The 137,925-nt window shown below is 49.4% G+C and overlaps 4 protein-coding genes across 11 annotated transcripts; all 4 read left to right on the top strand.

The window, feature by feature from the left end:
• Positions 1-24,591: 24,591 nt before the first annotated feature.
• On the top strand, positions 24,592-43,592 carry LMNA (lamin A/C). 2 transcript variants are annotated; one of them, XM_061120575.1, is made up of 12 exons: positions 24,592-25,184; positions 36,579-36,735; positions 37,808-37,933; positions 38,216-38,386; positions 38,615-38,740; positions 39,506-39,726; positions 39,828-40,050; positions 40,464-40,571; positions 40,686-40,805; positions 41,212-41,301; positions 42,091-42,363; positions 42,654-43,592. In XM_061120575.1, the coding sequence occupies exons 1-12, from the start codon at positions 24,829-24,831 to the stop codon at positions 42,678-42,680; spliced, it is 1,998 nt and encodes a 665-aa protein (XP_060976558.1). In that variant the 5' UTR covers positions 24,592-24,828; the 3' UTR covers positions 42,681-43,592. The 2 variants fall into 2 exon arrangements, with proteins under 2 accessions (XP_060976558.1, XP_060976559.1); XM_061120576.1 differs by lacking the exons at positions 41,212-41,301; positions 42,091-42,363; positions 42,654-43,592 and adding an exon at positions 41,176-41,196 and having other exon boundaries at positions 24,595-25,184.
• Positions 43,593-51,631: 8,039 nt separating this feature from the next.
• Positions 51,632-77,073, top strand: SEMA4A (semaphorin 4A). 2 transcript variants are annotated; one of them, XM_061120572.1, is made up of 15 exons: positions 51,632-51,653; positions 58,724-58,892; positions 60,689-60,849; positions 62,116-62,178; positions 62,458-62,556; positions 62,780-62,885; positions 63,720-63,836; positions 64,571-64,695; positions 64,860-65,032; positions 66,081-66,231; positions 71,654-71,834; positions 73,276-73,394; positions 73,504-73,661; positions 75,275-75,375; positions 75,773-77,073. In XM_061120572.1, exons 2-15 carry the CDS (start codon positions 58,751-58,753, stop codon positions 76,363-76,365), a joined length of 2,289 nt encoding a protein of 762 aa, XP_060976555.1. In that variant the 5' UTR covers positions 51,632-51,653; positions 58,724-58,750; the 3' UTR covers positions 76,366-77,073. The 2 variants fall into 2 exon arrangements, with proteins under 2 accessions (XP_060976555.1, XP_060976556.1); XM_061120573.1 differs by lacking the exon at positions 51,632-51,653 and adding an exon at positions 57,717-57,953.
• Positions 77,074-92,612: 15,539 nt separating this feature from the next.
• Positions 92,613-109,734, top strand: SLC25A44 (solute carrier family 25 member 44). 6 transcript variants are annotated; one of them, XM_061120564.1, is made up of 5 exons: positions 92,613-92,753; positions 95,595-95,710; positions 97,636-98,280; positions 103,441-103,568; positions 107,018-109,734. In XM_061120564.1, the coding sequence occupies exons 3-5, from the start codon at positions 97,656-97,658 to the stop codon at positions 107,207-107,209; spliced, it is 945 nt and encodes a 314-aa protein (XP_060976547.1). In that variant the 5' UTR covers positions 92,613-92,753; positions 95,595-95,710; positions 97,636-97,655; the 3' UTR covers positions 107,210-109,734. The 6 variants fall into 6 exon arrangements, with proteins under 6 accessions (XP_060976547.1, XP_060976546.1, XP_060976550.1 ...); XM_061120563.1 differs by having other exon boundaries at positions 95,592-95,710; XM_061120567.1 differs by having other exon boundaries at positions 95,592-95,710; positions 103,446-103,568; positions 107,018-107,156.
• A 184-nt stretch (positions 109,735-109,918) lies between these two features.
• Positions 109,919-136,701, top strand: PMF1 (polyamine modulated factor 1). The gene is made up of 5 exons (XM_061120569.1): positions 109,919-110,108; positions 131,466-131,571; positions 132,627-132,727; positions 134,291-134,486; positions 136,196-136,701. The coding sequence occupies exons 1-5, from the start codon at positions 109,948-109,950 to the stop codon at positions 136,247-136,249; spliced, it is 618 nt and encodes a 205-aa protein (XP_060976552.1). The 5' UTR covers positions 109,919-109,947; the 3' UTR covers positions 136,250-136,701.
• Positions 136,702-137,925: the final 1,224 nt, after the last annotated feature.

The raw sequence follows: 137,925 nt of genomic DNA, 5'->3' as shown, positions 1-137,925 counted from the left end.
AGTTTTGGGGCCCTGGTTGTTCTCTGCTGGCAATTGACTTTAGCTAGACTGTGGTCTTCGTTAATTAATTTTAATGCATTCATTCAGCTAACTACTTCCTATTGAGTTCTTAGGACGTGCCAGGCACTGGAGGAGATCCTGATCCACTGTGAGTCACCTGAAGTCAGTTCTGGATCTAGACTTGCAGAAATAAGATCATCCCAAACAAACAAACGGAGAGATCCAAACATAATTCCTGTTGAGTCCTGGAATGCAGGCGAACTCTATGTGTCTGTAACACACACACGGCCTCAGGCCTGAGGAACAGAGGCCCCTGTGGAGTTGTTGAGTTGGCGATATGAGCATGTGTTTCTATGTGCAAGTTGTATATGTGTGGGTGGGGATGTGTACCCACAGGTCTGGCTGCAAGGCAGGAAAGGTGACCTAGTTGAGAGTGGGGTGGGCCAGAACTCCAGTGGAGGCTGGAGGACAGGAGTGGGATGGATGATCCGGACTGTGCTTATCTCTGTGCGTCTATGTCCCTTCTCTTCTAGCAAAACTGGGCACCTGTTATTGCTGTCCAGGCACCAGATATCAAGGGCTGGGGCACAAAGCTAATCCCGCCCCTCCCTTGTCCTATTCTCAGAGCCCCTAGGGAGGGAGGCAGACACAGGAGGCTACCACCAAGGCTGCCCTTCTAAGCTGGTTGGTCCTTATGGAGGTTATCTCACCTGTGTCCCTTCTGCTCTTGAAAAGCCATCTCCATCTGTCCTACTGAACCTCCTCTACTAAACTTTTAGACTCTGGGGTCAGACAAATCTGGTTTTGAACACTGGAGTGTCCATTTACCAGTTGTGTGACCTAAGCAAGTTACCTAATCTCTCTGAGCCTTAGGTCCCTGATGCTAAGCAGAGATGGCAATTCTAGTCTCTGGGGGTTTTGTTTTCTTTTCTTAATGCTCCTCCCTTATGGGAAGTCTGCCTTGTGATCTAACATCATCCTTCCTGCTGAGAGTGCAGCCAATATTCCCTCTGTTGGGCGTATTGCTCAAATACACCCAACTCATTAATTTCCATCAGTGAGAATGTATTGGGTAAAATTCTGTTGTAGGACACATAAAAGAAATGACAGACTTGCTCTCTGCCCACAGAAAGACACAGAAACTAGCCTATCTGACCCACAGAACATGGCCAAACAGGAATAAATGTGAGGGCAAAACAGTCTTTGGGACTTGGAGGGCTGCAGAGTTTGGAGGAGAGAGGAGGCCACTCTGGATCCTCCGCTGTGGACCCAGTCTCCAAGGGCTTTGCCGCCCAGCCTGAGGTTTGGACATGGACAGACAAACTCCTCTCTGTTCCTCCTCCAGCACCACTCCGGAACTCCCCCCAGCAGGTCACCTGCCCTCTCTGATTTCCCCAGGGAGAGCAGCTCAGAGGGGCTGGGGCAGGGCTAGGGTCCCCCAGGACAGCTGGCTGATGGAGCCCCACTGGGATTCCGGGCTGGACCCAGGCGTCCCAGAGGCGGGTGATACCGGAGCTGTGACAGTTGGTCCCTAGATTCCTCACCCAGTGGCGCCAGCTCTGGTTTCTCGGGTTGGGGGGGAGAGGGCACCTGGTGCCAGGCAGGGCTGGGTGTTCTCCTGGGGCAGGGAAGGGGAGGCCGGAAACATGTTCTTGGTAGGGAAGGATTTTCTCCAGTATCCTCAGCCAGGCACTGTGCTGGATACTGACAGGTTGATACTGAAGCATAAGACACCATCTGGCACAGGTGAGTGAATGGATATAAAAGACACACTCACTGTTTAGAATGTCTAGAAACTGAATGAATGAGTGAGTGAGGAAATGAGTGAATAGATTTAGCAGTTGTCTCACGGCCTTATTTTACAGAGAGCAAGAAGACCAAGGCCCAGAGAACCCAGGTCCTATGACTCTTGTGCCTTCTATTTCATCATGCTTCCTTTTTCAGGAAAGGGAAGAGGAAGTTAGAGAGGGGTGGGAAGGGACTTTCTATTTCCCGAGTTTCCTTATTGCTAGGCTCTCTTCTTTCCATTTACACACTTGATCTCATTTCTTGATCTCATTTAATCCTCTTCACAACCCTGTGAGACTGGAATTGCCATCTCTGCTTAGCATCAGGGACCTAAGGCTCGGAGAGATTAGGTAACTTGCTCAGGTCACACAGCTGGTAAATGGACACTCCAGTGTTCAATGCGAGACTTGTCTGACCCCAGGTCTAAGAACCCAGAGGTCAACAGTGATACCCAGTGAGTAGTCTGGAGGCCGAGGAGAGTGATCACTGACCAGAAGAGGCTTCCTGCATGAAGTGGATCTGGAGTCCCTGAGGATGAGAGAGGTTCATTCAAAGCGAAAGGACTGGAGGGATGACTGAAGGCTGATGCCAGAGGTACTCAGGAGTCTTGCAAGTTGGAGTAGTGGCCAGCTTGCCTGGATTCTGAGCAGCTGGGGACAGGGGGAGGAAAAGCGCCTTTGAACTTTGGCCACGAGGTGGCGCTGCAGACCAGCTACCGGGAGCGGCTCCAGGGTGGGCTTGGACACCAAGGCCCAGAGGTTTCTTCCCTGCCCAAGCTAGGTAGGGCTCCAGCCCAATCCAGCCTCCTCAGGTGTCATCTCCAGGTTCCACTTTGCCCTTTTCTGGCAGGGCATCTTACACACGGGAGACAAGGTTACCAGTCTGATGAAAAAGCCAGGTGGCCACGACCTGGGCATCTACATGGTCTGACCAGCTCCCCAGGTCATCCTGAGCCCTCCAGCTGCTTAAGACTGGTTCATGTCCAGTTGACCTTCTGAGTCCCTGGAAGACACTGTTCGGGGCCCGGCTAACCAGACATTTGAGTACCACTGACTTGGATCCGAAGGGGAATAATAATAAAACTGATCTAATAAGGAGTTATAAATTTTCATTCGATAAATACATATTTAACATTTGTTGTGTCAGGCACTGTTCCAGGTGCCTGGAGATATCACTGAACCAGACAGACAAGGTCCTTACTCTCATGGAGCTGATATTCTATGGGAGAGGAGAGATAGAGAATAAACAAGTAAATCATGTAATTTCTGGTAGTGGTAATCACTGTGAAGAAAAACAAAGCAGGATATGGGGGTAGAAAGTGAGGTGGTTAATTTAGGAAGGATGGTCATGTTGTGAGAATTTAACTGGACATGTATACCAGCACAGTGCCTGGTACTGACTTAGCAGTGGTTACTATTATCTTGTTCCCTTTGCTTCCACTCCTCTCCATGCCCATGTTCCTCTTCCTCTGTCCCACATTCTCCCCGCCTTCTCCCAGCAGTCCCCCCAGGGAAAACAGGTGCTGGCTTGGAATCAGGAGTCCTGAGTTTTTAGTCCTGGCTCTGTGACAACAGTCCAAACCTGCTTCCCCATCTCCTGGTTCTGGTAAATGACATTACCCTCCACCTGGTGGCTCAAGTCATCTATGATTCCTGTCTTTTCCCTAATTCCTCCCATCTAATCCATCAACAAGTTTTGTCAACTGCGCCTCAAAACATTTCCCAAATCCATCAACTGCTGCTGCTACCCACCTGATCCAAGCCATCATCCTTTCCTGTCTGCAGTAATCTCTTACTGGTCTCTCCTCTCCACTCTTGTCTCCCCTGTCCCTTCAATCCATTCTCCACAAGGTGGCCAGAGAGATCATTAAAAAAAAAAATCTGATCATGAAACTCTTCTTCTTAAAACCCTTTATTAGCTCCCTATTGTCATTAGATCCGAGGCCAAACTCCTTAGTATGGTTTGTGCTGCGCTGTGCTCGGTCGGGTCCAACTCTTTGCATCCCATCAATGGAACCCACTAGGCCCTCTGTCCATGGGATTCTCCAGGCAGGAATACTGAAGGGGGTTGCCATTTCTTTCTGCAGGGTATCTTCCCAACCCAGGGATCGAACCAGTATCTCTTCTTCCACAGCATGTAGAATCTTACCGAATTGGGGATTGGACTCGTGTCTCCTGGATTGGCAGGCAGACTTACTTAGAACTGAGCCACCTGGGAAGCCCTCAGCTGGTTTACTTAAAACCCTTTTTTTTTTTTTTTTTTGGCTATACAGCACGTGGGATCTTAGTTTTCTGACCAGGGATTGAACCTGTACCCCCTGCATTGGAAACACAGAGATTTAACCACTGGACCACTAGTTTAACCACTAATTTCGTCCCTAGTGTGTTTCAGAATGTCCTTCACATTCCTCCCTCTGCCCATCAGTTCAGCTGCTCCTGCCCTTCCTCCCTCCACCCTAGCCACATGGGCCCTCTTTCAGGGCTTTCAGCACACCTTGTTCTGCCTGTCGTCCAGCTTTGGCCTGGGCTGTCCCATCTACTGTTCCCTCACACTTCACCTGGCTCATGCTGATTCATCTTGCAGGACTCAAATTACATGTTATTTTCCCCGGGAAATCTCCCCTGGTCATTTTTGGGGACCCCTTACCATTCATCACACTATATTGTAACTGTCCATCTAGAGTTCTGTCTCCCCAGTACCTGGGAGCCACTTGAAGACTATGACGGGCTCTAGTCCACTCTTGTATTCCTAGCACCTGTGCCTGGCACACAGTAAGTGCTTAATGTTTGTTGCTTAGAAGCTGTGCGTGCTCATCCATACTTTCCTCTTGAACAGCCTCTGGCCCCCACACCCCACCAAATATTCATCTTCTCCCTCTGCTTTTCCATCATACCTCTCACCCTCTACACCCAACTGCCTCTCTCCCCTGCTCTCCCCACCCCCAACCCGGGCCCTCACAGACATTTCTTACCTGATCTCCTAGGGGGTGCTGTTTGTATGATGCTTCATATATACCCTCACTGGATTCCTCCTCTCCCCAGTGCCTAGTCTGGAACTCATACCCAGCAGGAGCTCAATAATGGTGCTAATTCACTGGTGTGACTTCTGACTGATGGCTCAGAAGGGGTCTAAGCAGTATACCCCGCCTCTCGGTTGCTCCTGGTAAAAGGAGTCTTGGACCTAGGGTCCTTGAGAGTAGGAAGAAGCACCCACAGGTCATGTGCTCCTGCCAGGCCCTCCCCCCTGGGCCCTCTCCCCTGCTACACCTTTGCAGATGCTGTTCTCTCTGCCTCCAACCTTCTCGTCCCCATCGTCTTGTCTATCTCCCACTCATCCTTCAGAGCTTAGCTCAGGAGTCCTGTCCTCCAAGAGGCCTTCCTGACCATGCTGATGGACGCTGGTGCCCCTCCTGTCTGCCGTGGCTCTGGTACCTATCCCTTTTGTGGTGATCAGCCCTCAGCACCATGCCATCACAGCCAGTGAGCATGTTCTGTACGCTAGCCCAGATCTCAGGTGCCCCCCGGACAAGGGACATGTCTCCACAAAGTCTAGCCAGGGGGGGCACTCAGTAAACATTTGTTAAGCAAATGATAAACGAACAAGCAGAAGAAAATTATGATACTGAAAAAGTCCCTCCCCATCCTTGGGCCTCAGTTTCCTCTTCTGTAAAGTAGGGGCAGGAGAAGGCAGACCAGAGATGTACTTGCCCAAGTTTAATCACAGGGGTGTGGTGAGGGGAAGCCCTGGTTTGCGGCAGTTGTCGATTTCCAGGGTGTAAATTCTCTCACCATGGCTGATTTCAGTGTGAGCAATGTCTGTTACCAACAGGTACAAGCTGCCTTGTACTACAAGTGGGACTACAGGTGGGGTGGCTTGGGCTAAAGGGCCTCCCAGGCGCTTTCTTGTTTTAACATCCTTGCATAAGGCCCCCCTCCAGAGCCTGAGGGAGGCCAGGCTGCTCCCCAGTTCTATCCAGTTTGGGACTTGGCTAGTTGTACCCAGGTTGCCAGTTATACCTTTGGCTAAGTCACTTCAGTCGGGTCTCTTTTGCAACCCCATGGACTGTAGCCCACCAGGCTCCTCTGTCCATGGAATTCTCCAGGCAAGAATACAGGAGTGGGTTGCCATTTCCTCCTCCAGGGGATCTTCCCGACCTGGGGATTGAAGCCGTGTCTCATATCTCCTGCACTGGCAGGCAAGTTCTTTATTAGTAGCGCCATGTGGGAAGCCAATTCTACCCTTATTACCACCCTTTTACCAGTTTTCTTGAGGTACTTCCTTGACCTTCCCGGTGGTAACTCTCCCTGTCTCTCCCAGACTGCCTTCCCAGACTACTCCAGGCCTGTTGGTTGGCCCAAGCCCTGACGTCAGACCTGTGCAGAGGGATTACCTGCCTGCTCTCCAGGTGTTTCCGGCCCCACCTTCCCACACTCGCCAGCTCCCTCAGAGCAGGGGCTGAGTCCAGTCTCCGCTCGACCACTGACCTCTGACCCTGCTGGTCCCTTCTTCCTTCTCCAAATGCTTTATTTCATCCCTGACTTTTCTCCTACTTGCCTGGTGCTCTTTTTCAGTCTCCTTTGCTCATCTCCCCTCCTCTGTCCACAGGGCCAGTGGTTCCCAGGCCTGTCGTTTCCTCCCCCGACACGCACTTTGTCCTGCCTCTCTGCCCAGCTGTTCAAGCAGGAGCCGGTCGTGTGGATGTCCTCCACACCTGGGCTACAGGTAGGCAGGTGGTGCTGCTGCCTGCTGCCCATGAGCCCTATGCAAATTGCTTAATGTCTCTGAACTTGTTTTCCGCATCAATAAAGGGAAGATAATGGTAGCAGTGACCCCATGGGTTTGTCGTGTGATTATTGGGAAGAAAGAGGCAGGTAAAGTACTGACGTAGTGTCTAGTAGACAGAAAGTGCTTCATGAATGTTGGTGATTGTCACTCAGGACTTAGCTTGGTCACCCCTGGTTAGGGACCTGGTTCTCTGCCCCTGCCTTCCAGAGCTGCATCTTTTGGGGCACTCGTGCCATTTTTATTGCTTGTTCCACGAGGAAGAGAGCTCTCTGGGGCACACAGATGGTAAATATCTGTGAATGAAGGAACGAACGAACGATGTGGATGACTGCCCTGACGAGGCTCAGAGCCAGGGCCGTCTGCCACTCAGGACCGGCCTGGGCACGCCCACCCGCAGGGAGAAGGTGGGGCTGGTCCCCCCGGGCCAGCAGGTGGCGCCAGTGCCCGTCAGTCTCTGCCCGTGGCCACCTCCCTTGCCCTTGCTGGTTTCACAATCCCGCGCTAGAGGAGTTTGAACTGGGCCCCCGACGTGGGAGGTGCCGGGGAGTCTGAGCCGGGGCTGACGCTCACTCATCTCTCCCGGGCAGACATTTTTCTAGGGGGTGCCCGGCCTAACCTGGCAGAGAAGGGAGTGGAGGCCACTGGGGAAAGGGCCCCTGCTTGAGGGGCTGTGGGCACAAACCAGGAAGCGGGGACGAGGTTGATAGTATCTTGGGGACGAGAATGAGAAGCGATTCAATCAGTGAGTCAAAAGCCGAGATCTAGGAACCAGAGACAGTGTGGGGGACAATGTGGTGAAATCAATCAGTCAGAGAGGAAGGGGAGGCCCGGTTTCTATGACAATGGTAGTGTTTGCGGCAAGCTGGGGACTCCTGAGTCCCCAGGGTTGGTGAGGAATGATTCACCACAGGAAAGGGAAAGCTGCAGAGGGACGGGGTGCTAGGCACCGGATGCCTTGTGGCTCCTTCTTGGTATTCAGCACACGCTCCCCCAACCGCAGCCCCTGGACCTGTGCTCTTTAAGATGCTTCAAGGGGAAGTGAGCCCTGACAAGGGGCAGGGCCCCTGCTCCTCACTGGACATGCACATCTTGCTTGTTGCTCACAACGGCCCCTGGAATTAGTGCTAGCCCATTTTACAGAAGAGGAAACTAGAGGAAACTGTCAGGCTGGCCAAGGGTGACTCTAGTAACTCGAGGGTGACTCAAGTAGGACATGAGTGACTGAGTGAAGATTAGAATCCAGCCTCAGTTCAGTTCAGTCGCTCAGTCGTGTCTGACTCTTTGCAACCCAATGAATCGCAGCACGCCAGACCTCCCTGTGCATCACCAGCTCCCGGAGTTTACTCAAACTCGTGTCCATCGAGTTGGTGAGGCCATCCAGCCATCTCATCCTCTGTCGTCCCCTTCTCCTCCTGCCCCCAATCCCTCCCAGCATCAGGGTCTTTTCCAGTGAGTCAGCTCTTCGCATCAGGTGGCCAAAGTATTGGAGTTTCAGCTTCAGCATCAGTCCTTCCAGTGAACACCCAGGACTGATCTCCTTTAGGATGGACTGGTTGGATCTCCTTGCAGTCCAAGAGACTCTCAAGAGTCTACTCCAACACCACAGTTCAAAAGCATCAATTCTTCGGTGCTCAGCTTTCTTTATGGTCCAACTCTCACATCCATAAATGACCACTGGAAAAACCATAGCCTTACTAGACCTTCACAAGGATGGTTAGAGTCAGACTTCCTTGTGAAGATCCAGAGAGCAGATCAGGGGCATGGAAGTTACAGTGTGGCTAAGACCCAGGAGGAGACAGGAGGGGACCCCCTCCATCTCCCCCAGCTTCCCTGCTTGCCCTGCCCTCTGTGAATCCAACCCTGATTGAGAGGGAGTTTAGCAAAATGTACAGCCTGATGTGAGCCAAAAACTGCATCTAGCCCACCTCTCACCATCCTCTGAGTCCAAAGAAGCAGGCCCTAGTTCTGGCCATCCAATATACAACTTTCCGTGTATCCTGGTCCTTGGGGTAGTTGTGTGTGTGTGTGTGTGTGTGAGAGAGAGAGAGAGAGAGAGACAGTGATAGTGAGAAAGGTCATCAAGTTTGCCCCCTTACTTCCCGCTCCCAGCCCCTGCTAGAGCCGGGCAATTCCCAGCATTCTCTGGTGGCTATCAGGACAGTTTCATTGTTTTTTAATGTTTCCAATGTATCCTTTATTATATTTATTTTTTGTTTTTCAATCTCTTGGCCATGCTGCATGGCATGTGGGATCTTAGTTCCTCAACCAGGGATGGAACCCATGCCCCCTGTATTGGCAGCATGGCATCTTAGCCACTGGGCCACCAGGGAAGTCCCAGCACTGTTTCATTCTTGTCTGGCCGTGGGGCCCCCAGAATTTCAGTATGAAAGGGAATAGTCCTGTCCCATCCCGGGGCCCTGATGACGTGCAAGAAGGAGCTCTAGCTCTTCATCCTCTCGTCCCTTGAAGCAGAAGGGATGGAGTTGGAAATGCCTTGGAAATCTTCCGGCCCAGTCCACCTGTTTTGCAGATGAGAAAACCGAGGCCCGTAGAAGGGAAGCAATTTCTCCAAGGTCACAGAATGAATTAGTAGAAGAGAGAACTATATCCCCTGTCTTCTGACTCTTAAGTTCTATGATCTCAGAAAGAACTTCTTTTTTTTTTTTTTTCATTTATTTTTATTAGTTGGAGGCTAATTACTTCACAACATTGCAGTGGGTTTTGTCATACATTGACATGAATCAGCCATGGAGTTACATGTGTTCCCCATCCCGATCCCCCCTCCCACCTCCCTCTCCACCCGATTCCTCTGGGTCTTCCCAGTGCACCAGGCCCGAGCACTTGTCTCATGCATCCCACCTGGGCTGGTGATCTGTTTCCCTATAGATAATATACATGCTGTTCTCTCGAAACATCCCACCCTCGCCTTCTCCCACAGAGTCCAAAAGTCTGTTCTGTACATCTGTGTCTCTTTTTCTGTTTTGCGTATAGGGTTATCATTACCATCTTTCTAAATTCCATATATATGTGTTAGTATGCTGTAATGATCTTTATCTTTCTGGCTTACTTCACTCTGTATAATGGGCTCCAGTTTCATCCATCTCATTAGAACTGATTCAAATGAATTCTTTGTAATGGCTGAGTAATATTCCATGGTGTATATGTACCACAGCTTCCTTATCCATTCACCTGCTGATGGGCATCTAGGTTGCTTCCATGTCCTGGCTATTATAAACAGTGCTGCGATGAACATTGGGGTGCACGCGTCTCTTTCAGATCTGGTTTCCTCAGTGTGTATGCCCAGAAGTGGGATTGCTGGGTCATATGGCAGTTCTATTTCCAGTTTTTTAAGAAATCTCCACACTGTTCAGAAAGAACCTCTTTGACACTGGTTCTTGGAATTGGAGTCAGGCCGAGGAACAGAGGGAGGACAGCAGAGTAAATGGAGAAACCTAACATAGTATAGGTTTGTTGTTGTTTAGTCTCTAAGTTGTGTCCAACTCTTTTGAGACCCCACGGACTGTAGCCCGCCAGGCTCCTCTGTCTATGGGATTTCCAGGCAAGAATACTGGAGTGGGTTGCCATTCTCTTCTTCAGGGGATCTTCCTGACCCAGGGATCAAACCTGTGTTTCCTGCATTGGTAGGTGGATTCTTAACCACTGAGCCACCAGGGCCACCCATAGTGTAGCAGGTGAAAAGAAGGTACACAACTCACGCCCCACCTGTCTGCCATGTGACAGCCGGAATGATAGAGGAGAGGTCATCAGAAAGATTTATCACATATGTTAGGGGGTATAGGATCTTTGGTCAAAGTGGACTGTGTGATCTTAGGCAAATCACTTACCCTCTCTGGGCCCCAGTGATGATATGGAGTGCCCTACCTCCAGGGTTTTCAGGATGATGAATGGGATGGTCCTTATGAATTATGGGGTGACATGAATGTTGTCAGATGTCAAGGAAGGCAAGTCATGCGTGGTGGGACTGGAGACAGAGCTGCCCCCCAGTGCAGAGATAGGGGATAAGCCGAGGTGCTTGACCCTTGATCCTTAGGAGAGCAAGGAAGCCAAGTGAACTTTTGCCACGCTCACTATAAGCAGCAATTCTCTTCCCTGGGGGTGGGGAGAGGTGGGCAACAGGTTCCTGCAGACCCCAGGGGTGCCCAGAGGCTGAAGGAAGCTGAGCACTAATTAGCTCTCGCTCCCTAATTGGACTTAATTGCCTGCTTGTGATCAGCAATTAGGAGGCTCCATCAATTAGCACAGGGTAGGTGCCGGCTCAGCTGGGGCTGGTCAGGGCTCCTCTCCAGGAGGCAAGGGAGGCAGACAGGTGGAAGGGGGGTCCCATGGGGAAGTTGCCTCACTGCCCAGCCCCTCATCACCCATCCCCTTCCCCCTCTGTGAGCGAGGGGCTGGGAGCTTCCAGGCCTCCCACCTGGACTGAGGCTTCTCTGCTCTCAGTTTACCCACTCTCACCAGCTTTCTGACTTTTCTGTCTAGAGGAGGTGGCACCTCTCTGGGCCTGGCTCTGCAACTCTGGGGTTGAGAATGTGCGCTTCCAAGCCAGTTCTCTGGGATCCGAATCCCAGCTCCACCACTGATTGGTGTGTGCCGGGCCAGCCGGAAGATTTCAGCGAGCAACACTACGCGTTCCTTTAGGCTAAGAAATAAAGGAGACAGAACAGATGGGGTCGAGAGGATCGCTGCAGTCAACGATGATTCTTTATTTCTCAGGGTTACATATATACTAAACCAAGAAGAGAGGCATCACAAAGAAAATTCTTCCCCATGTACATCATCTTTAAGATAACAATAACCAGAGCTCTCTCATGGCGCCAAAGGCATCCTACTTATCTTAAGGGCAGTCGTGCAAAGCCATCTATCTGCACCTTGTGTACATTCAAGGCTCACTAATGGTCTGTTAGGAGTTAACTTGGATAGTAAATTTCAGAGGGGTGGCGGGACAGAGAGCTATGTCTGCGAACAGACCCTTGATGATCAATCAAGGCAGCTCCCAGAGTCAGCTTTTTCAAGCCGCTCTCTGCAGGGTGGCGGGACAGAGAGCTATGTCTGCGAACAGACCCTTGATGATCAATCAAGGCAGCTCCCAGAGTCAGCTTTTTCAAGCCGCTCCCCGCAGGTGTGTGACCCTGGACCCACTGGACTTTGTTTTCTCACTCGTAAAGTGGAGCTGATAATAAGAGTCCTTCCCGTGCAGGGTTACGGTGAGGATCAGGTGAATAATCCACCCGCTCTATTTAGAACAGAGCCGGGCATCATCGGCACTCAGTGTTAGCTGTCATTGTAATTCCTACTCCAAACCTCAGTTTCTCCATCTGTTAAATGAAGACTAAAGTAGTGTTTACTGAAAAATGCCAGGGTTCCACCCTAGACGGGAGAAGGCAATGGCACCCCACTCCAGTACTCTTGCCTGGAAAATTCCATGGACGGAGGAGCCTGGTAGGCTGCAGTCCATGGGGTTGCGAAGGGTCAGACACGACTGAGCAACTTCACTTTCACTTTTCACTTGCATGCATTGGAAAAAGAAATGGCAACCCACTCCAGCGTTCTTGCCTGGAGAATCCCAGGGACGGCGGAGCCTGGTGGGCTGCCGTCTATGGGGTCGCGCAGAGTCGGACACGACTGAAGTGACTTAGCAGCAGCAGCAGCAGCAGGCACCCTAGACGAATTATTGAATCAAAATATCTAAGACTTTGGGCGCTGGCAGTTTTGAAAGCTCCCTCTCCCAAGCGATTTATTATTATTTTTTTGGCTATGCTGGGTCTTTGTTGTGGCACGTGGGCTTTCTCTAGTTGTGGCGAGAGGGGGCTTCTCTTGTTTCGGAGCACAGGCTCTAGAACACTTGGGCTTAGTGGTTGCGGGACTCAGGCTTAGTTGTGGGATCTTAGTTCCCTGACCAGGGATTGAACCCATGTACCCTGAGTTGGAAGGCGGGTTCTTAACCACTGAACCATAGAGGAAGTGTCCCCACCTCTCAGCCCCCCACCATTGCCAAGTGATTTTGTTGCCCAGTGAGGGTTGAGACCACTGGGTTTCCTCCAGCCATGACTCCTGACAACTCGCAAGTAACTCCTTCCCCACCCTCACCCCCGTTCTGGACAGCAGCCCCCTGACTGAGCCACATGGGACCCTCTGCAAGGCCCGGAGGTGCTGCCACTGAATGCGTGCCCACGACCACCTGTGTGGCCAGAAGCAGGTCTCTCCTTACTCACTTGGACCAAGTCCTCTTCTATAAAGCGAGAATAATGCCCTGGCTGGCTCACCTTTCAGGGCTGCTCAGAGATCATGTTTCACTAGAGATGGGACCTGCTCCACAGGTAGGCAATTACATTGTTCCTTCCCTCAATAAACATTTATTGGCCCAGCATATATTCCATCTCCTTTACACACAGTGACGACAGAGTTATGCACTCCTGGAGAGACTGGTACTGAACCATCGGACAAGTCAGGTTCTTGGACCAATCTCTTTTTTTAGCTTCTGCCTGGTATTGAATGAGCCAATGAATGGAAAGAACCTAGATCAGGCCCTGCCACACAGCAAGCACCCAGTAAACAATAGCTGTGGTTACTACTGGTATTGAGACTCAGCTGGGTGTGGAGAGAGGTCTGGCTGCAGGGCATATGAAGAGCTCCGATGCAGGGAGGCAGCAAGAGGCACGTGGGAGGCAGGCGGGGCTAGAATTAGGTGGTGAAGAGTGGGGTGAGTGGAAAAAGTCGAGGGAGAAATCGAGCTTTGGGAGTACCCGTTCAGGAGGGAGATATGTTGAGATGTTCGGCTCACATGTGAAGAGAAACTTCTCTGTCCCTAGGTACCATGCTGGGTATCTCGGAATAAAGGGAAGAGTCAGACCCACCAGCTCAGTTGGTAAAGAATCTGTCTGCAATGCAGGAGACCTGGGTTCAATTCCTGGGTTGGGAAGATGCCCTGGAGAAGGGAATGGCAACCCACTCCAGTATTCTTGTCTGGAGAATCCCATGGAGAGAGGAGCCTGGCAGGCTACTGTCTGTGGGGTCTGTAGAGTTGGAAACGACTTAGCGACTAAAACACCAGCACCAGACCCACCCAGCCTCTACCCTCAAGCAGTTGCCCCAATGTGGGAAGACAGAGGTGAACACTGTGTCAATTTCATGTGACAAGAGATGTTGGGGGCTTAGCAGGACACCTAACCCAGACTTAGTGACTCTCTTGGCTGAGCCTGGAGGATGAGGAGGAGCTGGTCAGAAGGCAAAGTGTGTGCCACATCCCGGAAGGTTAGCTCAGAATAAACGAGAGAGATCGGGACTGCTGGAAGCTAGAGGCAAGCGGCGAGGCTAAAGATAAGGAGCAGAGCCTGGGTCAAAGAGGGCTTTACACTCCAGCTCAGGGAATTTGGACTTTATCCCGAATACAGTCAGGGAGTCTGAAGTCTTGTGGAAACATGTCGAGGTTTACATTTTGGAAAGATGGCTGTGGTTTAGGGAGGAGAAAGGATTGGAACAGAAGCAAAGGTGGAAGCAGGAAGGCTGGCCGGGGGCTCCTGCAGTTCCTCAGGCGACGGCTGAAGGTGTGATATCAGAACCTCGGCGCGGGGGAACTCCTTGTGGTCCAGTGGTGAGGACTCCAGCTCTCAATGCTGAGGGCCCGGGTTGGGGGAACGAAAATCCCACAAGCCGCGTGTCATGGCCGAAAAAACAAAACAAAAAGAACCACAGGAGCTGGAGGCAGTGGGCAGAACGGAGAGAGATTCTGGATCTAGAGGACTTTGGGGGGTTACTCGCCAAGGGAGACAGAAAGGGTGAGGCTGTGGAAGGAGGCATGGAGCGGGGCTGGAGTGGTGGTGGGGAGACCTGAGGAACTCCATGTGGGGCATCCGCGGAGGGATGGTGAATGTGGGAGCTCAGCAATCACCCTGCCCTGGGAACCTTGGGCGGCCTCTCCAAAGAGCCGTCTGGAGGGGAAGGGCCCCTCACCTTTGGCCCAGGGCCAGGCCTCCCTTTCCTTGGCCTCCCGTGGATAGGCTGGGACTTCCTGGCCCAGGGACACCCTGTGGGGGCAAGCCTGCCGGCATCCTCCCCAGCCCAAAGGGAGAGAGGCCAGCTCTGGGGACACACGTTTTGGGCAGGGAGCCGTGGAGGCGATGAGTTCAGGGAGCTCCGCCACCACTCCCGCCTCCTTGGGCCTCTGGCCTCAGTTGTGGCCTTGGGAATGGATTCTGAGGAGGAGGCCAGAAGGCCGCTCTCTGGGCCTGGGCTCCACAGGGCAGCAGTCACTCTGCAGCAGTTTTGGCTGCGGGCGTGTGAATGAATTCTACTTCCTTCTCTTGAGTATCTCAGTGTTTGGAAGCTGAATTCTCCGGGCCTGAGGTGTTCCCCTGCGGCTAGATTGCCGCACACTTGTCTGCCCCAGCCTGGGACACCTCTCCATCTCTATAGACAGCTCCTGCGGTGCCTCTCTGCCTCCTTCAGCCCGCCCTTTACCCTCCCTCATTAAGTATGGTTTCTATGAGAATGTGACTTGAATTAACTCTTGGGAGAAAAAAAAAAATCACAGAAATCAGGAAAGGGGGGCCATGGGGAGGGGGCAGTGAGTCATGTTTCCATGTGTATTTTTCAAACTTTCCGACGGGAGTTTGGAAAGCAACACTCTTTCTATTGCCAGCTTGGACCTGGCCCTCCAAGGGTCCCTCTGTCTGTTTCTACAGGGCTGTGCCCTGGCCCACCCAGCAAGTCTGCCTTGCTTCCTGGGATCCCAACCCCTTCTCCCTCTCGGCCGGCTCATGCTGCGTGAGCTCTGGGCTCCGGGAAGTACCCCCTGGGGAGGCGCCTCGGTCTCTTCTCTGGTGTCATTCCATAGTGAAGGCCCTCCATCTACCTCCATTTCAGGGTGGACCCATGGGGCCTGCAGTCACTCTGGCCGACCCTTCGACCCTCAAGAACCTCCATCGGCACCAGGGAGCTTGGGTTCGGAACCGCCTCTCTGCCACAGCAGCTTCCTCTTTGTCCCCTTCCCTCCCCTTCCTGCATCCCAATTTCCAGAGGGTCTGTGGCCGAGGATGACAACCCACTGACCCCCAAAGAGAAGCCCTGCAGAGCAGAGACCTCACCCTGAGAAGGTGGGTAAAAAGAAGAGAGCCCCTCTCACGTGTTGGGCCTTGAGCTGGGCCCTCGGCACGTCTTCTGTCCTGGGAAGTGGTGTCAGGATGTCTATTCTGCATAAGGAAATCGGGGCTCAGCCAGGGCAATGGATGGGAACCTTGAGAGGGGTTGGGAGGTCATCTCAACCCCTTCTTGCAGGCTGTGAGCCCTCCTACCCTTTCCCAGAGCTCCCATCTGCTCCCCCGAGGGTCCTGGGCTAGCGGTCCTTCTCCCCTGTCCCCTCCCAGCTTCTGACTAATTCTTTCTGGCGGCAGTTGTATGCCCTGCCCCCCACTGTGCCCATGCCAGCGACAGCCCACATCACATGGGCCACATCTGGCTCCATTTGAGCACACCCTTCCCTCCTCTGCCTTCCTCCTCCTCTGCCCAGGGGCCAGGGCAGGAGGGACTCCTGAGAATCCCTCTTCTCTGGGTCCAGCAGCCCCCAGTTGCCTGTCCTTGCACGGCCTCTAATGGAGTCACTCCTTCCCCGCCTTTCCGCCTCCGCATCCTCTCTTGCAGCCTGCACCCTCTGGACGTCTTGACTTCATCCTTCAGCATCCTCTCCCTCACTGTATCCTGACTGCTTGGACCACCCTCCTCTCCAGCCCCCACTGAACAGCAGATTGGGAAGGGGAATTTCACAAAGTTTGAGCCCACAGAGCTGTCCTAGGGTAGGCGGAAGGCCTGGCAGCCCCGGGATTAAGTTGCCCCTAGCCCAGCCCTCTGTCCTCTTACCAGCTTGGGGTTTGGTGGGGGAGGGGGGCATTGGTAGGGGTGATTCCAGGATATGTGTGCATGAAGGGATGTAGCCACGCCTATGTGGTGGGGGTGGAGGGCTGAGGAGAACAGTATGGCTCACCCTCTCTTTTGTGAGGGCTGGGAGGAGCCTAGAAAGCCCTCTAGCTACTGGCTTTGCTCCTCCTTCCTCCTTACTTAGCAACTGTTGCCTGGTAAATATTTGCCCCACCAGGATCTGGGGCTGGAGTGCTGGCGTCAGCTTGGGCAGCTGCCCCCCTCCTCAATTCCTGGGCTCCCCCTGTGCCCAGCTCTCCACTCCTCCTGGTCCCCCCTGGCCTGGACTCCAGATCTGATCCCTCTGCCCCTTACCTCAAAGCTCAGTTCTTCGTCTCTCAAGGTAGATTTCTTCCCTAACCTCCTTCATTTACTCACTCGTATCTCTCCCTCATCCCCACTTACCCTCTGTGCTCCCCTCTCTCTGGTCCATCCTCCACCCCTGGTCCACTAAGGTGAGGCCCCACCCGAGCCAGACAAGTCCCCTTCTCTTACCCCACTACACCCACTGAGAGTCCAGCCTGGCTAAAGCTTCAGGTACATCATTGGTGCTCACTGAACCCCAGGACCTCACCTCTCTGCTGCAACAGGAAGTGTGCCCGCACCCCTAAACCCTAACTGAGCTCCCTGAAGCTCCAGGCAGAGGGAAGAGGGGGATACAGGATGTTTTGATGGACACTTCAACCATCCTCCATTCCCAGGCCAGGAAGCTCTGCTTTGGGAAGCCAGCACCATTTTCACCTCCTCTGGGGATGAGATTGAGGGAATCCTGGCCAAGAGGAAACAGATGCCCCCTTGGCCCCTCCCTGGGCAGCCTGGGAGCCCAGCCTTAGCCTGTGCATCCTGTCTCTCCCGACCAGGGCCCTGCTGCCCTACCCTTGCTCCAGTGGTTTCCCCATTACCTGTTACTCTGATGAAGAGCCCCTCAAGGGTCGAGGGCCAAAGTGAGGTGGGCTCTCAGGGTGCCCTGTAAGCTTTGGATTTACTGGACAAAGAGGGCAAATGGGGTGCTACTCTGGGGCAGGCCTGTGGGCGGCATAGGGATGGTGGGACAGGGCAATCTGGGGAGTTCAACCAACGTGGGTCTAGAAATGAGGGGGTTGGTCTGTGTGGTGCCCTAACTCCTCCCAGCTCCGAGGTTCTGGCTTCTAGACAATGAATGCTGAAGCATTGGCCCAATACAGTTCGGCCCCCACCCATGGCGCCTCTCTCCAGGAGCTCTTGATCTTGGCGGAGACGCTGCTGAGCCACCTGCCCCACCTGGCAGCCCAACCACTTCTCCAGAAAGAGCCCTTTGCTGGGTCCACCCACCAGGAAATCAGATTAACGCCATCCTCCTTTCAAGAGTTCACCTTCCCAGTGGATCCCCCTAGTGTGAGTGCCTGGTGGGGGAGGGGGGTAGCCTTCAAAGTGACTGAAGGGCTGTGGGGGCTGGGGCCTCAGGTGGGTTTCTAGTGCAGGTGGTGAAGGGGAAGCTCAGGGACCCTCAGCTGCACAGGCCTTTCCAAGACCCTCAGAGGAGTCTGCCCACGTTTCCACATGGTTATATATCTGTGTAAAATCTGTAAAAGATATTCTTATATCTTAAAAAGAGGCTCCCCACAAAACTTGGATGAACATGTAGGGAGACCAGTTGTCCGGTTTGCCAGGACCTGTCCTGGTTTGAGCAGCGCTAGATCCTTGTCTTAAGAAACTCCCCAGTGCTCTGCAAACAGCGCAGGTCGCTACTCCAGTTTCAAGGCCCCACTGTTTGGTCACGTTTGGTCAGTACCCTGAGAGCCGAGGGGGACAGGGAATCCTTTTCTGCCTCACCTTCTGGAAATGTATGGGTGTGTAGGGCTTGAGGTCCCTGCTCTTCCAGCCCCAGCCCTGGAGTTGTGGAGCTTCTGTTTGTTTCCTTGACAACAGGGAGAGGAAACCCCCATTTAGGAGACCTGGGAGGCCCCAGCAACCACACACACATAGAGACACACAGACTCACAGGCAGCCGCCCACACGCAGGCGCCTGCGTCAGCACGAGCCGTCAGCACTGCCCGCCTCCGGGCGGGAAGGAGGGAGGAACCACCCAGCCAGAGCCCGAGCCAACCTACCAGCCCCAGCCGATCAGCCCCGGGCCAGCCGGTCCACATGGCTCCACCCACGTCTTCGGTGCCCCGCCCCTTCCACGCCCCCACCCCCACCCCCACCTGGTGGGCGGGGCCAAATCTGGGGCATGGCGATCAGAGAGGGAGCTGTCACTGCGGAGTTCCTCTCTGGCCCTAGTCTGGTGTGTATTCTGGTGTGTCCTGTGACAGTTCTGAAAACTAGAGGCTCTCAGGTGGGCGGCTCTCTTGGCCCAGTTGGGTGGGGAAGGGGGTTTGAAATGTTGGGCTGGAGCTCCCAGGCAGATCCTCGGATCTTGCTGTTGGATTTGTCTCCTCAGGGTTTGAGCTGAAGAAGTGGGATGTTAGTTAACCTGGAGGCGGACACCTGGGGTTTGAGGCCTCCTTCTGTCACTTGTCTGCTGCGTGGCCTTGAGCAAATCAGTTAACCCGCCCAAGCCTCAATTTCCTCATCTGTATGATGAGGGTAATGATATTTGTGCATCTCTAAGAGATTTGAGACTGTTATGGTAGTAATCTTGATTATGAAAGGGCCACACCTGGGAGACCTGCCCAGCCAGGTGTGAGATGTAAAAGACTGGTTCTCTGCCTATTATCCAGCGGCCCTTTCTGACCAGGCTGGTTTCCTGAAGGAATAGACGTGGACTCTGGCTCAGCAGCCAGCAACCCCACATCAAGGTGATATTAATTCCCTCCCTTGAGGTGCCCTCCCTCAAATGTGTGCAGGGTGTTATGTCTCCTGTGGTAGCATACGATAGGGTCAGAGCACTATTTCAGGAGTTCTGGGCAGGCCTACCTGTGTGACCTTGGGCAAATCTTTTCTCCTCTAGCCTTAGAAGCCTACTTGTAAACAAAGGGGGCTTGCTTATTCCCCAGAGCCCTGAGGGCCCTCTGGGCAAGGGATCACCAAGAAGGGGTCCCAAAATTTCCCTGCTAGAGAGGCTCTGCCTCTGTCATGTAGTATATTAGGGGGTGAGATTTCATTCAAATGAGGAGTTCTTTGTCTTTCCAAAGGAATGTGTCAAACACATTCCTTCTAAGGGCCTTCCTGGCTAAACTAAGCTAAAAGAATTGCCTACAGCCTGCATCATTCCATCTAGCTGAGGCTGAGTAGGAAGAAGGCAGTCTAATCAGCTGGGCGGCCTGAGGTCAATTAGCCAACCTTTCAGAGTCTGGGGGTTTTGATCCATAAAATGCCAATACCTGCCAATGCCTAATAATACCTCCTTCCTAGGGCTTAGGTGGAGATTAAGTGGGATCAGCCCCACACAGCCCCTCGCCGGGTGCCTTGTACATGACAACCACTTACAGAACAGGCGAGTCCTTCCACTCTCAGGGTTATAATATTCACCTGTGCACGAGTGACTCAGCAGTTCAACAGGTGTTCTGTGCCAGACCCTGTGATCAAAGAATGAATAAGAAAGGGACCTTCCCTCTGGAACCTACTATAAAGCGATCCTCAAACCATGGCTCTCAGCCAGCTCCCACTTTCCAAATCAGCCTCCACTCCCTAGACCCTCCTCCAGGAGTTCCCCTCTTCCCATCCCTACAGGGGAGTTGTCTCCCCAGTGGCCTAGGATCCATTTGAATGCTTCTCTCTCTCCCACTCCTACCTGTCTAGAATTACAGCCTGATAGTAAGTGCTTGGTGTTCAAAGTCAAGTCCACCTGTATTAAAATCTCAGCCCTGCTACTCACCATATGACCTTAGGTAAGTGGTTCACAACTGGAGGTGATTTTGCCCCACAGGGGACACTGGCACTGTCTGAAGATATTTTTGATTGTCATAAACTGAGGGCAGAGGTGGATAGAGGGCCAGGGAGGCAGCAAAATATCCCACAGTGCCCAGACCCTTCCCCACCCAACAAAGAATTATCTGGCCCAAAATGTCAATAGGGCAAACTTTGACAATCCCTGCCTTAAAGGAATAATTTAATCTCCCTGGGCTTCAGTTTCCTCATCTGTAAAATAGGGCTAATAACAGTACTTACCATGTAGAGCTATTGTATAGGTTCAACACAGTAATGCGGCTACCTAGTGCCTAATACCAGTAGGTACTCCACAAATGCTCCCCACATGAATCGTTATTAGTATGCCCCTCAAAGCCCTCCTCATTTCACCCTTCTGCTGAGCCCACTCTGTTTAACTTGCTGCCTCTGACTCCTTCCTTGCAGGTCTCAAGGCCTCCCTTCTCTCCTTCTTGAGCCCAGCCTTATCAAGCAGCCAGATTCCCTCCCACAGGTCTCCATCCCAGAGCCAGGTGGCTGCCTCCATCTCCCTCTTCTCCAGTCCTGCCTTTCCTCCCACACTTTCCCACCTCACCTCTAGTGTCTCCCTGCTCAGCTGAACTGTGTACCCTCCTCAGCTCTTGCCCACTTCAGCACCCCTGTACAGAATTCCTCCCAGCACCAGTCTACCCCAACTCGTCCCACACGTCCCATCAAAGTAGCATAAGAAGTGAAGGAATCCTGGTCCAGGCCACCTCTTCCATGTTCTGGGCTCGGCCGATTAATGTCTAGTTTTGGGAAAGTCAGCCTCAGCAGTAAAACAGGGAGATGATCTCCAGCCTATAAGGTGGTTTTGTGGACCACATTGAGAATGTTTGTGAAAACGTACTAAAAGTGTCAGTTACCCAGTTTGTTGAACAGAATCCTACGTGCGTGCATGCTAGGTCACTTCAGTTGTGTCCGACTCTTTGTGACCCTCCAGACTGTAGCCCGAAAGGCTCCTCTGTCCACAGGATTCTCCAGGCAAGAATACTGGAGTGGGTTGCCATGCGCTCCTCTAGGGGATCTTCACCAGGGATCGAACCTGTATCTCTTGTGACTCCCGCATTGGCAGGCAGATTCTTTAACACTGAGCCACTGGGGAAGCCGCAACAAACTATAATTTTGTCTTTTATTTATGGACCCTCTCCCTCCACTCGGATGTCAGCTCCATGAGGGTTGGGATTTTGATCTGTTTTATTCACTGCTGTCTCCTTAGTGTCTAGAGCAGTGCCTGGCACACAGTGGGTATTCAATAAATCTTTGTTGGATGAGTGAATTCACTCTGTGCATAAGGCACTTCTGTAAAGCCTGAAACCTACCTCCTCCAAGAAGCCTCCCTTTATTTTTTATTTTTTGAAGCCTCCCTTTAAATGCATGTGACTTAATCATGGCAGCATCCCCATGCTATAGACAAGGAAACAGGCTGAAAGAAAAGACAGAACTTGCCCAAAGTCAGTCAACTGAGAAGTGGCAGGGCCAGATGCATTTGTTCATTTAAGAAACACTGAGCACCTCCTAAATGCAAGCACTGGGCCAAGTGTTAGGGACACAGATGTCCAAGATGCTTTGGGAAAGAAGAGGGTCCCCTCCCCAAGGTCATTGGTCTTTAAGACAAGTGTCTGTTCCACTGCCCAACAATTGTATTCTGATAGTTGGACCCTTGCACTCAACAACTATATTCTAATATCACTTACTAATGTTCCAGCTTCCAGGCTTCTGGAACCCATTTGGAATTCATTATCCAGTTCAGGGTTCTCTGCTGCTCTTTAACCACTTGTGCTTGGTATTGCCTCTTCCTGTTTTGCCTACTGGTGGACAACTCCCTATAAAGCAAACATAGTAGCTCAACCCTCATTTCTTTGACAGCCACTCTGTCCCTGTTGAGGAAGCTGAGGCCCAGAGAATTCAGTAGTAGACCTGTCATCACCTGGCCAAGTGAGAGACAGGATTGGAAACTGGTCTCCACCCAGACACCACTCTTGCCAACCCTCACCCCCAGCAGGCTCCACTCCTCTGGACCTGGCCTTCCCTGCCTTCTGCTTTTGCTGGGACAGGCCATCTACACCCTGGCAGGGGCAGAGCAGATGATGACATTTGGGATTCAGAGTTAGGCTTGAATGGTTAGGGTAAAGGCCCACTTTGAAGTTCAGGTTTAGGACTGAGGCCATTGTGGTAGTGGTGGTGGTGAATGAACCCTTTGGAAAGAGAGAAACTTAGGCTGAGAAGCCCCTCTCCTTTATCCTGCCTCTTTTCTTAAAGATGGGGAGGTCTGAGAGGGAAAGGGTTAAGTGTGATTTTGCCTCCCCAGCCAGGAGGGGAAGTCAGGCCAGGCCAGGCGGGGGTGGGGGGGTGGGGAGCCCTGTGGAGGGGGGCTGAAGCAGTGGGAACAGCCACTGTCCCTCACGTTTCACTGGCTCATTCACCCCACCTCTGGTTCTGACTTGGGGAACACGAGAGGGAGAAACAGGGAAAGACTTTCTGTTTTGTCTGGGAAGCTGACGGTGGGTGCCCCACCCTGAGGGAGGGGGCTGCAGGGAGGGGAACCATATCCCGGGTCCCCCAACTCCGAGTACCCTGCATGCTCACCACCCTGCCCAGTCAACCCCTGTAGGTGGGAACCCGCCATCCCTCAGAGAGGGCTTGTCTCCCTGAACACTCAGAGTCCCTGCCTTAATCCCGCCCCAGCCCCTTGTCACTCTAAGCCAGCTCCAGAACAGAAGAGCTGTCCAGCCCCATTTCTCTTGTGTATCCTGGTATCCTGGAGCTGTAGGAGTTAGCAACGTAATTTAATTTCCCCAGTTCCTCATCAGAGAATAAGCCATGGGAGGCCCAGGGGCAGGGCAGGAAAGCACATGGGTTCTGGAGCCTCAGCCTCTGCCACCTCTTAGGATGAGATGGTTGGTGGGGCCAGGGCCCAGATGGGAGAGGAGAGTAGGAGGCTGATTAAAGGGGTCTGCTGAGGATGGAAGCTCCAGAGCCTGGGGTGGGGAAGCTCAGGGACTTGGATGATCCTGTTTTGTGAGAAGGCCTGGCCCCTCCCCAGAGCCAGTGGCAAAGCAGACCTGGCCAGAGAGGAATGTGGAGATAAGTGCAGTGCTGGCCCAGCAGTCAGCAAGGTTGTGGGCGTCTTTGCTGTCTCCACCCCCATCAACCCCCTTTTCTGGCTGAAACCAGGATGGAGACCCAACATTGGCTGTCCAGCCCCCAGCCCTGCTCCCCTTTCCAGGCCCCTTTGGGAACCACAAAAATTTGGGACCTGGTGTCCTGGCAATGTGATGAATGCATGCACAGCTCTGGTATCTGTTTTAAATTATCCATTAAAATAAGTACAGTCCTGGAAAAAAAAATAAGTACAGTCCTGGGGTTGGTGGGGTGGGCTGGGCTGGGCTGAGAACTAGAAAGGGACCAAAGCTGGGAGGAACCTCAGGCAGGCTCTTTTTCTGACTGCTTGAGTCCAAAGGAAGGGGACAGGGTGGGCAGTACTTGGGTCCTATTCTTGACCTTCTCTGGGGCTTGGGGGTTGTTCTTTGAGTCTAAGATCCAATGGTTGATTTCAAAGGGAGATTAAACTGGGGCAGAAGATAGGAAAAGAAGGACCCCAAACTCTGGTCCCCACCCTCAATTCGGAGGGTGTAAAAGGAGCTCAGGATCCAGAACTTTGTGGCAGCCCTCCCTCCAACCACCCCAGGGAACCCAGGCATACTTCCCCACCCCACCCTGGCATACTGAGATGCCGCTTTGAATGGACTGCCCACTCATGGAGGGGGGGTGGGGGGGTGGGGGGGTGGGGGGGAGTAGGGGTGAGTCACTATTACTATGGGGAGGAAAAGGGGGAGCCAGTGGTGGAAGAAGAGTGAGTCACCCTCGTGGGCACCAGCCTCAACCCTCCCCCCCACTTTCCTGGATCTGCCTGCCTGGCGCCTTCCCTTGATTTGTGCTTACTGCTCCTCTTCCCCCTGCCCTTTGCCCACCCAGCCTCACCCCTTGGCTCTGCCCTTTACCCCCTCTAAGGCCTGAGGCAGTGGGGGCAAGCTTTCAGCTTGGATCGCTGAGCAGGTAGAGACCTAGAGGCGAGCTTCAGGGAGGCCCCAGGCACGTGGGGGTGCCTGAGGGAGGGTGGGGCCCTACCCCGGGCAGCCGTCTCCCCTGCTCACCCCTCCCTCTCCCACCCCTGTGGGTTAGCGACGGCCCCTTTAAGAGAGTGGCCCCTCCTCCCATTCCCTAGACCTATTAGAGCCTTTGCCCGGGAGCCGGTGACTCAGAGTGTTCGCGGGAGCTCCGCATCCACACCCGCCAACCCAGATCCCGAGGTCCGACTGCGCCCGGCCCAGATCCTCAAGCCTGCCAGGAGCCAGCCGGCCGGCGCGCTCCTGCCCCAGCAGTCTCTGTCCTTCGGCCTGAGCCCCGCGTCCTTCCCGGGACCTCTGCCCCTCGGGCAGTGCTGCCACCCTGCCGGCCATGGAGACCCCGTCCCAGCGGCGCGCCACCCGCAGCGGGGCGCAGGCCAGCTCCACCCCGCTGACACCCACCCGCATCACCCGGCTGCAGGAGAAGGAGGACCTCCAGGAGCTCAATGACCGCTTGGCTGTCTACATCGACCGCGTGCGCTCGCTGGAAACGGAGAATGCGGGTCTGCGCCTTCGCATCACTGAGTCTGAGGAGGTGGTCAGCCGCGAGGTGTCTGGCATAAAGGCCGCCTACGAGGCCGAGCTGGGGGATGCCCGCAAGACCCTCGACTCGGTGGCCAAGGAGCGCGCCCGCCTGCAGCTGGAGCTGAGCAAAGTGCGAGAGGAATTCAAGGAGCTGAAGGCGCGGTGAGTGGCGGCGTGGGGCCGGGAGAGGAGCGGAGGGGCAGATGGACTGCCGGCCCTGCCCGGGCTCCAGGCGGCTGATAACTTTGCCATATAGTCTCCTCCCTCCCGGAACTGCCCCCAGCGAGTGACTGGCAGTGCCAAGGGAAATTGTCAAGACAGGACTGAGGAGGGAGAGGTCTCTGGGAGAGGGTGGGGTGTATAAGGAATGGCGGGGTTCATCAGGGCCAAGTAGGAGCTGGTGGCAGGCCCACATTCTGTCAGGGTGGGATTTGCCAATCATTTGGGGCCTGGGAGAGGGCCTTGGGCAAAGCCGAACTGGCCTTGCCAGGTCTAAGACATCTAGGCACCCAAGACACTTAGGAGTAGGTGAAAGGGTCCTGTTGGAACTTTCTTGGCAGTCTTGGCACCGTGCCAACTTTGCCAGCCTGACTCTGAACACATGACACCCACTAGAACAGAGCTCCTAGGCTGGGAGATGTCCAGTGGTGCCAGAGAGAGTTCATCAAAGCCGGGTGACCCCCTTTCTCCCCTGCAGGGGCACGGCGATGACCCTCACTGCACAGCCCTTTCCCGGGTTCCTGTTAAGAGTTTTGAAGTGCTCCTTTATGCCCTGCATGTCTGGGGCTTCCCCTGGCCTCTGACAGGCCCACCGATCAGCTCCAGGAGAGCCGCTCCCCCGCAGCTCCCACAGTCCTTGGCCTGCTTGGCCCAGGAATGCAAGGGAGGGAGGGAGATGGAGGGCAGAGGCTCCCGGCTCTGGAAGTTGTGTTATGTGTGCCCAGGTCTGTACCTCCCCTTCCCCACCTCCCCACCCTCACCCTCTGCCTGGAGTTTTCGGAGGAGGATCTGGACTCTGTCCCCTCCCTGCCTCCCTTCTTGGGGTGAGCCACTTTCATTTTCCAAGCCAAGCCTAGCAGCCTTTGCTCTGGCCGGTCCTCTCAGCCACTGGGACTTTTTTTTTTGTTGTTATTGTTCTTTGCCTTATTACACTACTGGAATACTGTGACATTTTTGAAATCCAGCCGTTGGAAGATTCAGGCCCCTCCTACCTTACCCATCCCTGCCCCACCCTACCGCACCCTACTTGTCTCCTCCCTCTTTTCTAAAAAGGCCTTTGGAGCTGGGAAGTTTAGGCCCTCTTCAGCTCCCCAAGGATTTGTTTTCTGTGAAGACCTCAGCCAGAGAGCACTAAAGGTGCTTGGAGATCCCTGGTTGGGGCTGTAATGGTTTGTCTTCTCTTCTTCCCCTTTGCATCATCTTCTCCAGGCTCATGCTCCTCTCAGAAGCGCTGTGTATTTGCTACTCTTTATACCCCTTTGCTAGCCCCCAGCCCCTGGCATCATCCCCTAGTGAAGAGTAGATAGAAATGGTGTGGGCAGGCAGGTGACTCTCCCCCCAACTCCCAAGCCCAGTGGCTTTCTGGGTGTCAGTTCCCCGATCAGACCAGGGATCCAAAGCCAGGAACCCTAACCATTAGGCCACCAGGGAACTCAGAGTGACTATCTGTTGAAAGGGATCATTTCTGTCATTGTCCACTAGTGATATGTATAACTTAGTTAACAGGGCAGACAAGAGGCAAGCTAGGGGAGTCCCAGAGAATTAGTGTTCTAAACTAGTTTACCCAGCTACCAAACTACTACCATGCAGGTCCCTGCCAAGAGCATTCTTAGCAGGTCTTTTTCTGCTAAGGAAGGTGTTGACCAGGGAACAGAACGAGTGGAGTCTATGGTCTCTCGCTAACCCAGCCACGCCAGTCTGTCTCTGCCTCCTGGCGCAGCTGTCCCGGTCTGGGACACCAGGCGGGTGTGCACGCACGTGGGACAGGGCCGGGGGTGGTGTGTGTACTTGTTATATTTAGCTGCCTGCCTCTCCTCTCCCCCACTGATCCTGGCTGGGGGTGCTGGGCTTCCGGAAGAGGGGGGGTGGTTTTGCACACCTGGATCCTAGGCTGATAGGAGGCTGGGTGGAGACAAAGAGGGCTCAGATTGGGGTTTCTGTCCCCTTCTATGTCCCCAGTGGGAGGAGCAAGGATTTGTTCCCTTTTGTGTCTGCTTTGCTCAGGGTGAGGTGAAGAATGGCATGAAGAATTTGGGAGAGGAAGAAAGGCATTGTCCTAACTCCTCCCACTAAAGCCTAGAGAGAAGATGTTGTCTGGTTTAATGTTTAATTAGAGCTCAGAGTTCAGGGCCAGGCTTTGGGTTGGGATGCAGAGCTATCTGTAAGATCTTGTGGTGATTCCTGGCCCAGCCTGGGTACCTTGACCACACCCAGGGCTTTGGGGCCCCCTCTCATCAGACTGGGTTATAGGCTCCAAGCAGAAACACTGCTCCTGCCCACAAACACAGACTCACATCCTTTATTCTGGAGCCCAGGGGGTTTGAACACCTACTTGCAGGAAGAAAGAGGAGGTTAAAAGCATCAGGGGAGGCCCGCCTGGGGTCGAGGCTTGGAGCTAGGCCCCATCCCAGGCAGGACAGCTGGGTGGATGACTCAGATACTGCCCCCCTCCCTCCCACCCCAGTGGCTTTGCAAGAGACAGGGTGGAGACAGCAGATGTCTTAAAGGGAGGGGTGGGGGCCTGAGTGTCTGCATCTCTGCTCCCCGCTCCCCACTGCATCCTGGGATCCTTTTCTGCCTCCTTCCTTAGGTGGTGGTCTGGAACTGGGGCTCCTGACAGACAGTGTGCACAAGTAGTTCTAGAGTAGAGTCCAGAGTTACGGGCTTGGGCTGCGGGTTGGTGCCAGGGTCTGTGTCTTCCCAAACGGAACTGGTAGAGGAAGGCTGAGTCAGAAGTGGGGAGATCCCAGACCCACAAAGCAGAAGCATCCCTTCCCCCCAAACAAGGCCTTGGGTCCCCGACGACTTCCTGAATTGCCCGCCTTACATGATGGCCTCAGTCAGGACACACAGGGACCTGCAGGCCCAGGTTCTTCCAAGCTCTCATCAGGATAAGAACAGGGAAAACCAGAGAGAGGTGCGAAGGCTTGTTCCGTGTAACACAGCCAACCAGTGACAGGCCCGGACTTGAGCACGGGTCTTCTGACTCTCATTTGAGTGCTCCTACCATTAAACCTTGGGCTTCCCAGGTGGCGTTAGTGGTAAAGGATTCACCTGCCAGTGTGGGAGACATAAGGGATGAGAGTTCGATTCCTGGGTCAGGAAGATCCCCTGGAGGAGGGCATGGCGACCCACTCCAGTATTCTTGCCTGGAGAATCCCCATGGACAGAGGAGCCTGGGGGGCTACAGTCCATAAGGCTGCACAGAGTTGGACATGACAGAAGTGACTTAGCATGCACACACACACCATTAAACCTCACTTCTCTAGCTTCAGGGACAGGTTGTAGGTTGTGGAAGGTGGGCTGGGGTGACTAAAGTGCACCCTTGCAGTCTGTAGATTCTGCTGTGAGGCCAGCGTTGCCTTAATATTCTGCTGTCCTGCAGGGCCTGTTATCACTTGATCAATAGCCTTTGCCACAGCCCATACCTGGAAAGACCCAGGACCCTTCTAGGCCATGAATCATGAGCTGTGAGAGGCTGGTAATTCCTGTCTTGAGACTGTCTTGGGACTTGTCATGGGAATTGCCTACCTGGATGTGTAAGAAACTGTGCCCTTTGGCAGATATATAAGGATAACGGGGATGGAGGCCTTTGAGGATACCTGGGCCTCAGTCCTCACCTAAGGGTGCTCCTGTTGTCATTTCTCCACCCTGCCCCTCACCCTGAAGTCCACATTCTTATTCAAATGGAAAGAAGAAAGTACAATTAACGCCAGGGGCTGAGCTGTAAGTATTTGAGGAGCCCAAGAGAAACAAGAAAGACTGTAATTCCTGCTAGGGTCCCGACGGCCTTCCCATGATTGATGCCGGGTCCCTGGCACATCCCCTGGCCTCCAGGAATCTGAGGCTTACTCTTGCACGGAATGTGCCCATTGTCCGCCCTCCCAGGCCCACCCCCACTGATTCAGAAGCTCAGTGTCAGGGCTGAAGGCAGGGACAGCTGAGGGGACAACTGGGAGGAGATGGCTTTACCTACCAACTGTGCCCTCTGCTCCCCTGTGCCCTCCTCCCCCCACCCCCCAGTCTCCCTCCTCCCCAGCCCCTGACCACCTTTAGCAGCTTCAGCAGCCAGGACCAGGTCTGGCTCAGAGGTCCAGGACAGTTCATTCCATTCTTACCTCCCTGGCCCCTCAAACCCCCACTCCTGAACTGAAGATGACACAGGCTAAGCTCTAATATTCTTGGAGATGGCGGGGAAAGAGGTTCTATGGGGAAGGCTGCAGGGTCTCCAGTCACTTAACAAAAGGCAAGGTGATCTATCCACAAACTGACAGGTAGTTTGAGGTAGCAAAAACAGCCCTGACCCTCGGTGTCCTTAGTTCCAGGATTAGCCCTGACTCTAAACTGCTGTGTGACCTTGAAGAAATCACCCTCCACCTCTGGATTTCCCTAGCTGTAAAAGAAAGGGGTTAGGGCGGAAGATCTCCAGAGATCCCTCCAGTTCCAAAGTAATACCATGACCCACAAAGTGAGAAAACAGTTCTCTAAAATACCAAGCTGTGCATATAAAAATCAGATATAATTGATGTGAAAATAGTTAATAGCCAATGCTATTCTCACTAGAAATATTTCCCACAAGCAGTGGAATTAAAAGTACTAACACCCTCCTCTCTTTCTCCAAGAAAGTTTGTGAGAAACAGGTAATTATTATGACATTACACTCTTGGCTTAGGCTTTGTTTTTATTACTAGTAGGAAAGGATACTATATTTTGAACGTACCTCCCTTGAGGCTGTACCATGCAGGGGAGTCCCGTGGACCTGTGCTGGAGAAGAAGCAGAGGCTCTGGGGCAGGCAGGACCGTTACCTTAGTGCTGGCCGGGATTAGACAGCAGGGGCGGGAATCAGAGGGAGGTGCAGGGTGACCTTGAACTGCCCACCTTCTGTTCTTCCTGCCCCCATTCTGGCTTCCCCAGCCTGAGGGTGGGCTGTGAGGAGGTCTTGCCCCTTAACACTCAGGGAAGGGGATAGTTTGGGAAGGAGGTGGGGCAGAGTAGGGGGCCACGCTCCCTTGTCCTTTCGTGAGGAAGCCTGGGTCCTGCCTGTCGAAACCAGGAATAATTCTGGCCGAAATCCCAGGCCCAGCAGAGGAGCTGAGTCACGGTAGAGGGCAGAGTAGAGTGGACGGGAGACCCTGAATTGTCCAGTCAGAGAAAGAAAGACTGAGGGACGGCCTTTTTTTGAAAACTACTTTTGAGTGATCTTGCTGAGTGGCAGGAAGAAGGAGGAGGATCTGAATCAAATGGGGGACGGATGGAGGGGGGCAATACAGGAATTCCTTTAGGGACTGGCTCAGGGAAGTAAGAGACCCTTGATTTCCAGGAGCGCAGTCCCTGGCAGTTCAGAGGGGGAGGTTTGGGATTGCCAAGGCACCCCCCCTTCCTCCTCCCGTAGCTCTGATGACGCTGCCACCCTCTGCCGGCTGGTAGACAGCGTTGCATCTTCCAAGGCTGGAGCTGGAATGCAGCGGGACCAGAACTCCTAGGTCCTCCCCGACTTCCTTTCTCCATCTTGGGGTGCGGCTCCCACCTTCTCCCTGCTGTTGTCAGGGTTAATCACCATGAGCCACCTGATGGAAGGTTAATACATTCCGAAGGGACAACTGAATCGCTTTCTTGTGGGGATCCCCTGAATGTCCCACCTGTTGGCCAGTGGCTTCCCTCCCTCCCTCCCACACCCAGGACCTCCTACCTCTTCCTAGGCCATCCTTCTCCCCCTCCATGCCCTTCTTTTGGTCTGTTCCAGGCCTTGGCCTGCATTTTTATGACAACACAGGAATGATTTCTGGAGAGACAGGCCAGGAAGAAGGAAAGTGGAGTTTGGCAGGAGGGAGCGCTTGGTCAGGAAGCCTGCCGCCTGTTGTCCAGGACCCCAGCGCACCGGCCTCTGACTGTAGGCCTCTCCCACTGCTGCACAATGCCACGTTGATACGCCCAGCAGCTGTGACTCAGGCCTGGCCCCGCGCCAGGCCCAGCGCCTCTGCTGGAGTTGCGTCTGAACATGTCAACAGGCCTCCTGTGCCCCTTCTCAGCACCAGTTCCCCCATTCCAACCCTCCCTTTGCCTGGAATTAAGACCTGGCTTTGTCTGGGGTGAGGACAGCTGGGAGCCCAGCAGCTCTGGAAGGGGATCTGAGGGCCCTCGGACCCCGAGCACATGTGGTGGTTGTCACACCCAAGGGAGGCCTGCTGTGGGTGCGTGTGCCTGGGTGGGGGGTCCGTACTGGGATCCTCCCGTGTACTTTCCAGGTGTAAGACATTCAGCCCTTCCACAGGGTGGCCTTTGGGGAAGGTTCAAGGGGCTTCTCAGTCCCTAGAACACCTGCCCCTGTCACTTCCTCTCTTTAAGGTCTCCTTTCCAGAGGGGGCTGGTGCCTTGAAAGCCAGAGTGGGGAACCAAGTGTCCCAGCGCTTCCACCTCCTGCCCATACCTGAGAGTGATGGAGACCCACAGACCAGCCCGGAAGCCCCACAGTGGTTCCTTTTGGGAGGGAACTGTGGAACCTCGCGGCCCCACGCAGAGCTGTGAGGTAGCTGATGTCTGAGGACCCCATCACTAGGTCTGCGTCATCACTTGGGTACTAGGGTGACTCCTAGCTATTGAGCAGAAGTCCAAGTGTCTCCCAGGCTCTCTTCCTGGGTGTTGCTGCCCATTTTCTGCGCGCCCTGCGTGCGTCATGCCATGTTCTGTGCCTGTCTCCATTGCTCTGAGTGTCCTCAGGTGACCGGGTGGGCAGGGTTTTAGGGTCTGAGCCTACTCTTTTCCAGGCCTCGGTTTCCCCACCTGTAAAAGGGCAGGAATTGTTCTAGAAGGAGGTTCCCCCTCAGAAACCTTGAGTATATGAATCTTCTGGCCTCAGGGCATTTGGGGACATAACAGAAAAAGCCCCGAGACACACTTATAGCTGGAAAGAGAATAAAGCAGGAGGTAAAACAACAGCTGAATGGACGTGGAAGAGGAGAGAGGTGTGGCTGGGTCTGGAGGCGCAGGGCTGAGGCAGGGCTCAAACCAAGGGGGCAGGTGTGGATTAGGATAGGTGGAGGGAGGGGAGAATACATCGCAGTGGGAGGGGTTGCTGGAACAAAAGGAAGGGTGGTAGGAACGTGGGGGCCCGGCTTGGGGTGGCCACTGGAGGGACCCCATCACCTGGCAGGGAGTCAGCCTGGGAAGAGGTCTAGACGTCTGGGAGGAGAGGGCCGGGCTGGGACTCACGGCTGCACAACCAGCCCTGCTTTGCCCTGCCCAGCCACAGGGGGCTCCGTTTTTGGTGAGGCAGGAAATGCCGGGGGCTAGGGAATCTCGATGCTCCTGCCTCCCCTCCCCCTCTTCTCCGCCGGGCGATGGGGAACTCCGAGGGCTGGTGAGCCTGGGGCGGGTCTGAGGGAGCCCCGGCGGGCTGGCCGAGCTCGTCCACTGCCCCAGTGGCCATCCGCCCCGCCCACTGATTATTTTTAGCCCCAGCCGGCTGTCTCTGCGCGCCTCGTGTTCCTCAGTCCAGCGGAGGAAATGGGGGCCTTTCCCTCGGGGCCTAGCAAGTTGCTCCCAGCAACCGGGCCCAAACAGGCCTGTGGCCGCCCTGGCTTCCATATCTGGCATCCGAGCTGGGCTGAGGAGGGTGACTCAGCCGGCAGGTCAGCGCTTGGCGCGGTGCCCATGTAGCCCCTTTGCTGCGCCAGACGCTTGCTCCCCACCCCCACCCCGGGGCAAGAAGCCCCTAGCGTCCTGCCCGGCAGTGGCCCTGAAGCCCGGCTCCCCTCTCCCTCCAGCCTCTGTGTAATAGCGCCCCGGCCTGGTAGCACGCAAGCCCGCTCCCAGCTCCCGTGTGTCGGCCTTATCCCTTTCCTCTTCTGCCCTGCCCCACCCGACTTTTCCCGCCTTCTGCGATCAGATTTGCCAGCCGTGGGAAGAGTTTAGAAACAGGATGCCCAGCCCTTCTTGTCTCAGGAGCCCGCTGGGATGAACCCACTCCAGTGCTGGAGGAGCCTGGCGGATGGGAGGGAGAGAGTGGGCTCCTCTGGCGTGGCACGGGGTTGGGGGGGGTGGGTTGCTGGGCAGGACGTGGGTACAGCCAGGGTCTCCCCTGTGAGCACTAGAGGATTTCCTGACACCTGCCCGGGTATTGTCTGCTGGAGGATGAGTCACATGTGGAGCCCCTGGGTCCCACCCTTCCCAGCTCCCCTTGCCAGCCCACGGTGGGGCAGCCTGTGCCCAGCTTTCCCACTGCTGGCCCCCAGTGGGCTGGGGCACAGGCCACACCGCCGCTTGGGCTGAACGCCTGGCCAGTGTCTGCTTGGGGTCCCTGTTCAGAAGCCCGACTAAGGAAGCAATGTCATTTGGAGCTAGTGGACAGGCAAGACTGACAAGGAGGTTGGGGAGCCGCTGGCTTCCGTGCCCCACCCCCAGCCGTCTCTTGGGGAGTGCGTGTGGCTCCCTGGCCACAGGGCTCCTGAGGTCTGAGTCATAAGCCCATGGGTGATAGCAGCTGCTTCCCCGCAGAGGGGAGCTCCCCAAGCCTGACTGAGAAAACCACAAAGGCTCTTCCTTGCTTCCCTCTTTTTGCTCAAGTGGTTTCCCTCATCTGCCTGGTGTGTCTCCGTCCTTTCATTGCAACTCTTTTAAGTGCTAATCAGAGCCACCAGGAGGGGGAGGAAAATCGTCCCCTTAATTTCTTTGGAGACCATTAGCAGGGCAGGGGGAGCCATCCAGCACCTATTCACACCTCTGCTCCCGACTTGCTGCAGGATCCTGGAGGGACCCTGGGCAGAGTTCTCCGAGCCTGTTTCCTTCATCACCTAGGACTAGCACCTGTCTCAGTGGGGAAGCTGTGGCGATTCAGTTAATACAGTCTTGAGAGCAAAGAATCAGACACCACTTAGCTGCTGAACAACAACCATAAGGTGTACACAGTCAGCTCTGCTTGCTGTCATTATATGATTACTAGCATTAGTCTATTAGTATAAATATTAGTATTACTACCACCCCACCTTTGGGAGCAGTCCTAACTGAAGAGGTTAGAGAAGGACCAAATCCTGCAGTTGTCCGGCTGTGAGCCCCCGAGAGCAGGGACCATGCAGCTACATTTTCCTGTGTCAGTGTCTGCCTGGCACTCTCACAGGAAAGGTATTTCCAAGGAGAACTTCTGATGTTTCTCCTCTGGGTCTGAGGAGGCCATGGAGGTGGGACTAGGGAAGAGACACCCTTGAGATGTCTTCTGAAAGCATCAAGGTGCTCCTTCCTGCTTCTCCCAGCTCAGGCTGGCTGGATCAGGAGCCCTGTCTCCTGCTGGCGTCTCTAGACCTGTGGCTGAGTAGGAGGAGGAGCAGGGGGAGGAGTCCTGATCAGCTGCCAGAATTGACTGTGACTCCGCCTGGGTCCCCGGAGCTGCATGCTGTGTTTGACCCAGGGTCACTCACCTTCCTCCTCTGTGCCTCAGTTTCCTCATCTGTAAAAGGAGGGGGTTAAGCCGAACTTATGCGAAGCTCCTCCCAGTTCTCTAAGTTCTGAGAGCCTCCCAGCCGTTAGCCTGCAGGGCAGGGAGGCCTGTTCTGGGAAGTCCCTGCCAGCCTTGGAGTCTGCCCAAGGAACTCGGAATCCATGTCTGCCGTGTCGCTTCACTTTACCAGCGGTTTTTCTTCTTCTTTCCTCCCCCTACAGCTGCCTCAGCTTCGGAAAAGTTCTGAAGTCATGGAAAGTTGGGGCTGTGCTCCCAGCCAGGGGCTGGGCCGGATGGCAGCCAAAACCTGAGCTGGGTTTTGACTTTATTTTTAGCTTTTCTGGCTAAGACGGAGGAGGGGAGAGATCCTTCAGGTCTGGAAGGGCCTCTTTTCACAGGAGACAGACACTCTTGCTCTAAACAACTTGTTCTGAAATGTGGCCAGAGGCCTGGACAGAGCAAGGCTGGGGGTGCTCCCCCCAGATCTTCACGTTCTTCCCCTGCCTGTCTGGGTGGCACTCTCTCCCCCTCGCAGTGGAGCCCAGTCGGAGGGGAGGTGACTCCTGTTTGAAGACTTCTAAGCTAGTGGCAGGAGCATACCGCCTCAGTCTTGGGCCCTCCGTCCAGAGCTTCTCCAGCTTTCTTCACACTGAATTGTTGGGTCTCTTGGAGCCGAGGGCTTGGTGGCAGGAGAAAAATGTTGGCAGGGCCACTTCTCTCCTTTCCAGGATCGAGTTCCTTCTCCCCCTGCCCACATTTGGTTTTCCTTTTTTCCATCTGCCCAAGTGGGTTCATGCTTGAAGTCTGATGAGTCGCAGATGGCAGCTGGGACTAGGCCCCTGGGCTCTTTCCTTCCCCTCCCTGCGTCTAGTGCTTTCTCTCCCCACACATTGGGGAAGGGATCATGACAACTGGGAAGTTCTTGTGTTCCCCAGAGGTCTTTAAGAAAATAGGATCCCTCTATTTTTCCAGGTCACTATCCAACAGAAATAATCAGGGGCCCGGAAAGGGAAGGGAGGTGGCAGAGGCCACCCGCCATTTGAATTGGTTCTAGTTAAAGCTTTACCCAGTTTGAGGAGTGTGGAGGTTCAAGGCTGGAGCCCAGATGGACCTGGAGGCCTGGGGTCACATCTGGACCCAGATGCTGGGCTTGTGGTCGATAGGTTGGGCTCAGCATTCTCAGGCTCTGATGAGGCCCAGAGAGGGACGGCTGGAACCCTTGTGCTCTGCCCCATTAGGGGACCCAGACTGGGTCTGAGAAAGGGAAAGGTCAATACAGTGCCTGGTCGACTTCATTCCAGGTCTCTCTGAGCTTTATCCAAACTTCCCCTTCCAGCAGTCCCTGGTGTGTAAAGGGCCTAGGGGAGGTGACTGACACTTTTAGCACTCAAACTGATAAGCAAACTGATAAGCGTCAGGGACACTCAGACCCCAGGGCTAGGAGCCTGGCTCTCTGGATCTCTGCAGAGGAGGAGGCTGGGCTGAATGCAAGGTGGGTGGAGTCGGGGGAGAAGGTTAAGGCCCTATGTGGGAAGGGGCAGGAGACAAAGGTGGTTCTGTCTCTTTGGGAAGGAATGGGAGGGGAGAGAGGGAAAAGCATTCATCTCATGGGATCGAGCTTTGCCCTTGGCCTCAGGCACGTTCCTGAGCACTGAGTCATGGGAAGGGTGGAGAAGCCGGAAAGGGGTTTTGGGGGCCTTGGGAGAAGTGGGAGTCCAGCCCGAGGCCGGCAGATGCAAACAAACCAGGGCCAAGGATGCCCTCTCCTGGCAGCTTGGGGGATAGCAGAACCAAGTCCTGCCGCTGACCTCCCAGGACCTGACTTCTTACTCTCCCTGGGGGACCTGACTCTGTCTAGGCATACAAGACTCCTCCTCTTAAACCCACTCTTCTCTGGCTTCTTTAGCAATTCCAAGAAGGAGGGAGACTTGATGGCTGCGCAGGCCCGGCTCAAGGACCTGGAGGCTCTGCTCAACTCCAAGGAAGCTGCACTGAGCACTGCTCTCAGCGAGAAGCGCACGCTGGAGGGCGAGCTGCATGACCTGCGGGGGCAAGTGGCCAAGGTGAGGCCCACCGGAGACCCCGCCTGACCCTTGTCCCTGCCCCCTGCCCAAACGCACACTCACTGCTCCACTCCAGGCATTCTCAGGAGGTGGGAGCTGATGGTGGATCATATATGGACATATGTTTTTAATGTATACGGTAGTCTTTACTTTCAAACACTTTGCTATCCATTCCAGCATCTAGTCTCATGTTAAAAGCTAGGGAACAGAATCAAAGAAGCAGGCTTGTTCCCAATCTCACAGCCACATCTGCTCAGAGCAAGGTCAGGACTAGAGTCATCCACCAAGCCTATGTCCAGGGCTCTCTTCCCTGCTAGGCCTTGCCACCATAGTACACCGTGGAGAGACCAGGAGAAGCCAGCCAGTTTGGCCAGAAAATCAAGGCTGGGCCTTTCTCCTCCCAGGCCCTGCCCCCAACCCTTCCCAGCTGCACTGCCCAGGTTGTGCTTTCTAAGATGAAGATCTAAGAAAGGTGCACCCCTACTCAAGCTTCAGAGGATGTTTTCGTGGCAGTAAGGGTGCGATCCATGGGTCCATGATCCAGTCCCTGCCTTCCAGTCCAGCCACCTCTGCCGTCACTCTCCCCGCAGGGCCCCATCCTTCAGGCTTCAGCAGTGCTGAGCCTTCCGAAGATCCTGAAGTGCACGTGTGTGCTTTTGTACCTCTGCGCCCTTGTACTTGCTCCTGTCTGCCCATTCACCTGTCCTTCAGATCTCAGACTCTGGAGGCCTTCCTACAAGCGCCCCGCTACCACCTCAGGCACACTTTGGTCCCTTCCCTCATGTTCCTTCTGTACTCTGGACACACTTCCTTTAGAGCAGTGGCTGTAGCAAAATACGGCTATAGAGAGAGGAGGCACTGTCTATATTTTCATTAGCACAGCACCTATCCAAGGTCATTACTGCGAGGAAGTACATGTGTCATCACTTCTGTGGGCATCCAAGGCTCTTGCTCCCTTAGGCCTGTTTCTCCACATATAAAGGAAGGTGCTGGACATGACCCCCTTCTCAGCTTCCTTCCAGCTCTGGTGTCCTATGACCCCTCTCCCTGACCTCTGTCCCCTTCCTCTCAGCTCGAGGCAGCCCTGGGCGAGGCCAAGAAGCAACTTCAGGATGAGATGCTGCGACGAGTGGATGCTGAGAACCGGCTGCAGACCCTGAAGGAGGAGCTGGACTTCCAGAAGAACATCTACAGCGAGGTGGGAACTGTGTCCTGCAGACCGGAGGACTGGGGCCGGTGGTGAAAGATGTCAGAGCTGGGCTGGGGTATCAGCTGTGTGCAGAGCTCCCCTGGCAGGCTGGCTTATACTAGTGATGGGGAGTGGGGGTGAGGGCTGGGGGGAGTGGTGGCCATCCCCCAGGTTAAGGTGGAGCTCACAGTGACTTTGTTCAGGGTTAGGATTGGGCTGGGCGCTCAACCACTTGGGCCCCATCCTCAAAGGACTAGTTCTGATTTTGGTCTCTGGATCCACCCCTTCCAGGAGCTCCGTGAGACCAAACGCCGCCATGAGACGCGCCTGGTGGAGATTGACAATGGGAAGCAGCGGGAGTTTGAGAGCCGGCTGGCGGATGCCCTGCAGGAGTTGCGGGCCCAGCATGAGGACCAGGTGGAGCAGTACAAGAAGGAGCTGGAGAAGACCTATTCTGCCAAGGTGCTCACTCTCCCGGGGTTCCCCTGCTGCCTCTGTCCCCAGCAGCCCTCCCCGCTGCCCTCCCTGAGATGCCCTGTGGGAGATCAGGCGGACGGGGGCAGGAGCTGAGATTGCCCTGGACCTTGAGATTGCCCCGGACCTCAGGCTGCAGCAGCGATGTCCTTCTCGGGTCCCTGCCTCCTTCCCCGTCGGTCCCTGCAGCCCTAACCCTTGTGTCCTCCCCGCCAGCTGGATAACGCCAGGCAGTCAGCGGAGAGGAACAGCAACCTGGTGGGGGCCGCCCACGAGGAGCTGCAGCAGTCCCGCATCCGCATCGACAGCCTCTCGGCCCAGCTCAGCCAGCTCCAGAAGCAGGTGCTGCCCCCCGCCTCCCCCTTCCGCCTCCCCCACTGCCCGTCCCCTCCCCACAGAGGAGGGCGCAGAATATGCCCCCAGGAGCACAGACTGAGTGAGAAGCCCAGGGTTTGGAGTCACTTGACCTGTTTGCTGTTCAGGTCTACCTCTTATCTTGCCTGCCTGACCTTCACTTCTCAGAGTCTGGGTTTTCTCATTTGAGTATGGAGATCACCCCCATCCTCCCTAACTCTTAGATCTGCCTCAAGACTCACTGTGAGGTGTTAAAAGTGGGGAAAAAAAAAAAAACAGTGAAAGTGTTAGTTGCTCAGTCATGTCTGAGTCTGCGACCCCGGAGATTGTAGCCTGCCAGGCTCCTCTGTCCGTGGGGTTTCCCAGGCAAGAATACTGGAGAATGGGTAGCCATTCCCTTCTCCAGGGGATCTTCCAGACCCAGGGACCAAACCGGGGTCTCCTGCATTGCAGGCATAGTGAGGTGTTAACAGTGTCAATATAGTAGCTGGCTGTGCCATTTGTGGCAGAGGAGATGGGTTCTAGCCTCAAATTAATAAGAGATTTCAGTCGGAGGTTGAGAAGGACTCCCCAGTCGCCAGCCAGCCACAGCCACGTTAGAGTCCATGAAAGACGCTGATGGGAATCTGAAGACAGGGTTGGTGGGGGTCGGGGTGGGGTGTGCCCCAGGGGGCTGCCCCTACCCCTGTCCCTTACCTCTCCATACCCGGGGCCCTTGAGAGCTCACCAGACCCCCCCTTCTCCCTCAACCAGCTGGCAGCTAAGGAAGCGAAGCTGCGGGACCTGGAGGACTCGCTGGCCCGTGAACGCGACACCAGCCGGCGGCTGCTGGCAGACAAGGAGCGGGAGATGGCGGAAATGCGGGCAAGGATGCAACAGCAGCTGGACGAGTACCAGGAGCTGCTGGACATCAAGCTGGCCCTGGACATGGAGATCCACGCCTACCGCAAGCTCCTGGAGGGCGAGGAGGAGAGGTGGGCTTCGGGGGAGGCAGGGAGGTGCTAGCGGCCGCTTCCTCCTGCCTGCCTGCCACCTGCCTTGACTAGACCTCCTGACCCTGTCTCCCCCTCCACAGGCTCCGCCTGTCTCCCAGCCCTACCTCGCAGCGCAGCCGAGGCCGGGCCTCCTCCCACTCGTCCCAGACACAGAGCGGGGGCAGCATCACCAAGAAGCGCAAGCTGGAGTCCACCGAGAGCCGAAGCAGCTTCTCCCAGCACGCGCGCACCAGCGGGCGCGTGGCCGTGGAGGAGGTGGATGAGGAGGGCAAGTTCGTGCGCCTGCGCAACAAGTCCAATGAGGTAGGCCTCCCAGGTCGGGTGTGAGAAATGCCGTCGGGTTAGGGAGAGAACCTGGAAGGTGAAGGGATGGAGTTTGCGGGGAGGGTTGGTCCTCACATCAGACCAGGGCAAATGTGGGTATCTCCTCCACACTCCAGTTCCAGTCCTGGCTACAGGACTCATCAGAGCAGTGAGACCTTCTTGGGCAATGTATTTAACCTCTCCCAGCGTCGTCATCTGCAGAATAGGCATGAATAACTTTGAGTTCTTGGGAAGATGAAAGGACTGAGTAGGTCTGGTACAGCCTAAGTGCCCATAGATGTAGCTGTTATTTATCCTTGAGGGGGGAGAGCCGTGAGGGGATGAATAGAAGGTGATAAACCCTCTAAGAGCTTGAAGGAGCCTCTCTCACCTGCCCCTTCCCTCCTGGGCAGGACCAGTCCATGGGCAACTGGCAGATCAAGCGCCAGAATGGAGATGACCCCCTGCTGACCTACCGCTTCCCTCCAAAGTACACTCTGAAGGCCGGGCAGGTGGTGACGGTGAGTGGCCGAGTGTTCGGGACTCTGGGGTGGCCTCGGGTGGGGATGGGCTGGCCTGAGGCTGGGTGTGCTGGAGTGTGAGTGCCTTTCTCTAATGATTTCTCCCTCCCCCAGATCTGGGCTGCAGGAGCTGGGGCCACCCACAGCCCCCCTACCGACCTGGTGTGGAAGGCGCAGAACACCTGGGGCTGTGGAAACAGCCTGCGCACAGCCCTCATCAACTCCACTGGGGAAGTGAGTATGCTGCAGGCTGGCCTCTCACTGCACAAGGCTTCCCCTGGCGGCCAGAGTTGGAGGCAGCTGCCCCCACCCCAATTCAGGGCCGCTTTCTCCCAGGTCCCAAACTGTCCACCCCGTGTACAGACCCAGAGATACCTCCCCTAGCAGCAGGAGGGGTCGGGGGTTAGACAGTGAACATGGTTAAGGGCAGATCGTGCTTCTATCCAGAGAACTTGACCGCATGCCCCTGGAGTAGAAACAAGTTTCTTAACTCCAGCGCCCCCGAGGACAGAGCAAGTCGCAGCCTGGACAGGGGGCAGAGCACGAGCAGGTTGTTGGTGGCCAGCGGGGTGGGTGTGCTGCACACGCCTTCTCTGATCCGCAGCTCTAACCCTCGGGCCTTGTCCTGTGTCCGCGGCAGGAGGTGGCCATGCGCAAGCTGGTGCGCTCGGTGACCATGGTCGAGGACGACGAGGATGAGGATGGAGACGATCTGCTCCATCACCACCACGTGAGTGGCAGCCGCCGCTGAGGCCCAGCCCACGCCAGGGCACCCAGCCGGGCCTGGGGACACCCTCTCCCTGGCCTCCCCCTGCCAAAAAAGTCTTCTCATTAAAGAACATTTTGGAACTTCACTCGCTGCCCTGGCTTTTCTTCTCTCTCCTCCCTATACCTTGAACAGGGACCCCAGGTGTCTGGGTGCCCTACTCTGGTAAGGAAGGGAGTGGGAACTTCTGATGCCATGGAGTCTTCCCATGGGAGCGGTGGACAAGAGTCCGGATTGATCCCCCGGGGCGGGGAAGGGAGGACAGACGTGGGGCGCGCAGCCCTGCCTCTCTCCCCCTCACTTCTGTTGCATGCATCTCCTTTCTTGTCTCCTCCCCATCCTGGTCACATGCATGGCCTCTCATTTCCCCCATTTTTCCTGGGAGAAGGGTCTCTCTCACCTGCCCTCCTCCCCAGTTAATTTTGCATGCCTGCCGCTGTCCAAGCTTGCTCATTCTGTCACCTTCCCCTCTGAAGCTTAGAGTAGCTAAGACAAGAGTCAAAGCCACAGCTCCCGTTGCCTGCCTGTCCCCAAGTCTTCCTGACCCTTCCCCCTGTCATGTCCTTCCCTTCCCCTCTTCCCAGCCCAGGTCCGTCCCCCTCGCCCCAAGCCCTGCCCCCCACCAGTTAGGCTACTGGAGCGCAGAAGCCCACCTTTCTGCCTGGACCCTGCCGGAGCGCGGAGCCTGGGTGTTGGGCCTGAGCGGTCAGTCCCAGACTCGCCGTCCGGCCTGAGCCTTGTCTCCCTCCTCAGGGCTCCCACGCAGGCAGCAGCTCGGGGGACCCCGCCGAGTACAACCTGCGCTCGCGCACCGTGCTGTGCGGGACTTGCGGGCAGCCCGCAGACAAGGCGTCTGCCAGCGGCTCGGGAGCCCCGGTGGGCGGATCCATCTCCTCTGGCTCCTCCGCCTCAAGTGTCACAGTCACTCGCAGCTACCGGAGTGTGGGGGGCAGTGGGGGTGGCAGCTTCGGGGACAGCCTGGTCACCCGCTCCTACCTCCTGGGCAACTCCAGACCCCGAACCCAGGTGAGTCGGCCCTCTGTCTCCACACCCCCACCCCGCGGGCAGAGGACCCTAGTCCTCCAGGGTTAGGACCAGGCGGCCCTGTGGGAGGGAGAGCCTTCTCTTCCGCAGCCCGGGGGAGTGGGAGCCTCCTCCCCGCAGCCCAAGATCCTAGAGGGTTGCTGCTCCTGTGCCCTGCCGCTCCTGTCTGAGCCCCAGATTGGAGGGCAGGGGCGGGGCTGGGTTAAGAGGGGAAGGGAGGGTGCGGCCCAGCACCGCCTCTCACACCTCTCCCGCTCTCTCTTCTCTCTTAGGGCCCCCAGAACTGCAGCATCATGTAACCTGGGACCTGCCAGGCAGGGGTGGGGGCGGAGGCCCGTGCTTCTTCCTCACCTCATGCCCACCCCTGCCCTGCACCTCACGGGAAGGGGTTTGAAGCCAAAGAAAAATACCCCTTTATTTTTTCTTCTATGTTTTGTTTTTTGTTTTTCTAAGAGAAGTTATTTTCTACAGTGGTTTTATACCGAAGGAAAAACATAAGCCAAAAAAAAAAAAAAAGGCGCGCATCTATCTCAATCCCCCCTCTTTTCTCCCTGCTTCCGAGAAACTCCGTATCTGCCTTAAAACCAAAGAGGGAGCCAAGGAGAGGGGATGCTTTTACAAAGCCTTGTTTCTGCTTTTCTGCCCTGCCCGCCATCCGCATCCCGGGGACCCCGTGACATGGTGCCTGAGAGGCAGGTGTGGAGTCTGCTCCGCCAGCCTCCAAGGGAGGAGGGCTGAGCCTCGCCCCTGGGCCGGCCCCCATCGTTCCAGTACCCCTGGCAGAAGCTCCTCCGCCTGCCCCATCCCGTCCCCCCCTCTCCCTAGCCCCGGGGTGACTCAATTCTCCCAGGTCCCAGCTGCGTTTGCTTCTTCTATATGTTATTTAGACAAGAGATGGGAATGAGGCGGGAGGTAGAAGGAAAGGGAAGAAAGGTTAGTCTGAGCCTGCCTTCACCTAGCTTTAGAGCCAGGGGTGGGCTTTGCCCAGTCACTGGAGGTCGATCAGGGTCAAGTGGGTGTAGGGGAGGAGGGAGAGAGAGGCCTACTAGAAAGGGGGAGAGCCTGCTGGGGCCCCACCGAAGAGGAGGAAGGGGAGGAAGGGTGGAGGGTGTGCAGCAGCGGGTTTTGGCGAACACTAAGGAGCCCCTTGCCTCCCATTTCCCATCTGCACCCCTTCTCTCCTCCCTGAATCAATACACTAGTTGTTTCTATCCCTGGCTGCCGTGGTGTCTTTGTTGGTGGGTGTCATTGTGCGTTTTCTGAGGGTCCCATATGCATGTCACTTGGTCACCCGCATCCTCACGCCGCCCAGCCTCCCCCCTGCTCTAGGGGAGACAGGGACCTCAGAGCTTCAGGTACACAGCTGGGCACCCAGCGGTGGCTGCTGGGGAGACGCTCTGACACGAGCATTGCCCACCCAGTGCGGGGCCCTCTCCGAGTCCCGCAGAGAGGTAGAGCCTGAAGGCAACTGTTTCCTTCCTGACTTCCTTCAACCAGCCAGCACTTAGCGAGAACCTTCTTTGTGCTGGACCCTGAGCTCAGTATGAATACTGAAACACACGCATGATGATACAGACCCAGTCTGAAGGGGGTGACATCTCAGGACCTGGGGCAAGGACAGATGGGGAGGAGGGAGTTAGCAGGAAAGGGGCAGGACTGACTTTGCAAGCACACAGTTAATGTCCCTCTGCGCCAGACTCTGCTCAGCTCGGAGACAGGGAAATGGACAAGACCGTGTAGTCAGTGTTCTCGGAGATCTTACACTCCAGTGGACTGCTGGGGACAAACGGATAGGTCAGGTGGAGTACGAGCCTCAGGAGGAGGCCTCTAATAGAGGGGAATGAGGAAACCAGACTGAGGGAAAGGACCCCAAGCAGGGAAAATAAGCCACAGGGACCAACCCTTCTTTGGCCCTTTATAGGTTCCAAAGCATCTCTGCGCTATTTCATTTGACCCTCATGCTGTCTTGACGGGTGGTTTTTGTCCCCTTTGTCCCTGGAAGTGGGGGCTCAGAGTTAACTCAGCAAGACCACATAGCTACTAGATGGCAGAGAGAACCCAGGGTCCTCTCTGTCACAGACCCCTGCTTCTGTGACATTATGCTCCCCTCTGGGGGAAAAAAAAAAAAGTGATGCTAAAATATAAGTTTACATTCCCTGAGGCAGATGAGTTGAGCCTGCAGTCAAAAGTTAGTGAGAAAAAGAGCATGCCTGGACTGTGGGCAAAAGAACTGGAGAAAGCAAAATGAATGAGATGAGAAAAACCTCTTAAGTCCTGCTGGAAAGTCCTGGTTCCCTAGGGGCTCAAGCCAGGTGCCTCAGGGAAAGGGATGCGGAGAGGATAGGGCATGGACTTGAGGAAGCGGTCCTTTTCTGGGGAGGGTGGTTCTGAAGAAGGAAATCCTTTCTCTCTCAGTCCCAGGCAAGGACTCAGGGGTCCCAGGGAATATGGGACTTGGGCGTCAATGGAGTCCCCATCTTTTCTAAATGAGACCGTCCATATGAACTTCCCAGACTTGACACCTGGGGGCGCCAGAGCCCCGCTCACGGCGTGGGTTCCCCGGCATCTTGAACACTGGGGGGCTCCGCGAAGGAAGCACTGAGGGCTGGGCTAGCAGGCAACGTCCCTACTCTTGAGGAAGGCGGAGGGTAAGGCAGGTCCACAAAACCTGGGCAAGCTGACCACGAGTCGAATTGGTAGCTCCAACTCCGCCCAGCGGGTGCGTCACACGTGGTTACCTCATGTGACTCTCAGCGGACCACACATGACTATTAACAATTTGGTCGTTGTTGTTAACATGTAACACATACTCTGTAGTAAAACGGAAAACACAAGTAATTACGAGGGAAAAAAAAAGAAATCATCCCTTTTCAGTCACCCAAAGGCAACCCCCTGATGGATTTTCCTTCAGATTTTTTTTTTTCCCCCTGAACATACACTTTACATAGTTAAGATCTCACCGTGGTTTAAACTTTAATTCTGCTTTACTCAGTTGACATGCACCAGCACTTTCCAATGTTATTTCAAAGTTGATAAGGACTATTTTTATTTTCTAAGTTAATTTATAAATTATTTTAATTAACTTATTTAGCTGTGCCAGGTCTTAGCTGCAGCATGTGGGATCTAGTTCCCTGGCCAGGGATTGAACCTGGGCTGCCTGTCATTGAGAGCACAGAGTGTTAGCCACCGGACCACCAGGGAATTCCCCCATACGGGTTATTTTTAAATAATATTGACTCTTTTCCTACCCTGTAAGTAATACTTGGGGCTTCCCTGGGGGCTCAGATGGTAGAGAAGCTGCCTGCAATATGGGAGACCTGGGTTTGATCCTTGGGTTGGGAAGACCCCCTGGAGAAGGGAATGGCTACCCACTCCAGTATTCTTGCCTGGAGAATTCCACGGACAGAGGAGCCTAGCAGTTACAGTCCATGGGGTTGCAAAGAGTCGGACACGACTGAGCGACTTTCATTACCAGACACTAACTAAAGCAATAGTTGACCATTACAGAGAAGGTAGAACAAGACAAAAATAATAACCATCTATGCTTCCCCTATTCAGAGATAACCTCTATGAATACCATGGAGGGAGGCCTTCAAGCATTTTTTTTTTTCAACTATATACATATACTTACAGTTTTCTCCTGATTCTTATAATGTGTCCTGGAACAGGTATCTTTGCACATATCTGTAGACATTTCCATGAAATAAATTCCAAGAAGGGAACTAGCTGAATCAAAGGTATACATGTTATAAAGGCTATTGATAATATTGCTAAGTGTCACCCAGAGAAACTGGCTCCTTACCATTCTCACATGCAGCAGAGCCCACTTTGCCCCCAAACTCTTCCCAACACCAGGATTTTTGTCAGTTTTAATCTTTGCCATCCTGTTAGGAAAACAATTGCAGTTCATTAGTGTTTCAAATTGCATTTCTTTGAAGAGAAGTTGAAATTTTTTCCCCATCCACATACATTGGTTATTTACTTTTCTTCTGGTATGAATAACGTATTTCTGTCCTTTTTGCTCATCTTTCTATTGGCAGGATTATCTTTCTCACATCAGTTCTTAAGATAAGGGAGAAAGCTTTTTCCTCTCAATTTTATCTATGTGCAGCTATCAAGTCATAAGTTCTGCAGATATTTTGTGGCCATTTTTAGTGGCTGAATGAATATACAACACTTCATTTTAACCACCCCCTCTGGACATTTAGATTAACTCTCAATTTTATGATTGTAAATAATGCAGCAGTGAATCCCTTTTCTGTATATATTTCAGGTAGTTTCTAAGTATGAAATCTTACTTTAAATTCATGACCACATACACCCCTGGGACTTCCTCCCCTGCTATTGCTGTTTCGAACTCAGTCATCCCCTTCTCCAGATGACTATTTCACACCTCTCCTCTCTCTTCAAACTTCCTCTCCTAACTCTCAGCTGCTGACCTGCTTCCTCCTTCATTCCAAAAAGAGTGCTTTTGCAGGGTCCCTGTGACCTGCGTGTTGCTAACCCAGTGGCCACTTCTCAGTCTTCATCTTCTCTGACCCTGTTTGTCACGGCTCAGCCAATATTGCTGAGTCATCCTCTTCTCCCTGGTCCCTGACAGAGGGAGTGGCCTAGCATCCAGTTCTCTCCTCTGTCTACACTTAGGCCCTGGAGTCTTCCTCCAGGTTCACAACTTTAAACACCCTCCATATATTGGTGACTGTCTTTAGCTCATTCCTGTGTCCTGACTCAGGGCCTGAATGCCCACTTGAAGTCAAATGGCATCTGAATGTTAGTATGTTCAGAACTGATATGCTGGTTTATACCCCTCTGCTCCAGTCTTACCTGCTCTGCCTATAATTTCCTCCACCCCTCTTTCCAGGTGCTCAGGTCAAAAACCCTGGAGCTCGTCCTTAACTCCTCCTGTCCTCTCATACCTCAAGTTCCATCCATTAGTGAATGTTGCCAACTCCATCTTTAAGATGTATCTGGAATCCAGCTCATTCTCACCACCACCACCACCACCACCCTCTCCTGTCTGGGTTATGGGATTAGTTCCCTAACCGGTCTCCTGCCTGTGCTCCACACACTTTATTCTCCACACAGTAGTAGGGTGGTCCTTGAATAGTTGGGTCACCCCTCTGCTCAAAACCCTCCAGAGCCTTTCCAAAGCACTCAGTGTAGAAGCCAGAGTTCTCAAAATGGCATGCAAAGCCAGGCGTGACAACTCCTGCAGCTCATCTCTCACTGCCGTCCCTCATGGTTACTCCACTCAACTTCAGTGACTACCCAGATACTCCCTAGAACACATCAAGCACGCGCCTGCCTCAGGATATTTGCACAAGTGGTTCCCTCTGCCTGGACCACTTTCCCGATCAAATATCTGCTTGCTTGTTCCCTCAATTTCTTCAGGTCTCTATTCAAATGTCACCCCCCCGCCCCCCGCCACCCGTATAAGACCTCCCTTGACCAAATTTAATGAGATAGCATCCTCCTGCTCATGGATATCCCCGGCGGCTCAGTGGGAAAGAGTCTGCTTGCGGCTCAGGAGATTCAGGAGACATGGGTTCGATCCCTGGGTTGGGAAGATGCCCTGGAGGAGGAAATGGTAACCCACTCCAGTACTCTTGCCAGGAAAACCCCTTGGACAAGGGAGGCTGACGGGGCCCGTGGGGCCACAAAGAGTTGGACGCGACTGAAGCCCCTGAGCATGCACACTCCTTCTCGTTCTCAGCCTGACAATTTCTGAGCCACCCTCCCTGGTGTGCTGTTTCTCTAGGGCATTTAACATCACTGCACATATTTCCTGTGTGTATCTGTTCATCATCTGTCTTCCATACTGGAATACATACATCTGAGGGCAGCTGTTTTTGTCTGTCTGAATCTCCAGTACCTAGTGAAGTGTCTGACAACATAGTAGGTGTTTTATAAGTATTTGTAAATTCATAGACTCAGAAATAGACTCAGTGTGAGCATTTTTGGAGAACCAGAGACCTCTAGCCAAATTGCTTCTCAAACGATAGAACTAATTTGCACATTCACCACTAGGGGGCAGGCTATTAGTAGTCCTGTTTTAAGCGAGGCAGCAGAGAGACTCAGAGAAACGAGAGGTTTACCTGAAGTCGCCCAGTTCACTGCTGGAGGAGCCCAGGCCTCCTGATTCCCAGAAAACACTGCGGCAACTCAGAATACTGTGGGAGGACCCAGGAGGGCTTTACGGAGGAAGGGATCCTTTGGAAGGGCCTGTCAAGGTGGGAAGTTTTCTACCAGGTAGAAATGAGAAGAAACACCATCCCAGGTAGGGGATGCCGTTTAAACTAAAACTTGAAAAAGACTAAAAGTGATTTTTTTCTCATTTTAAAAAATATTTTGTATTTTTTTCTTATTTAAAAAAAGAAGAAAAACAAAAGAATAAGAAAAAAGGATACAGAAAAAATAATAAACTGATAACTTGAGGAAAGGCAGAGTCCAGGTGGACTGGGCAGAGCCTTCCCAGGCTGAAGGGATGAGAGGACCTAGAACACCATCAGGGAGCTTGAAATTAATTCCAAGGACACTGGGGAGCCAGGCGGTATTTTTGAGCAGAGCAGTGATATGAGAGCCGAGGTTTTCTGCTGGCTCACTGCTGCCTTTCAGTTTCCACTTCTTTTTCCCTCTCAGCTGCCCCCTGCCCCTCCAGGCCCAGAAGTCACAGGCTAAGATTTTCCTTTTCTATGTCACCACCCTGACAGCCTATCAGGGAGCCGGGAGGGAGGGGCTGAGACGGGACCCTTTGTCTCGTGGTCTCTCCGAAGCCTCGGCGCCCCGGCCCAGCCGGAGGGGTGGAGGGAGCAGGACTTAGAAGGCAGCTGAGAGGGGAGGGCTGCTCTTGCTCCCACCCACCCCGGCCAACCTGAAAACGGACTCTGAGGTGCTGGCCTCCCCGCCCCCTCTGGGGCCAGGCCTGCTCCGGCCCTTACAATCCTTGCGCTGAGTACCAGTCAGTGCCAGCTGGCAGCTCCCACCGGAGACTGGGGTGGCATGAATATGGGGAAGGGGGGAGGAAGTGGGCAAGGAACCAAGGGAAAATAGGGGCCAGGATTTGAGGAAGTGGTAGTCATAAGCCGGGTGGCCAAAATGGGGGTCACATGGGATGAGGAAAAGGCTAGACTGAGGAGTCTGGGGGTTTCTGGAGGAAGAGGGGATGTGTCAGGCCCCCTACTTTGGTCTTCCTGTCCCTGGCAGACCTAATCCTCTCCCCACCACCCACTTTCCTCTACACCTACCCCCTTAAGCTGCCCCTAGCTAATTCTCCTTGGTCCCTTTAAGAGCTGCCTGGGAACTGGGACACCGGAGGGGGCTGGCGGGGTCCCCACCCCCTCCCCCTCCCGGCCTGCCTCTGCTCCGCCCCCTGCCCGGTACAGATTCTGCTGGAAGTTTCTTGGACGCCTGGGTTAGGGTCTCCACTGCTGGGCTGGGGGTAAGGCTTGAAGGTGGTGGGGAAGGAGGACCTCGGCCCCTGGGGTGGGATGGGGGGCGCGGGATGTCAGTTTCCTAGCCCTGTGGACATGGAATATCGGTGTGTCTTCAGTGGATAACTTAGGGGGCCCTCTGGGTGGTCCTCTGGCCTCAAAGTGGGGGAAGGGTAACCCCAGGGATCTCAAGGGACAGAGCCTAGCGGGACAGGATGCCTGGGTTTCCTCACCCTTCACTCCCCATCTCATTTTCCTGGGACCTCCGTCCAATCACTTCCTGCCCCTCCTTCAATTAAGGACATAGGGCCCTGACACCCTGTCTTCCCACAGATGGGGCAACAGACTAAGCAAACCAGAGTAAGTGGCATCATGTGTCCCAGCTGGAGAAGTGCAGGTGAAGCTGCAGAAAGCTTCTCCTTCTCTACTCCCAAGAGCTAGACATAGGGGACTTGGGGGTCCCGCTCACCCCAGTAAAATTTTAACTGCAGCCATAGCTACCTCCGGAGACTAAGTCTCTGTTCCCTCATGGGACAACTTAGCTCCTTCTAAGTTTTGAGTTCCATGTCACAACCAGGAGAGGGTTCCCTGAAGCCCAGCTGGGTAACCTGGAATGAGGCAAGGGGGGGGGACTGTAGACCCCCTACTTTCCTCCCTCTTCAGAAATGGAAATGTAGTCTCTTCCAATTCTGCTACAGGGACTGGGACCAATCCCCCTAAAAGGGAAAGCATTGGGGGCAGGGGCCCAAGGACACCCCCAGGTATAAAGTCTTTCTGTCATCCAACTTTCATCTTACAGCCCTAGCTCAATTTCAGTTTCTTTTAGGTCCCGCCACCTTGATTCCAAATCATTTCTTCCTCTCCTGCTGTGTGTCCCAATCCTGGGGGAGAATGATTTCAAGTGGCTGTAGCCTGCAGTGGCTTGAAGTTGGGCTTCAGTTCCCCAGCCAGAGATTGAGGTCAGATCACAGTGGTGAGAGCACCAAATCCTAGCCACTAGACCAGTGGTCAGTGACAAGGGCCTTGGCCCTTCAGCTTTGCAGAAAAGAATTCCCACAAGGCTGGAAAGCAGCGAAGCAAGTAAAGTATTTATTTGGAGGAAAAGAGTACAGTATGTGTGAATAGATACATGGGCAGACTCAGAGGGAGAGTCCCTTAGTCGCAACCTTGTGGTAGTTTGAATTATTTTTATGGGGTGTTTCTTCTGGTTTTCCTTTGGCCAATCATTTTGATTTGCCTGGTTCACAGTCCATATTTCACATATCTCAGGATCCTTCCATGTTTGCGCACGCATCTCTTGGTCAAGATGGACTCCACCGCAAAGGCCTATGGGTAGGCCATCCCTTAGCATTACTCCCCATGATCTCCAAGGAGCCGTTCTGTGCATATGTGGTCAGACAGGTCCCCTAAAGATGAGTGATATGTGGTCTGGGCAGGGCCCGGCCTCCTCTCTTAACTGTCCTGTTACTTTCTTCTTGGAATTTCAGTCCACATGGAATGAATTTCCTATCACTTTACTCTGAGGGGCCCATCTACCTCCTGCCTCAGGAAGAATCTCTTGGGTTTCTCTGAATCCCCCAGGCCTCAGGGCTGAGGGTACAGAGGATGGCGTGTCAGGAAGTGGTGGGGGATGTGACAGCATCTCTGCTTAGTCCACTTCTCCTTTCGACACATGCCCTTCTTGCCCTGCCCCAGACGGAAATGCTCACTCACTACCCCAAACCAGACCTAAAGGGGAACCACATTTGGCCTGTGAAACTCTCTGTCCTGGACCGGCACCAGAACACTCATTTCCTTCTTTGTAAAAATACTAAGTCTAGAGATGAGCCAAGCTGCTCCCAGGTAAGCTGAAAAGCCATCATTTTACTTATGTGAATCAGAGAGGGCAGGTGCCCTGCCTAGGATCACACAGCAAGTTATAGGGATCCAGGCCTATGATCCAGGGCTTCTGCTTTCCAGCCCATGGTGCCTTTCTTCACAATCTTCCCACAGACCAAGAGACCATTCTAGAAGGGGCTTTTTGTTTTTCTTTTTTTAGCCATGTGACGTGTAGGATCTGTTTCCCAGCCAGGGGTGGCACCCATGTCCCCTGCAGTGGAATTGCAGAGTCTTAACCACTGGGCCGCCAGGGAAGTCCCCTAGAAGGGGCTTTTTCAACTCCTCATTTTACCAATGAAGAAGGTGAGGCCCAGCGGGGACAGGAGGGAGCTCTGGTAAATAGTGGCTCAGGATCAGGGCTAGTAGAGACACCAGGCCCAGCTTCCAAAGCTTCTGCCCAGACCCCTGCTAGGAAAGAATCCAGCTTAAGCTTGTCTCTTTTTATCACTATCTGGTCTGATCCTCTGGAAAGTCCTTTCTGAAGTCTACCGTCTGTCCCTCCTCTTATAGCACAAACTTTCTTCTACTAGGTCTCAGGGGGTTAGCCAAAGGCTTCTGGCATCTTGGTAAAGTGGCTTAGGAATAAACGGCGCTCTTGCCAGGCAAGCCAGGATGATACTAATAGGAGATAGCTTCTTAGGCTTCTTGACAGAGACCTTGTCTCTCGGCTTATTTGCATAGGTATTTGTGTTCATTTGCACCCTCCTTGGCAAACTCAGTTTGCCTGGGGTCAGGCTGGCCAGCATCCAGGTGTGACCCCCTTACATATACGTAGTTCCTGAGAGAAGGGGGAAAACCCAGAGAAACTGGCCATAAAGGAGAATTGGCCTCAACTAATCCCCTGAACCAAGCTGGGGGACATCTGCACCATGATGTCTGCCTGGCAGTGGGCAAGGGAGATGAGCAAGGACCCCCAGAGGCTAGTGTGCCCTCCCCCGCCTACCTCCCCCCACATCCAGAGCCCTGCGTCCTCCACACATGTGGATTCAGGAGCCGCAGAAGGTGGGGCGCAGGGGGACACGAGTAGGAGGAGGAAGAATATGGGGAGATTCTAGTCCCTCCCACTTAGAGATGCAGTTGCCATGGTGACTGAGGACCAGTGAGGCGGGATGGGGTTGGGGATGGGGGGCGGGGGTGTGGCAGGGACGGAGGCACTGAGAGACAGGAAGCCTGGCATTCCAGAGGGAGGGAAACGCAGCAGCATATCCAAGCTCCAGGTAAGGGAGCCGGAGCGCTGACGGTTCAGAACGGAGGGGGCGGTCCATTGTCTGGCGCTTGCTCTGCCCCGAGGAGGGGGCAGACAGAGGGGGTCAGGCCATTGTGTTCAATACTCAGCTCAGTCTTCCAGCACTAGTCGGACAGGAGGAGGAAGCCTAGGAGGCACTGGGTAAGGGGTTAAAGGGGACTGGGTTGGGCGGACAGAAAGAAGGCTGGAGACTATGGGGATGAGAAGAGGTGGGGGGGCGCTGGGGGAGTAGAGGCTTGGGGATATATCCTTAGTGCCTTACACACATTAGGCACTTTAATTATAAGTTGATTTGATTTGCTTGTGATTGCAAAAAAGAGGATAATGAGGGACTGGGTAGATAGGGCTAAGAAGGGGACCCAGGAAGCTGATGTTCCCTAGGACTGTGCTCTTCTGGGGCTTCCCTGAAGCTGAGGGGAGAGGTGGTAGGAAGAATTAGACCAGCTGGGTCGCTGGCACAGCCAGCAGTGGCTTCTCTCCTGGCTCCAGGACCCCTTCCTTGGTGAGGTATTCAGGCTCCATCAGAGTGCAGAAGGGACAGAAATCCTGGGGTGAGCATGGGGTAGGTATGGGAAGCAACTTCTCCCCACCTCCATCCCCACATCTAGATTTCCATCCTGGGCTGAAAGCTGGCCAGAAAGGGGTTATTATATTCGATGTGGTCTAGGGGCCATGGGGGAGGAGTCCCCACTGGGAGGTCAGGGTTGAACTCAGCATTGCTGTCATGGGGGTCCCCAGGTTGGGCCCCAGGGCTGGGAGAGAAAGGAGTTGGGGAGCCCCACAGTGCAGCTGTGGAATGGCATAGCCCCTACAACCTGGTCCTGAACCACTGACCCCTTCCTACCGCCACCCCACCTGAACTGCTGCCCTACTTCAACCTCAGCCAAGACACTTCCTCTCCCTGGCCTTGGTTTCCTCATTTGTACAGTGAGGGGGTGGGACCCTGTCAGTTCTGAGCATCCTCGATGTTGTGAGAGGTCCTGCTACATTTTTCGCCAGGCCCAGTGCAAAATGAAAGTTTGGGCCCCTCATTCAAAATCTAGACTTTCAAACATTGACTATTTACCAAAATATCTTTCCAAGGTGGAAGGCCAGAGAAGTTTTCAGGCGATTCCACAGAAAACTCTGTTTCCAAAGACTTTATCTCCTTTCTCCTTTTCTTCCCCCACTCCCAAACTCCTTCCCTGCATTTCTGAAATCACCTATCTCATATATAACCTCTGCAGTTTACAACCTGAAAATCTTATGGATTACCAGATCAACTTCACTATGATTTCATGAACACATATGTGAAATTATAAAAAAATTGCAAATGCTTAGATTTAAAGTTTCTTTTATGACAGTGCTATGTTTAAGTGGGATTAGACAATAGTAAATATTTTTTTAGTTAAAAAAAAAAATCAAGGTTTATAAGACAGCAGCACTTGGGTGTTAGACTGAGCGTGGGGCCCTGTGTGACTGCCCAGGTTATGTGCCCAGGGAGCCAGCCCTGACTGTGGGCTGGCTTTGTGTGTGGCAGCAAGAGAGAGGGCAGTGTGGCTTGAAGTCTGACTCCTGAGACTCTGGTACAAGATGGGCAGTGATGGGGGCAAGGTGACCCTCCTCCCCACCAGGCTCCTCAGGGAACTAGCCCGGGAGGCCCTTGTGGAGGCAGGAGGTAGGACTTGTAGGCTTCTGTTTCCTCTTGAGTCAGGATTCACCCCAGAGATACTGTTTCTTAGCCCAGGGGGCCTGGAACTTGCGTTCTCCATCCAAGTTGCTCAGAGTTGAGTTCCCTGGACCCGGGCAGGAGTAGGACACCTGAGAGACACTGTAGCCAAGGGATTCACTCTGGAACGAGGCAGATCTGAGTTTACCTTTACTTCTGGCTACTCTTTTCCTCACTCCCCTTATCTTTAAAATGTGGGGACTTCCTTGGTGACTAGGTGGTTAAGACTCCATTCTTCCAATACAGGTGGTGAGGGTTCTATCCTTGGTCAGGGAACTAAGATCCCACATGCTGCATGACAAGACCAAAAAAAAAAAAAAAGGAGATTACTGTAGTATCTAGAAGCTAAAATTGTTGGGTAGATCAAAGCCTTTATCGATAAGGCAAACTTCATACTTATGGTTGGGATAAAGAAGGTTTCAAAAAAAATAAAGGTGATTACTGTCATACCTAGAAGCTAAAATTGTTGGGTAGGTCAAAGCCTGATAAGGCAAACTTCATACTTATGGTTGCGATAAAGAAGACTTGTTGTCAGAAGGAAGAACTAGGCTCAGGGCATTGAGTCTAAGACTTCCAGAGAGAGAGGAACACAGCAGGGGCTGGGAGCCTGGGGCTGGAACCTCCTCCCTCATCGCCCGCTCCCCACCATCAGAATTCTTCCCAGACAAGCCAGTCCATTCAAGCAGAGAGACCTGAAGCAAGGTAGGCTCCCACTCTAAATTGAGGGTTAGGGGACATGAAATGTGGGGTCCAGGTGGGAATGATCCTTGATTCTGAGAGTCTAGAAAATTTTCTCCAGGTGACTGGGCTCATGGCTTCTCCCAGGGGCCAGGCAATGAGACTCCATGAGAGTCTGGGGGAGTCTGAAGTAAGTCTTCTTTTTTTGGCTGTGCTGGGTCTTAGTTGCAGCATGTGGGATCTAGTTCCCTAACTAGGGGGTCAAATCTGGGTCCCCAAGTTGAGACTGCAGAGTCCTAGCCACTAGATCAGCAGGAAAGTCCCTTAAGCTAGTCTTACCAGAAACAGTTGTGAGGGGAGGCTTGGCTGAGACCAGCTCTCAGAGAAATTGAGGGAAAATGAGAGCAGAGGGAAAGGGAAGAAGGCTGAGCTGACTCTGACAAGGAATTCTTCTAAGGAGGAGCCTAAGCGGTCCCACCTTCTGTACACTTTGCTGTGGCAGGGAGTGGGGTGGGTGGATGTTACACAGCAGGGAAGACCTCCTGACCATGAGGAACATGCATTTAAGGAGGTGGTCTAGTTATTAGAGTCGGATTAGCCCTGGGACGTCTGTGCTCTGCAACCAGCAGTCAGCTGGGACTGAGTGAGCAGGAAACTACCCACTTTCTAGGTCATGAAGCCTTTGGTGCTAGATGCCTCATTAACCCTGCATTATGAGATCCCCAGAGCCCTAAGGGAGGGAAGAGCAGCCACCATCGGCCCTTTGGGTGCCTCAGAAGTATGAGCGCAGATGGGAAATTTTCTGGGTCTGCCACTGGCCTGATGCTGCCCTAAGAGTGCTGGAGATAAGACTACAGAAGGAATTTTCTCAGCAAAGCCTTGGATAAGAGCCTAATGCAATTGTTTTATTACAATTTTTTTTTAAACCACTTAAAAAATATGTATTTATTTACTTGGGTCTGAGCTGTCCTGCAGGCTCAGTTACCCCGAGGCGTGTGAGACCTTAGTTCCCTGACCCGGGATCGAAACTCTGTCCCTTGCATTGCAGGGTGGATTCTTAGCTACTAGACCATGAGGCAAGCCCCTAAATCATTTTTTTAAATGGAAGTATATTTAATCGACAGTGTTGTGTTAGTTTCAAATGTACAGCAAAATGTGGACTTCCCTGGTGGTCTAGTGGTTAAGACTCCATGCTTCCAATGCAGGGTGTGGGGGTTTGATTCTTGGTTGGGGAAGGTCCCACATTGCTGAGTAGTGTGGCCAAAAAAAAAAAAAAGAAGAAAAGAGTGTACAACAAAGTGACTCAGTTTTACATACACACACGTATATATAGATATGAAAAGTCAAAGTGTTAGACGCTCAGTGGTGTTTGACTCTTTGTGACTCCATGGACTGCAGCCCACCAGGTTCTTCTGTCCATGGAATTCTCCAGGCAAGAATACTGGATTGGGTTGTTGTTGTTTAATTGCTAAGTTGTGTCCGACTCTTTGCGACCCCGTGGACTCGTAGCCCACCAGACTCCTCTATCCATGGTATTTCCCAGGCAAGAATATTGGAGTGGGTTGCTATTTCCTTCTCCAAGGGATCTTTCTGACCCAGAGATTGAGCCCAGGTCTCCTGCATTGCAGGCAGATTATATATAAACATATTCTTTTTCAGATTGTTTTCCATTATAGGTTATTACAAGATATTAAATTTTTTAAAAAAGATATTAAATATAGGTCCCTGTACTATACCGGAGAAGGCAATGGCACCCCACTCCAGTACTCTTGCCTGGAAAATCCCATGGACGGAGGAGCCTGGTAGGCTGCAGTCCATGGGGTTGCTAAGAGTCGGACATGACTGAGAGACTTCACTTTCACTTTTCACTTTCATGCATTGGAGAAGGAAATGGCAACCCACTCTAGTGTACTTGCCTGGAGAATCCCAGGGACGGGGGAGCCTGGTGGGCTGCCGTCTATGGGGTCGAACAGAGTCAGATACTACTGAAGCGACTTAGCAGCAGCAACAAGCTGTACTATACAGTAGATCCTTGTTGTCCATGATTGTATTGTTTTTAAAGACTATGGCTCAGTTGGACATAGGAGGTCTGAAAGGTTATTCCACTTCAGGGACTTCCCTGTTGGTAGGACTGGAGAGACCCCACCTTGTGGGTAAGTGAAAAGAGGAATACGAAAGACGGTGTCATGTTTCCTATCTCGGAAATCTTGAGCAAGAGGTAAAATCCCTGCTAGGCTTGTTAGACTGGCTGTGACAAGATAGAGGGGCAGGGGAATAGCTGAAATGACCTAGAAACTTTCTAGCCTTTTAAACTTTCTCGATAGACAGGCGAGAGGAGGGCCAAAGAGAGAGGTGTGTCTCCTTTTATTCCCCTCCCAATCAACCAACTTCCGCCCAAGCCAGGGATCTGTCACAACTCGAGAGGTGGAAATTCTGGTTTCCCTTGCCCAGAGCTCCCAGTGTGGGCTTTGCCACTATGGGTACCTGGAGGGCCGCACTCCTGGCCCCACCAGGCTGAGCCTCCCGTCCCCCACCTCTGGGGCCTGGGATCCCTCCCTTCTTCTTTCTCTTGGATGGCACCCCCCGCCCAAGAGTCTGGATACCTAGGTTCTATGCCGTGACTGGCTCAACGGTAAGTGAGATGTGATGGCTGACTGGAGGGGTTGGCAGTACAAGGGGAGGATTATGCAGAGACCCAGGGAGACAGATAGCAGCAGCACCAAGACCAGAGGGGGGGGGGGCAGCTGCAGAGGCTGGGAGATGACCAGCCGCTCCCTGCCCCGGGCCACTGTCCGTGTGATGCTAGTAGCCAGCCTGGAGGGCTGGTCTCCCATCTCCTCTCTGCAAGAAGAGGCCTGTAGGCCTCAGAGTCAGAGAACGGAGCAGACCGATTCAGACCTGGTCTTCTTGTTTGGGTCATCAGAGGGTAGGGCTAAGCACAAGACCCAGAGTATCAAGAGATCTGAAAGTGCCAGGAGAATCAAGTCTGAAGAATCTATACTGCGAGTGCAGGAATGTGCTCCCCAGAAAGTCCCGGGGCCAGGACCAGGCAGTGGTTTGGGATCTGGGCTATGGGAGAAGGAAAGGCAAAGAGTAGATGACAAGAAGGACTTCCTTGAGAGTAAGGTGAGGAAAGGCAGAGCTGGGCTATTGGTGCAAAGAGATCATAAGGGATGGGGAACAGCTGGGTTTCAACCCCGAGGGGAGAGTGGGGCAGAACGAGGCCTGTGAGAATGATGGAAGTGAGACTCTCTGAGGGCACGCTGGAGAGGAAACGGGCCCGTCTCCCTCGCATCCCCCCCTGCCATACACACTTCTGCTGCCTGGGGCACTCTGATTGGTTCCCAGGGGGGATGTGGTAAGGCCTGCTCACCCAGAGAGTACCCGTGCCTGTTTCCCCAGAGACCCAGTGACAGCCCCTGGCTGAGCATGGCCCTTCCAGCCCTGGGCCTGGACTCCTGGAGCCTCCTGGGCCTTTTGCTCTTCCAGCTGCTCCTGCTGCTCCTGCCACCGCCGACAACTGCGGGGGGTGAAGGGCAGGGACCCACACCCAGGGTCAAATACTATGCAGGTAAGGGTCTGATGATCAGGAAGTAGGGGGTGGCAGCCCCGGGCTGGAGGCGGGTGGAGGAAGGAAAGAGAGAATGGAAGGAGAGTGGTAGGAAATTGGACTTGGAGAAACCACGATAGATAAGTCATGGAGAGGCAGAGGGCGTCAGAGAGAGAGAGAGACAGCCAGAAATAGAAATTCAGGCCGAGAAAGGAGTGAATGATGAAACTCACTTGGGGGAGAGACTGAGGAAAGGGAGGTGAGGGGAGCAGGGGGCCAGGGGTGTTGTGCCTTCTGGCTCTCCAGAGCTGATGATTTCTCTTTTCCTCCTTCAGTGTCACTGTTATCAAACTGGGCACTTCAAACCTATAACTGCTTTCATGCCCTCAAATGCCCCAGGGACATTTGAGGCATAAGGGAATCCGTGGACCTGGTGATCCAGGACACACAAGTGCACAGATTATGCTGGACCATGCTGTGTCCAATACTGCGGACACCAGGAATCTATACTGCGAGTGCAGGAATGTGCTCCCCAGGAATCTAAGAACCCAGAGTAGCCTGGCTGGGATATGGGCCCTGGGACCCTGTAGGCACAGCTTCACTGGTGTCTTACTGAGGCTGTGGGGACTGCTGGCCCTCCATCTCCAGGGAAAAGACTCAGGATAGGACATGGGCCCTGTCAGAGTTGTAGGGGCAGGGTCTCCTGGGCATGGCTGAGTCTTTAGCATCTTTCTGGGGCAATGTGGTAAAGGAAATGCATGTTGCCCGTTGATGGAAGGACCTCCCCTGTGTTAGGTGCTGGGCTTATAGCGTAAACCCTGCCCCCGAGGTGCTGATGGTCTCCAGGGGCAGGCAGGTGGGCCGTCACATAACCATACTTGAGGGTGATCAGTTCAGTGACAGAGGGGTTTATACAGCTCTGGGGAGGCCAGCATCTCTGGCACCTTGCCACATGTTTCCCCAACTCCTCTTTGCAGGTGGTACTAAGATTCTCTGAGCCTCCAGAGCTAACAGTTAGCTGATCAGTCCGCTAATGCGAAAAGTGCAAATGTGCTCATGAGAGAGAGAGAGTTTGAGAAGCTCATCTCTCCGCGCTGATGTGCCAGGGGTCCGATGTACCAGGGGACCGGGCACACACGCCCACCTCCGCCACATCACAGTGGTGGGGAGACCTCAGGGAATCTCCCACAGCCAGCCAAAATCCCCAGGCGCCTGCAGGAAACTCAGGAGAAAAACATTTTCTTTCTGTTCCACCTATGGCAGTGGTTCTTATAGTGGAAATTTCCTATAGAGCAGGGAAGGAAAGTGGGGTTGGTGAGTGGGACCTCTACAACCCACAGTCACTCTGACACATAGTCCTATCTACCTCTAGCCTTCTTGTTTGTGGCTGCCAACACCTTCCTGTCACTGCCAACACCTTCCTGTCTGTCTATCTGCTTTCTGCCCTCCCTGCCTGTGAGGATTGACGTGTCCTCCCTGCCGCAGCCCCCTAGGCCTGGAAGAACATCCCTTGTGCCTCACTTTATTTCCTGTCCCTTTGTCTGTCTCTTGAGTGTGGGCCACCTTCTGTCTGTCCCAGTCTGTTATTACCCTGTCTCTGGTTGTCTTTCCTCTCCACTACGAGCTCAGCGCCCAATGCTCCTAGGCTGTCAGCAGGGTGGGGCAAAGCAGGGATCTGCTGCTGAAGAGTGGGTCCGGCTGCGAAGGTGGGGGGAGCACACTCTGCCAACCCTTTGCTTCCCCTTCTTTTCTCTCAGAAATCAGCTGCTTGCCCACTGCCTTCTCATCACTCACCCCTTCTCACCACCTCTCAACAGGGGATGGACGCAGAGCTCTTAGCTTCTTCCACCAAAAGGGCCTCCAGGACTTTGACACTCTGCTCCTGAGTGATGATGGAGGCACTCTCTATGTGGGGACTCGAGAGGCCATTCTGGCCTTGAATATCGAGGATCCTGGGGTGCCAAGGCTGAAGAACATGGTGAGAGCCAGGGAAAGGGTGCGGGCTGGAAGTGAGGAGGGGGCCGACAGCTGCCCTGTGCCCGGGCTGCCTATGAGTGAATAACCACCCAATTTGCTGTTATCTATAATCAGCAATGATCAGCAGTTCTTGGTATAGACATATATATGTATGATTTTTATGACAGACAAGAAACACGATAGTGGCCTCACACTTCATTGGTACCATCAATACTGGTTGAATAATACTAATTGCTAAAATGGCTGATATGGAAATCAACAAAGTGAAAGTGAAAGTTGCTCAGTCATGTCTGACTCTTTGCAACCCCTTGGATAGTCCATGGAATTCTCCAGGCAAGAATACTGGAGTGGGTAGCCATTCCCTTCTCCAGGGGATCTTCCCAACCCAGGGATTGAACCCAGGTCTCTCGCATTGCAGGCAGATTCTTTACCAGCTGAGCCACCAGGGAAGCCCAAGAATATTGGAGTGGGTAGCCTATCCCTTCTCCAGGGTCTCCTTCCCGACCCAGGAATCGAACCAGGATCTCCTGCATTAGCAGGCAGATTTTTTTTTACCAGCTGAGCTACCAGTGAAGCCCCAATACTAATTGCTAAAAGACTGATATGGAAATTGATATATGAGAGAAACATTGACTCAAATTGTATCAGTAATGTGATATCCACCCACTGGAAGAAATCACTGAAGCTTCTGTGTTAAATTATAGTCACCCTACTCACAGGAATGTGAGGGAGAAGGGGAGAAGGAAGGAAAAAAGGGAGGGAGCGAGCAAGCAATTACTGAGCATCTCAACACAGTTTGTGTTGCTCAGTGTGTGGTCTGTGGGCCACCTGCACATATGGGATGTGGATTAAAAATACAGTTTCTCTGAGGTGTGAGGAACTGAACATTTTTAACAATTTCCCCAGGAAATGTGTTTTTTGTTTCCAGCTGCTGCTTTGTATACCATGCATGGCATTAGGTGCTTTACATACAGAAATCTGTGCCATTGACCAAGATCACTCAACCAGTAAGTGGCTGAGTCTAGGTGCAAGCTCAGGTCTGATTCCATTGACCATGTTCTAACATGGAGCTGTGTCCTCATGAATATCAGTATCATTAGAGTAATAGCCAGGGTCACAAAGTGAGGTTCTTACAGCCGACCAGCATGTAACTAACCATTATGCCTGCTGGTGATTTCACACCAGAGCCAAGGAGGGGGTGGTACGTCAGAGCCAGAGCTCAAGATCTCATTCCCTTCCTCTCCCCTTTCCCAATGCCCTACTTCAGATACCCTGGCCAGCCACTGACAGAAAAAAGAGTGAATGTGCCTTTAAGAGGAAGAGCAATGAGGTAAGTAGGGGTGGAGATATTGGGGCTCTGGGAGAGAACCCTGGTGTCCCCAGCCCATCACTAGATGACCTTAGGTGCGGCAGGCAGCAGAGGACATTTGTTTGAGTGATCGTGTTCTATAGGTTCATGATCACGTGGCCTGCTGTTCCATAAAGACCTATGGGGACTGCCTCAGCATTGCCCAGCCCTTCTCCCTACTGGCGAGTGAGGGAGCAGTCCTCCAGGGGCCGGGAGTCTGGGGCAAGTGTCCTGGAGGCCTGAAATGTCTATCTCCCCCAGTCACAGTGTTTCAACTTTATTCGTGTCCTGGTATCCTTCAACGCCACCCACCTCTACGCCTGTGGCACGTTCGCCTTCAGCCCTGCTTGTACCTTCATTGTGAGTTATCTGGCGCTGGCTCTCAGGCCCCACCTCACCTCCACCCCCAGCTCATCCTCTGCAGCTCTGAAAAACTCTGATGTTGCAGCCCAGGGTCCTCGTGAGCTTCCGAGCTCCAGGTCAATTTTCCTCTGCATCCCCTCCCCTTCCTCCCTCATGCCCCTCCTTTCCCAGATGTGAGACTCTGGCGTTCTGGCCCCCCCAGCCACTTCCCCCCCTCTAGGAACTCCAAGATTCCAAACTGTTGCCCATCTCGGAGGACGGGGTTGTGGAGGGGAAAGGCCAAAGCCCCTTCGACCCCACCCATAAGCACACGGCTGTCATGGCAGGTGAGTATCAGGTTCCCTGGTCCATCCCAACAACTGCTTTCTCCGGTCACTCTGTGACACAGGGAATCTGACAGTTTCCTGAAAGGCAAGAGGACAAAGGGAGGGGAAGCCAGGAGCCTCAGAGCATAAAATCAGAGGGAGAATCAGGTACCCCAACCAGTTGAAGCTGCCACAAAGGAGGTGGGGCAAGATGGATGTGGAGCGATGCACAGAGGTAGGAGGGTCCTGGAAGGGTCTCAGACAGGGAAGAGGCCTGAGAGTCACCATTTGTTCAACAAGCAGGCTCTGTAGGAACACCCCCTCTGGTGTGCCAGGCATTGTGCTGGGAAACGTCGGGATTGCAAAGAGGAAATCATGGTGCTGTGCCCTCCTGGACACAAACCATCACAGACTCCCCCCACCCCCCGGCTTCCTGAAGGCGGTGGCCTTTGACTGAATGGGACCTTGAAAGACAGGTAGATGGGCAGGGGAAGTGTTCCAGGAAGAAAAGGGTAGGCCCTCATGTGTAGATAGAAAACACAGCCATCCTGGGGAAACAATGAGTGATTCTAACTGGCCAGTGGTTCAGCTGGGTATGGGAGGCAGGAGCCAGAAAAGGCTGGAAAAGTGCCAAAACACTGGAGGCCACAAAGTCGGCCAGTCCCTGTGGGAGAAGGACCTCAGAACAGTGCTCAGGCTGGGCTGCGAGCTGGGCTTTGGGCCTCCACGGGAAGGTGCAGAACAAGTGAAGAAGGCCAGAGACTGACGTGAATGCTGGACCCAGTCAGAGGCAGATCTGAGAAGGGCAGGGGCGCCCTCCAACTGACAAGGTCCCCCCTCCTCTCCTCACATTAGATGGGATGCTCTATTCCGGCACCATGAACAACTTCCTGGGCAGTGAGCCCATCCTGCTGCGCACTCTGGGACCCCAGCCTGTCCTCAAGACGGACAGTTTCCTCTGCTGGCTGCAATGTAAGGACCTCAGCCCCACCCAGCACAGGTCTGGCCCCCATCCCCAAGTCCCGGACACCTGGCACTCTGAACTGCTGTTAATTCACTCAGCTCTCATGGGTTGAGGCATACTATATGCAAGGTCGTACTGTTAGGTACTGGTGGTACTGCAGGGAAGAAGATAGGGCTCCTGTCCCGGGAAGGTTGCATCTTTTTGAAAAAATTGTTAAATTTTTTTTTTAAATTTTGGTTGTGCTGGGTCTTTGTAGTTGCGAAGGCTTTTCTCTGGTTGTGGCGAGCGAGGGGCTACTCTCTAGCTGCATGCAGTGCAGGGGCTTCTCATTGTGGTGGCTTCTCTTGTCAGGAAGCACAGGCTCTAGAGCAGGCAGGCTTCAGTAGCTGCAGCACATGGGCTCGCAGTGGTTGTGGATCTCTCTGGCTCTGGGGCACAGGTTCAATAGTTGAAGCCCACAGGCTTAGAGGCTGCACGTGGGATCTTCCCTGACAAGGGATCAAATGCTTGTCTCCTGCATTGGCAGGCAGATCCTCTACCACTGAGCCACCAGGGAAACCCGTGAAGCTTTCATCTTATGTAAATAATTAAAGTACCTCCCCCTACCCCATGGCCACGCCTCGACCAGCTGTGGATCTGGGGCATAGTACCTCCTGATCTTCACGAGTCAAGGGTTTTCACAAAGGGGAAACCGGGGCACCTAAATGCTCCGTCTCTTAGCCTATCTGCCCTTCCCCTGCAGCGGACGCCTCCTTCGTTGCAGCCATCCCTTCCACCCAGGTCGTCTACTTCTTCTTCGAGGAGACAGCCAGCGAGTTTGAGTTCTTCGAGAAGCTTCACATTTCCCGGGTGGCCAGAGTCTGCAAGGTCTACAGCCTGGTGGGAGGCGGGGCTGGCCGTGGAGAAGCCAGTGGGGGAGATGGCAGAGGCGGGGCTGGGCGCTTAGGGTCCAATGCGGGTGAGGCGGGGGTAAGAGGGCATGGTCACGCGTGGGCAGTCGGGGCACCCTCTGATTCAGACTGCGCCCCTAGAATGATGTGGGTGGCGAGAAGTTGCTGCAGAAGAAGTGGACCACCTTCCTAAAGGCCCAGCTGCTTTGCACCCAGCCGGAACAACTTCCCTTCAACGTCATCCGTCACGCTGTCCTGCTGGCAGACAATTCCTCCACCGATCCCCGTGTCTACGCAGTCTTTACCTCTCAGTGGTGAGCAGCTAGGCGAGAACGTGGGGGTTGGAAGTGGGATTTGGGGTCAGCCCCCGTCTCGCCCTGGCCCACCAGGGAGGGTAGGAACTGATGTGTGCGAAGCACAAACTCCACACTTCACATATGAAGACATTTGATCATCACCATCTCCCAGGTATTTGACTCACACCCTTAATGTAGGGCTTAATGTAGATAGAGAAAATAATGCTCAGGAAGGTTCTTATTAGTTTATGTTCTGCCTGGTTCCAAAAAGGATAGGAGGCAGCTTACAAAAGGCAAACATTAAAATAAAATAAACCTATGAGGAAATGGAAATAAAAGGAGAATAAGAGAACCCAGGGATCAAGTCAGCAGGTTACAGATGTTTATCACTTATACAGTTGGGGATGTTGGGACACATGTAGCTGTGAACTTCCTAGTGGTTGTAGCACAGAGTGAAACACCATCAACAACATAAGATAAAAATAAAGTCATTGCTTGGAGACTGAGACTTATTTGCTGTGGTCTGGTCATCTGCTGACAATGTGTCAGGTACCAAAGATATCTTTTGTAAGCAGGGTCTGGTATCTGTGGCTTACAGAACTGAGAATATGGTTTATGCCACAGTCAGGTTAAAAGGAAACAATAGAGATAGAGCTTTTGTCTCCACAGACCAGGGCGGAAGGAATAAAAATAGTCTTGTAGTTGGGTTTTGTTTGGTTATCTGAGGACCAAGAATACACCGAACCCCCAGGGAGGAGAGCTTTATCTGGAACCTGTCCGGGAGCTGGCTACATTGCTTCTCCCATGGAGGTTCAGTCTGGGCAGGCCAGGCGGGAGACGCCCCAGGGCCTGAGCCCAAATTAATTCTCATTAAGGATAACCACACCTCAGATCCTAAAATGAGATAAAGTCTGGGACTCTCTTACCGCCTCAGCTGGGGACTGACCCAGCCCTTCATAGTCCTGCCCTTCTGGGGTTTTTCACCAAAAGTGGGCCAAGGTGGGAGGGGGAGCTTCCTGGTATAGCAGAGGAGGTTGCAGACAATGTCCTCTCTGGCTGTCTCCAGGCAGGTTGGTGGGACCAGGACCTCTGCTGTCTGTGCATTCTCACTCAAGGACATCGAGAAAGTCTTTGAGGGGAAGTATAAGGAATTGGACAAAGAGACTTCACGCTGGACTACTTATGAATATCCTGATATCAGTCCACGGCCAGGCAGTGTGAGTATTATCCATGCCACTGAGCAAAGCCCGCCTCCCCCAGACATATAATATGCGTGTCAAAGCACCTATCACAGCATGATAGTGCCCCATAAATGCTAGTGCTCCCCACACCCCAACGTCCTGTCTGCTCAGATACTCACCCATTCCAGCTGCCCACATTCCACATCCATGGTGTCCAACCCCATCCTAAACACAGAATAGCACCCCTACAGCCCAGCTAAGTGTGTGCCATATATTTGGGTATATCACTGAAAAAAACAAGAGAGCACAGGTTGTGCCAAGGACTTTCTTGGGCCTCTTCATCTGCATTTCTTATTTAACTTCCGCTTTTGTATTGGAGTTGTATATGTACAACATTTGAAGACTCATAGATTTACATGGTTGGTTACAAACAACAGCCCAGTTTCCTCTCCTCAGCACTTTTCCCTCTCTAGAGACAGTCACCTTCAACTCTTTTAGCTGATTCTTTTGATTTTATCTCCAAATCTCAAAATATGTTTATTGCTCTTCCTTGATGCTTCCATTTCAGGCAGCATCTATTGAATTCCCATTGTGGATGGTGAAGATTTAACCGTGTCGCCCCATCCCCATCCCCACTCAGTGATGAGCTGAAGCTGACTTGCAGCAACTAGCAAGAAGCCTTTGTGCATCTCTTTCCAAATCCAAGTTCAGTGACATTACATTGGTAGCTTGAAATTAACCATGGTGGGAATAATACATTATGGAAATCAGCAAACACTTTAAATCATCACCCCAGAGCAGCCTTACCAGCACACCGCTGTACCCACCTCTTATCTCCCAGCATTGGATTATAATCAGTTTGGTCAGGCCAGTATTTATATTATGATTCATTACTCACAACTGAGCCATGTAGAAGGCCATGATTATTTTTCCTTTTTGCATAATTTAAAAAGTTTTCCCTGGGGTTAGTAATTATCTTAATTTTTTTTTTTTTTGGCTTTGTTTTCTAAGCTCTTATCTTTAATTCAACCCCAAACTCTACCTCAATTATCTGAATCTCTTTTGAAAACAGACCCGTTTGGTAGTCTAAGAATTTTGTTTTCCTGGAAATCCTTTCTATCTGCTGTAGTCTTGACTTCTTCTTTGTCTCATGTACTTCCGGAGCACAGCTGACACCCTGGAAGCTCCCTTCCTCATCATTCTGGACATCCCCTTTACCTCTTTCTTGTGATAATCTGGTGTTTCTTGCATCCCACAAATTCCTATTTTTTCTTTCTTTCACTGTCTTATTTTAGTGGAGGATGGGTGAGTGGGTGCTAAGTTGCTTCAGTTGTGTCCGACTCTGTGCAACCTTATGGGCTATAGCCTGCTAGGCTCCTCTGTCCATGGGATTCTCCAGGCAAGAATACTGAGTGGGTTGCCATGTCTTCCTCCAGGGAATCTTCCCAACCCAGGGATCAAATCCGTGTCTGTTATGTCTCCTACATTGGCAGGTGGGTTCTTTACCACTAGAGCCACCAGGATGGCCACTGTAAATTCCTGGAAAGGAATACACAGCAGGTAAATTTTTTTGAGACCCTGAGCTGGCTTCGGCAGCACACATACTAAATTTTTTTGAGACCCTGAATGTCTGAAAATGTCTTCATTCTACATTCACCTTTGATAGTTTGCCTAGTTGTATCTATTTTGATTCTAGGAAAAAATAATCTTCCTTTCAGACTTGGAAGGTATCCTCTATTATATTCTAGTTTACATTGCTACTGTTTGAGAAGTCTGAAGCTATTCTGATCCCCAAAGCTTTGAATATCATCTGTTTTTCTCTCTGGAATCTTGTAGTACCTTTTTTGTGTTGCTGGTTATTTTGAAATTTCATGATATTGTGCCTTGATGGGATTTTGTTCATTTATTGTCTGGGCGTTTACTTTGCCCCTTATACTTGGAAATTTAGTTCTTTCAGTTCTAAGAAGTTTTCTTGAACTGTTACCTTTTCACTTAACACATATTTTTTAAGGCCACCTGTCACTGTTGTAGGCAATGAAGATATAGTAGTGAAGAAAAGAAAAATCTCTTTCTTCATGGAGACGATATTCTACTGTTAGAATGTTTTCTCACTTCTTTCTGAACCCCCTGGATTGGTTGGTCCTGTAACGTTTTAAATCCTTTTTAGGAATTTTCCCAAGTCTTTGGTTTTGTTCTACTTTCTAAGAGAGTATCTCAATTTTATCTTCTGATCCTTCTGTCAGATTTTTAACTTCTGCTAACATATTTAATTTCCTAGATTTTTTGAGCTTTGTATATGTTTTGTAAATATGTTCTATTATAGAGAATTTTAAACATATAAAAAGTGGACAGAATAGTATAATGGACCTCTATACACCCATCAGCCAGCGCAACTCCTCGCCAAGCAGACCGCTTCATCTCTACCCCACTCACTTCCCCTCTTATTTTTTGAAGCAAATTCTGGGCATCATTTCATCTGTGTTAGTTTCCTGTGACTGCCATAACAGATCACCACAAACTTGGTGTAAAACCACAGAAATTTGTTCTTCCACAATTCTGGACACCAGGGCTTTGAAATCAAAGTTGCAGTCGAGGTTGGGTCCTCCTGGAGGCCCTGGGAGAGAATCCGCTCTAAGCCTCACCCCTGCCTTGGCTGCGGGCAGTCTTTGGTGGCCTCTGGCTTGTAGGAGCCTCACTCCAGTCTCTGCCCCTGTTGTCACGTTGCCTTCTCTCTGTGTGACTCCTCCTGTTCTCTCCTGAGTACACGTGTCATTGGATTTAGAGCCCAGTGTGATCCAGAATGAGTCGTCTTGAGATTTTTAATTGTATCTACAAATACCCTTTCTCCAAATAAAGTCACACTCACAGGTTTTCAATGGGCATACCTTCAGGGTTACCCATTACCTCATCCATAATGATTTTCGTATGTATCACCAAATATAAGGGCTTTGAAAAAAATAACGTATAGTTCCACTATTATACCAAAAAAATAATGCATGCGTGCATGTTTAGTTACTCAGATGTGTCTGACTTTTTGTGACCCCATGGACTGTTGCCCGCTAGGCTCCTCTGTCCATGGGATTTTCCAGGCAAGAATGCTGGAGTGGGTTTCCACTCCCTTCTCCAGGGATCGAACCCAGGTTTCCTGCCTTGCAGGTGGATTCTTTACCATCTGAGCCACCAGGAAAGCCCCCCACCCCACCCAAATTAATAATAGTTTCTTAATCTAATATGCAAAAGTATTCAAATTTCTAATAGTTTCATAGATATCATAAGGGTTTGTTTTTTTTTAATATAGTTTGTTTTTGAAATAAAAATCCAAACAAGATCTGTAAATTTGGATTGGTTGTTCTTTTCAGTCTCTTTTAGTCTTTATGTTCCCTTTCCAAATTCTTTCTCTCTCTTAACAATTTATTTGTTATATAGAATTTCCCACAGTCTGGATCTTGATGATTTTGCATTGCTGTGGTGGAGTTTAAGTAGTTTCTATAAATTGGTTGGTGTTTGGATCTAGAAACTTCATCATAAAAAGTTGCTCTTAAAGTTTGACCTTGGGGCGCAAAATAAAAACTTGTATTAGTTTGGTCTTCTTTCAGGACATTTATAATCTCTGGCTGCATTCTTTGGGATAAGAACTTCTCTTTTGAAGCATTATGTATGTTCTTGTTTCATGGGTATGCTATCTTCATACTTCTCTCTCTTAAGGTAGGAATGATACTTTTCTGTAAAGTTTTCTTTTCTCTGAATCATTTGTTTCCTCTTAAGGTTTATTCATTTTTTTCCATGTCTCCGTTTTTTATGTCTTTCATGTCTATGATTTCACTCACATATTTTGTCATCCTTTGCTATCTACTCAGAGTTAAGAGGGAGGGGGCCTTGAAGGTGTGGAAACTCTGCACCCTGGGTATGACTTGGCAACTTGAACTCCATGGTAACTCCACTGAGAATGGTCTGGCTAGGCTGCTTTACTGGAGACCTTCAATATCAGTATCTTTAAGTCTTTCCTTTTGGGCCTTTAGTGAGTTTTCCTGGAGCAGATTCTTCTAGTCTTCTCTTGGAGTGAGGCGGTCTGGCTCCTGGGATCTGGGAGTCATGGGGAAGAAAGGCTGGGGGTGGGGGAAAAGTCTCAGCAGGTACTGTGTCTACCTGCATTTAATCCCCTGCCTTCATCATGGTATGTCACCCTTCTGCTGTCCTCCAACCAGAGTCCCTCTGCCTTATCCTCTCTAGAGAATAAACCTCCAGTCCTGGGCCAGGGTGTGGAAGGGACAGTCACTCAGCTGCATGGAGCTGGGAAGAAATCTGCCTGCTTCTTAAATAGATTTTCAAATGTAGCCTTCTTTTGCCCCGTTTCCAGAGGGGACTGAGGCCACTACTTTATGAACTTCAGAAATTCTGCCTTATAAATCAGAATTTAAGCCTGAGCTGGCTTAGAAAGATTCTTTTTTCCTGCTAAGTCTTTTCCCTTTTGTTCATTTGCTTTCCAGCTTCCCAAATGTGGCTGCTTTTGCCTCCTCTCATGTTCTCATATGTCTTTTTAAAAAAAATCCCTTTGGGAGGAAGTGAGACTAGGTACATGTGCTCATTCTGGCATCTAAATGAGATACAGATGCTATTACGTCACTTTCCAGATAGGAAGTTGCGGCTCGTAGAGGTAGGGTAACTTGTCTGAGTACACAGCATGTAGGTGACACAGTTGTGGCTGGTGTTAAGACAGTGCTGTTGAAAATGGAGGACAAGAATCGTGACCAAAGATTAGGACACAGGTGTCCCAGAGCCACAATATGCTGTTGTTGGCAAGGCCTTTCAAGAACAGCCGGTCCAACCCCCTCATTTTATGGGTAAGAAAAAGAAGGCCCAGAATGGAGAAGGGACTCTCCCCGAGTCGTGCATCCAACTCATGCCAACCCATGATGCAAAATATTCCCTGCTACACCACCCCTTTTTGTGGCAGACTGCATTCCGTTATTGACTCTGTGAACATTTATTGGGCCCCAACTGAGTACTAGGTCCTATGCTAAGCCTGGGCCTACAGACATGAGTTCAGGGTGGTTCTTGCCTGCAGGGGATCCTCACCCTACTTTCTGCTGGTGGCCAGGCATCCTTGGTGACGGGGATGATGGATAGAAATAATGACAGCTAATGCTTATCAAGGACCTACTTCATGCCAAGTACTGTTCTAATTACTTTTCATGCAATTCGTTTGCATCCTCATAGCAAGTCTGTGATGTGTTGGTAATAGGCCCATTTCACTGTTAAGGAACCTCGGACATGCTGAATTCAGATGCTGGGTTTTAAAGCTAGGCAGTTCCAGAGTCCAGCTTTAATCACAATCCTGAAATGAGGACTGCCAAGAGGGAGGGAGGCAAAGGAGATTAGCCAAGGGGGAGGGAGGGAGAGCAGAGGTGAGTTGAAGGGAAGGAGAAAGCTGACCTGATCTGCCTCCTTCCCCCTTCAGTGCTCCAAGGGCCCCTCCTCTGATAAAGCCTTGACCTTCATGAAGGACCATTTCCTGATGGATGAGCCAGTGGTGGGGACACCCCTGCTGGTGAAGGCTGGTGTAGAGTACACTTGGCTTGCGGTGGAGACAGCCCAGGGCATCGACGGGCAGAGCCATCTGGTCATGTACCTGGGCACCAGTGAGTAGAGGGCTCCAGGCCACCCCTCAAGGGACTGGAGCCAGGGTTGCAACTCAGGTTGAGGAGGGAGACCTTGAGTTCATTCACTCATGCATTCATTCAACAAATGTTTTCTTCTTTTTTTAATTGGATGATAATTGCTTTATAATATTGTGATAGTTTCTTCCGTACAACAGTGTGAATCAGCTATACATATACATATAACCCCTCCCTCTTGGACTCCCCACCATCCCACCCCTCTAGGTTATCATGAAGTAGCAAATGTTTATCTGAGCACCTACGCTGTGCCTGGCACCCAGCTAGGCTCTGAAAATATAGTAGGGGGACCAAAGAGCCCCATCCCTAACTTTTCTGAACTTTCAGTCTGGTGGGGTAGAGAAGCACAAAGGGTTTTGGTGACCTTAGCAAGAGCTGTTTATCTTATTTATTTATCTTATGGGGGAAACCATGCTAGAAAGGTGAAGAGTTAGGAAGGATAGAGGAGGAGTGTATAGACTTGGGGAGGGAGAAGATGGGCAGGAAGTAGAAGGAGCTCTTAGGTGAAGGCTTTTGTGTTTTCTATGAAATAGGAGAACACAAGGTCATGAGCAGTGGGGACCAAGGGATGGAAAAGGCAGATTTCAGAAGATGGAAAGAAGGAGAGACGGTCTGTGGGGGCATGGGGAAGACTGCAAAACATGTGTTTTGAGGGCCTGGCTAAGGTGGATGACCTTGAGCTTTAGTAGAAGAAACCCATCAGGTTCGTTCTTTCTTTTAGGACATCAGCTGTGCCTATATTGAGTACACAGTCGCGAACAACACAGACAAAAAGCTAGCTCCTTTCGGAGTGCATGGAGACAGACAATAAACATACTGAAGGAGACGATTACTTGGTACATTATGAGATCAGAAAATAGAACAGTGTGGTGGGGTAGTCAGGAATGCTTGTTGGGGAGGTAGTAATTTTTGAAAGGGTGGTCGGGGTAGACCTCACTGAACTTTGAGTAGAGACACTTGACCGAAGTGAGGGAGGCTGGAGATGTGATTTTCTACAGAACTGATTAAAAGTCCACATATCCATGAAGAAAGGGGATAGTTCGGTTCCTCTAGGGCTGGAGTTTCATCAGGCAGTTTCCAAGGAAGGACTCAGAGGCAAGGGATTTCCAGCCGTTTACGAGAGCTCCGTCTCCGTGGCAACGGAAGGAAATGGTCTGACAGATCTGTGTCCAGTGCATACTTCAGAAGGAACTTTCTTTCTTTCTTTTTTTGGCTTCAAGGCGTGTGGGATCTTAGGTCCCCAACCAGGGATCAATTCAGCACCCCTTGCATGGAAGCCCAAAGACCTAACCACTGGGCCACCAGAGAAGTCCCAGAAGGAACTTTCTGACAGCTGGGGAGGCCACCTGGAGTCAAAGAGGGAGCATGAGAGGTTAGGTGATTTCAGTTCTCTCTCTCCCCACAGGCACAGGCTCCCTCCACAAGGCTGTGGTGAGTGGGAACCGCAGTGCTTACCTGGTGGAGGAGATTCAGCTGTTCCCTGACCCTGAACCTGTTCGCAACCTGCAGCTGGCCCCTACCCAGGTGGGAAACGGCCTGACCCTCAGATGGGGTCTCAGGTGGGGCAGGCCTTGGGTGCCAGGTCCGTACCAGGTGTGGCAGGGTGACTCGACAGGCTTCATCTCTTTTCCAGGGAGCAGTGTTTGCAGGCTTCTCAGGAGGCATCTGGAAGGTTCCTCGAGCCAACTGTAGTGTCTACGAGAGCTGTATGGACTGTGTCCTTGCCCGGGACCCTCACTGTGCCTGGGACCCTGAGTCTCAAACCTGCCGCCTCCTGCCCACCCCCATCCTGTGAGTGCCGGTTCCCCAGTGTGTGCTTCTGATCTCTCTCTTTCCAGGTGCTGTGAGGTTGGTGCAAAAGTAATTGCGGTTTGGGGCTGTGAATTTTATATCATTTTAACTAGACTCAAACACATCTTTATCAATCAAAATAGGAACTGTTACAATCAATACATTTTTGCCAATAAGAAATAAGTTGGTTTATTCCCGTAGCATAAAAATCTGTGCTTCAGGATTCGACGAACTCTTGGAAACCATTTTCTGCTGGATGTGGAAGCATTTTCCCTTCGAAAAGTTGCTTGAAGAAGTGGTAGTCGGTTGGCAAGAGGTCAGGTGGATATGGTGGATTTGGCAAAACTTTGTGGCCCAATTCGTTCAGCTTTTGAAGTGTTGGTTGTGTGGCATGTGTCTGAGTGTTGTTGTGGAGAACGGGGCCCTTTCTTTTGTCCAATGCTGGCTGCAGGCGTTGTGGTTTTCAGTGCATCCCGTCGATTTGCTGAGCATGCTTCTCAGATGTCCTGGTTTCGCCAGGATTCAGAAAGTTGTAGTGGATCAGACTTTTAGTGGTTGGACCAAAAAGAAGCTCAAAAGCACTTCCCAAAGCCGAATTTGCACCAAAAAAGGTCCTGACCAAACAGTGACCATGACCTCTTCTTGGTGCAGGTTTGGCTTCAGGAAGTGCTTTGGAGCTTCATCTTGGTCCGACCACCGAGCTGATAGTCACTGATTATAGTATACCATCCACTTTTCTTTTCTCATCACACATCTCAATCTGATCGAGAAACGGCTTCTTGTTGTTGCGTAAAATAAGAGAAGACAACTCTTCAAAATGATGATTTTTTTGATTTGCGGTCAGCGCGTGAGGCATTCACTTACTGAGCTTTTTCATCTTTCCAATTTGCTTCAAATGCTGAATGACCATAGAATGGTCGACATGGAGCTCTTTGGCAACTTTTTGTGTAGTTGTAAGAGGATCATCTTCAATGATCTCTCCATTGGTCATTGTCAACTTTCATGGCCGGCCACTGCACTCTCATCTTCAAGGCTCTTGTCTCCTTTACAGAACTTCTTGAACCACCACCGCACTGTACGTTTGTTAGCAATTCCTGAGCCAAATGCGTTGTTGATGTTGCGAGGTGTCTCTGCCATTTTATGACCCATTTTGAGCTCGAGTAAGAAAATTACTCAAATTTGCTTTTTGTCTAATATTATTTCCATAGTCCAAAATAAATATACAATAAACATCAAGTAATAAGTCATTAGCAAAAAACATAAAGCAAAATATATACATTAAAATGATGTATAACATAACCACCTTTATTAAGAATGTAGTCCAATACCAAATGGCAAATTTCAGCAATGCAAAAACCGTAATTACGTTTTCATCAACCTAATACTAACACATCTCCTCCAAGACTGCCCCCAGCCTCTGGGGCCTTCTCCAGGGATGGAGTTGCGCCGGCATTGTTGAGCTGTTTCAGCCCACCCTGGGCATCTCTTCCCCTGATCTCTATTCTACCTTGTCTCCCCAGCGCATCTTTCTCCCCAATGCACTTCCCTCTCTTGCTCCCTCCTCTTCCCACTCTTGCCTGTTTCAAGGGATAATTTTTGCTTTCCCTCCTCAGGAAGCACTGGAAGCAGGACATGAAGCAAGGGAACCCAGAGTGGGCATGTGCCGGTGGCCCCATGGGCAGGAGTCTGGGGCGCTGGAGCCGCCCCCAAATCAGTGAGTGTGGGGCCAGAGAAGGTGCAAAGGCTAGGGAGAACTTCCAGCGGTGGGGACACTCCTGCATCAGTTTCTCCCCTCAGCATCTGCCTGGCTTGAGAACTGAATACCCAGAGTTGGGATGGATTTGAATGTCAGCTGTAGGGTGGAGGGATAGGAATCCTAAGCTGGGACTCAGGACTGGGGTTGAAATTGGTTCTGGTGTCAGAGCTGGAGTCAGATGGCCAGGAGTCAGATGGACTGATGGAGTCAGTTAGTTTGGGGCCCAGACTGAAGACAGGAAAGGGATCAGAGTTGAGGTTAGGGCTTGAAATAGAAGTTGGAGACGGGAATGGGGCCCCAAATGTCGGGGCCTGCATTCTCCCCTTAACCCTTGGCCCCTTTCCTTCCCCTACAGTTAAAGAAGTCCTGGCTGTCCCCAACTCCTTCCTGGAGCTCCCCTGTCCCCAGAGCTCGGCTCTGGCCTCTTACCACTGGAGTCACGGGCTAGAAGCCATCCCAGAGGCCTCTTCCACAGTCTACAATGGCTCCCTCTTGCTGCTTCTGCGAGATGGGGCGGGGGGTCTCTATCAGTGCTGGGCCACCGAGAATGACTTCTCCCACCCTGTGGTCTCCTACTGGGTGCACAGCCAGGACCAGCCCCTGGCCCTGGATCCCAAGCTGGCGGGCATTCCCCGGGAGCGCATGGAGGCCCCGCTGACCAGGGTTGGCGGTGGGGCCGCCCTGGCTGCCCCGAAGTCCTACTGGCCCCACTTCCTCACCGTCACTGTGCTCCTCGCCCTGGTGCTTTCAGGAGCCCTCATCACCTTCCTTGTATCCCCGTTGGGGGCACTCCGAGCCCGGGGCAAAATCCAAGGCTGTGGGACCCTGCCCCCCCGGGAGAAAGCCCCACTGAGCAGCGAGCGTTGCCTCCAAACCCCCAAGGAAAGCAGGACCTCTGCCAGTGATATGGACGCCGACAGCAACCTCCAGGGCACAGAGGTGGCTTAAACTCTGGGTACAGGCTGGGGCTGTTGGATAGGGCAGGGCGCCCGGCCATTGGCTGGGGGAGCCGGGAGCTGCTCCTTCCTGACTAGGGTGGGAGTAGCACCAAAGACCACTTTTCCCCCACCGGAGGACCTTCTCTGCCATTCTGTGCCACTGAGAGCACTCAGCGAGGCTGGGCACAGCGGCCTGGCTCCCCTGTGGAACTTGCTTCTACCGAGCATGTGGCCTCTCTAAGGAGGGGCTGCCCCAGACCTGGTCTAGGCCATGAAAGGAGGACCCAGAGAGGATCCTTCAGTTCTGGGCATCCTGGGACTGTCCAGAAACATACCGCTGCAGGAGACCCTAAAACAACAAGCACTTGAGCACACCACACCTGGAGACTCCACTCTGAAAGCAGCTGCCACCTTGGACACCAACACTCCCCTCTCCCAGGGCTCTCCAGGACTCTGCAGGGAGCCGCTCCCTCCAGCTCCCCTTATCAGCTCCGCTGGGAGGTCTTTCCTGAAGTCTCACCTCCTTCCATCTTGCTTCAGTTGGGGCACATTTAATCCCTTCTGGCCTGGCTCGAGCGGGAGGGGTAATCTGAGCCTTGTTCACTCCTTTTCCCTGGCTGACCCCTGAACCTCTCTTCTCTCCCCCTCCTCTGTTTTGGAATTCAAAACCTGCTTGTCACAGACAGTTTATTTTTTATTAAAAAGACAAAGCTTGTGACTGGTGCTGTTTTTTGTCAGAGCAGAGCACTCCAGCCCAGGACCGTGGGAAGTAAGGGGAGCAGGAAGTCTGAGGACATTAGTAGGTTTGTGGGGTGATGGTTCTCTCCAGCTCCAAACCACCTCTTTCTCCCTGCCAGCTCCCTCCCGGCCCCCAAGCAGCCCCACAGCCCTCCCTTCTGCTCCAGACACTGCTGGAGAGCACCTCCAACTCTGGCTCTGGGGCCAACTCACGTCTGTGTCTGCTGGCCAGGCAACACCTCATCCATCACGGATTCCGTGCCGCAGCCCCACAGCTGCTGTCCTCGGCTGTCCCACGCTGCTCGAGACTCCTACTCAGGCCCCCTTCCCCAAGGCAGCAGTTGGTTTCAACCCTTGGAGGGCTGAATTTATAGAAAGACCGTGCAGCCACCCCCATCCTGGCCACATCCTTCCTAATATCTGACAAATGCTTTGTGCACACCCCCTTATCACCCTCCCACTCTCCATCCTGTCACAACGTTTGTCCCTTTTCCATCCAAGGCTAACGGGTGCTTTGCCCCTTCCACTGGCCAGGCCAAGATGCCCTCCACTGCCTTCCCCACTTTATTGCTTCCTCAGTGTTAATCTCCCTTCTTCCTCCCACAAGTGTGCTAGGTGTTCTCTGTACCAAAGGGAAAAAAAGCAATGATTCTTCCCACAACTCCACACTTTCAGTCTACCCCCTCCACCCTCACTAACTCTGTCCTGTTAACTACTGAACACCAGGTAGGCTTCATTCTGGCTGTCCCCCCAGCAGCCCCAGCATCACCCTCACCCTCTTTAATCCCCTGCAGTCTGGCTCCCCCCGCCCCCCCACCTCTGCTTAGATGACTCTTCACGATTTTTCATAAGCCTCTCACTGGCGTTGATCTCTATGTAGTCTTCACACCTTGGCCATGATATTCTTCTCACAGCTCGCTCACTCTTTTAAAATGTGTATTGGGGTATAGTTGGTTTACAATGCTGTGTTAGTTTGTGCTGTAAGCAAAGTGAGTCAGTTATACATAAATATATATCCACACTTTTTTAGATTCCTCATAACTCTCTTCTACAATGGCTTTTTCTTTAGAAGATGTTTTAAAAATTTTCAGTTGTGGTAAAAAGAACATGGTAATATAAAATTTACCCCCTTAACCATACAGTTTTGGTTTCCCTGGTGGCTCCGTGGTAAAGAATTTGCTTACAATGCAGGGATGCGGGTTCCATCCCCTGGAGAAGGAAATGGCAACCCACTCCAGTATTCTTGCCTGGAGGATCCCATGGACAGAGGAGCCTGGCGGGCTACAATCCATGGGGTTGCAGAATCAGACATGACTTAGCAACTAAACAGCAACAAACCATACAGTTTAAGCATACAGTTCAGTGTGTGAACTATGTTCCCATCGTTGTATAACAGGTCTCTAGAACTTTTTCATCTCGTGAAGCTAAAAGCTGATACTCATTGAACATTTCCTCCTCCTCTCGACCCCTCGCAACCACCGTTGTGTTGTCTGTCTATGAGTCTGACTATTTTAGGTGTCTCGTCTTTGATCTTGTGTCACTGGCTTATTTCACTCACCATACTGGCCTCCAGGTTCATCCATTTTGTTGCATATGACAGGATTTTCTTCCTTTTTTGAGGCTGATTAATATTCCATTGTATGTATAGACCGCAATTTGTTTGCTTATCTGTTGATGGACACTTGGGTAGTCTTCACTTCTTCACTATTGAGAATAATGCCACAATCAGCATCAGTTCAGTTCAGTACAGTTCAGTCGCTCAGTTGTGTCCGACTCTTTGTGACCCCATGAACCACAGCACGCCAGGCCTCCCTCTCCATCACTAACTCCTGGAGTCCACCCAAACCCATGTCCATTGAGTTGGTGATGCCATCCAACCATCTCATCCTCTATCATCTTCTTCTCCTCCTGTCCTCAATCTTTCCCAGCATCAGAGTCTTTTCAAATGAGTCAGCTCTTCTCATCAGGTGGCCAAAGTATTGGAGTTTCAGCTTCAACATCAGTCCCTCCAATGAACACCCAGGACTGATCTCCTTTAGGATGGACTGGGTGAATCTCCTTGCAGTCCAAGGGACTCTCAAGAGTCTTCTCCAACACCACAGTTCAAAAGCATCAATTCTTCAGCGCTCAGCCTTCTTTATAGTCCAACTCTCACATCCATACATGACCACTGGAAAAATCATAGCCTTGACTAGACGGACCTTTGCTGGCAAAGTAATGTCTCTGCTTTTTAATATGCTATCTAGGTTAGTTATAACTTTCCTTCCAAGGAGCAAGCGTCTTTTAATTCCATGGCTGTAATCACCATCTGCAGTGATTTTGTAGCCCAGAAAAGTAAAGTCAGCCACTGTTTCCACTGTTTCCCCATCTATTTCCCATGAAGTGATGGGACCAGATGCCATGATCTTAGTTTTCTGAATGTTGAGCTTTAAGCCAAATTTTTCACTCTCCTCTTTTACTTTGATCAAGAGGCTCTTTAGTTCTTCACTTTCTGCCATAAGGGTGGTGATATCTGCATATCCGAAGTTATTGATATTTCTCCCAGCAATCTTGATTCCATCTTGTGCTTCCTCCAGCCCAGCATTTCTCATGATGTACTCTGCATATAAGTTAAATAAGCAGGGTGACAATATACAGTCTTGACGTACTCCTTTTCCTGTTTGGAACCAGTCTGTTGTTCCATGTCCAGTTCTAACTGTTGCTTCCTGACCTGCATACAGGCTTCTTAAGAGGCAGGGCAGGTGGTCTGGTATTCCCATTTCTTTTAGCATTTTCCATAGTTTATTGTGATCCACACGGTCAAAGGCTTTGGGAGAGTCAATAAAGCAGAAATAGATGTTTTTCTGGAACTCTCTTGCTTTTTCAATGATCCAGCAGATGTTGGCAATTTGATCTCTGGTTCCTCTGCCTTTTCTAAAACCAGCTTGAACATCTGGAAGTTCACGGTTCACGTATTGCTGAAGCCTGGCTTGGATCATGGGTGTGCAGATATCACAAGATCCTGTCTGCTACGGATCCTTTATTGGAGGTGTTTGGTTTCCCACTTTGTTTCTTCTCCCTTGTTGGCTCCTTTCCTTCTCTCATTACCCAGGACACTTTTGTCCCGAGGCCTGGCTTTCACTGTTCTGAGCATCCTTTCCAGACTGTCTCCTTATGGCTCCTGCATGACCTCTAGGTCAAGGGCTGTGGGCCAGTGGAAAGGGCACAGGGCCAGGACTGAGCTCCTGCCTGTGATCTGCTGACAATAGACTTGGACAGTCCTTCCTGTCTGCACCTCAATTTCTTCACTTCTCAGAGGGAACGGATACACAGGAAACTTCCTGCTTTAAGTGTTATGGATCCCTCTCTGTCAAATATACAGCTCCAGAGCCTAGCCTTCTCCTGTGCTTTGGCCAGGAGAAGGATAAGACTGCTGGACATCTTTATCCAGGTGACCCAGGGGCTCCTGGAGCCCCATGTTTTCTCTTTCCCTCCTCTACCTCCTGCCAACATCACTCTGGATACTCTTTCCGCATCTCCCTCTCAGGCACAATTTAGAGGCTATCTCCTCCTTCTCTTCCTAGTCTGCTCTAGTTCTGGCTGATTAGTTTTTCCCTAAGATTTCCCCAGCATTCACTGTCTGTATTGTTCAGAGGTACTTAGACCCAACCATAAGAATGTAAAATACCGTTTTTCACAAAGATGGCGCTGAAGGTGAAGAAGGAGGCCCCTGCCCCTCTGAAAGTCGAAGCCAGAGCAAAGTCTTCGTAGGCCAAGAACGCAGTGTTGAAAGGCATTCGGAGCTACCAAAAAAAGACAGTCCGACGTTACCTACTACTCCACCACCCAGAATACTGCGGCTCAGGAGGAGGCCCATGTATCCTTGGAGAAACAAGTTTGACCACTATGTTATCAACAAGTTCCCTGTCACCGCTGCATCAGCCAGGAAGAAGACACCACTCTGGGGTTCACTGTGGATGTCAAGACCAACAAGCACCAGAGTAAACAGACTGTGGAAAAGCTCTATGGCCAAGGTCAACACTCTGATCAGCCCTGTGGAAGAAAAGAAGGCATGTGTTCCACTGGCTCCTGACTACGATGCTGTCTTTGGATGTTGCCAATAGAACTGGGATCATCTAAACTGAATCCAGCTGGCTACTTCTAAATATAAAAGTTTCCATAAAGAATATAAAACACAGAATAGGATGGCACATGTAGTTACTTCTGCTGACTCTCAACACCCTGAGGACAGGTATATCTGCATCCCATCTCCACAGCCTACAGTGTGAGGCACGATGCTCTCGTGAGGGGAGGCACTTGGAAAATGCTTACCATTTATGGCAGCAAAACCTTGGTCAGTCTCATCCTACCTGATCTCTCTGCAGTCTTTGACATCAGTGACAGTTCCTTCTTGTAATACCTACTCTTTGGTCCCTGGCTGCAATGCTTTTGCTTGCCTTCCTACCTCTCTGGCCATGCTTTTCAGCGTCCACCAAGCTCTTCTCTTTTTTTGTTTCCCTTGAAAAGTCCCTGTGGATATCTTCCAGGCCTATTGCTTCCACTCTCACTTCTCAACCAAGGATGCACATTCATTCATTCAGCAAACGAGCACTCAGTACTTTCTGTAGTTCAGAATCAGGCCCATGGACTTCCCTGATGGTCCAGTGGTTAGAACTCTGGGCTTCCATTATAGGGGGTGTGGATTTGATTCTTGATCAGGGGAACTAAGATCCCACATGCCAGGTATTACAACCAAAATTTGTTTCTTTTCACTTAAAATAAAAAAAAAAGAATCTGACCTCAACATCTGGGGAGAAACATGAGTCAGACCTGCTTCTTACCCTCAAAGGGCTTACAATCCAGCAAAAGGGATAGATGGAAACAATGAGAGCTCAGGGTGGGGTGGGGGAGAACTGGGGATGCGGCACAGAGTATTGCGAGCTCAGGCTTTCTGTACCCTTCACCCCAACCACCACCCGGATACACCACGGACATCTCTAATGCAATGTGTCCACAACTGAATTTATCAACCCTTTTAAACCTGCTTCCCCTCCTTTGTTCCCCATGCTGGTTTACCACACTGCAATGCAGAAGCCTGAGACCTCTTTTCTCTTATGTCCTCCACATTTAGTATACCACCAATCTCATCCCCTCTTCCTCCTCCCTCTCCTTGGAATTCCTCAGCACCTCTCCATTCCCACTGGCCCAGACCCCTTACTATGACAGCCAGAGCTGATCCCTGACCAGTCTCTGCCACCTTCTCCTACTCCCATCCTGCATTCCACTCTCCAGTCAAATTGGCGCTTAAGAGAGAAGGAAAGAGAGGAAGGAAGGAAGAGTGGGAGGAAGAAAGAAAGAAAAGGGAGGAAGGAAAAAATAAAACCTGCCTAAAATTCTAAGTGGTTTTTCATTAAATCCAGATTTAGAAAGATGAAAACCCCTTGGTATGACATGGCTTGTCTGCAGCTCCCCCATCCACACCTAGACACTGCGTGTAGATCGTGAGCTTCTCTACACAGCTTTGTGAAAAGCTTTTTTGAGTGCCTAGCACTACTCCAGGCCTTGATGACACAGAGATGAAAAGACATTCTGCCTAGAGGGCCCAACAGTCAGGTTCCTTTGGGCATGCTTTGGCTCCCACCTAGAACAGCATCCCTCTGTGGATTGTCCCATGCAGAGTTAGTGACCGATGCTTACCTCCGTATAACCATTTTCATACAGTGCTGTTTCTTCATTGCGTTTCTGTGTACCTGGCATATGGTAAGCACTCTCTCAGTGCTGAAATCCATTCCTTTGTTTAACAAATATTTACTGAGCAACCAATTCCAGAAAAATAAATGACCCAATCAAGAAATGGGCCAAAGAACCAAACAGACATTTATCCAAAGAAGACATACAGATGGCTAACAAACACATGAAAAGATGCTCAACATCACTCACTATCAGAGAAATGCAAATCAAAACCACAATGAGGTAACATCGCACACCAATCAGAATGGCTGCTATCAAAAAGTCTACAAACAATAAATGCTGGAGAGGGTGTGGAGAAAAAGGAACTCTCTTACACTGTTGGTGGGAATGCAAACTAGCATAGCCACTATGGAGAACAGTGTGGAGATTCCTTAAAAAACTGGAAATAGAACTGCCATATGACCCAGCAACCCCACTGCTGGGCATACACACCGAGGAAACCAGAATTGAAAGAGACACATGCACCCCAATGTTCATTGCAGCACTGTTTACAATAGCCAGGACATGGAACCAACATAGATGTCCATGGGCAGATGAATGGATAAGAAAGCTGTGGTACATATACACAATGGAATATTACTCAGCCACTAAAGAGAATGCATTTGTGATACAGGATGCTCAGGGCTGGTGCACTGGGATGACCCAGAGGGATTGGATGGGGAGGGAGTTGGAAGGGGGGGTTCAGGATGGGGAACACATGTACACCCATGGCCGATTCAAGTCAATGTATGGCAAAACCAATACAATGTTGTAAAGTAATATAAATAAATAATTTAAATAAATAAAAATAAAATTAAAAAAAGAATGCATTTGCATCAGTTCTAATGAGGTGGATGAAACCGGAGCCTATTATACAGAGTGAAGTAAGTCAGAAAGAAAAACACCAATGCAGTATTCTAACACATATATATGGAATTTAGAAAGATGGTGAAGATGACCCTATATGCGAGATAGCAAAAGAGACACAGACGTAAAGAATAGTCTTTTGGACTCTGTGGAAGAAGGCGAGGGTGGGATGATTTGAGAGGGTAGCATTGAAACGTGTATATTATCATATGTGAAGTGGATCGCCATTCCAGGTTCAATGCATGAGACAGGGTGCTCAGGGCTGGTCCACTGGGATGACCCTGGGGGATGGGATGGGGAGGGAGGTGGGAGCGGGGTTCTGGATGGGGGACACAAGTGCGCCCGTGGCTGATTCATGTTGATATTTGGCAAGAACCACTACAATATTGTAAACTAATTAGTCTCTAATTAAAAAAAATAATTAATTAAAAAATATTCACTGAGCACCTACTGTGTCACAGGCACTGTTACATACTGTGGGCAAGTCAATGAACAAAACAGACACAGTTCTTGCCATCACAGAGTCTACATTCTAGTGCAGAAGAGAGATAAATAAAGTAGAGTACTATACAAGCAACTTTTTGACTATGCAACTTGCAGGATCTTCCCCAGCTGGGCTACGGCAGTGAAAGCCCAGAATCCTAACCACTAGGCCACCAGGGAACTTCAGATAGGTTACTTTAAATGGTGCTGTGCTATGGAGGGACAAAAACTTGAATTGGACAAGGAAGGTTGAGAGTGGGAGGAGTGTTTACAAGTTTAAATTGGAAATTCAGAGTAGGTCTCATTTATAAGACAGTGTTTGAATGATAAAACAATTAAGTAAGTGAAAGTAGAAGCTATGTGAATGCCTGAAGAAAGACAGCCAATGCAAAGGCCCTGAGGCAGGAATGAGACTAATAGGTGAAATGAGAAAGATGCTGTCTGTGCATGGGGGAAGATTATGGGACCCTGTCGGTCATTGTAAAGACTTTGACCTTTACCTGGAATAAATTTGGGAGTCATTGAAGGATTATGAACAGATGAGGGACATGATCTGACTTAAAGTTTAAGTATCACTCTGGCTGCTTTATTGTGGTTAGTACATAGCAGAAGCAAGGGTGGGAGCAAAGAAACCAGTGATGAAGCTCCTGGAATAATCCAGGTGAGAGAAGATAGTGGCTGAGATTAGGGTGGTAGTATTGAGGTGGTGGGAAGTACTCAAGCTCTGGATGTTTAAAAATTTTATTTTACTGAAGTATAGTTGATTGACAAGGTTGTGTTAATTTCTACTGTACAGCAAAGTGATTCAGATACATCCATATACATATACATATACATATACATGGGTTACTGAGGTGGCTCAGTGGTAAAGAATCTGCCTGCCAATGCAGGAGTTTGATCTCTAGGTCGGGAAGATCCCCTGGAAGAGGAAATGTCAACACACTTCAGTATTCTTGCCTGGAAAATCCCATGGACGGAGGAGAGTGGTGGGCTACAGTCCATGGGGTCACAGATCAGACTTGACTGAGCACGCACATATACATTCTTTTTCACATCCTTTTCCATTATGGTTTATCATAGGGTATTGAATATATATTCTATGTTACCTATGCTATACAGTAGGATCTTGTTGTTTATCTGTCCTGTGTATGATAATCTGATCTACTAATCCCAAACTCTCAATCCACCCCTCCCCCACCCCACCTTGTCAAACTGCAAGTCTGTCTTCTACATCGTGAGTCTGTTTCTGTTCTGTAGATAAATTCATTTGAAATATAGTTTACATTCCATATTTGTGATATTATGTGATATTTGTCTTTCTCTGTCTGCCTTTCCTCACTCAGTGTGATAATCTCTAGTTGCATCCATGGGGCTGCAAATGACATTATTTTTTATGCCTGAGTAGTATTCCATTGCATATATGTACCACATCTTCTTTTACCATTCATTTGTTGATGGGCATTTAGGTTGGCTAATTATAAGCAGTGCAATGAACATTGAGGGTGCATGTATCTTTTTGAATTATAGTTTGCTCTGGATGTATGCCCAGAAGTGGAATTGCAGGATCCTACAGCATGAGAAACGCTGGGCTGGAAGAAGCACAAGCTGGAATCAAGATTGCTGGGAGAAATATCAATAACCTCAGATATGCAGATGACACCACCCTTATGGCAGAAAGTGAAGAGGAACTAACCAGCCTCTTGATGAAAGTGAAAGAGGAGAGTGGAAAACTTGGTTTAAAGCTCAACATTCAGAAAACTAAGATCATGGCATCTGGCCCCACCACTTCATGGGAAATAGATGGGGAAATGGTGGAAACAGTGTCAGACTTTATTTTGGGGGGCTCCAAAATCACTGCACATGGTGATTGCAGCCATGAAATTAAAAGACGCTTACTCCTTGGAAGGAAAGTTACGACCAACCTAGACAGCATATTTAAAAGCAGAGACATTATTTTGCCAACAAAGGTCCATCTAGTCAAGGCTATGGTTTGTCCAGTGGTCATGTACGGATGTGAGAGTTGGACTGTGAAGAAAGCTGAGCACAGAAAAACTGATGCTTTTGAACTGCAGTGTTGGAGAAGACTCTTGAGAGTCGCTTGGACTGCAAGGAGATCCAACCAGTCCATCCTAAAGGAGATCAATCCTGAGTGTTCATTGGAAGGACTGATGCTGAAGCTGAAACTCCAGTACTTTGGCCACCTCATGCGAAGAGTTGACTCATTGGAAAAGACCCTGATGCTGGGAGGGATTGGGGGCAGGAGGAGAAGGGGATGACAGAGGATGAGATGGCTGGATGGCATCACCGACTCGATGGACATGAGTTTGAGTAAACTCCGGGAGTTGGTGATGGACAGGGAGGCCTGGCATTCTGCGATTCATGGGGTCACAAAGAGTCGGACACGACTGAGCGACTGAATTGAACTGATGGCAACTTTATTTTTAGTTTTTTGAGGAACCTCCGTACTGTTTCCCATAGTGACTGCACCAATTTACAGTCCCACCAGCAGTGTAGCTGGGCTCCTTTTCTCCAGATCCTCTCCAGCATTTGTTATATGTGGACTTTTTTAATGATGGCCATTCTGAGTAGTATGAGGTGGTACCTATTGTAGTTTTGATTTGCATTTCTCTAGTAATTAGTGATGTTGAGCATCTTTTCATGTGCCTGTTGGCCATTTGTATGTCTTCTTTGGAGAAATATTTATTTAAGCATTCTACCCCCTTTTTGGTTGAGTTATTTATTTATTTATTTTTTTATATATTGAGTTGTATGAGCTGTTTGTATACTTTGGAAATGAAGCCCTTGTGGGCTGCATAATTTGCAAATATTTCCTCCCAGGCCACAGGTTTAGATATATTTTTAAGATAAAGCCAATGGTATTTGATGATGGATCATGCATGAGATATGAGAAAAAAAGAACAGTTAAGGATGGCTCTAGGAACTATATTCAATATCTTGTAACAACCTATAATAGAAAATAATTTGAAAAAGAATATACGTATATATATATGTATTTCTGAATCACTTTTCTGTACACCTGAAACTAAGACAATATTATAAATTAACTCTACTTCAAAAAAAACTGGTTAAGAATTTATTTAAAAATTTTTAAATAAGTAAAATAAAATTTTTTTAAAAAGGATGGCTCCAGGATTTTTGGTCTGGGTGAATGGAAGGATGAATTTGCCAATGAACTGAGATGAAGACAGCAGGTGGGTCAGATTTCAGGGAAGAACAAGAGTTCCAGTTTTGACATATTAATATATATGTAATTAACTATCCCATATTTAATAATAATAATCTGTATTTTAAAATAATATAAATAATTCCATAATTTATATATACATACTTTATCATGGCTGAGTAATATTCCATTGTATATATGTACCACATCTCTTTTTTTAAAAATTAAGATTGGAATACAGTCCTCCCTTATATAGCCTTTGAGAATTTACATCATACTTCTATACCCTTAATCTCATGACTAGATTGTTCCATCATGTTGCTTTTTTTATTCAGTTCAATTCAGTCACTCAGTCGTGTCTGACTCTTTGCGACCCCGTGGACTGCAGCATGCCAGGCTTCCCTGTCCATCACCAACCCCTGGAGCTTGCTCAAACTCATGTCCATCGAGTCGGTGATGCCATCCAACCATCTCAGCCTCTTCTCTTCCTGCCTTCGTCGTCCCTGTCTCCTCCTGCCTTCAATCTTTCCAGCATCAGGGAATTTTCCAGTGAGTTAGGTCTTCTCATCAGGTGGCCAAAGTATTGGAGTTTCAGATTCAGCATCAGCTCTTCCAATGAATATTCAGGGCTGATTTCCTTTATGATTGACTGGTTTGATCTCCTTGCAGTCCAAGGGACTCTCAAGAGTCTTCTCCAACACCACAGTTCAAAAGCATCAATTCTTCAGTGCTCAGCTTCTTTATGGTCCAACTCTCACATCCATACATGACTACTGGAAAAACCATAGCTTTGACTAGATGGACCTTTATTGGCAAAGTAATGTCTCTGCTTTTTAATATGCTGTCTAGGTTGTTCATAGCTTTTCTTCCAAGGAGCAAATGTCTTTTAATTCATGTCACCATCTGCAGTGATTTTGGAGCTCAAGAAAATAAAATTTGTCACTATTTCCATTGTTTCCCTATTTATTTGCTATGAAGTGATGGGACTGGAGGCCATGATCTTAGTTTTTTGAATGTTGAGTTTCATAGCCAGCTTTTTCACTCTTTTCTTTCACTTTCATCAAGAGGCTCTTTAGTTCTTCTTCACTTTCTGCTATAAGGGTGGTGTCATCTGCATATCTGAGGTTATTGATATTTCTCCTGGCAATCTTGATTCCAGCTTGTGCTTCATCCAACCCAGCATTTCGCATGGTGTACTCTGCATATAAGTTAAATAAACAGGGCAGCAGTATATAGCCTTGACGTACTCTTTTCCTGATTTGGAACCGGTCTGTTGTTCAATGTCCAATTCTAACTGTTGCTTCTTGACCTGCATACAGATTTCTCAGGAGGCAGGTCAGGTGGTCTGGTATTCCCACCTCTTAAAGAATTTTCCACAGTTTGTTGTGATCAACACAGTCAAAGGCTTTGGCATAGTCAATAAAACAGAAGTAGATGCTTTCCTGGAATTCTTTTGCTTTTTTTATGATCCAGCGGATATTTGCAATTTGATCTCTGGTTCCTCTGCCTTTTCTAAATCCAGCTTGAACATCTGGAAGTTCACGGTTCACATACTATTGAAGCCTGGCTTGGAGAATTTTGAGCATTACTTTGCTAGTGTGTGAGATGAGCGCAATTGTGCAGTAGTTTCAACATTCTTTGGCATTGCCTTTCCTTGGGATTGGAATGAAAACTGACCTTTTTCAGTCCTGTGGTCACTGCTGAGTTTTCCAAATTTTCTGGCATATTTTTTATTACTCTTTTTTTTAGTTAATAATAGGAGGATAATTGCTTTACAATGTTGCATTCATTCCTGTTATACAACAATGCGAATCAGTCATAAGTATGTATGTATCCCCTCCCTCATGAACCTCCCTCCCTCCCCATCCCATTCCACCCCTCTAGATCATCACAGAGTGCCAGGTTGGGCTTCCTGTGTTATATAACTGCTTCCTACTAGTTATCTATTTTATACATGACAGTGTATGTGTGTGTGTGTGTGTGTGTGTGTGTGTGTGTGAATGCTACTTTCTCAATTTTCCCTTCCCTCTCCTTCCCCCACTGTGTCCACAGGTCCGTTCTCTATGTCTGCATCTCCATTCCTTCCCTGAACATACATTCATCAGTCCTATTTTTCTAGATTCCATACATATGTGTTAATATACAATATTTGTTTTTCCCTCTCTGACTTACTTCACTCTGTCCAACAGGCTCTAGGTTCGTCCACCTCACTATAACTGACTCAAATTTGTTCCTTTCTATGGCTGAGTAATATTCTCTTCTATTTTATACACACACACACACACACCAACCACATTTTCTTTATCAATTCATCTGTTGATGAACATCTAGATTGCTTCCATGTCCTGGATACTGTAAGTGATGCTTCAATGAACTTTGGAGTACATGGTTTTTGAATTGTGGTTTTCTTAGGGTTTATGCCCAGTAAAGTGGGATTGCTGGGTCATATGGTAGTTTTATTTCTAGTTTTTAAAGGAATCTCCATACTGTTCATCATAGTGGCTGTATCAGTTTACATTCCCACCAACAGTGCAATAGGGTTCCCTTTCCTCTACCTCTTCTCCAGCATTTATTGTTTGTATACCCCATCTTCTTTAGCCATTATCTGTTGATGGACATTTAGGTTGTATTCATGTCTTGATTATTATAAATAGTGCTGCTATGAACACTGGTGTTGATGCTGCAGTCTTTATTTATTATTTTTACCCTTTAAAAAAATGAAATGTAGTTAATTGACAATGGTGTGTTGTTTCAGGAGTACAGCAAAATGATTCAGCTATATATATAAATATACTTTTTCAGATTCTTTTTCATCATAGGGCATTACTTTGTATTTCATTATAGGGTATCGAATATAGTTCCCTGTGATATCCAGTATGTCCTTGCTGTTTATTCATTTTACATACCCCCACCATGCTGAAGTCCAGATACAGAATTTCTTCCCAGAGAAACCTCAGTGTGGCTCCAAAGGCAACACTTTCGCCTGACTGGGTGAGGCCCATCCACATTATCAAGATAATCATTACTTGAAGTCAACTGATTGTGGATGTTAATCACACCTACAAAACACCTTCACAGAAACATCTATTAGTGAATAATTAAGTATTATAGTACCGGGCTTCCCTGATAGCTCAGGGAAGAATCTGCCCGCAATGTAGGAGACCTGGGTTCAATCCCTGGTTTGGGAAGATCCCCTGGAGAAGGGAAAGGTACCCACTCCAATATTCTTGCCTGGAGAATTCCATGGACCAGTTTATGAGGTGGCAAAGAGCCAGACATGACTGAGCAACGTTCATTTTCACTTTCATAGTGCTAGCCAGACTGACATAAGACTAACTTTCACATTAAGTTTGAAATGCCAAAAAAAAAAAAAAAAGAAATGCCCATTAGATATTTTGTGGCAGTTGTCAATGCAAATCTGGTGTTCAGGACGGATCTTTCCTAGAACTATCAAATTCTTTGTGCCTGCGTGCTAAGTCATTTTAGTCATGCCTGACTCTGCAGTCCTAAGGACTGTAGCCTGCTAGGCTCCTCTGTCCATGGAATTCTCCAGGCAAGAATACTGAAGAATACTGAAGACTTCCTCCAGGGAATTTTCCCGACCCAGGGATCAAACCCATGTCTCCTGAATCTCCTGCACTGGCTCTGCTTAGTTGCTCAGCGGTGTCTGACTCTTTGCAACCCCATGGACTTAGCCTGCTAGGCTCCTCGGTCCATGGGATTCTCCAGGCAAGAATACTGAGGTGTGTTCCCATGCCCTCCTCCAGGGGGTCTTCCCAACCCAGGGATTGAACCCAGGTCTCCCGCATTGCAGGCATAATCTTTACCCTCTGAGCCACCAGGGAAGCCCATTGGCAGGTGGGTTTTTACCACTAGTGCCACCTAATAAAATACGTATAACATAAAATTTACTACTGCTGACATTTAGCCATTCACAATGTTGTATAATCATCACCACTATCTAGGTCCAGAACACTTTCATCACTCCAAACAGAAACTCTGTATTAATTAAACAGTCACTCCCATTCCTCCTCTCTCCAGTTCCTGGGAACCACTAACCCACTTACCTGCTTTCTGTCTATACACATTTGTGTATTCTGCATATCTCATCTAAATAGAATTGCACAATATGTGACTGTTGTGTCTGGTTTATTTCACTTAGCATAATGGTTTCAAAATTCTCATCCACATTGTAGTATGTATCCATATTTTATTTTAAATAACTTATATCCCATTGTACAGATAAACAAGGAACCCTTGTTTCTACTTTGGGGCTATTGGAATAGTGCTGCCGTGAACATTTGTGTACAAGTTTTTGTTTGAACATCTGTTTTCAACTCTTTCAGACACTTATTTGGAGTGAAATTGCTTGGTCATAGATTAATTTTGCTTAACCTATTGAGGAACAATCAAACTGTTTTCACACCAGCTAAAACACTTTACATTTCCACCAGCAATGTCTGAAGGTTCCAGTTTCTCCACGTCCTTGCTAACACTCCTTACTTTCCAGGTTCTTGTTTGCTTGCTTATTTTAATTTTAGCCATCCAAGTGGGTGTGAAGTGGGATCTTGTTGATTTGTTTTCCCCTAATGATACTGAGCATCTTTTCCTGTGCTTTTTGGCCACCTTCTTCAGCGAAATGTCTATTCAAGTCCTTTACCCATTTAAAGAATTGGGTTGTCTTTTTGTGGCGGTGTAGAATATCTATTTTGAAATGAATCTATTCTCCACCCCATACCCCACCTCCCAGTCCCTTATTTTAAGGGTTCTGCCTCTTCTTTTAATTCCATGTGTAGGCAAATTGTTTTAGAGCTGGGAGAGACTACGCCACCGCCAGGATGTCCTCTATTTCTGCAATTCTTTGAGCTCTCAAACGTTAAAATTGGTTGTCTAAACTTAGTCCTTCCTGCTCAGCACATTAGCCTGTTTTGGCTCAACAGATGAGAAAAATAACAGACTAGCTTTGAATTTAAGGATTCCAATAGCATCGAAACACAAGGTGACCCAATTAGAACAAGATACTCAAGAAGTGCCGGCGGACTCAATTTCCAAGTGGAAAGAAAACGCATGCGCTTTACAGCTGAGGGCATGTCCGAGCTAGTGAAGGCGTGGCCTCTGCCCGAATTCAAGATGGCTGCCAGGAACTTCCACTCTTGCTGCGGGGGCGGGGGGGAGAGGCTAAAGATTCAGAACGCCATTGGTGGAATTGGCACCGTTCATCTCCGCCCCTTCAAGGGGAGGGAGTGACAAGGTCCCAATTTCCGGTTCCGTCAGTACCGGGAGCCCGGTCGAGATGGAGGAAGATGCGACCGGAGGCCATCAGTCGCCAGAAACAGAGGATAAAATGGGACCTGCAGCCTAGAGGTCCGCACTTGGAGTTCACCTCAGACGCGGCGGAACCACCCTGATCTGAGAAGGTAAGAAACCACCTGCATGGGGTGCCTGAGGACTAAGGTCTCCGAGGAGCTGGACCTGTCAAGGAGGCAGCGGGTGTCTGCAGTGCCCGGCTGCAGTTCAGTGGGAGCCCGCCACGCAGTTTGGGGAATGAGGGACGATTCCAACCAGTCATCTCTTTCTGTCGGAGGAGCATGAGGTTCGCTGACAACGAAAGAAGCGTGGCGAGAGGCATGGCTAGGGACAAGTCCGAGGATCCAGAGGCGGCAGTTCGGGGGCCAGGACAGAAGCAGCTTAAAGCGTGTGTCATGTGGAGTAGGTGAAGAGGATTGTCATGTGGTGTCTGCCATGAAGCGTCACATGGGAGCCTATGAAAGACCAAAGGAAGGCTGGGTGGGAATCTCTTCATGTCCCAGAGCGGAGATTGTCTTGGAGGGAGAGGTTGGAGGCATGCCAGGGAACTTCCTTAAGGAGATGCATATTCATTAAGACTGATGGGCATGCATGGAAATATATTCACATTCATGTGGTAGATAGCTCCCAGGATGCAGAGCCTTTGGGCAGGTGCAGTAAGAACAGAGGAGGAAGCAAAGATCTTGTTTCCAGCACAGAAGTGGGGACCAAACCCCACAGATGACTTGTCAGAAGTTGTAGGTGTCGATTTGATTTGGTGGGGGTTGTTGACTGATAAGATCTGAATGAGTCTAGTAGACATCATTGAGCCCAGTCCTGGTGACCAGTCAGGATGGAGTCAGAGGGCTCCTAACCTAGTCATAATGATCCTGGACTCCTGGAGTAGTTGTTACCATTGTCATAACACTGACAGTCCTTAACATTTAAGGCAGTCCTTTCCAAACTCTGATATATGTATTAATCACCCAGAGAGCCTGTGAAAATGTTGGCTTTTAGTCAGCAGGTCTGTGGAACATCCTGAAATTCCGTATTTTTTAGAAACTCTCAGGTGATGCCCATGCTGCTGGTCTGTGCCGCACTCTGAGTAGCAGAGATTTACAGCAGCACTGTCCAGCGGAGCTTTCTGCAATAATAGAAGTATTTTGTTGTTTACAAAGTGCTTTCACACATACTAGCTCAGATGAGTTGTCCCAAACTGTTGTATAGCTATGGCAGGCTTTATTAGCCCCATTTCAGAGATGAGGAAACTGAATTTCCTCAAAAGAAGGGATTTGGTTCCAATCCTACTAGAAAGTCATGGTAGTGGAACTCAAACGTGGATCTCCTGACTACTAATGTTCTTTCCACTGGATGACCTTACGTTCCAGGTGACTCTGTGTTGTCCTGAACCAGAATCTTATCTGAGATCCTAGTGAAGTCTGGTGTAGTTTTTCTGGTACAGGGAGAGTGAAGTGGAGAGGGAGTATGCCTGCCTGGGCCAGTTTGTCCCTTTCCTCTGATAGGCTCATCAGTGAGGCCTCTGCCTCTGACATCTCATTTGATGACTTCAGGACATCCTGGGTCATCTGGTGGATCTCCACATGAAGCACTTTAACCTTTGTGTCTAAGCTATGTTAAAAGATTGAAGACAGTTCATAATTGGAGCCATGTGATGCAGTGGTAAAAGAACCCACCTCCCAATGCTGGAGATGTAAGAGACGCAGGTTCGATCCCTGGGTTGGGCAGATCCCCTGGAGGAGGGCATGGCAACCACTCCAGTTTTCTTGCCTGAAAAATCTCCTGACAGAGGAGCCTGGCAGGCTACAGTCCATAGGGTCACAAAGAGTCGGATGCAACTGAGCATGTACGCATCCACACAAGTGAGGGTCTGGGAAAGAGTCACAAAAGAAGCTGGACTGATTGAGTTGGAAGGCTGCAGGAAGTGAGCGTACAGGTATCTGCAAGAAGGGTTTTCCTGAGGGAGAGACAGAAGGAACTGGTTTTGATACTTCTGCATGAAGTTGGGAGGTTATAGAACAAAGAGCAGGTTGAGATCCCAACTTTTAGGAGCAGCCCTACCCTTCAAAGGGGTAGGGAGAGTAGATGCAGTGCCTTCACCTTCAAGTGTAGCGGCTCAGCCCTCTGTGGCCTGGCCCATAGTGGCTTCCTCGGTCATCATGGCAATTGTGGAAGCTTCCTGCTTTGGCCATGGAGAGTCCTTCCTTCTTTCTGGGAATTTAAACTAGACTGGCACATGTGAGAGATGGAGACGGAGGAAAGTGGGGAAGTGAGGCACTGGGTGCTGCTGTAATCAGAAGATGTTGGTACTCTGTCAGTTCACTTTCATAAGCTGAGATGGTGCCCTCAAAACCAGGTTCTGGGACAGAGTCCTTTGTCGCTCTGCCTGTCATGCACTATTCATGAGCCGGGCAGAAGGTTCTCCTGCTTGAGCCCTGCTGTATTTGTCCTGTGACGACAACAGGCCCGCCCAGCCACTCTGCTCCGTCCTTCCACAAACATGCTGGGAAAGCAGAGGCAGCTCTTGGTTTCTCTGGAACAGAGCTAAGAGAAATCCCTGGGCGTCTGCACGGCCAGGAGCTTATGCTTAACCCTTGCGTGACTGGCAGTTGTGAAGGCATTAATTCTGCCTCCCAGGGTTGGAATGACTTAGCTTTAGACGGAACAGAGATGATTTGTGCTGGAACTCCTCAGCTCCCATGGGGCAGAGGCCTGATGGAGCAGAGGAGCAAACTTGGCTCCTATCCTGCCTCCACCATTGAACAACTGTGTGACCTTAGGCCTGTTTCTTTCTTTTTTTTTTTTTTTTAGGCCTGTTTCTTTTAACCTGTTTGTACCTCAGCTTTCTCATTTAGCAGAATTGTCTAACTGTACACAGGTTAAGTTGTAAGGATTACAGGAGGTAATATGTATTCAATGAATCCTAGTATCTCTCTTCCCTCCTCTCTCAGTAGAAACGGACACATGACCTTGGGACCCTGGATGACAAACACCCACTTCGTTTTTCAATGATACAGTGATCCCCTTCTTTTGAAGGGCCTCGAAGGAGAAGATTGCTCCACTGGACTTGGTGGGTGTCATAGGCTGAGACTGGAAGAAGGGCCCATAGCAAGTGGCACATCAGTGTTCCTAAGGTTCTCCTCCTAGAACTCAACCTCTAGTTCATTCCCCATGACCTCAATTCTGTGTTCTGGTTAACTCAGTTGTTTCAGCCATTTTTCTTTCCCTTCCACTGTCCACATGTATTTCTCCATTCACCTGCTTTGTCCTCCTCCAGGAAGCCTATCTTGGTTACACGTGCCTCATGCATGTCTCACCTTGAAGCTGAGGTTTTCCCTTCAGCTCACATGTACTGAGTTTATACTGCAGGTATCTCGTATTTTAATGAAAGTGATACAGTCCAGCTTAGGGAATTCCAAATGCTAACCTTGCTTCTCCACAGACTTGTATGGTAAACCAAGAAGCTACTTAGGCTGGTTGGGACCTTTGATTGGGAAAAGTGGTTGAGGATGAGCTCTGGTTATACACTTGACATGAGATTTGTCAAGGCACTGGCGCTGGGACTGCTCATGTAGAACATCTTAGCTCTCTAGAGTTGTCCTTTTGATGCGGCCACCTCCTTTCCCAGACCTTAGGGATTTCTCTTAAAGTTTGGGGAGCCCCTGACTTCTCACTTCCTGGAATTTAACTTTCCACTTTCTCCTTCTGGCTGCAAATGTCCAGTATCCTACACAGGAGCACATTACATTGTCACTGTGTCTATGTCCAGTATATGATGTGCTCTCATTTGACATTTCTTAAGTTGGAAGCTCCTGATTTTATATAGTTATTACAGTTGTAAGCTTATTCGTTTTGTTTGAAACTTTACTCTTTGGATACACATAACATGAGGGCCACATGTATGTTAATTTGCCCTGGTTACTTTATCTCTGTTTCTTATGTCCATTCCCCAGAAGGATACTATGTCTCCTTGAAGGGACTGAGTTTATCAAAGGCAGAGTCTCTCTGTCTTCTCTGTCACTTGAATCTCCCTTCATTGTCTAGGGCTGAGGTTATTATTTATGTGCTTGGGGATAAAGGGGCCAAGCATGTTCTCTACACTGTAGTTATCAAGACTCTTCAGGGAAACTACTTAGCTCTCAGATGGTTCATTTCTTTCTCTGAGTGAGTTATCTAATAACCAAAGAGGACTCTGACCTTTGACTTGTTCCTGACTTCCTAATTTCTTTCATTAAAGGGGAGGGAGGTAGGAGGTGGTGGCTGTGGAGTGAAAGCCCTATTTGCTTTCTTCCTCACATTTTCTTCTAATGCAGACTGGAGGAAGTGTAAGTGCAGTGAGAGTGGGTCAGGGAAGCTCAGAGGGGCCAACACAGGAAACCAGAAATAAAGTAAGGTGAGTCAGCTGGTAAATGGTGCTGAAAGAGGTAGTCTGCTGAGGCTCAATGGCTGAAGGCTGAAAGCCTTGCCTTCTCAGTAGGCCTGGGAGCATCAGAAATGGAGTGCTTCCCTTTAGGTTTTAGGAGCCTCTGGAGTGTCACTTAGGAACATCCCATTAGCCCACCTGAAGGTCTTGCCTCCTGTTACGTGGTTGGTTTGTCCACAGCATCCTGAGCTGTCTGGGTGAACTAGAGAAGGAAAAAGAGAATGGCCGTGACACCAGGGCCTGGGCAGAGGCAGAGAGAGTAGATGATGCCAGTAAGCTGGGAGTAGGGAGCTGAGGTGGGACTGGGGGCAGGGGAGTCCCTGAGGTGAGAAACAGCTTTCACAAGAGGGGTCCTGAATATGAACGGACTGGTAAAGGAGGCGGGGGCGGCACTATCTTGATCTGTGAAGGAAGAATCAGGCAGGGGTTGGCAGAGCCAGATTAGTTGAAGTCTAAGCTTTGGGGAGGTGAGTACCCCAGGAGATGAAGCCTGAGAATAGGGTTTCAGAGCCTAGCCAAGAGGAGAAAGTGTGAATTCTCATCTCCTTCACATTCCTTCCATCCTGCTCCAGTCCCCAGGTCTCCAGGCACAATGGAGGACAAACGTAACATCCAGATCATCGAGTGGGAACACCTGGACAAGAAGAAGTTCTATGTGTTTGGTGTGGCGATGACAATGATGATCCGCGTCAGCGTCTACCCATTCACCCTCATCCGCACTCGGTTGCAGGTTCAGAAAGGCAGGAGCCTCTACCATGGGACCTTTGACGCCTTCATCAAGATCCTACGGGCGGATGGTGTGACTGGTCTCTACCGGGGGTTCCTGGTCAACACCTTCACCCTCATATCTGGCCAGTGCTATGTCACCACTTACGAGCTCACCCGGAAGTTCGTAGCTGACTACAGCCAGAGCAACACAGTCAAATCACTGGTGGCCGGTGGCTCGGCCTCCCTCGTGGCCCAGAGCATCACGGTGCCCATTGATGTGGTCTCCCAGCACCTGATGATGCAGCGCAAGGGTGAGAAAATGGGCCGCTTCCAAGTGCGAGGGAATCCAGAGGGACAAGGGGTAGTTGCCTTTGGCCAAACCAAGGACATCATCAGGCAGATCCTGCGGGCTGATGGACTTCGTGGCTTCTACCGAGGCTACGTGGCTTCACTGCTTACTTACATCCCAAACAGTGCTGTCTGGTGGCCCTTCTACCACTTCTATGCAGGTAAGCAGGAACTAGGAGGGTGAGGGTGGAGGATGGGTTACTAATGAGACAGATGCTATTGCCCCGGGCATGTTTGAATGAGAGATTTAATGGGAGAATTCATACAGCAAACATTTGAATTCAAGAGGATTCAGAGATGAATAAGACATGGTTCTTGCTTTCAGAGAGCTAATATTATAGTGGAGGGAATCAGACAAGTAAAATCTGTGACGTAGAACATTGAGTATGTTTTCCATGCATCAGGATCAACTAAGGTTTGTGGAATATTGGCAGAGAATGGGTGGAGAGGGACAAAATCCTTGGGATTTAAAGATGAAGTCAGTGGTGATAGTGAGCTTTTGAGTTGGATGCCTTTCCTGAGTATTTTTAAATTTAAGTTCAAGATGTACTACAATCTTGAAGCTCTCTAATCCTGTATTTTTTGTTCACAAGTATTTCTTAGAAATGGTATTATCGGGTCAAGAGATAACATTTTTTTTTTTAATGGCCGCGCAGCATATGGGTTTGGACCTGTACCCCCTGCATTGGAAGCACGGCATCTTAACCACTGGACCTCCAGGGAAGTCCCAAGAGATGACATTTTTTGAGGGTCTTAATAAACATACCGCCAGATTTCCTTCTGAAAGGGCAAAGCACATTGCCAAGAGCAGGACCTGTATGTGCTTGCTATCCTGAAATATCCACAGCGTTGGGCAACTCCCAAACTCCAGTCAGGGTAACCTGCACTTGCACCCTAGCTTGTCCCTGCCACTGGCTCCTAAGCTTTGGCACTAGGCATTCTGTTCCATACCGCCTGCAATTTTTCTGAGCAAGTTTTGCAATGACTTCCTAACTTATAATCACTTGGTTTCTATTGTACCATACTTTTCTGATCCTATTATATTTCTAAGTACTTTTTTTGGTAACTTTGTCTCTTTCTTTTGTTTTAACAGTCTTTCATCTAGAGTATTTGGTAAAATTCAAATACCTGGATACCACCTTGACTCTTTGTATCAGATTCTTTAGGAACAGATGCTGCTAATCTTAATGTTAGAGAAACATCCTAGGAAAAATTTTCTCTGGAGTCTATGTTCACCCCTGTCTCCTCATTTGACTTCATCTATAATTAGGGTTGTCCTTTTCTAATATGTCCAAAATCTCTATTTCTTTTCCCAAGCTAACCTGTCCAGAACTGACAGATATTCTGACTGTTGGACCTTTCAACTTGAAGGCATGCGCACACATCTGAAATTTTACTCAACTATGACATTTTTCATCCCAGGCTTTTTCTTCTGACTTACTTTCAGGTGTCAGTGGCCAGGTTATTCTACAGATCACTGAGACTGCGGCTTCGCGCATGGCGCGTGGCCCCTGCCTCTTCCTTGTCCCCACTGACATTTATTGAGCCCTCACTGTGTGCCAAGCTCTGTGACACTGTGTCTCAGGGTCTGATGAATTGTAAGTGTTCAGTAAATATTTCTTGAGCAAGTAGATTGGTTCTTGTCATTCCGTTTTGCTAAAGTCTACCAATGCTTCCTTATGGGTATTTAGAATAAAATCTAATGCTTCTCTGTGAAGTAATTAGCCTCCAACTAATAAAAAAAAAATGAAATAAAATAAAACGTTGGGAAAAAAGCCAAAAAAAAAAAAAAAAAAATCTGATGCTTCTCACAGTCACCACAGGTCTATGTGACCTGGTCCCTGTCTCCTTCTCCACCTCTGTCTCGTGCTCCTCTCCCCTTTCTCACTCTGGTCCATCCTCACTGCCCTTCGCTCAGTTCCTGAGATACATCAAGCTCTGTTGTCACTTCCTAGCCTTTGCAGATACTGTTCTTTCTGCCTGCAGTACCCTTCCCCATTTTCTTTATGTGGCTGGGTCCTTCTCTCGCCTCAGGCATCGGCATACATGCTACCTTTACCCAACTGGAAAGAGGGCGCTTCCTGTTTTCTTTTTCAGCACCTCTCCTTTAGAGCACTTATCATAATTTGCAATTGTTTTATCCCTAGCTCCCACGCAGCTCCTTAATTAGGTTGTAAGTTCCATGAAGTTACTTCTCTGCCCATTTTTCTATTTTATGCCTAGTGCTTTCACAGTGGCTGGCATATAGTAAATATTAAATAAATACTCATTTATATTACTTGCCCAAAGTCATTTAGCCAGGAAGGACTTAAACCAACTCAGCCTAGGTTTGTCTTCTGCTTTGCAGATAATAGATGCCCAGTAAACATTTGTTGAGTGAATAATGGAGAAGAAAGACTTGGATCTCTTTCTCCCACCCTCTTGCCTTTGTTTTTTGATCCTCTTCCTAAACCCCAGGAAAATGGCATATGTGCGTGATTAGAATTGGAATCTGAATCCCACTGCAGCTTGTTGGCTTGGATGCCGATGCAGACAGGCCCAAGGAAGGTTTCAGTGGCAGTCCAGATGCTACCTTCTGATGCTTGTGAAATGTTTTCTTCTCTGGAGAGCAAGACACCCTTGAGGCACAAGTGCCAGTTCACTTTGTTTCTGTTTGTATACTGACCCTGGGGAAGAAAGTGATTAGAAATCAGGGGAGAGGTGATTCTGGTAGGGCTTAAGGAATTCTGTCATGCCGCTGGGTCTTGGAAGCCTTCACTTCTGCCCTGCCAACCTCTACCCTCCTACTTGTTCTCTAATCTTTATTTGCCTGCCCATAAATTACCAAAACTAGGAGCATGAGAAAAAAGTTATTATTTTTAATGTGAAGTATACTTAATATTTGTTGGAAGGACTGATGCTGAAGCTGAAACTCCAATACTTTGGCCACCTGATGTGAAGAACTGACTCATTGGAAAAGACCCTGATGCTGGGAAAGATTGAGGCTGAGAGGAGAAGGGGATGACAGAGGATGAGGTGGTTGGATGGCATCACCGACTCAGTGGACATGAGTTTGAGTAGACTCCAGGAGTTGGTGATGGACAGGGAGGCCTGGTGTACTGTAGTCCATGGGGTCGCAAAGAGTCCATGGGATTGCAAAGAGTCGGACGCAACAGAGTGACTGAACTGAAACTGATAGTTAATATGTAATATTGTATAAATTACAGGGGTACAATATAGTGACACAATTTTTAAAGGTTATACTCCATTTGTAGTTATTATAAAATATTTGTTATATTCCCTGTGTTATATAATATATCCCTGTAGCTATTTTATACCCAATAGCTTGTACCTTTTAATCCCCTACCTCTATAATGCCCCCCCCCCCAAGAAAAGAATTCTTAAAGGTGTTATGGTGACTGAATTGTAGAGGGAAAACTGAGAGGGATCCTTAGAGATGACAGATCTATTTGACACTCAGTCTCACTCAGAGTAAAAGCCAAAGTCCATGCAATGGCTTCAAGGCCCTAAATGACTTACCTCTCAGACCTCATCTGCTCTTCTTCCCCTCACTCATCCAGACATATTGGCCTTGCTGCCCCTTGAAGATCTCAGGCATACTCATGCCTCAGGGCCTTTGCATAGGATGTTACCTCTGCTGGGAAAGTTCTTTCCACAGATCGATAAGGCTTACACTCTCCTTTAACTCTTTGCTTAAACTTCACTTTCTACCCTTGGCATTCTTACCTCCTTTTCCTGCTTTATTTTTATCTATACCTAAAAACATACATATTTTTATATGTATATAAAATATACAAATAAAAGTATATTTTAGCATACATCACCTTCTGATATATTTTATTTTTTATTTATTGTCTGTTTTCCTCCACTAGAGTGTAAATTTCATAAGGGCAGGGATTTGAAGCTTTTTTTTTTAAACATTACAATTTGGATTTATAAAAGTTGGCAAAAAAAACCACCCTGAAATACACACTAATTAAATTAGCTTTGTTTGGTGAGGTAAAAGTTCTTTTTCCTTCTATTGTCACTTTCTTCCTCAATATTGTAAGGTTGTTATATTGTTATGTCTTGTAATATTATTGTTGTATTGTTATATTGTTACATGATATAATATTGTAATATTATATATTGTTATTGTTATATATTGTAATATGTTGTTATAGTATTGTTAATCTGATACATTTTAATATTCCTATACATATCCCAGTTTAACTAGACAAAAATTTGGACCTCTGATCTCACCCTTCAGGATCTGGGGATCTGGGTGGCCCTTCCCGGGGCAGGTCTGTCCCAGGAGCAGCTGGAGGCAGGCTCCCCAATGGCAAGCATTGACAGCAACTTTACTTTTCTCATTAATGTACAATGAGAGAGAAATGAAGTTGCTGAGATAAGTGGGGACAGGTCACATCACACTCTTCTTGGAGCGTTGAGAAAGATGGCCAGTTGGGGAGAGGTCTCAGTCACCCTTGTGACTTCCCTGTAGTCTCAGATGCTGGCTTGAGGCTCTTCTGTTCAGTGTTATGTCCTTAGAACCCAAGCTGGCTGGCTCATGGTAGTCACTCAGTGAGTATTTGTTGAATAAATGAACAGACTCTCATCTCTCACCTCCAGAGAGGGGAAAAGCGAAAGAATTCAATTGCAGGTGAACTTCCCAGCGACAGTGGGGTTGGGTGAATCAGGTGTTATTTCATCTGCTTCATCACCATTTTGAAAAATGAATTTTCCTTCCTTGATGAAGGCTGAAGAAAAGTTTTCACTGTAGGATATGATTTTCTCTTTTAATTGTAATTGTTTTTTATTTTTAAAAATATTCACATGGTTTGAAATTCAAAAGGTAGGAAAAGGTATGCAGTGAAAACACTCCTCTACCATAGTCACCCAGCTCCCTTCCTTGAAGACAATCAGTGTTACCAATTGTTAATGTATTTTACCAGTTATCCAGTGCACATATAAGAAAATATGTAGCGTGTGCTTTTTTAGCCTGTGTGTTGGGGGAAGTAGAGTATCGGCATAAGAGTTTTATATCAGGAAGGATTTCTGTCCAGCAGATGAAAGGAGTCAGCAAGCAAAGAGATTTTGAAATCCTCTTCTCCAGAGGAATTTTTGTCCTGTTCAGATTGACCTCTAGAAGGGGCCTGAGATTTATAAATTTTTGTTGGTTCTGATGGATGTAAAGAAAAGAAAAGACAGGATGGAAGTTACAGGGTCTAAGGCAGCTAAGGATGGAAATTTTGTCATCGTTGGGCCAACTGGTAGAAGCAGCGTGGGGCACGTGGGCTGGTACCTCACATCTTGAGGCACTGTCTTTCCCTCGATTCCAGAGCAGCTCTCGTCCCTCTGCCCAAAGGAGTGCCCTCACATTGTCTTTCAAGCCATCTCGGGGCCTCTGGCTGCAGCCACTGCTTCCATCCTCACCAATCCCATGGATGTCATCCGAACCCGAGTACAGGTAAGACCAGTCTTTTCCTCTCCCCAACTGCCAGATAAGCCATGAGAAGCCTTTCCTTGTGGTTATGACTCACCATCTACAGAAACCAACTGAGCCCTTTGAACCACCTCAGATGTTTCTGTCACCCTGTCTACCACCTTGCATGCCTCTTTTCCTTGCCCATGCCCCCAGGAATCCTTACTGCTGTCTTCTAGGCTCTTGTCCTATTAGATTACCGTCTGAGCCACCAGAGAAGCCACCTTTTCCTTACCTTGCAGGTTTGTAGATACTAGAAACGTGATTTTAGTTTATTTCATAAGTCTCTCTGGCTTTTCCACTTGGCTATGAGCTCTCTACAGTGAGTGACTGTTCTTGAACAGTTTTCACAGATGGTTCTGTGTGGACTCAGCACAAATACAGACAAAGGCCTTGGTGGTGCTGTCCAGAAATTATAGACCCTGTCTTTAGTCAGCTCAGTGACAATTTCACAATCCAGAGGCCAAAGAAATTGAATCTAAATGATAATATATTATATACAAATGATACATTTTGCTCTATAAAGCTTTAGGTGGAGTGTGTGTGTACATGTGTGCACACACATGCACTCAGTCATGTCCAATTCTTTGTAACCCCATGGACTGTAACCCACCTGGATCTTCTCTCCATGGGATTCTCCAGGCAAGAATACTGGAGTGGGTTGCCATTTTCTCCTCCAGGGGATCCTCCTGACCCAGGGATCCAGCCAGTGGCTCCAACATCTTCTGCATTGGCAGACAGGTTCTTTCCCTCTGAGACACTAGGGAAGCCCGAGAATGAGGGAGGAGAAGGAAGGATGATAGCCTTAGCAGGTTAGAGGTGAAGTCAGCTTCTCTGATACCAGGATGTTAGGATGGGGACGGTTGGTAAATCTAGGTACAATTGAACCTTGAACAACATGTAGTTTAGGAAAGCCAACACTCTGCCTAGTTGAAAATCAGAGTGTAACTTGGCCCTCTAAATCCATGGTTCTTCATCCACAGATTGTATAGTACTGTAGGATTTTGGGGTGGGGGGTTAAGTATAAATAAAAATGAATTTTTACTTAATCATTTTGGTATCGGTTATAGTCATAAAGACATTTAATTACATTGCGGGTAACATAAGCAGGCAGTTCAGTTTTAAATTCAGTTTTTCTTAGCCACCCCATGTGGCATGTGGGATCTTAGTTCCCCATCTGGGGATCAAAAACATGCCCACTGCAGTGGAAGCGAGTTTTAACCATTGGACAGCCAGTTCAGTCAGTTCAGTTCAGTTGCTTAGTGATGTCTGACTCTTTGCAACCCCATGGACTGCAGCATGCCAGGCCTCCCTGTCCATCACCAACTCCTGGAGCTTAGTCAAACTCATGTCCATTGAGTCTGTGATACCATCAACCACCTCATCCTCTGTCGTCCCCTTCTCCTCCCGCCTTCAATCTTTCCTGGCATCAGGGTCTTTTCAAAATGTCAGCTCTTCGCATCAGGTGGCCAAAGGATTGGAGTTTCAGGTCAACATCCGTCCTTCCAGTGAATATTCAGGACTGAATTCCTTTAGGATGGACTGGTTGGATCTCCTTGCAGTCCAAGGTATTCTCAAGAGTCTTCTCCAACATCACAGTTCAAAAGCATCAATTCTTCGGCACTCAGCTTTCTTTATAGTCCAGTTCTTTATAGTCCAGCTTTCTTTATAGTCCAGTTCTCACATCCATACATGACTGCTGGAAAAACCATAGCCTTGACTAGACGGACCTTTGTTGGCAAAGTAATTTCTCTGCTTTTTAATATGCTGTCTAGGTTGGTCATAACTTTTCTTCCAAGGAGTAAGCGTCTTTTAATTTCATGGCTGCAGTCATCATCTACAGTGATTTTGCAGCCCAAAAAAATAAAGTCTGCCATTGTTTCCACTGTTTCTCCAACTATTTGCCATGAAGTGGTGGGACTGGATGCCATGATCTTTTGGACAGCCAGGGAATTCCCTAAATTCAATTTTTTATGTAATAACTCTTCTACCTATGTAAAATTTTGATTTATTTCCAGAGAAGTTAAATAATCGCTTTAAATTTAATGTTAGTATAAGCATGAAATTCTTAAATTAACCAAGTATATACTTTAGAGAAACAAGATTATATCTTGATATGTTTCAAGATATACAATACATAGAGGTTAAAAAGCAATGGTAAAATCTTTCTGGTTATTTTATTTTTTATTTATTTTTAATTTTTATTAGTACCGTTACTGCTGAAAAAAAAATACTGCATATAAGTGGACTCACACTGTTCAAACCCATGTTGTTCAAGGGTCAGTTGTATATTTATCTCTAGGAAAGATTGTCCCCACTATGACCCATACATTTAAAAATGAATGGTATCTGATTGGTTTACAAATAATAAAGTGCACAAGTTCCATCCTTATTCTCTCCTAGCCTTGTTATGGGGGTTCCATGAGGAGAATCAAGGGAAAGAACAGCTCCCTACTATATGACTTGGCAACTGAACAACACCTACTTTGAGGCGTTCCCAAGCTAGAAGAGACAAAGTGCATGTGAGGACCAGGGCCATAGCTAAAAAAGTCCTTGACATGTCTGTAGATAAGTGGAGGATGAGAGGAGCATGAGTGGTCAGAGGAAGAACGGAATGAGGGAATGTGGAAGCAGGTGCTAAAGGAGGCAGAGAGGAATGGGGAGATGTTCTTAGTCAAAGATGGGACCACCTTGGGAATAGGGAAAGGTATAACAAGGAGTGTGTCTGTCCTGCATTGGCTGCGGGTCTGAGTGAGGTGGTCTTTAAATGTGTTGTTTGGTTGTAGGTATGGAGAAGAGGGCAAGAGTATTAGGAAAGAAGAGAGAAAAAGATTCTTGCCTTAGCCAGGCTTCTGGTATGATAGGGAAGACAGGTCACAGGGTGGGAGGTGGCAGGGATGGAGGGGAGGACTCTAGCCATGTGGGTTCAGAGGAATTGAGATGATCACAATCAAAATGTCCACAGAGGCCTTGGAGGTGATTTAATCCAGCCTCCCTGAGACCAGAGAGGAGAACCTGGTCCAGACTCATCACTGTGTAGTTTATGTAATAATATTAATGAAGCTAACATTTATTGAATACTTACAGTCTGCCTGGCACTGTTCTCAGCATTTATAAGAGTTCTTTTGCTTACTGCATAAGACAACGATATGGTGTAGGTACTATCATTGTTATTATATATTTGAGGAAACTGGGATGCAAAGTGCTAAGGAAACTACCTGAGATTATGCTGTTAGTAAATTAGGAGGCAGGATTCATACCAGGCATTCCAGCACCAGAGGCCACACTCATTCACTGTGCTGAACTGTCCCGCTGAAGCAGAGTCCAGCCCTCTGACTCCCAAGTCTAATTCTTTCCACTTTTTGGCTAAGATAGGAGAGACTGGGTATAGGGACTTTGCAGACTGTGATCCTCCACTGTGTTGACTTTTCCAGGTTGAGGGCAAGAACTCCATCATCCTGACCTTCCGACAGCTGATGGCAGAAGAGGGTCCTTGGGGGCTCATGAAAGGCCTGTCGGCCAGAATCATCTCAGCCACGCCCTCCACCATTGTCATTGTGGTGGGCTATGAGAGCCTCAAGAAGCTCAGCCTCCGACCTGAGCTGGTGGACTCGAGACACTGGTAACCAGTGATGGGGAGAGAAGCCTGCTGTTTCCTACACTACTCTGGGTCAGGGGCAGAGAGGAGAGGTGAGCACCCTCTCCAAGTGCCCCCACCACATACCTAGTCCTCCTGTGGGCCAGGTGGCCTGTCTGGGACAGGGACAGAGACTTTGAACTGCTCTTGCTGAAGAGGCTCCATGCCTGGATCCCCCATCCTCATTTTTAAATTTTCTTGCCAAGCTGGGCTGCCTCACTCAGTCCAGGTACTCAGTCCAGCCCTAAGGAAATCCACTCTACCTGCCAATCCCACTCCATCGATCCCCTGCTGACCCTTCTCTGCCTTCTCCCTCCATCTGTGGCCCTGAGGTCCTGAGAAGAGCTGTACATAGAACTTGGTTACTACCGCTAGTTCTTCTTATTGGGCTTTCAGTCCGAATTCCAAGCAGCTGCCATCAGCCCTTCATCTCTTAGGTTTGCTTATTTTCCTTTCGGGACTGAGCTGCCCACCAGACTACTCTGCTTTTCTCTGCCACTGGGGACAAGGTGCCAGGCACTTTTACACAGGGAGTAGGAGCAGCAAAAACCTCTGGTCCTCCAGAGCACATGTCCTCTCTTTGGAGAGTTATTAGGTTGGGGAGAAATGTTGATACTTTATTTTGTGTGTATATTTTTCTGTGAACCAGGCTACTGTCTAAGTCCTGCTAAAGCACCAATCCTGCAGTCAGAGCCCACCCCTTCCTCAGACAGGTGAAAAATGTAATGTAGCTTTCCCTCAATCCCAGTTCCCTATCCCTCCCAGCCCCTCCAGTCCCAGCAGCCCTAGGACAAACCAGCTGCTGTTTTCCCCTGGCCCAGATGACTACAGTGGTGGGCACAGCTCTAAATTAATCAGACTGTTTGGGACACACTGGACTTGGAACACTACCCTGAAAAGTCTGGTTGAGAGAGTAGTTGGTTTGGAAAGTGACAGAAAGATACGTGTGCCCTAGCGCATCTCCCTTGACCAGCTGAGCCAAACCTAGCAGAGGGCAGTGGAGGCTCTTAACCCCAGGCAGTCATCACACACACACAGACACACACACACACACAGACAGACAGACAGACACACACACACCCAGTCACTTGGACTCACAGAAACAGATGTTGTCTCACAATGGGAATCTCTGTGATGTGGAACTGTTTGTGTTTTTCTTCTCCCTGATGTAAGGAGACATCCTGGTCATGGTACCCTCTGGAGCGATGCTTGGAGGAGGGTAAAGGGTGGGTTGGGAAGTCGCTCAATACCAGGACCACTGCATTTGCCAGCCTGATACTGCCGAGATTATCTGTTGAAGCTCTCAGGAGCTAGGTGATGAGTGATTCTTTCCTGCCTCATCCTTCCCCCACAACACAAACCTCCTTTACCAAGTCGATGTGGCAGGTGAGGAAAGGTGCAGCAAATGGAATGAGAAGAAGGCATATTAAACCCACACTTCTACCTGAAACATCTGATTTGTATGACCCTTCACACTTTCTTATTTGGTCCCACCCCCCGGGAGAGGCCACGGTGCCAATTTGAAAGGTGCTAGCTACCTGAAGCCTTGATATTTCTTATGGCTGCCCCACAGTCTATCCCCCAGGGCTAGACCAGAATCTGAATTCTCTACCTTTACCACCACTTCCCATCTTGTGCTCTTATCTTTGAAGGTTATTTTCTCTTTCATTTCATTGTTTGGGACAAACAATGGACTTTGTCTTGGACTTTGTCAAGAGTCCTCCAATTTCTGTTCACAAATGGTCATCTAAAGGGTTGGGTCTGCACCTCATTCTGAATCTTCCTGTCTCAGTCACTCCTTCACCCTAAGAACCACGAAGGTAAGAGAAGCCAGGGGTCCCTTCTTTCTCTTTAAACTCATTCTGTTGAGACCTTTGGAGGTTGATTTTCTCAGCTCCACACCTTCCCCTTCCTAAAGACTTAGATTCAGTCCTTCCCCACCATTGCAAAGTGGGTAAGGTATCGTGGACAACAGGTAACCTCCTGCTTGTCTTCTCTTAGGTTGTTTCTCCGTCCCAGACTCCTCAACACTTTTTCTTCTGTTTTGTTTTCTTGTAAAGTATTTCAGTCTTACCTGTTTCCTGTTCTCTCTCTCACACACACATACACATACACGCGCGCGCGGGTGTTTTAAAAGATGATGTGCATATATACTAAAAGGGACCCATGGCCCCTTACTTTTCCATCTAATATTTCAGGGACTGGTATTGGGTTTGGTTAAAATATGTCTTGGTGGGGATGGGACTGTGGCCTTCCATTTTTCCAGGACCATGGATCGGACCAATTGGAGTGTTTGATGTATTGGTCTGCAGCCAAAATTGGAAGGAACTTCTGGGAGACTGGGCAAGATGGGGAAACCTGATGGGAGTATTGAAGGACAGGGGAATAAAAATGCAGATACAGTTAACATTTGATAAAGTGGACTCCTGTGAATAATATTAACGGCAAACATTCACTGTTGCACTGTACGAATTCTCTAAAAAGTGTAATTAAACGTTTTTATCGAGTCCCTGAGTTTCGAGCTTCCTTTGCCTTCTCGCCAAAAAAGGAATACGGTGGTTGTGTTTGTATATCCTCCGCCTCCGGCAGTGTCCCCGCCCCTGTCCACGGCATGGTGATAGACATTTGCTGCTTCCAATCGGAGGCGCCTACGGCCGGGAGCGGCCAATCGGGGGCTTCGGTGGGCGGGGCGGCCGGGTCAGTCGGTTTTGGCGGTTCTATTTCAACATGGCCGAAGCGAGCAGCGTCAACGCTGGCAGCGGCTGTGAAGAAAAAGGGCCCGAGGAATTGTCTCAGGAATCTGCGCGCCCCGGCACCATCATTTCGAGGGTGAAGCTTTTTGACACCATGGTGGACACTTTCCTCCAGAAGTTGGTCGCTGCCGGGAGGTAAGGTAGAGGAAGTGAGGCTTAGTGTAAATCTCGTTGTAGATTGTTGGCCCACTGGAGTCTAAACCTCGCGAGATCAGGATGGCCCGTGATGGGTGGGTGGGGGCAAAGAGCTGAGTCACGTGGTTGTTGGGGTTACTGGTTATTTTGCTAACACAGGTACTGTGGAGCAGATCTAGGACTTCTAAGCTACTCCTTTCTCCAGTAAACCTGGTGTTGATTATAGGTGCTTGGAAGGAACGTTACAGGCTTTCGAATTAGATTTAGGGTCAAATCATGGCCCAACTTAAAATGAAAAAGATTTAACTGCTCCGTGCTTCTGTTCAGCGTGAATAAAATAGCAACAATAGTACCTTTCTCATAGGGTCTTTCCGAGATTTAAAAGAGTAAATAGTCGTAAGGGTTTTAGAACAGTGCCGGCCACGTAGAAAGCATTAGAATTATAGAATTTATTATGAAAATAGTAATACGTTCTTCACGGGGTGGGTGTGAGGAATGAATGTCTTAGAATAGAAAGAAACTCTTCTGGTCTACTTTCTATGAACAGTATTCTAACAGTGTTACTGACCTGGGTTATTGAACACTTCAAATAATAGAAATTGGTAAGAGGAGAAATTCAGGCAAGCCTTTATTGAGACTCGTGGTGCAGCTGGAGGGCTTGAAAACAAGTTGTAGGAGTCCTTGCTGGTTTTCCTGTGGGAGAGGCAGCTGGTCCCTTAAATGGGGAGAGGACGGATGGATCCATTGGTCCAGCTTGGAGAGGAGGCTTAAGTGTTCTACTTACCCCTTCAGTGGTGCTGTGTGCCGGGATCATGTGCAGTACCCAGCTTTTACTTCCAACAGCCCAGAAGTAACTGTTGGCTTTTTGGTCTTTTTGTATCTTATCATAACTTGCCATTAACTGTGCATGTATGTGGTTAGTTTTAGTCCCTTACAGTTTCTTTGTATTCTGCTATTTGAGGAGACTTTTGCCCAGGTGCAGGTGTTTCAGCAAAGGGACCAAGGTCTCAGCCTCTCAGAACAGTATTGCACACTTTGAAGGACTAGTTTTGTCCATGGTCCCATAACCCAGAACATTAGTGCTGAAACACTGTTATCAGAACCTTCAGAGGTTTGACCACAGCCTATTCTCCATCCACCCTCTGTGTCCCCATTACCTCTGTTCTTTGACCTCATCAGGACTCATCTCCTAATTTCCTTCCTAGTTTTAGGACTTTTGTTTCCTACAAAGGCCTTGGGATCCATCTCTTCACTCATTGATTCACTTAGCAAATATTTAAGTGCCTGTGCCAGGCACTGTGTCAGGTGCTGGGGATACAATAAAGTAGACCAGGCCCCTGTCTTGGAGCTTACTTGCAATATGTAGAGACATGAAGTAAGCAAAATTATCACAGAGCTTGGTAAGGTAATGAAGAGGCAAGTTGGGGGGGAAGGAAAACACTAGATAAGATAGGGATTCCACTCTGAGAAAGTGACATTGATCTGAAACTTGAAGAATGAGAGGGAACCAGCCTTTTGAAGAACTAGAGAAAAAGCTTACGGGAAGGAGGAATACCTTGTGAAAAGACCTTGAAATGGTCAGGGCATTCTAGGAAGTAGCAGAATGAGAGTAAAATAAGAGGAGGCTGGACAGGCAGGTGAGAGGCTTATCAAGCAGGGCACAATTTCCATAGTAATACATTTGATAAATAATTTATAATCATTTTTATGGACCATTCATGACACGCCATCATTATATGTCCAGGCAAGCTCTATTATTGATCGATTGATTGGCTTTCTCTTACTCATTCTTGCCCTCCTCTCCCCTCCCCATTGGCCCTGTTCTGCATTCGCTGTATGTCCTCCATTTATTCATGTATTCATGTGCAAATATTTACTGGATATCTCTAGTGTCTCAGTCTCTGTTTTAGGAACTGGAAATACCGCAGTGATGAAAATAGGAAGGTCCCTGCTCTCATGGAATAGACTTTCTCGTGCCATAAAGAAAAATAAGTTCGCGAAAAGGAATAGAGAGCAATAGGGATGGGTCTGGGTTAGTGTAAGTGCAAGGACCTGACATTTGAATGAGTTTGCAGCCTTGTAAAGTGTGTTGTTTTGTCTGTAAATTTATATAGGTTTTAAATTTATATGAATCATAATCGTGCTGCATGTCTTTTTCAATCAACAGATTTTTGTTTTTAAGATATAACCATATACTGTAAATGCATGTGGTTCATAGCTTCTCAGTGCTGTTTATCATTTCATGATACATCCACACTTACCCATTCCCAATTATGAACTCTTGATTGCTTCCAACTCCTTCCTCCACAGATTATGCCAGGGTACCTCCCCTCACAGACTAGTGCTAGAATTTCTTTGAGGTGTATGTACAGTGGAGTGAAATCACTGGATCCAAGGATTTACGTCTACCTCTGTTTTGTCAACTTGCTTTCCAGAAAAGCTGTTCCTATATCCACCATTCTAATGTTTGCCATTCTGAAGGTGTGAAAAGGGTATTTCATTATTATTTTAATTTGCACATTTCTAATTCCGCATAAGGTGTGGGCAATTTCCTGTATACCTCATTAGTCATTTGACTTCCTTTTCTGTGAACTGCCTACTTATTTCCTGAACTGGTTTTTTTTTATACTTTTTTTAAAATTGGGTTTTTTATCTTGTTGATTTGCTGGAGTTCCCAGTATGGTCTAGATATCAATCCTTTTGTCAGTTTTAGATTGAAGAGAAAATAGTTATCTCTATGAGATGTTAGCTTTGTCTATAATGTCCTTTGAGTAACAGAAATCCTTAATTAAATTAAAAATTGCAGATTTTAATTGTTTACATTTTACCCCAGGAAAATGAGGCAGAAAGAGAAATGTAGTCATCCCAGGGGGCCTTCTCCCAAGCTATGTGGATACTCATGACTCTATTCGACCTTTACACTAACTCCACATCCCTCAAACAGTCCTAATAAAATGTTAGGTATCACCTAATCAATTTGTATTTTAAACCCTCAATTTTCATGTAAGTCATATGTTTAATCTTATGGCCTGTGCTTATGATATCTTGTTTATAGAGGCTATACCCACACCCAGATCACAAAGATGATATACAGTGTTTTCTTCTACTGGCTGTTCTATCGTTTTACTTTTTCAGTCTGTGATCTCTCTGATCACAGGTGTAAAATGGTAGTTTCAGTTAGTCTTACTGTTTTTTTAGTGTTCCCAATCATTGCCAACTAAACGGTTCATTCATCTCCATTGCTTTATGGAGCCCTTTTATCACACGGCAAGGCCCTCTGCATATTGTGCCCCTGGGTCTCTCTTCTATTTCATTGATCTATTTGCCTGTCTTTGTGCCAGTGCATATGGGTTCTGCAATTTTTGGTACATATTTTTGGCAAATTATAAGTCCCTGTCTCATTCTAGTTTTCTGAGAATTATTAAGAAGATCATGATTAGGTATTGAATTTTATCAGATGTTTTCTTCCTCAGTTAGGAAGATCTTGTCATTTTTCTTCAGTTTGTTAATGTTTATGATCTACATTGGTAGATTTTAAGGAAGTTAAACTGTCTTCGCATTCTTGGAATAAATCTTGATTATGATGTATTTAAAATATATAGTTGGATTTAGTTAGATCAATGTTTATAAGCTCTTGGAAGCAACAGTTAGAACTGGACATGGAACAACAGACTGGTTCCAAATAGGAAAAGGAGTACGTCAAGGCTGTATATTGTCACCCTGCTTATTTAACTTATATGCAGAGTATATCAGGAGAAACGCTGGGCTGGAAGAAGCACAAGCTGGAATCAAGATTGCTGGGAGAAATATCAATAACCTCAGATATGCAGATGACACCGCCCTTATGGCAGAAAGTGAAGAACTAAAGAGCCTCTTGATGAAAGTGAAAGAGGAGAGTGAAAAAGTTGGCTTAAAGCTCTACATTCAGAAAACTAAGATCATGGCATCTGGTCCCATCACTTCATGGGAAATAGATGGGGAAACAGTGGAGACAGTGTCAGACTTTATTTTTAGGGGGTCCAAAATCACTGTAGATTGCAGCCATGAAATTAAAAGACGCTTACTCCTTGGAAGGAAAGTTATGACTAACCTAGATAGCATATTAAAAAGCAGAGACATTACTTTTTTAACAAAGGTCCGTCTAGTCAAGGCTATGGTGTTTCCAGTGGTCATGTATGAATGTGAGAATTGGACTATAAAGAAAGCTGAGCGCTGAAGACTTGATGCTTTTGAACTATTGTGTTGGAGAAGACTCTTGAGAATCCCTTGGACTGCAAGGAGATCAAACCAGTCCACCCTAAAGGAGATCAGTCCTGGGTGTTCATTGGAGGGACTGATGTTGAAGCTGAAACTCCAACACTTTGGCCACCTGATGCAAAGATCTGACTCATTGGAAAAGACCTTGATGCTGGGAAAGATTGAGGGCAGGAGGAGAAGGGGACGACAGAGGATGAGATGGTTGGATGGCATCGCCGACTCAATGGACATGGGTTTGGGTGGACTCCAGGAGTTGGTGATGGCCAGGGAGGCCTGGCGTGCTGTGGTTCATGGGGTTGCAAAGAGTCGGACACGACTGAGCGACTGAACTGAACTGAAGTGAAATGAGACTATAATTTCTTTTTTTTTTTTTTTCACTATCCTTATCAGCTTATAGAATCAAAGATATGTTAGCCACATATATTCCTCTCCTGGAATGGTTTATATAAAATCAGGATTATCTATTCCTCAAGAGTTTGAAAGAGCTCATTTACGCCTGAAACTTTCTGGGTTGTTGAGGCCTGCCAGTATTATGTTAAGCATCAGTGATGCAGTAGGCATCTTTTGTCATGTCCATAAAGTGTCTGGGCAGTGTTTGTTGCAGATTTTTGGTGTTACTGTTTCTTTAATGGCTACAAATCTGTTTAGATGTTATTTCTTCTTAAGACAGATTTACCATTTTACAGGTTCCCCCTCCCCCTGAAATTTGTCTCTTGAACTATTTTAAATTATTTAATTTTCATTATTTCCTCTTTTTCCATTTCATGCTGTTTCTTTGTTTTTGACTTTGTGTAGCTGTAGTTCTATCTTATTAATCTTTTTAAAGAATCAGCCTTTATTTTTTATTTTTTTAGAATCAGCCTTTAAAATTTTTTTTCTGTGTTTTGAGGTTCTATCTTGTGTCTTTATCTTTGGAATCTATCCTTATCTTAATTTTTTAAATTAGATTTATTTATTAGTCTCTTCCCAATTTTTTTTTTCCTTTGGTTGCAGTTTGCAGGTTCTCCGTTCCCAGGCCAGGGATTAAACCCAGGCCATGGCAGTGAAAGCCCAGAATCCTAACTTATAACCCACCACGGAATTCCCTGAAGTTCTTGAGTTGACGATTTAATTCTTCTTTTTCAGTCTTTTGTTTCCTGAAAAGTGTGTTTAAAACTATAAATTTTCATGTAATTACTGCTTTCTACAAATTCTTTTTTTTCTACAAATTCTTATATCTAATATTTTCAAGTCTTTTACATGTTTAAGTTGAGATTTAATTCATATACCATAAAGTTCACCCTTTACTGTGTGCAATTAGTATATTCACAAAGTTGTGCTACCATCATCACTCTAATTCCAGAACATTCTCATCACCCCTGAAACTTTGTACTCATTAGCAGTCACTTCCCATTTCTCACCCCAGTCTTCTAGCTCCTGGTAGCCATTATCTACTTTCTCTTTCTATGGATTTTCCTTTTCTGGACATTTCATGTAAGTGGAACCATACAACATGTGGTCTTATGTGTCTGGCTTCTTACACATAGCTTGATGATTTCAGGGTTCATCTGTGTTATGACGTGTATCAGTACTTCATTCCTTTTTATGGCTGAATAATAATTCCATTGTATGGTATATCATATTTTGTTTACCCATTCATCAGTTGATAGACATTTGGGATTGTTTTTACTTTTTTGTCTATTATGATTAATGCTGTTTTCAACATCTGTGAACAGATGTTATCAGTTCTCTTGGGGATATTCCTAGAAGTGAAAATGGAGGATTGTATAGTAACTCAGTGTTTTAACTTTTTCAGCAATTGCCAAGCTATTTTCCAAAGCAAGTGTACCATTTTACATTTACTGTAGCAGTTGATGGCGGGTTCTGATTTCTCCACATTCTCACCAATACTGGTTAGGTCTGTCTTTTTGATTATAGCCAATAGTCATCCTTGTGGGTGTAAATTGGTATCTCATAGCGGCTTGGGTTTGCTTTTTCGTAATGATTAATTATGCTGAGCATATTTCATGTGTTTATTGACCTTTGGATATCTTCTTTGAAGACATGTCTGTTCAGATTCCTTGCTCATTTTTTAATTGGGCTATTTGTCTTTTTTACTGTTAGCTGGTAAGAATTCTAATTTTGAGAAGTCCAGTTTAGATTCAGTCAATTCAGTCACTCAGTCACGTCTGACTTTGCAACCCCATGCACTACAGCGCACCAGGCTTCCTGTCCATCATCAACTGCCGGAGCTTGCTCAAACTCATATCCGTTGAGTCTATGATACCATCAACCATCTCATCCTCTGTCGTCCTCTTCTCCTCCTGCCTTCAATCTTTCCCAGCATCAGGATCTTTTCCAGTGAGTCAGTTCTTTGCACCTGGTGGCCAAAGCATTGGAGCTTCAGCTTCAGCATCAGTCCTTCGAATGAATATTCAGGACTGATTTCCTGTAGGATTGACTGATTTGATCTCCTTGCAGTCCAAGGGACTCTCAAGAGTCTTCTTCAACACCACAGTTCAAAAACATCAATTCTTCCGCGCTCAGCTTTCTTTATGGTCCAACTCTCACATCCATACATGACTACTGGAAAAACCATAGCTTTGACTAGATGGACCTTTGTCAGTAAAGTAATGTCTCTGCTTTTTAATTGGAGAAGGCAATGGCAACCCACTCCAGTACTCTTGCCTGGGAAATCCCATGGACGGAGGAGCCTGGTAGGCTACAGTCCATGGGGTGGCGAAGAGTCAGACATGACTGAGCGACTTAACTTCCACTTTTCACTTTCATGCACTGGAGAAGGAAATGGCAACCCATTCCAGTGTTCTTACCTGGAGAATCCCAGGGACAGGAGCCTGGTGGGCTGCCGTCTGTGGGGTCACACAGAGTCGGACACGACTGATGTGACTTAGCAGCAGCAGCAGCTGCTTTTTAATATGCTGTCTATTTAGGTTGGTCATAGCTTTTCTTCCAAGGAGCAAGTGTCTTTTAATTTCATGGCTGTGGTCACCATCTGCATTGATTTTGGAGCTCAAGAAAATAAAGTCTGTCACTGTTTCCATTGTTTCCCCATCTGTTTGCCATGATGAAGTGATGGGACCGGAGGCCATGATCTTAACTTTTTGAATGTTGAGTTTCATAGCCAGCTTTTTCACTCTCCTCTTTCACTTTCATCAAGAAGTTTTAAGTTCCTCTTCGCTTTCTGCCATAAGGGTGGTGTCATATGTATATCTCAGGTTATTGATATTTCTCCTGGCAATCTTGATTCCAGCTTGTGCTTCATCCAGCCTGGTATTTCGAATAATGTACTCTGCATTTAAGTTAAATAAGCAGGGTGACACTATACAGCCTTGAGGTACTCCTTTTCCTATTTGGAACCAGTCTGTTGTTCCATGTCCAGTTCTAACTGTTGCTTCTTGACCTGCATACAGACTGCTCAGGAGGCAGGTCAGGTGGTCTGGTATTCCCATCTCTTAAAGAATTCTCCACAGTTTGCTGTGATCCACACAGTCAAAGGCTTTGGCATAGTCAATAAAACAGAAATAGATGCTTTTCTGGAACTCTGTTGCTTTTTTTATGATCCAGTGGATATTTTCAATTTGATCTCTGGTTCCTCTGCCTTTTCTAAATCCAGCTTGAACATCTGGAAGTTCTTGGCTCACGTACTGTTGAAGCCTTGCTTGGAAAGTTTTGAGCATCGCTTTGCTAGCATGTGAAATGAGTGCAGTTGTGTGGTAGTTTGAACATTCTTTGGCATTGCTTTTCTTTGGGATTGGAAAGAAAATACCAAATTGGATTGAAAGTCCTGTGGCCACTGCTGAGTTTTCCAAATTTGCTGGCATATTGAGTGCAGCACTTTCACAGCATCATCTTTTAGGATTTGAAATAGCTCCACCGAAATTCCATCACCTCCACTAGCTTTGTTTGTAGTGATGCTTCCTAAGGCCGACTTGACTTCACATTCCAGGATGTCTGGCTCTAGGTGAGTGATCACACCATCGTGGTTATCTGGGTCATTAAGATATTTTTTGTATAGTTCTGTGTATTCTTGCCACCTTTTCTTAATATCTTCTGCATGTGTTAGATCCATAACTTTCTGTCCTTGATTGTACCCATCTTTGCATGAAATGTTCCCTTGGTATCTCTAATTTTCTTGAAGAGATCTCTAGTCTTTCCCATTCTATTATTTCCCTCTATTTCTTTGCATTGATCACTGAGGAAGGCTTTCTTCTCTCTCCTTGCCATTCTTTGAAACTCTGCATTCAGATGGGTATACCTTTCCTTTTTTCCTTTGTCTTTCACTTCTCTTCTTACCTCAGCTATTTGTAAGGCCTCCTCAGACAACCATTTTGCCTTTTTGCATTTCTTTTTCTTGGGGATGGTCTTGATCACTGCCTCCTGTGCAGTGTCACGGATCTCCGTCCGTAGTTCTTCAGGCACTCTGTCTATCAAATCTAGCCCCTTGAATCTATTTGTCACTTCTGCTGTATAATCGTAAGGGATTTGATCTAGGCCATACCTGAACAGTCTAGTAGTTTTCCCTACTTTCTTCAATTTAAGTCTGAATTTGGCAATAAGGAGTTCATGATCTGAGCCACAGTCAGCTCCTGGTCTTGTTTTTGCTGATTGTATAGAGCTTCTCCATTTTCAGCTGCAAAGAATATAATCAGTCTGATTTCAGTGTTGGCCATCTGGTGATGTCCATATATAGAGTCATCTCTTGTGTTGTTGGAAGAGGGTGTTTGCTATGACCAGTGTGTTCTCTTGGCAAAACTCTGTTAGCCTTTGCCCTGCTTCTTTTTGTACTTCAAGGCCAAACTTGCCTGTTACTCCAGGTATCTCTTGACTTCCTACTTTTGCATTCCAGTCCCTTATGCTGAAAAGGACATCTTTTTTTGGTGTTAGTTTTAAAAGGTCTTATAGGTCTTCATAGAACTGTTCAACTTCAGCTTCTTTGGCATTAGTGGTTGGGGCATAGACTTGGATAACTGTGATGCTGAATGGTTTGCCTTGGAAATGAACAGAGATCATTCTGTCATTTTTGAGATTGTACTCAAGAACTGCATTTGGGACTCTTGTTGACGATGATAGCTACTCCATTTCTTCTAAGGGATTCTTGCCCACAGTAGTAAATATAATGGTCATCTGAATTAAATTCGCCCATTCCAGTCCATTTTAGTTCACTGATTCCTAAAATGTCCATGTTCACTCTTGCCATCTCCTGTTTGACCACTTCCAATTTACCTTGATTCATGGACCTAACATTCCAGGTTCCAAAGCAATATTGTTCTTTACAGCACCAGACTTTACTTCCATCACCAGTCACATCCACAATTGCATTTAGATAACTTATTTATTAATGTTTATTTAGGTTTAAAATTGCAAAGAACTTTTTCTTTGGTTGCTTGAGCTTTTAGTGTCACCTAAGAAACCATTGTGTAATTCAAGGTCATAAAGATTTATACATATATTTTCTTCTATGACTTTTATAGTTTTAGCTCTTTCATCTTTGGTCTTTGACCCATTTTGAGGTCGTTTTTATATGGTATGAGAAAGAGATCCAATTTCATTTTTTTACATATAGACATTGTCATTTAATTTTATGTACTTTGTAATTTTCCTTATCATTTCCTCTGTAACCCAGTGATTATTTAGTAGTATGTTATTTGGCTCCCAGACATGTAATTCTTAAAGAGTTATCCTTTTCTTGTAATTTCTAATTTTATCAGGTTGTGGTGAAATAACAGTTTGTGTGATGCTGATTTTGTGGGAATTTTTGACGTTCTAACTCTTTTTTTTTTTTTGACGTTCTGACTCTTTATGGCTAAGTCTATGGGCAATTTTTGTGAATGTTCCATGTATACTTGAAAAGAGTATACAGTTTTCTGTTTCCTGGGTATAGAATTCTATTTTATTTATTAGTTTGAGCTTCTAAATTTTGCTGTTAAAATATTTTAGTTATTCCTTGGTGGTCTAGTGGTTAGGACTCCATTTCCACTGCCCAAGGCATAGATTCCTTGATCCCTGATCTGGGAACTAAGATCCCACATGCCACAAGCTGTGGCCTATATGTGTGTGTGTGTGTATAGAGAGAGAATATGCTCATTTTAAAAATGGTCTTGACTGAGCCATTCATTTCTTTTTAAAAATCTCTCATCACAAAACAACAAAATTCTGTAAAGCAATTATCCTTCAATTAAAAAATAAATAAATTTTAAAAATACATTAAAAAATTAAAAAAAGAAAAAAATCTCTCATCACAATTGTTTATATCTATTTTTCCCCATTGTCTGTCTTTGTTACATTATATATAGGGGTTATTATTTTTTGTTAGATGCAAGAGATTTTATTCTAAGAGAAATGGAAAGTCATTGATGTTTTTAAGGCATGACTGATCCTTTTGTGTGTGTGTGTGTGTTTAGGAGATGGCTCTCCACGGGCTTAAAAATCTATTTATTTGTAATGCTCTGAATACAGTGATTGGTCTTTTAAAGATACTCTGAATGCTGTGCAGGATATTAATAGATTGTTGGTAGGATTACCTTAAGGTCTTTCTAGGCTTCTAGACTCTGATTTTTTTTTGCGACCTCAACCCATATCATGACAAATATATTTAAAAAGCATCTAGTATCTTGACTGAGGTGGTGGTTATGCAGGGTTACACATGTGGTAAAGATACACACACACAAACAAATGTGTGTATAACTGTTGAAATCTCAATGAGTTCTGTGGATTGTACCAGTGTCAGCTTCTTGGTTTTGATATTGTACTATGGTTGTGTAAGATGTTAACACTGGGGAGAGTACATTTCTTTGCAGGTTCCTCTAATCTATTACTATTTCAAAATAAAATTGTCAAAAAATTTACATCGTAAAATAAAAAGTACAAAAAATATTCATCCGTGCAGCATGTTCAGTAGAAAATAGTTGAAAACCACCAAAAATGTTCAACATTTGAAGAATGGTGGTTACATAAGTATAATAACTATCTAATAAAATCCTATTGAGGGCAGTCCAGTGGTTAAGACTTCATGCTTCCACTGCCCGGGTTGTGTAGGTTTGATCCCTGGTCGGGGAACTAAGATCTCCTATGCCGCATGACTATGGAGTTATTTAAAATTCCATTTTGAATAATACTGACTTATGGAAAAAATGATCATGTTATAATGGTAAGTTTAAAAATCAGGTTATGGTCATGGGGAGAAAAGTATCTGTATCCCCATATTAAATATAATTTTTATCTAGTTATATTAAAATTGTAGTTGGCTAGTTGATATATTTTTTATTACTCTAAGATGACAATTATTAGTGTTGAGCTTTTATTTTTGAAGTCATTCCATTTAAAATTTTTTTGAAGCTGTTCCCATTATTTTTAAGTCTAAATCATCTTGTCTGCCCTTAAAAGACTTGTCAGGTCACGGTACTGTGCCTGGGATGCTAACTGCATAGTAGGGGCTGAAATGGTCCAGATAAGAGACGGTGTAGATGAGAGAGCTGGGTGGATATGAGCTTATTAGAGATAGAATCGTATGCGATTGGAAGGAAAGATGAGGGGCAGGGGACCTCCAGGAGGATGCCAACTCTTCGTGATGGTGATTGAGTGTAGTTTTACCATCTACTGAGATGAGGAAGAAACACTCCCCAGTGAGCTGGGGGAGAGAAATGAGTCTGGGGTTGGAGATCAAGACTTGTGTTTGGATAGGTTCAGTTGGAGACACAAGGCAGGCACACTTGTGTTTCTCGGCTCCTTTGTCCCCTCATCCTTCCAATCCACCGGCTGTGAAACCCACCCTCAGGATCCTGTCTGCACTCCTCCACCCCTGCACTCAACCTCTGAGTAGCTGTAAAGTCTCGCCCATGGTGGAAAATGGTGCTTCCACACAGTCATGTTGTTGGAATTCATCTGGGCCCTCAGAGAGCTCATTATCCTCTTGTCTCCAGTCAGCTCTCTTCCCCTTCTCCACAGAAGTATTAATATTGAAATCTTTATCCGGTCCCACAGGCCCTCCCCTGCTGCCTGTACACGCTCACTGAAAACGACCTCAGACCTGGTTCACAGAGGATAGAGACACCAGGCAGGGGTTCACACGTCTGCAAGCCTGGCTGAGAGATGCCTCGTCGTGCATCCTCCTAGCTCCCTCCTGTCAGTGTCCTTACGTTCACGCCCCAGGCTGTGACTTTGGGTCTCTGCATTCCCAGCTTCTCGTTCTCCCTCTCCAGTTTTTTCCTCAGCTTAGGGGAGTTTGACACCATTCCCATAAAACCTTCCTTTCAAGGTCAATAATAACTCTTTGTTGTTAAATACGTTGGATTTTTTTTTTTTTTTCATCTTTAATGTACTTGCTCTCCTTGTAGCATTTGACACTATTAACCACTTCTCTGTCCTTGAGATTTCTCCCTTGGCTTCCAACACCGTTCTCTGTCCCTTACCTCACTGGCTGCTCCTTCTTGGGCTTTTCTTCGTCCACTTGTCCCTTCAATGTGTGAGCATTGCCCTTTTCTTGCTTCACCTGCACGCTTGCCTGATCACAGCCCATTTGATATCTTGCTGTGCTGAAAGCCCTTCAGTGGCTGTTCTTTGCTCCTTACCACGGCTTTTAAGGCCCCGTGTGTTCTAGCCCCTGCCTACCTCTTGTTCCTCTCTGCAGCTATACTTGGTCATCCTAACCTCCTCATTCCCTAGAAAGTCAAGAGCTTTCCTGCCTCAGGCTGTTAGCACTTGATGTTTGCTCTGCCAGAAATGGTTTTCTTCCATCTCTTTGATCTTTTCTAAAGCCACCTTTCTCCCCTAGTTATTCTTTATCATGACACCTTATTTTATTCCTTTGTAAAGACTTCCCACAGTATGTCGTTCTCTTGTCTGTTTGTGGTGTCTTCCCCACAGGAAATGTAAGATCCTTAAGGACAGGATCTTATCTGTCTTGTTCATCACTCTCTGCTCATTGCTTATTATTGTGCCTGGCACATAGTAAACATACAGTAAACAGCTTTGGAATAAGTGAGGATTCTCAAGCCACCTCTTTCTCCTGCGCTTCAGGCCTCTATCTCTAACAGTCTACTACTAGAAATCTCCACTTGGTGTCCCACAGAACCATCACGTTCAGCAAAACAGGATTTCTCTTCCCTCTGTGGTCCCCAGATTGGTTGAAAATACCACCATGTACTCATTCTCTAGGCCAAAGATTTGGAATTCCTCATTGACCCCTTACTTCCAATCAGCCACCAAGCCCTGTTGGTTTCAGCCTCTCTCCTCAATCTCCTCTCCATTCTCATGCAAATGCTTCAATCCAGGCCCTCACTGTCTATCACAGAATTGTTCCACCAGCTTCCAAAATGACCCTTCATCCTCAATCTTGCTCCCTCCCTCCAGTCTATGGCTCAGATTTGAGCATGTCCTTCTGCTTAGAATGTTTAATTGGCTCAGGACTGCTCAGCTCCTTAGCTTAGTGTAAAGGCCAGTCACCCCTTGGCCCTTCCTATCTCTCCAGCCATGGTCAGGGCCGTGGGTGTGCAGCAAGGCATGCTTGTTGCAGGTGCAAACACACACACACATAAATTCTTAGGCATTGGGAACTGCTACTGTCCCCCACCCTTGCCACCTGCTCTTTCCACTTACTTTTTCTCATTGCTAGAACATCCTTCCCCTCATTCAGTTAAGTAGGAACTTATGGCTGGCTTCCACATAGAAAGGGCTCAACAAATGTCATGTATGAATACAGCCTTTTAAGATATATCTAAATACTCGACCCTCTCCCAAGTCATTAAAAGTCCTCGATCCCAAAGACCAAGTACTTACACAGAGGACAGGAACCTCTACCTAGTAAAAGGTGGTCTATTCACATGTCAGTTATCCAAAGGGATATTTTAAACTGCAGATTGATTTCCCCTATAACTCATATTTTTCCATCCATGTTAGCTTGACCAGAGGGGCAAATTATATGATACACTCCAGAGTGATTGGAAGATTATTGGCCTCACTGGTCTATCAGATCTCACTGACCCACACCCTGTCTTCAGTTAGGGTGTCTTCCTTTTACGGATCAGCTGAGGCAAAGACGTCCAAATCTATCCTTTCTTAGGCTTCAGGACATGGAAATGTGGCCCCATTGGAGCTTACCACATGCGACCTCTCGCTTGTCTTCTGAAAACGAAGGGTTCTTTTCCCACCAAGAGAGGCAGTTGCTTCGAGCTGGTGTTGGTGGGGCCCCGGTTGAAGTTAGCACCGTTTGGGGGAAAGCTCAATCTGCCACAGGTACCCACGGCCCCCAGCAGCTGTGCCACATGTGCTGTCCATCCCGGGGGCATGGAGGGAGTGAGAGGTGATCGACAGTTCCGTCCAGTGCCTGTCCGGGTCCCGTCTGCCGGCCCGAGACGTGCTACAGAGGGTGATTTGTAGAAACTGACTTGAAGCCTGTGTCTGACAGTGACCAAGGAAGGAGAGCTAATTGCATATGTGCGTGAACTGGTAAAGTTTTAAACGAATGGCAGAGACTGTTGGTGTTCATAGGAAACAGTTCTTCACAGGAAAAAGAGTGGTTTGATATTTAAAATATTCTGATTAAGTAAGTGCTTCGGGAATACCTCCCGCCCTTTGAATGTGCAGATGATGCATACTACTGGCAGCGGTTGCTTCTGAAGTGTGGGCATGACTCACCAGACTGCGGTGTGCGGCTTCAGCCCATCGTGCCGATTGTCTGTTCTTCGTGTGTTTCCAGATCATCCATCTCACCCTGTTCCCATTGTGTCAGCCATCACCTCAGCTGTGCCTCCTTAGTCCCTGCTCCCAGCAGCCAGAGGGAGCTGCTAACATACAGATGTGATCTTGTCCCACCCCTGCCTAAAGCCCCCTCTTCCAGCTCTTCCTATCATGATATGGTGTAGACTTTGTGTGTCTGACCCACCAGCCTGCAGACTGTGTCTTGGAGGCCAAGGACACCTGACCCAGAGCTGCTGGCTCCACCATGTCCCAGCTCTGTGACCTTGGGCAGACTTCTCTCTGCCTCAGCGTCTGCATCTGAAAAATGGGCATGGTGAGAGCAGACCCTTCCTCAGAGTTACCATGAGGACTAAGTGAGTGGGTTCACGTAGAGGGCTTGGAACGGTGCCTGGTTCTAGTCGGTGCTCCGTGCATCTTTCTTGTCACTGCATCTTCACACCCAGATGTGCCCGAGCACGCTAACCTTCACACTGCTGCCCGGGCCTTCTGTCCGTCTCTCTCAGACGTTCCTTCCTCTAGGGAGCGCTGTGGTTGGTCACATCTCTTGCAAATATCTTCTCCCACTTCGTAGGTTGTCTTTTCATTTCATTTCTGATTTCCTTTGCCGTGTGAAATCTTGTAAGTTGGATTAGGTTCCATTTGTTTATTTTTGCTTTTATTTCTGTTGCCTTTGCAGACTGACCTGAGAAAACATTGGTACGATTTCTGTCAGAGAATGTTTCGCCTATGTTCTTTCCTAGGAATTTTTTGGTGTTAGGTCGCATATCTAAGTCTTTAAGCCATTTTGAGTGTATTTTTCTGTATGGTGTGAGCAGATGTTCTAGCTTGATTTACGTGCGGCTGACTGACCTCTTATTTTCATCAGGGCACACTTCTGGTTTTTATTCCCCCCTCTTCCTTTCTCAGTCCTGAGGCTGAAAAGGGGGAGGGGGAAAGACCAAGCAGCGAAATATTTCTTTCTTCTCTTTTCTTTCTTTTTTTTTTCAATTTTAGAGAAACATTTCCTAATAAAACAGGGCATCTGTCCAGGTGGTGGGTGGAGAGCGTGGATTTCTGTCACAATGCTCCCCAGCTTCTGTGTATTTCTCTTGGTCTGTCTTCACCCCCCATGCCTTGATTGAGCGAAAACGCCGGTTCTCAGCTGCCCTCTGGTGGACAGTCTGTGGAACAGGCAGGCAGGCAGCAAGCTGGTTACCATGGAGGAGGGCACCCCAGGTTTCTTCAGCACTGCTGCTGCTGCTGCTAAGTCGCTTCAGTCGTGTCCGACTCTGCAACCCCATAGACGGCAGACCACCAGGCTCCCCGTCCCTGGGATTCTCCAGGCAAGAATACTGGAGTGGGTTGCCGTTTCCTTCTCTTTAGCACTAACGCATGTTTACTTGTCTGGGCCTCTGTCTTTCCATTCCTGCACAATTTATCTGTGTATGTAAACTGACAGATTGACTAGCCACCAGAGCTTGATTTTGGCCTTAAATATTTTAAGTCAAACATATGTGAGGTTGTTTGGTTTTGTTTGGTTTTATGTTTCGAAGCACAGAGTCTTAGTTGCCGCACGCAGGATCTAGTTCCCTGACCAGGGATCGAGCCCAGGCCCCCATCATAGATGTGGAGTCTTAACCACTGGACTACCAGGGAAGTCCCTGCAATGAATTTTTAGTGCTGTGAATGACATGCTTTCTCGGTGAGTTCAAAAACAGTGATGGTGTCTCAGATATTGCATAATAAGAGAAAAAAACAGGTTAAAATCAGTTAATGTGTAGTCATCTCTTTTGAAATTCAGTAAATGCAGTTTTTAAACGTTACTTTCTGCACTATTTACAATAGCCAGGACATGGAAGCAACCAAAGGTCTATTGACAGAGAAATGAATAAAGAAGATATGGTACATGTATACAATGGAATATACTCAGCCATAAAAGGAAATGAAATTGGGTCATTTGGAGAGGTATCGATGGACCTAGAATCTGTTATACAGAATGAAGTAAGTCAGAAAGAGAAGAACAAATATCGTATATTAACAATATATGTGTTTTATATATATAGCCAGTGTGTATGTAGAATCCAGAAACATGGTACAGATAAACCTAGTTCCAAGGCAGGAGTAGAGACACAGACATAGAGAATGGACTTGTGGGCACAGCAGCGGGGGAAGGAGAGGGCGGGATGAACTGGGAGATGGGGTGTGATGTAAACACACTGCCATGTATAAAATAGGCAGCTAGTGGGAACATGCAGTGTAATTCAGGGAGCTCAGCTTGGTGGTCTGTGAGGACCTGGGTGGGGGCAGGGGTGGGAGGGACGTCTCAGAGGGAGCAGATACATGTATACATACAGCTGATTCACTTAAACAGCAGAAAGTAACAACATTGCAAAGCAGTTGTACCCCAATAAAAAAATGCTTTCACTGATGACAAATGTGGCTGTTTTTGTGGGGCCACAGTGCAGCCTTTTCTTGGCAGTGGGGTCGGGGTTCTTCCTGCACATGCAGCTGCAGCCAAGATGGTTTACTAAGCACCTGCCTGCTTCAGGGAAACCAAGCTACTGGCTGTGTTCTGCACTCTTCAGGGGGTGGTGAGGACTGTTGCTTTGAAAATAGTAATAATAATTGTAGCTAACATGGAGCGTTTCCCTGTACACTGTACTGAGTGTTTACATATGTAATCTCATTTAATCCTCACAGTAATTTTGTGACTTTTGGATCATTATTATCTCTGATGGAGATAGAAACTGATGCTTATAAAGGTAAAGAAGTTGTCCAAGGTCACTCAGCTGATGAGTGGTAGAGGTGGGATGTGAGCCCAGGCAAAAGGACAGGCGGTCCTTGGAGCTGGTACACTTACCTGGCTTAGACAGCTGGAGGGCCCCTTGCGTACCCTTGGAAGACCAAGGCCAGAAGACCATTCCAGCCCAGGGCAACGGAGGCTGATGAAGATGCTCTGTGGAGAGGGCGCCTCTGTTCAAGTAGCCCAAGCCTTGGTACCCTAGGGTCCAGGGTCGGGGAGGTGGCTGGGAATGGACCACGCCTGAGGCCAGGCAGCCTGGGCCTCACCTCAGTCACACTCACCTGGTCTGCAGCTTGTCTTGCAGAAGCTACGAGATACACACTGCTGCTGTGTATCTGACACTGTTCTGGGTGCCCTGGAGATCCCAGCGCCATTGTGGATGGCATCCCTACCCACAGAGATACTAGAATTTACGTGGGAAGATACAAGTTGACACTTGGCGGGAGTGGCCGTGAATGTTTTCTAAAATGCATCATTTTTCCTATTTCTCTGTGAGTGTGTTTTTTCAGGAAATTTACAAGAGCATTCACAGTATTCCCAAGTCTGCACGGGCTCTCAAGAAAGGAATCCCTGGGGGCTGAGGGGAGAAGGAATCGTGTGAAGGTGGTCTGAAGATACACGCTTCCAATTATAAGATAAATCAGCACTAGGGACGCCACACAACAGTTGTCACTGCTGTGTGGTGTATGTGAGAGCAGTTAAAAAGGTAGATTCTACAAGTCCTCATAACAAGGAAAATCCAATTGTTTGTCCTTTTTTGTTGCTCTCTGTGTGTGTGCTTAGTCGCTCAGTCATGTCCGACTCTTTATGACCCCATGGAGTGTAGCCCACTAGGCTCCTCTGTCCATGAGGATTCTCTAGACGAGAATACTGGAGTGGCTTGCCATACCGTCCATGGGATCTTCCCAACCCAGGGATTGAACCCAGGTCTCCTGCATTGCCGGCGGGTTCTTTATCATCTGATCCACCAGGGAAGTCCTTTTTGTTTCTGAGATGGTGTATGTTTACTTACCGTGGTAATCATTTACCAGTATATATTAAGTCATTATGCTGTACACTTTAAACTTATAGGGTGCTATATGCAATTATATCTCAGTGAAACTAAAAGAAAAGAAACCACTTTCCTCACCGCTTCCAGCCTGACTAGTCTCCCTTCATGTCCTTGGATCACATGTTTTCCATGTTGTGTGTTTGTATCAGTGTGTGTGTTTCTGGGTCCGTCGCTTTCCCTGAACTCTCAGACCTGGAAGGGGACACCAGAAGAGTTGACGAGCAGCACCGGTGAGCAGAATTATCCTGCCCCCGCCCTGGGCCCTGTCTGCTGCCAGCCTGGGCTGAGAGCAGATGCACGCAGCTCAGATGCGCCTGGCGAGTGGGCTGGGAGGAGGAGCAGGATCTCCCGTTTCTGAGTCAGACCCATTTCAAGCCACAATTACCCGGTTTCAATTCCAGCCGCGCTTTGTCAGGCGTCATGTGTCCCTCCACATTCCTCCGTGTAGCCGCAGACTGCGTGGCTCGTGGGGCCAGCGGCAAAACAACAGGATGTCTGGGGCTGTGCTGAGGGTGAAAGGATGTCTGTCATCTTTGTATTTGGTACCTTGGTTTTGCCCCCAAGGTGCACTGATACCAAACATGCACCCTCAAGAGGATGGGAGACAGGTATGCTGGTAGATGTGTACAGCCAGCTCTCCAGAAATAAAGCCCTGGCTTGCGGTGTCTGCTAGCTTCCCAGGTGTAAATGAGCCAGCAGCGTAGCATCCCTACATACAGCAGAGGACAGATGGGCAGCAGTGTTTCCACAGATGGAGACCGTGGATGGAGTCGGCCTCTGGAGCAGAGGAAAACGTGTAGAGTGACTTGGACATCATGTGTGTTTTTTTTTTTTTTTTTTTTACATCATGTGTTTTGAGCAGTTAGTACCTTTGTGGGTTTTCTTAAAAAATACTTATTTATGTATTTGGCTGTGCTGGATCTTAGTTGCAGCATGCAGGGTCTAGTTCCCTCACCAGGGACCAAACACGGACCCCCTGAACTGGGAGTGCAGAATTTTAGCCACTGGACCGCCAGTACCTTTGTTTTTAGTATAATTCATTATAATCACATGTAATTTAATTTTCAATAATTACTGTGTTTAACAACGGCCTCACAGATATCCTAGAAATTTAACAGTTATCTCTTGCAAACCACTGTGAGCTGGCTCCAGCACACCACTGCGCCACTCTCTGCGTCTGTTTCAGAGGACATTGTTTTGATGGTAGGAATTGGGCCAGGAGGCCAGAGAGCCATGAGAAAGGGAGGACCCAGCAGTGACTCCCTGGCTGCGGCGGGGCCTGTGCACTGGGTTCCAGGTACCTAATCTGTTTGTCCAGAGCCCCTAGCTGGCCCAGATGGCTGAGGAATATCTGAGCCCATAGTGAAGCCTCAGGGTGTGTTTCGGGACACCTCCTCAGACACTTTGCCAGGTCCCTTGGCATTCCTTCATCAGAGAGGCCTTCACTGACCACCCCCACACTTAAAGATGATCCCCATGGTGCACTCTCTGACCCCGTATCTCCCGGCCCTTTTCCCTCCAAGCACTCTCCACTAGTAATCATCCCCACATTCACATGTGAGTTTCTGTATTTTCTGCCATCTCTTCCTCCACTGGAAGCACCAGGAGGGCCATGCCAGCCTCACTGACCCGGAGCACCCAGCACATCGCAGGGCTCAGCGAACACTTGTGGAGGGGAAGGGCCTGAGAAAGCAGGCGGAGAGACAGGTGAAGGAGGGAGAGGAAGCAGCCATGAGAGTTCATTAAGCTATGGACAAAGTTCCTTTGTCCAAGAGGAGCCAGCCATCGGGAGTATACTGGGTACCCTTTGACCTTTGCAGCTACAAGGAGCGTGTCAGCTGCCAGTGACAGAGCCCTGACTTTAAATGGCACAAACACTGAGAGAAATGCATTACCTCACTAATGAGAAGCCCCGAGGTGGGATGGCTCCAGGGTGATGTTTCCAGCAGCCTGGTGATGTTCTCAGAGCCCCGGTTCTTTCCGTCTCCCTGCTCCGCCTCTTTAGGGCAGAAACTCTGCTCCCAGGCCAGGCCCCCATGGTTTTGGGGGCTGGAGCATCACCTGGGTATAGTTGAGTCCCACGGGACAGGCATCAGTTCTTCCTGTGTGGCTCTTCTTAGGAGTAAGGAGACCTCTCCCAGAGGCCACATACCCTGTCCTAATGCAGCCCTGCAAGGGCACTGGAAGGACCAGAGGTTCTCAAAGTGAGGGGCGCAGACCAGCAGCATCAGCGTCACCTGGGATCTTGTTCAAATGGGGCCGGGGGCAGTGGTCTGAGTCTTCATCAGCCCTCCTGGTGATTTGGTGCTTGGTAAGGTCAAGTTTAAGTACTGTGGCTGGCCTGAGTGTGACCCACCCTTCAAAGGGAGACACCTGAACTCAGCTGGGGCTCTGCTGAGAGGGAGTGGGGAGACTGGAGCGGCTGAGCCATCCTCAGTGACCGGAGCTGCCCATGAGACTCTGCCCCCACTGCCGTCAGCCAGAGTCATGGAGACAGGGCCTCGAGCCCTGTGATGAGGGGCAGGGCTGATGACGCTGAATCCCCAGCCTGCGCCTTCTCTCCTCCCACCAGCTTCCAGAGGTTCACTGACTGTTACAAGCGCTTCTACGAGTTGCAGCCTGAGATGACACAGCGCATCTATGACAAGTTTGTAACTCAGTTGCAGACTTCTATCCAGGTGAGTGGCAGGAATCCCTGGAGCACTCTTGGTTCGGGTCCTGTCTTCAGGTCTTCAGCTCTCTGAAGGCAGGGGCCCTGCCCTCCATCTGCCCTCAGCCCCCAGGACTGTCCTCTGCCCCGCTGGCTGCAGTGGCCACCTTCCCTTCCCTCCACATGACCTGGGTGTCTCGAATGCCCCTTCTCTCCTTGTCCTGTGATGTAGTGGTGTTTATAGTTGCTGTCCCGCCTGACCTTGGGAGCTCAGCGAGCGCAGGCCTAGTTCTGCTTCTCTGTGTTTCTCCAGCACCTGCTGCAAAGCCTGGCAAAGGAGGCATTTAGCAAATGGTTGAATTCATGGGAACTGCATGCTGGAGAGGGTACAGGAAGGGACAGGATCCCATTAAACTCTCTGGGGAGTCTCAGCTCCATGCTGTCCCAGTCCAGGATGGGCCTCGTTAAGCGTCAGAATGTATGTGTGCTGTCAGCCAGGGGCGCTGGGGCGTGAGGATAACTGCAGGGGCTGCAGCCTTCAGAGATGATGGGCAGAAGGGGAGTATTGCTGTGGGCTCTTTTAAAAAAAATTTTTTTTTAACTGTGCTGGGTCTTTTTTGCTGAGTGTGGGCTTTCTCTAGTTGTGGAGAGGGGGAGCTACTCTCTAGTTGTGATGCTCCGGCTTCTCGCTGCAGTGGCTTCCCTTGTGGCAGAGAGCGGGCTTTGTGGCACACAGGCTTCATAGTTGCAGCTCATGGGCTCCAGAGTATGGCTGGATAGTTGTAGCTCACAGGCTTAGTGGCCCTGTGGCATGTGGGGTCTTCCTGGACCAGGGATTGACCTGGTGTCCCCTGCATTGTCAGGCGGATTCTTAACCACTGGACCACCAGGGAAGCCCAGGCAGACTCTTTTAAAATGTTTTCTGTGTTGTACTTTCTTACTTGTAAAAGTCACATGTAGGAAAGTTGGAATGTTTGTATGAAGACAGAATTTAAGTCAGCCAGAATTTTACCAAGTGCCGTTAGCAGTTCAGCATATGGAATTGTCTAGTATCATTATAGCTCCTTCCTGTTTTCCCTCCAGGAGGAAATCTCTGAAATCAAAGCTGAGGGAAACCTGGAAGCTGTCCTGATTGCATTGGACGCGATTGTGGAAGAAAGCAAAGACCGCAAGGAGCCAGCCTGGTGAGAAGGGCGTTGCCTGCTCCCCTGGCCACAGGCAGGCTCATAGGGAAAGAGGCAGCATTTCAGCATTTTTTTTTTATTTCCAGTATTCTGGGAGGCGGGTATTAATCCTTTGTCTGTTGCTTCGTTTGCTATTATTTTCTCCCAATCTGAGGGCTGTCTTTTCAGCATCTTTTTTTAAAAAAGAAAAAATTTATTTGGCTGTGCTGGATCTTAATTGCACGGCATGTGGGATCTACTTTTGCAACCTGGGATGGAACCTGGGCCTCCACGGGCCCACCCGGGAAGTGCCAGCATTTCAGCATTTTGAAGGAGGTTTTCTGGTGGAACCACGTGCACGAGACTGTGGGCTCTCGGCCCTTAAGAGGACCCTGTGACAGGCACAGGTGGAGAGGACCACCAGCAAACAGTGACCCGGAACAGAGAGACAGACGCACAGCCCCTCCAGGGAAGGAGAGCTGGGGCAGACGCGTGCCATCCTGGGGGTTGAGGTGACTGGGATGAGAGAAATCTTCCCAGGGAGCTCGTTTTAGGACCAAGTGGCCTGGGGGAGAGAGGGTAGAGGGAGTGGGATGAGGCAGAATAGAGACGTTTGAACTCTTAGGTCAATTAGTCTGGCCCAAGCATCTGGTTTTTATTCATTTGTTCATCCAACAAATATTTTAGGAGCACTTATTATACGCCCAGAACTGTTCTTCATGCCAGAGATTCGGCAATGACTAAGACACGAAAGACCTGCTGTCATGGAGCTGTCATTCCAAGGGGCAGACCTGCTGCCTGGCTGTCCTGGGCGGGAGGGAGAGGGCCCTGGGGATGGGAGTGCAGGACTGAGGCCATCGAAACCACAAGTGGCCTGAGCTGCTGCCTCCATTCCCTGCCTGAGTAGAATCCTAGGTCAGGAGGAGTAAAAACCTTTTTTTGTGCTTTTCAATTTAATGCTTTATGATCTTTATAACTGAAGAGAATTACTTTTTTTTTTTTTTGAGAATTACCTTTTATAACTGACAAAGGATTTTTAAAGAACCTACAGTGGCTTCTATGCCCCTGCCCATCAGAACTGACCCATTTCCTCGCTCTGGGCACCCAGCACCCCCTGTAACCTTGCCTTCTCAGATCTGTCTTTCCTTATCTTCCCACATTAGCCAGCCATGGCCTTTTAGGGTCTGTGCCTGCTCTCGGGCCACCCGCCTGTCCCCGTTTCTCCAGCTCACAGTCTGATAGTGGGGATGCCCCAGCAAGGCACATGGTCACAAGCACAGAGGAAAGTTGCCTCCAGCCCTGGAGGGGTAGAGCTGGGGAGAGCGTATGTGAATGAAAGGAGGAAGGCTAGGGTGCAGACTAGTGAAAAGGGGAGAGGTGGTTTCCTGGGAGCGGGAGGGACAGGGGTCAGGGTTCCCTTCAGGAGCAGGAGCCATGCGATTGGGTTTGGGAGTGAGAGGGACCAGAGCAGAGGCCTCGAGAGCCAGCTCAGCTCGAGGCTGAAGGTGGGCGTGCCACCTGGGCTTGGAGACGAGGCCTCACCCCACCACCTCCTCCCTGTCCCCACCCCTGCGCCCCCTGCAGGCGCCCCAGTGGGATCCCGGAGAAGGACCTGCGCAGCGCCATGGCGCCCTACTTGTTGCAGCAGCGGGATGCCCTGCAGCGTCGTGTGCAGAAGCAGGAGGCCGAGAACAGGCAGCTGGCGGACGCCGTCCTGGCTGGGCGCAGGCAGCTGGAGGAGCTGCAGCTGCAGGCCCAGGCCCGGCAGCAGGCCTGGCAGGTGAGAGCCCCAGCCTGGCCCTCAGGCCCGCCTTCCCCTGTGGCAGCTGAGGAGAAAACGGGCCCAGAGAGAGCAAGTGGCTGTCCAGGGACGGCTTCTCCCCGTCACGGCCAGGGTCAACACTCCACAGCCATGGTGGTTCAACTCCACATGACCACTGCCCAGTACCTTTAAAATGTGTACTTTAGAATGACTTCTAGAGTGTCAGCATACCTACAACATAGCCTCCCTGTAACTAAAGTGTGTCCTTGAGGGTGAACTCTATTTCTGAAAGTGGCCCAGAGTCACTTGGGGCCAGGTTGGTAAGCAAAGGGAGGGGTGGTCAGGATGGCTGACACAGACAGCAAGTGTTGCTGCAGAGTGATGAGGTGGGTTTCCTTGCTGGCTCAAAACATGGTTCCCAAAGAGGGTTTCTAGTGGGGCTTGGACCGTGGCCCGCTGTTGGCTTCTGCCCACCATTCAGACATCCAGCTGATGTCTGTTGTGGCCACTTGACAGCTCCCTTCCTGGGGCAAACCCTCCTGATCCTGAGCAGGATAGGTCCCCAGATCTGTGGCTGTTGGGTTCCCTGGTCTTCTCCTCCCAAGACCAGTCAGGGTAACCTGAAGGCGGTGCCCCAGCCTCCAAAGGCACTGAGCCTCAGAGAGGCGCGGTGGGAGAAAGACTGTGTCCTGCTCAGCCTCCTCTTGTCTTCACTGCTCAGCCTCCTGCTGTAACACCCTGGCCCTGGGGGCGTCCTGTCGTGCAGTGTCGTGTTGTTTAGTGGCCCAGGTCTGCATGGCAGGGCCCGGGACGGGTAGCCGAGGCCCTCAGCCTGGTCCTGTCTCCTGGGGCGGGTCCCATGGCTCAGAGTTGTGTCTTTGCCTTGCTGGGTCCTCAGGCTGCTCTGACATTGCCACCCCATCACTAAGAGGCCAAAGATCACTTCTCTGACTGGGCTCTGGCTTCAAAATTGGCCAAACAGTGATCCCCAGAGCCCTGCCAGCTGTGACATTTGGTGCTTCTATTGCAAGAGGAAGAAGGACGCCCTGCTCTTAGAGCCGCACCTCTCCCGTCACAGTTACAGATCCTAACCGCTGTCTGAAGTGGGTCAGGCGTGCCCAGTGCTGAGTCCTGGGTGAGCCCAAAGAGCCCCTCTTACAGTTTCCATGTCTAGTCCAGCTGAAGGGCTTCCCCGGTGGCTCAGTGGTCAAGACTTTGCCTGCAGAGCAGGAGATGTGGGTTTGATCCCTGGGTTGGGAAGATCCCCTGGAGAAGGAAATAGCAACCCACTTCTGTAGTCTTGCCTGGAGATCCCTATGGACAGAAAAGCCTGGCAGGCTACAGTCCATGGGGTCGAAAAGAGTTGGATACAGCTTAGCAACTAAACCATTAGCCCAGCTGAAAGTCCATTTAAGAAAGCTTCTCTGCTAGCAATCTCCACTGAGGTCAGATGATCAGGGGGACACTTTAGGGAACTTTTTTGAAGGTCAGCTCTTCTCTGGGGAGGCCCAGCCTAGGTGGAGCCCCAAGCCTGCCACCCAGCCTGCCATAAACACCTGCTGAGTGGGGTGGATTTCCTAATAGGCCCTGCTGGGCCCATGACACGAGTTACAGACACCTTCCATGTCGCCCTGGCGGAAACTCAGGCCTGGAGTCAAGGACAGTGGAGGAAAGGGGTTTGGGTTTTCTCATCTCCCAGTCTGTCTCTTCTCTCTCATTGATGTCAGGCTCTACACAGAGAACAGAAGGAGCTGTTGGCCGTGCTAAAGGAGCCTGAGTGAGGAGGAGAGGGCCAGACCCAGGAGCAGAGGGCAGTCAAGGTCAAGGGCCTGTGGTCCAGGATGCTGGACCTGAGTGAGCTGCGTGTGAGAACAGTCCCTCAGCAGTGATGGAATTTGCTGGAGAAGGAGGTCTCTCCATTGCTGTTGTACTTTGGGGCTCCTTGGGGTCAGAAACACACACGACGTTCAGATTCGTCCCTGTTTTCTCCTAACTTGGGGGCTCTTGGCCAGCTCCCGCCGTGGGAGTCAGGCCCCGTGCTTCCTCTCGTATAGGTTTGGGCCAACCCGCCACCCTGCCCCCATGACACACACCGCCAGTTCCTGAGCCCGCCCTCGGGCCTGGCTCGGGGAATCTGTTTCCAGTCTACTGATTGCCCCCTTGCTGGCCAGCCCCAGGGGCCCTTGCCATGTCTCCCCACATCCGCAAATAAACTTCCTCCACTACACTGTAATCTGTGAGGGTGCTTCTTCCGCCTGGGCCTGTCCCAGGACTCTCCAAGGCCAAGATTCCGCCCTGGACTGGAGTCCTGGCTCCGATTGAGGTCTTGGTTGCAGGGCTGCAAGAGGTCTTGGGGAGGGTGGGTGGAGGCCGTATTTGACCATCATGTACAGAAGGGCTGGGAAGCCCCTTGTCACAGAAACCAGGACCCTTGGGTTCCCTGAGGCCAGGACAAGCCTCTGCGGGGTGTCACTCTGTCCAAGCCAGCCCACCATTGTCTTCCCCTTGGGTTGATTCTGAGACAGGCTCTGTGGTGGGCCTCGGTGGTTGCATCGGTGGGCCCTCCAGAAGGCTGGGACTTTGTCCTCTGGCTCCTCACGCCCCCTCTTCTCCAGCCAGGGCCACAGGGCATCAGGAGAGACTTGGCCAAAGGTGGGGTGGGTGCCTCCTCCAGACCAGAGGGTGAAGGGGTGTATGGGCGAGAGCTTCACCCTCTCTGTGGACAGAGGCCTGGTTGGTCTGTCTAGGAGCACCAGGGACACTTGGGAGATGTCAGGGTGGTCCCTCTTCACAGACGCCTCCCCCTAAGTTGAGCCCAGTGACTCCTCTCTCCTGGAGGTATCCAAACACCCAGCCACAGGTGGGGGTGGGTCAGCAGTGCTGTGTCTGCCAGGTCCCACTCAGTGAGCGGAGGGTGGGTGAGCACACCCCTCTCCTCCAGCCTGAGCTGAGGCAGAAGCAGCTCTCGGGTTTTCCGGCTGGATGTTCTGTCCCTTGGAGGACAGGTCCCCAGGGTTAGCACTGGGGAGGCTGTGAGGGCAGGAAGAGGATGGGGTGGTCAGGAGCCCAGGCGTGCTCTCCATCTTCCTGCCTCTCGCAGACCCTGCGTCCCCACCTGTGAGGGGCACGGGGAAGGAGGTCTTCAGCTTGGGGCCCACCTGGCCGGCGGCAGACAGAAGGGCTGTCCTTAACATCAGGCCTGGCCCCACCAGTGTTGGCTTTTGGCTCTTGGCCCCATGCTGTCCCGACCCCTTCCCCTGTCCTGATGCCCAGGGCCCGCACAGAGCCGAGCCAGGCCCCCCGCTGTCGAGGCCTCTCTGGGACAGGGCTCCTCGGGGTGAATGAGGGCATCTGTCTGCAGGCCCGCCCTCCCTGGGGTTTGGCTCCTGCCCATGGGGCCAACGGTGGAAATCACAGTCTGAGAGGCTGCAGCCCAACTCCACGCGATTCTATTTTA

The sequence above is a fragment of the Dama dama genome, chromosome 20, assembly GCF_033118175.1.
Source record: "Dama dama isolate Ldn47 chromosome 20, ASM3311817v1, whole genome shotgun sequence".
Classification (NCBI taxonomy): domain Eukaryota; kingdom Metazoa; phylum Chordata; class Mammalia; order Artiodactyla; family Cervidae; genus Dama; species Dama dama.
Note: the sequence above shows the minus strand (reverse complement) of the source record. Positions and strands in the feature narration are given on the sequence as shown.

Bases quoted from the DNA above. Each gene is read 5' to 3' on its own strand.
- LMNA (XM_061120575.1), top strand. From the start codon at position 24,829: ATGGAGACCCCGTCCCAGCGGCGCGCCACCCGCAGCGGGGCGCAGGCC. The intron at 38,741-39,505 runs GTGCTGCCCCCC...TCCCTCAACCAG, and splicing joins TCAGCCAGCTCCAGAAGCAG to CTGGCAGCTAAGGAAGCGAA. The intron at 40,051-40,463 runs GTAGGCCTCCCA...CCTCCTGGGCAG, and splicing joins TGCGCAACAAGTCCAATGAG to GACCAGTCCATGGGCAACTG.
- SEMA4A (XM_061120572.1), top strand. From the start codon at position 58,751: ATGGCCCTTCCAGCCCTGGGCCTGGACTCCTGGAGCCTCCTGGGCCTT. The intron at 58,893-60,688 runs GTAAGGGTCTGA...ACCTCTCAACAG, and splicing joins CAGGGTCAAATACTATGCAG to GGGATGGACGCAGAGCTCTT. The intron at 64,696-64,859 runs GTCTACAGCCTG...CTGCGCCCCTAG, and splicing joins GGGTGGCCAGAGTCTGCAAG to AATGATGTGGGTGGCGAGAA.
- SLC25A44 (XM_061120565.1), top strand. From the start codon at position 97,656: ATGGAGGACAAACGTAACATCCAGATCATCGAGTGGGAACACCTGGAC. The intron at 98,281-103,440 runs GTAAGCAGGAAC...CCTCGATTCCAG, and splicing joins CTTCTACCACTTCTATGCAG to AGCAGCTCTCGTCCCTCTGC. The intron at 103,569-107,017 runs GTAAGACCAGTC...TGACTTTTCCAG, and splicing joins TCATCCGAACCCGAGTACAG to GTTGAGGGCAAGAACTCCAT.
- PMF1 (XM_061120569.1), top strand. From the start codon at position 109,948: ATGGCCGAAGCGAGCAGCGTCAACGCTGGCAGCGGCTGTGAAGAAAAA. The intron at 110,109-131,465 runs GTAAGGTAGAGG...TCCTCCCACCAG, and splicing joins AAGTTGGTCGCTGCCGGGAG to CTTCCAGAGGTTCACTGACT. The intron at 134,487-136,195 runs GTGAGAGCCCCA...CATTGATGTCAG, and splicing joins CCCGGCAGCAGGCCTGGCAG to GCTCTACACAGAGAACAGAA.